This window comes from Gymnoscopelus microlampas (assembly GCF_963454915.1).
Source record: "Gymnoscopelus microlampas genome assembly, chromosome: 15".
In the NCBI taxonomy this organism is placed as follows: Eukaryota; Metazoa; Chordata; class Actinopteri; order Myctophiformes; family Myctophidae; genus Gymnoscopelus; species Gymnoscopelus microlampas.
The window spans coordinates 32,154,431-32,286,274 of NC_139952.1; the positions used below are offsets into that span (position 1 = coordinate 32,154,431).

The 131,844-nt window shown below is 42.2% G+C and overlaps 8 protein-coding genes across 9 annotated transcripts in view; 3 read left to right on the forward strand and 5 right to left on the reverse strand.

Annotated features, from left to right (window-relative positions):
• Window positions 1-2,818: 2,818 nt before the first annotated feature.
• On the reverse strand, window positions 2,819-7,343 carry LOC311062074 (uncharacterized protein). Its single transcript, XM_084080841.1, has 8 exons — window positions 7,240-7,343; window positions 6,125-6,172; window positions 5,756-5,820; window positions 5,411-5,448; window positions 4,516-4,595; window positions 3,975-4,037; window positions 3,142-3,192; window positions 2,819-2,906 (listed from the first exon to the last, which is right to left on the reverse strand). Exons 2-8 carry the CDS (start codon window positions 6,143-6,145, stop codon window positions 2,853-2,855), a joined length of 372 nt encoding a protein of 123 aa, XP_083936967.1. The 5' UTR covers window positions 6,146-6,172; window positions 7,240-7,343; the 3' UTR covers window positions 2,819-2,852.
• Window positions 7,344-9,175: 1,832 nt separating this feature from the next.
• nsmce1 (NSE1 homolog, SMC5-SMC6 complex component) lies at window positions 9,176-20,957 on the reverse strand. Of its 2 annotated transcripts, none has more exons than XM_084079952.1 (8): window positions 20,871-20,957; window positions 18,314-18,427; window positions 16,176-16,297; window positions 15,329-15,406; window positions 13,645-13,791; window positions 11,826-11,942; window positions 11,226-11,352; window positions 9,176-9,633 (listed from the first exon to the last, which is right to left on the reverse strand). In XM_084079952.1, the coding sequence occupies exons 1-8, from the start codon at window positions 20,893-20,895 to the stop codon at window positions 9,608-9,610; spliced, it is 756 nt and encodes a 251-aa protein (XP_083936078.1). In that variant the 5' UTR covers window positions 20,896-20,957; the 3' UTR covers window positions 9,176-9,607. The 2 variants fall into 2 exon arrangements, with proteins under 2 accessions (XP_083936078.1, XP_083936077.1); XM_084079951.1 differs by having other exon boundaries at window positions 18,299-18,427.
• A 9-nt stretch (window positions 20,958-20,966) lies between these two features.
• Window positions 20,967-28,682, forward strand: LOC311061736 (bridge-like lipid transfer protein family member 2; the record flags this gene model as incomplete). The annotated part of the gene is made up of 2 exons (XM_084080425.1): window positions 20,967-21,005; window positions 22,554-28,682. 2 exons carry the CDS (start codon window positions 20,967-20,969, stop codon window positions 28,680-28,682), a joined length of 6,168 nt encoding a protein of 2,055 aa, XP_083936551.1.
• Window positions 28,683-29,000: 318 nt separating this feature from the next.
• LOC311061737 (bridge-like lipid transfer protein family member 2) lies at window positions 29,001-36,004 on the forward strand (the record flags this gene model as incomplete). The annotated part of the gene is made up of 2 exons (XM_084080426.1): window positions 29,001-29,051; window positions 29,720-36,004. 2 exons carry the CDS (start codon window positions 29,001-29,003, stop codon window positions 36,002-36,004), a joined length of 6,336 nt encoding a protein of 2,111 aa, XP_083936552.1.
• Window positions 36,005-38,676: 2,672 nt separating this feature from the next.
• On the forward strand, window positions 38,677-40,170 carry LOC311062469 (phenylalanine--tRNA ligase alpha subunit-like; the record flags this gene model as incomplete). Its single annotated transcript, XM_084081525.1, has 1 exon — window positions 38,677-40,170. The coding sequence occupies one exon, from the start codon at window positions 38,677-38,679 to the stop codon at window positions 40,168-40,170; it is 1,494 nt and encodes a 497-aa protein (XP_083937651.1).
• Window positions 40,171-43,023: 2,853 nt separating this feature from the next.
• LOC311061739 (complement C3-like) lies at window positions 43,024-87,420 on the reverse strand. The gene is made up of 40 exons (XM_084080431.1): window positions 87,324-87,420; window positions 86,237-86,429; window positions 85,412-85,532; window positions 84,233-84,309; window positions 83,891-83,979; window positions 83,645-83,727; window positions 83,431-83,518; window positions 81,528-81,612; window positions 81,155-81,275; window positions 80,937-81,052; window positions 73,037-73,186; window positions 70,501-70,692; window positions 69,419-69,574; window positions 69,117-69,249; window positions 67,319-67,387; window positions 65,100-65,310; window positions 63,567-63,649; window positions 63,147-63,286; window positions 62,761-62,973; window positions 61,867-61,924; window positions 61,321-61,410; window positions 60,997-61,203; window positions 59,365-59,440; window positions 59,148-59,277; window positions 57,308-57,400; window positions 56,419-56,572; window positions 56,050-56,135; window positions 55,820-55,897; window positions 54,606-54,773; window positions 54,123-54,182; window positions 52,816-52,897; window positions 52,655-52,703; window positions 49,470-49,560; window positions 48,998-49,087; window positions 48,713-48,815; window positions 48,088-48,177; window positions 47,847-47,945; window positions 47,659-47,742; window positions 44,554-44,695; window positions 43,024-43,540 (listed from the first exon to the last, which is right to left on the reverse strand). Exons 1-40 carry the CDS (start codon window positions 87,401-87,403, stop codon window positions 43,399-43,401), a joined length of 4,572 nt encoding a protein of 1,523 aa, XP_083936557.1. The 5' UTR covers window positions 87,404-87,420; the 3' UTR covers window positions 43,024-43,398.
• Window positions 87,421-96,708: 9,288 nt separating this feature from the next.
• Window positions 96,709-119,355, reverse strand: LOC311061086 (phosphatidylinositol 4-kinase beta-like). Its single transcript, XM_084079598.1, has 14 exons — window positions 119,142-119,355; window positions 109,560-110,029; window positions 108,252-108,889; window positions 107,415-107,906; window positions 103,499-103,726; window positions 102,610-102,864; window positions 101,305-101,414; window positions 101,013-101,117; window positions 100,713-100,836; window positions 100,465-100,578; window positions 98,992-99,143; window positions 98,619-98,751; window positions 98,391-98,511; window positions 96,709-98,042 (listed from the first exon to the last, which is right to left on the reverse strand). Exons 2-14 carry the CDS (start codon window positions 110,020-110,022, stop codon window positions 97,861-97,863), a joined length of 3,117 nt encoding a protein of 1,038 aa, XP_083935724.1. The 5' UTR covers window positions 110,023-110,029; window positions 119,142-119,355; the 3' UTR covers window positions 96,709-97,860.
• A 4,817-nt stretch (window positions 119,356-124,172) lies between these two features.
• rfx5 (regulatory factor X, 5) overlaps window positions 124,173-131,844 on the reverse strand; it is a 16,812-nt gene continuing 9,140 nt past the window's right edge. Inside the window, exon 11 of the mRNA XM_084080681.1 lies at window positions 124,173-130,363. Within this exon, the coding sequence (XP_083936807.1) occupies window positions 129,173-130,363 (1,191 nt within the window). The 3' untranslated portion in view covers window positions 124,173-129,172. The remainder of the gene's footprint in view (window positions 130,364-131,844) is intronic.

Sequence of the window (131,844 nt, forward strand, 5' to 3'; positions counted from 1 at the left end):
TAGACATCAGACAGTTAAAACAAATCTAAATAAGGTACTTATTACATATCAACATATTAGTTGATCTTGACCATTGCTCCTGAGGGAAATTCATTGTTCTAATGGCCACTAATTGCTGCAATACACACAAACTAGTGTAGGCAATTAGATTTCTGGCTTCAATTTGTATCTTAACTGTCAAGCTTCACTCAAAGCCTATGTTATGTATTAGTATAGCACATTTTATTTAACCAAAAACCGACAGGACAAAGGGGGAAAATTAATTCATAGGAAAATAATCCAAATTTCTTCTCTGCTATGTTAGAATGGAGCAGAATAGCAGATAACAGTTTAATGCTATTTTCCTTGACAGGATTGAAGATGCCATTTCAGGTCTGGGTTCACAAGCCAGCGCTTTCATGTCCTTGTATCAAAACTCCAACTACACAGAGCCTTACCCAGCAGGCCCAGTCACACTGCCAGTGGGCTCTGCCCTGCATGTAGGAGTATCTGTGGGGGAAACGGATCCAAGGTTTACGGTCGTTCTGGACGACTGCTACGCCACTCATTCGTCGAACCCCGATGACCTCATGCGATACTTCCTCATTCAGAGCAAGTACGTTTCATTCCTCAGCCTCAGGAAATGGTTTGTTCCCACAATGAACACGAATGAAAGAGAGGGTTGGGTGGGGGCAGCCTGGCACTAGAGTCGGTCTGAGACTGAGTATGCTCCAAAAGTCTTTCAATATTTGCATACTAAGCGCTTACTAAGCATTTCTATTTTTATTGGCTCTCATTTGAATGTGCAATGCTAGAATTGTCCATCCCGCGTCAATTGCCCACCAATCAATTAGCTACGTATCAATTGAAATAATGAGGGATGAAATAGTGAAGTGTCATGGGCCTACAACCTGACTTTTCCCCAGGTGTCCTAGCGACCGTCGTCAAGTGACAGTGGAGGAGAGCGGTTCTTCCCTCCGGGCCCGTTTCTCTGCCCTGCTCTTCCTGTTCCAGGGAAACTACAGAGATGTCTACCTTCACTGCAACCTCCACCTGTGTGACCAGAGCGCCTCCTCCTGTTCGCCCGTAGGTGTCACTCTATGCCCTCTCAGACAGTTAGTCAGTAGCACTGCAAATGGCATGTGAATGGAGATGTTTTGAAGGTCTGTTGCAACTCCTAGACACCATCTGGGCTTACAGTTGAGCACATTCACCAATTCTCAGATATCTGGCACTGGCTTCCAGTGAGTCACATCATTTATTTTCCAAAACACATCACTGACTTGCCTTTACATTATGAATCTTTGAGAAGTCACAAGTCCTCTGGGATCGGTCTAATACATTTGAAACACAATCACAATCAAAACGGAGTACTTTTAAAGCAAAAACATAACGTTCAAATACAAATGTTAATCTCATCTACATTATCATCTGATTAATCCCTTGATGCAAAATGTTGAACTGCATTGAGCTGATAGAGTGCAGCTTCATTAACCTACTGTATAGCTGCATTTAATGCCTCTTGTTTTTATTGTATTCCTTCTATGCTTTATGTCTCTGTAAATGTCTTTAAAATACCCTTTCTAAAGCACTTTGAATTGCCTAAAAATTGAACTTGTCCTGCTCATATTCCTTTGCCTTTCACAGGTTTGCTCAAGGAGGGAACGTCGCTCTGTTTCCAGACCCGTACCCTTCAAGCCCCTAACTATTGGGCCAATCACCTGTAAGTATCAATAATCAACAATGTAACCATTGGGAATACAAGAATCTGAAATACTGACAATGTTAAGTTAACTAAATGTGTTTTTTCTCTTTGCTTTTGATCTTCAGGGGACACACTAGTGGAGTGAACTTTGGACATCTTTAAATGACTCCAATATACACTATACTGTAGTTTATATTATATTATTTTATATTGCATTTTAATTGTAGGTGTTGTTTGATTCATTTGACTACAAAAACTAATACGGTGTGTTTTCCAGAAATTCTATTATTCTCAGCTTCCCTAAGCTGTCCACAATCCAATGAGTATTTTGTTTTGGCTATTTTGTTTATTTCTCTTACAAAAATAAATAAATAAATGAAAACATTTTTTTTTAAATGAGTTGTACTTTTTTCTTATAAGAAAACAAATCACAATTTGATGAATGAAATAAAGTGAAATACATGACTAATATTTTACCAATATCAAAATGAATATGATTTCTATTGTATGTCTTGATGATAAATTGAATACATAGGACCACAATGGAAACAAGTCATCATTGTGTTATCCTTTTAGGCATTGCTTGCGTACTGTTTGCAACTTGTTAATACAGTATTCAATCAATCAATCAATCAATCAATCAATCAATATGTAGCTGCTGTAGTCTAAATGTATATGAAATGTTGTAATCTTGGGTTTTGTAACACATGTAAATAATTTATCTTATTATATTAAGGGTGACATTGTGACACAGTGCTTTATATGGTCAATCCTAGGCAAGGCTAGGCTTGAATATGCATTTTCAGAATGCTTGTTAAAGTGTGTATCTGCCATTGTTAACCATGTAAGAACACTAACATGTCAGCACTGCTTAAGGGATTCCATTTCTCAGGGAAGAGACAAAGGGATGACAGTAGCGATATGTCTCTGGGGTTAGAAACAACAGAGTGAGTGAGGTTATTGTTTGGAGTCTTTGACAATTGAATATTCCACTCAAACTAAGAAGAGCTCACTTGAACTTTATACATAAAGATGTCAAAGGCACCTTTTCCATCTATAATTATAACATTTGCCATCTACTCTACAGTGTATTTATAACAACGCGACACTGTCATATAGAGAACAAAAGGGGTGAAAAAGAGAATAAAAAAGCCCTGCAGGGTTTGATCTACCACAGCGGACCTCTGGTCAGCATCCCCCTCCAGCTGTGGGAATCTGCCACCTACAACACAGGGAAAAAAAGAAGAAAAAAAAACTGTATGTACGATATGCACTACCCCAGAAGATCTTTATTTTACATCGTCGTCGCTGTCAGGTTTAGGAAAACTGTTGCTTTTCAGGAAATGGAAAAACACAAAAAGTTGAAATACGAGGATCCTGCCCAACCACGATGATACCTGGAATCAGGAGGACAACAGATGGCTGCTTAACATGTTTCCATGCAGATAGTCTCTCACCTGCATTCTCTTGTGAAGGAACCTCAGTTTCTGGCTGAGAGAGTCGATCTCCTGAGAAGACAGAGAGGACATTCTGCGGTTCGACTAAAGCTGTATGCAGAGGACACATTTTACCCACAGAGATCAATAGAGTACAAATTAATTAGAGATACAGGTATCAAAAAAAGCTGACGATACTGCCTAAAATGCTGGTATCAGTATCGGCGAGTATGACAGTCTCAGTAATTTATGAAATGATGATATGTCATTTACAGTCATCAATTATTTTGTATTTTGAATGCTTCAGTTGATGTTGCATTACTGTTTTATACTCTTACTGTACTATTTACATTATTATTTTACTAACTTCAATGCACTTCAATAATAAAGGATTTTTAATCTATTCCTAGATCAGTGGTTCTCAAACGTTTTAATTTCACCCCCCATAACTCTCAGAGTTTACAGACCTGTAAGGGTCCACTTGGAACCCCCTCAAGAAACCCTGAGGGTCCCTGGACCCCACTTTGAGAGCCACTGTATTTTTTTAAAATTACACACTGTATCGGATCAGTAGTCGGTATCGACCAATGCGCAAGTAATGGGTATCATATCTGAATCGGTATCGGGAAGGAACAAAATTGTAACGGTACATCTCTAAAATGAATTACATTTTTGTTCACGTAACCACATTAACCCTGGTGTCCTTATTTTCGTCATTTTCAAGATTTTTCCAAATCTTTCAAAAATAGCAGATCTACTGGCTCACAGCAGCGTGTCGTGACAGCACACGACAATAAAGCGTTTTATCTAGTTTATTAATGTGCTTATTGGAGAAAGTGCAGGGACAAAAATACCTGGTTGAGTTTCTCATGATGTCTGAGTTTGATTTGAGGCAGGAGATCCTCCAGTCTCTGAATCTAAATAGAGAAACATTGTGTCACGTTAATGTTTATTTGTATTTCTTTTACAATATGAAACAAGCAATTACTGTCAATGTGTGCTTGCCTGAGTTGCCTCTATATTTTCCTTGTCCCTTCTTTGTCGCCATGTCATGTCACATTATAATATAGCTGTTTCCTGATCATTAAAACTCTGTTTAAAATCGCAATTATTTTTGCCACAATAATCGTGACATGTCATTTTCATATCGTCCCATCCCCAGAGATAGGTAATATACAGAAGTTCTGTATACTGACTAAATTTGGGGGGAAACAACAACGATTACAATGTCATCGTTTTGAGTGCAAACCCTTATTGTTTGTGATGTGAGTAAGCTGGTGACTTGCAACTGTATGTGTTGAACACATTTAACTATTTAACTTCACAATTAATTAAGCATCAACATTATGCCTGTTTACTACTGTTTATTATACAATATGGTTTAGTGTGCTGTACCCTCCTGTCAATGGTCTGGAGTCTGGTCTTCATACTCTTGTTGATCATTGTCATGGCAACCGTTCTGGGTTTGGGACGAACTGTAAACACAGAATAAACACTGACAGCATGCTGACCATATCTTTCCTTATGTACCGTCTTCAATAAAAAACAACAGCAACAACAATTAATTAATTAACCAATGTGGCAAGTAATTGGATCATAAGAGAACACACAGATACACAGCCTCACATTAACATAAATGTGACGTTGTATCTAAAGAATAAGGTATGTGTGTAAGGACCTGTGTGTAAGGACCTTAACATTTCTCCAGTATACCAATGTATAATTACAAGTAGGTTAAGTGATTTTTTTTTGTTGAACTAAGTGTTAAATAGCTCTATATTCTGATCGTACTCATTGCTATAGAGTGTTTGTTCAGTAACAGGAGTCGCCATGTCTCTCTCCAGCTCTTTATTAACCAGAAAATGCATTTTCAGGTCGGGATACTAATTTTATCCAATTAGGATAGAGAACTCAGACAGGACACAGATTAGACAAGTAAAATTGGAAGTGATGACACAAAGAAATGAGCAGACAAAATTGGAACACTATAAAAAATGAAGCTGGTACTGATTGTCTGAATTTTTTAAACCCACCTGAAATTTTATTTTCTGTTCAATGAAAAGCTGGAGAGACTCCCGTTACTGAACAAACACTCTATAGCAATGATTACCATCAGAAAATTGTGTTTTAACCAAAATATGTTTTGTTTTAACCACACAAAAAAAGTCACTTACCCTACCTTTAAACATGCTGAGAATGTTTGGTACTGTATATTATATATCATATACCAGACAAGCTGGTTCATATCTGCATAAACAATGAAGAGAACATCAGTCGAGTTAATTCTCACCATGTTGGAAGATGTTGGCGACTTCTAGCACGTATGGCCTATAATGAAGACAATGTGTCAAAATCAATATCAATGCAGAAATTCTGCTTTAAAGCACTTCTCTATAGGCTTGCTTTTATGTAGAAGGAATATCTTACATGTTTGTACATTTGTATAAAGCTGTCATCTGTCAAACATATTTATTTTGTCTTGGAAAGAACTTTGTTAGATCAGACACAGTACTAAGACAGTGGCAAGTCTAAAAACAAAAGTATTTCCAACCTAATCACAGCTCAGAGACGAGACTTCCATACTGAGAACAAACACATAAGGCTACATACTGTACCACTGTGAGACAGAACTTACATGTGCTTACTGTTGGCAGGAATAGAGCTGTTCAGGGGAATCAGATAGCCACGGTGGTTCCTTATCTGGAGAGACAGACAGTCAGATCACACACAGGGCCCTATCGTGTGCACCGCCTTACCCCTTAACTAAACTTGAGCCATATTTTACTATTTCGAAAAACGTTTTAAAATAGTTCAAGTAGCTGCATCGATACGTGAGCTTGTAGATCGGCTATTTGAACTATTTTAAAATGTTTTTCAAAAGTGAAAAATGGCTAAAACGTTTAGGGATACGGGGTAATGAGGCGCACAAGATAGGGCCCAAAGTGCCATAGCCTGTGCCATAGACTGGCCTTGTTTTTGTGGGGAAATAAAATTAATGCCTTACCTTGAATGTGATATCAGCCATGTTCAGCCCAAAAGTGCTGGCAAGGATCTTAAAGGACAGAACATATAGTTTAGTTGATTGGACAATTTAAAAGACAAATAATATGATGTGCACTTTGTTAAGGATAAAACACGAAGTCATAGACTCATTTCCCATATCGTCACCTTATTAAACTAATGGCCTAAGTCATTTTTTCTAGGTTTTCAGGAAAAAAAAAAACTGATCCAGAACAAAAGTATATGATATTTCTTAATCATTTCACCCAAAATGTTTATAACAAATTATGACTATTTAAATAGAAATAACACTGTCTGTCAGTTATGTAACATAAGAGATTGAAATAGGTTTAAATAGGATTAAATCTGACTTAGGCCAAAATAAAAAACAAAACAAATTACAAAATGGCCTAAATCAGTAAATAATTTGGCTTAAGTCACAAAAACATGTGACTTAGGCCAAACAAAAGGCCTATTTTGTCCTAAGTCACACTAGGGAGTTAGGCCATTATACTAAAAGGGGTGTGAACAGCATGATCCTTTTCAATTAGGAGTTGGGCGATTTTACCAGAGGTGGCCAATGTCATGAGGACCTGACTTAGGCAAAAATATCATTTCCTCAAAAAATGACTTAGGCCATTAGTTTAATAAGGTGACGATATGGTCCTTGCTAGAACCTGGGCGAAATGTTTCTATATACTGTATGCCACAATAATATGCTTTTAGTTTTTTAATGCATACTGACAAGCTCTGTCCATAGTCGTTCAACCAATGGCCCTTGAACATTGAACTTGAAAAAAATAAAAAATAAAAAATAAAAAATAAAAAATAGTAAAGTCGTGTATCATGCCCTTGCCACCATGTTTTGTGGTCATTTGTGTGTATCATTTTGAAAACCATGAATTAATGTAGTAAGGCAGGACAGCCACGGCAGTCATGTCTGAACATTGCAGAAGCCATCAATGGAAAACTGCAACATTGTGGCAGTGACCGGCCTGTTCTTGCTGTTGCTCCCCGATGCCATCTTGAAAAAGCAGGTGAAACAGTCACTTATCCTTCCAGACCCCTCTCTCACATTCACAATGTCAAAACCCCATCCACCACCCCAAACACACCCACCTGCTTCACCACAGCAGCCTCTACTGCTTGGGGAATGGACACTTCCTTCAAAGCCACCACTTTGTCATCTGAAATACAAGCCACAACGAAAGGTCAATTCTTCCACACAGCTTTTGAATTAGAATGATCTGCCAAGTAGACTTGAGACACAGACACACACCATAAAAGAGCACCTGTCTGCAATTTGTAGCTGGTCCTAGAAAAGTCCTCAAGCTTAGCACCCAGAAAGGACAACCCAAGCCCCAAATGTTTACTGTACATATACGTTCATAGCTACTAATGTTGATTATGTCTTGCATATTATTGTATATTATTGTATGTCTTTAAAATGTCTTCATGAATTGAATACACAGGACCACAATGGAAACAAGCCCCTAAGGCTTTTTGTGTTATCCTTTTAACAATCATTGTAAACCGTACCCCTCTCTCTCTGTGAATGGTACAGGTCTAATGCCACTCAAGAGGAAAATATAGCCCGGTTGCTATGGAAATGGTTTTGTGTACATATAGCATTCAAACAATGAAACAACCTTCTGAAAGAAAGAAAAGCAGGCAGAAAGGTATACAAACCGTTTTTGTCTAGCCTCCGCAGTGCAATCCAAGCCTTTGAGAAAAGAGATTTGTCTAAACTGACATTAGACATGTTTTGTTCTGCAGGTCCGACACAAGTCGCACTTAACATCAGCAGCCTCCTCCTCTCACTTCGGAAATCACAGTCAAGCCCAGCAGCCCCATCAATCCTCCTGCGCGTACATGTGCGTTATTACGGTAATGGTGGAATTTCAGAATAAAAGCTATTTAGAATGTATTATTAACCCATTTAAGACCTGAGGCTGATAATACAAATGCCTTTTAAACCAAAACCAGTAGGCTAGTTCTCAGTCTTTTTCGTGTCAAGGACCTCCAAATTGATTGATATATATATATGGCTGCGGACCTCCATCTGGAAATGGTTTGTGCCAGGGACCCTAAGAAGAGCATATTTGTATTGTGGTCTAAAAAGACACCAGAAAATTCATACAGAAGAGAAACCCTACCACTGTGATCAGTGTGGGACAAGGTTCAGATGGAGAGGTAATCTCAAAAGTCACCAGAGGGTTCATACAGGAGAGAAACCCTACCAGTGTGACCAGTGTGGGACAAGATCCAGCACAACCGGTGGTCTAAAACAACATCAGTGCATCCATACGAGAGAAGTTTCCATTATTGAAGTACTCTAAGGTTAAAGAATCATGAGGATTCACACAGAGGGAAATCCTTTTACTTATGAAGTGGAAGTATCTCCAACACACCCATACAGACATATGAGCCAGCTCCTTCCAATGTACATACTGTACAGTGGAAAAAGCTTTGATCATTTATGTGAATAAACATTAATGAAATCACAGAGAAAACCTACGAATACAAACAATGTGGGAAGAGTTTTTGATGGAGTAAAGCATTAAAATGTTATCGGTGAAACCACGAACACCAGGCTTTGGACAATGTAGAGATACGCTCACTGACACAACCCTGCACGGGTTTAACATCACCCGCGGGTCCAACGGACGTTTTTTAGTTCAGTACATAAGAAATGTCATCAATAAAAAATCATTTTTCAAAATCATGAATGAATTCAAAAGAATCTAAGAAATTCCAAAAACGTGAAAGACTTTTAAGAATAAGTGAAAATAGCAGATATTCAAGCTCACAATGTGTCGCATCATGACACATTGTGAGTTTGTAGATCTGCTATTTTCACTAGTTTTGGTCCCAGGGAGACATCACATTTCAATTTTGGGTCTCGAGAAAAAGGTTTGGGAACCACTGTGTTACGATAACAGTGGAATTCCAGAATAAAAGCCACCTTTAAAACTTTATTATACTAAAAATCAGAAATGTATTAATTCCACTTGTCTTGTCTCTCACAAAATATAACATATTCTGACCTTGGATGTAAAAAATTAAGCAATTTATTCAACAACAAAAAAGTATTTGAAGAAAACACGGAGGCCAACTGGGTGCTCACAGGAGATAAAAATGTCCGAGCACTCAAAACGTGGAGCAGAGGAAGTAAAGTTAAAACTCATGTTATTATATAGAAATTGCAAACATGTTTTTACCAGTTGAGGTCTTCATCGGGGTGAGGACTGATGAAGACCTTAACTGGTCGAAATATGATGGCAATTTTATAGAACAACATTTGTTTTAACTTTACTTCCTCTGCTCCACATTTTGTGAGTGCTTGGATCTCCTCTTCTTTTTTAAAACAAAAAAAGTATCACCATAGAATTCACATGGGAGAGAGAGTCCTTTCAATGCAACAAAAACAAGTCAACAGAAACACTTGTCTGTTGAAACCAGTGCTGATTCTTCTTCATTTTTCAGGCTAGGACTGACTGGGTCGCCTCAACTCTGAAAGAAACAGGTGGATAATTAACAGATGCACGGATGCTGAAAATAGCTGATCTATAATGCCAAGACATAGGCCTAGTGAGCTTGTAGATCTGCTATTTTGCTGAAAATGACACCGTCGTACGAGTATAAAATAAATAATACACAGCATGTTTACTGAATATATTCACTTTCCATTCCTCTATAACTAACTATTTATTCATCATTCACGGTTGAAAAATAAATAAAACATATTTGGGCACATTTATCATATTGTCGTTGTTGGGCAAAAACCTTGTATGTTCATATTTCATCTTTTAGGGTTTTTTCATACATTCATGCCCTATTTTAGACTGTGGCACAAAAATAGATGATCTACAAAATTCATGTGTTGCATCGTGACACGTTGTGTGAGCTTGTACAGTAGATCTACAATTTTTGATATTTATTTCGCCTACAGCATAATGACTTGCCCAAAATAGGAAGTCGGGTTGAATGCGGTTAGTTGTTGTTGGGTTATTTGTCACTGTACATTTGCACAGTTAAGTCTTTGGGTTTCATAAATCGTTGCCGTCAGGCAGAAACCAGCAATTTTTCCGCATTTTTGCATTTTTATTTCTATAAATCAGTGCTATTGAACACCCTTTACGTCTGTGTGTTGAGTACAAAAATATTGAACCAATTAAAAGTATTAAAAAGCGCTTCTGACAAAACCAGCTAACTCCATTGGATCCTTAAACTTTCTGCTAAACCCGCTAACTCCACCAAAAGGGGGTGGAGTTAGCTGGTTTTGCTGAGTCCAGGCTCCACCCCCTTTTGACCTCCAACCTCATTGGGAGCTTGTTCTTATATATGACATTTTGGAGTTAGCTGGTTTCTGCCCGACAGCAGAGAAATATTATACAATTAAAAGTATTAACAAGAGCTTGTGACTAAATAACCACTGTATCCACATTGGTTCTTTTTTCTATTAACTGAAAAGTAACGTGTTGAACTTGTACATACTATACAAGGTTACTGCAATACAGCGATAAAATATCGCCTCTGTCGGGTGGGAACCTCATATGTCTAAAACGGCTACTTTTCAGGATTCAAATGTATCAAAAGTAGCAGATCTATGCTTTTGTGTATGATCTTGTAGTATGATCAAGTAGGGCGACTTTACGAGAAAACACAAAAACTTAGAATATGGAGATAAGAGGTTTCTGCCGGACAGCAACGATAATATGACTGCCAGAGAACGGGCCTCATCATCATCATCATTATGTTCCTGGTGTTCTTTTTTGCAGATTGAGGCTTTAACCTTTGCTTTTATGAAATACCCGGGACCATTAGGATTTTATTGAAGATGCCTCTGACACAGGTAATTATACTAGTGTGATCAATTCAAGCACTCTTTTATCCTTTAATCCTATTGCTATCGAGCTTGTGGATCTGCTACTTTTGATGCTTTTGTGTGACGCTGTAGTATGATCAAGTACGCCGTTAACTTACGAGAAAACACAAAAAGTTTGAATGTGGCGATCAGAGGTTTCTGCCGGACAGCAACGATATTATGACTGCATCCTCATCAAGGTGTGGAAAAGACAAAATAGCCACTCTTGTGTCTTTACCGGGGATTTCGTGCGGCCAGAATTCCTCACAGGCAGGGCATCGTGGTTCTGCTCTTCCTTTAAAGTATCTGGCTACACATGGGTTGTGCATCTTTGCTTGACATGTAGGATTGTCACACATTTGGCACTGAAAGGAGGTCATATTCATACAATGAGGCCTCATACATTCAAATACAAGACAATGACGTTTCACACAAATCAACAATCTCTTCAAAGGAGCCTGTACAGTAGTTTATAGTTCGTTGAAACTTTGAAGATACTGTCATAAGGTTACATTTTCAAGGTTTCTTCATTGTTACATCTTGTGTACGGGTACATAAATGTTGCTCACCGAAGATAGCAGATCTAAAAGCTCACAATGCAACGTGACGTGTTGTGAGCGTGTAAGATGTGCTATTTTCGGTGAGCGACACCATTGTGTGAATCAGGCTTAATTCCTCTCATGTCTCTTACTTCAACCTTGCATTTTTGTAGGTCACTCAGTATACGTATAAGTTTGCCTGATAAATCCTTATGTCCCTTTTGCTAAATTGCCTGTATAAACTGAGCCAGACAAATGTGAACTACTTAACTACAGTACAAGACAAAGCAGTAATGTACCTGCAAGCCGATGTTGTGGCAGATTTCGCAAACTTTGACCTGGTCTTGATACATTGTGCGGATGTACGGTTCCATCTCTATAATGCATCTGGTGGACAAAGTGTAGAAACCCTGTTTCTAAATAAAGACAGAAAAACAAACAAATCAATACAAAACAGGAAATGTCAATCAGTTGTATGTGCCATGGCCATCTAAGATCTGAACTAAACAAGGTTTTGGACCCATGCAGTCTATCAAAAACCATAAATCATATTTTAATATTAAAGCAGCACCAAGTAACTTATTTTTATATTAATACAATTTAGTTTTGTCCAATCTGTATGGTAGAGTATGTTAATACAATAGGGATGGTTGTATTTTGTCTCTGTGCTCTTCTATTGACACATTTAAATCGTGTCAAAGGTCATGTCTCACCTAGACACAGGATCTGACACAAATTTTGACCTGATGGTCAATTTATCACCTGAGCAGGCAGGCAGGCTCTATTAGCTCCATGGTTAAAATTCCAGCACTTGCGTATCTAATTAATGGTCAAGTGAAATGTCATGATCGTGAGAGCCCTACGTAGTAGTAGGTCTACATTGGATTGTTATGACATTATAGCTGACAATAAAATCCTCTAAGCATAAAATGTAGGTGTTTTTTTTACTTCCGGCACCTCACTGTTGAGCTCTATACTGTAGCTCCCAGGTAAAAAAGAACAAACCAAAAACTAACTTTAAAAAATTACATTCCGTTAATAGCATAAATAACCTGGATATATCTGCCAGAAATGTTAGTGTAGCATGTGGTTGCCAGTTTTGAAATATCTCTTTAACCTTGCAGCTCTGCATCTACAGTAACTCTGTCCCCTTCACTGCTAAGAGGGTGCATCCAGCGATGTCCTTATAGGTTTTCCTTGTTTTTTTAAAGCTCAAATCCATAAGTTTTACATATCTTGCAAAAGAGAAAGGTACAGTAATTGTAACAATGTCTGAACTACAATAAAGAGGGCGGCATATCTAGACTAGAGTCCAATCCAGTGCACCGTCTGCTTCAAGTGACTTGTCCTGCCTGACACCAGGATCTACACCAGGATTCAGCCATGACAGCCGTTCCTATAGATTTTTAAACTCCTGTCCATGAGTTCGTTATCGAGTGAATTCTGCAGAACAGGCTGCATATACACTTGTATGGTAAACTTGTGTAAAGTAAATGAACCCAAACAGTATTTTAAACATTTTTGCAGATATTTCCAGGTTATATTATACAGTAATACAGTAGAATGCTTCATACACACAAAACAAGCACCCTCTAGTGCATTGGTACCTAAAAGAGAAGTTTGATGTCTCCCCTGGTCCCAAACTAGTGTAAAATAGCCGAACTACAAGCTCCCTGTAATTTTCACTAATTCATAAAAGTCCACCAGGGGGGTCCCCACCTGGTTTTAGGGGGTTCCCCAGATGACAGTGAAGTGACACTTTAAGGACTAAAGACTGGTCAAACATTGGCCAAATTGTCAAATATTATAAGAAAGAGGCAAAAATTGCAGATCTACAATGGTGTGAGCTTGTAGATCTGCTATTTTCACAATATTTATCCATGGAACTGAGTCAAACTAAATGTAATGCCTCAACTCCTACATTCCAAGTGCTAATCAGGTGGGGGGGTCCCCAGTTCAAATATGATTATTTTGGGGGGGTCCCCAGTTCAAATAAGATTATTTTGGGGGGGGTCCCCAGTTCAAATAAGATTATTTTGGGGGGGGTCACGGCCTGAAAAGGTTGAGAAGAACTGCAATGCTCTAGTGGACAGAAATGACACATTGCGTCTTTCGAACCTGACTGAGCCACTTGTCCTGTACGAGTCGACTCAGCAGGTGCTCTGTGTCGCTCTTCTTCAGCTTCTTGGTCTGCATGCTGTCAGTGCTGTTCAGGATGTCAGTGGAAGAGGCTGTCCCATCATCAGATCCCACAATGAGGTCCATCTGAAACACGCGCACACACACACACACGTTTACGTCCTATTATGCAATTTGTGAAACAGTGTGAAAGGAGCCCCGCACACAAGCCGTGTTTCCTAAACAATTAACACGATATGTAAAACGATGATGACTTACTACTGTAATCATATTGTTCCTGCTGTTCTACATAAGACATCACAGAATGAGGCTTTAACCTTTGCTTTTATGACATTTATGGAACAACCTTCTAAACATTATTGCTAGTTTGACTACTTCAAATGCTCTAATCTTGAAAATAAATAACAGAAAATAGCGTGGCAGTCGGATTGAGAGCTTGTCGATCGGCTATTTTCGCTGCGCAACATGCTTTAATGAAAGACAAACTGGCTTCTATGGAATCCAAAGGACTGAAATCAGTCGCGGCGACTGAGAACTTTAATCCATGCAATTGGGGATGTGACATTTAAATGGTCAACCACAACTAATAATCTTACATAAATGTAACTCATACCAGACGCTAGCAGTGTTACATTTGTTTTGTTTTTCAGGGTGACCATCAGCAGTTCTCAGACTGTATTTAACTCATTAATCCATTCTGCCAGTGTTTCATTCAAATTGGACGTGCACTTCTTTGAGGTGCCGACGTGCACCCGCATTGGTAAATGGTTCCATTCATATAGGCGCTATGCTATAAGTCAATGTGCATTACACACTGATGGTGGAGAAAAACATGAAAAGGCACCAGCCTGCTCATCAGGAGCATTTAGGGGTTAAGTGTCTTGCTAAAGGACACTTCTACACTAACCCAGAAGGGGGGGGGGATCGAACCGGGGAACCTTATGATTACCAAGCGGCCGCTCGACCTCCTGAGCCACTACCACCCCCAGTATTAACAATATAGACATGGGGTCTTCAACAGGGGGTCCGGGACCCCCAGGGGGTCCTCAGAGTAACTACAGGGGTTCTGCCAAATCTTTGTGTGATGGGGAAGATTAGCCGAAAATAGCCGATCTACAAGCTCACAACGCGAGACGGTCAAGTTGACTAAATATTGAGGGTTTAAAAGTTTAAAAATACACTTTAACACAAGTCCAACATATTAATAGAAGGCAAGGTCAAATAAGCCTATGAAGCTATCGATGAAATCTATCTAAGTTTAATCTGCAACACAATTTTAAACAGTACGTAGTGGGGGTCCCTGCTTCATCTCTCTCTCAGCTAAGGGGTCCATGGCCTGAGAAACGTTGAAGAACCCTGGCATAGACAGCTGAACTGCGTTTACTCTGTCCAGAGCTATGATATGTGCATGGCAATATTAATCCTATATTCAAATTGGCTTGACGGAGGGCCGGCCGTATTATGCCACATTTACTCAAATAGAAACTACATTCATCCTTAATTAGCTGAAGGAATTCTGTGGTGTGGAGTTCTCACAGCTTGCCATAGGAAGTCGTCATGAGTCCTGATGTGCTATAATGTTCATGAGATGTAAGTCATGAACGGTTGTGGATAAATGTGTCCACAAGAACTGTGATGTTATTTTTGTAAGCGTTCAACTCACCGTTTTCCTGAATAGCTCCAGTTCATTGTCAGCATAATCTGACGACATCCTGGAGATGTCCGTCTCAGCCATGTTCACCTGGGAATCAAGTCAACACACTGTTGGTCTCGGTGGCAAGTACATTTTCTATTTAAGATGGCCTAACATTATTTAAGTCAGGTTTTTCTTTTCAACCTTAGCAGTATTTTCCTAGTTGTTGCCATAATGCTGTTATGACAAAAACTGCACTGTACTTCTTTCAATGTTCACATGCTGGAATTACCATTTGGATGGGGCCACACATGAGATATACTGTATAAAACAAATGTCATTCAACACTACTTATAAACTGCAATCTTCTGATTATAGCATAGGCTGTTATTACTATGCTATTCCAGGACGTGCCGGTAGATAGTCAGCTAATGCATTAATCACATCCCTTGTATGCTTCTGGCTGGAGACCTGTGTTTCATCATGACTTCCCCCTCTCAGCCCTCAATGTCCTGTCTCTTACATCTAAATAAAGCAAAGCTGTATGATAGAAAGGTAAATAAATAAATGTATGTTTTAGCCAAATATCACTACTTTATTCAGGAAAATCCTATACCATTCTCCATCTTCTTTTCTATTTCTAAAACCTGCCTTTACCATACGTGTAGATGGCAGCACAGCCTCTCTGGGTGGTAACCAGTCATCTCCCATACAAATGCTTTCATGCTCAGTTTTAAATCAACAGGATTTTGCCTGTATATGAGAATAAAGGCCAAGCTAAAAGACATTTTTACATGTCCTTTAATTAATAGATTTTAATGAATAGATAAAACATCAAAACAAACAGCACAGTGGTGCATTTAGATCAGTGACTAACCAAGGCGTAATACTGCAGACCGTCCTCTTCAGACATTCCCTTCCTGATCTGCATGAACAGGGGCTGCAGCGGAGCGTTGATGGTATCAATGAACTGATCCAGTCTGTCCGGAGAGTAGGTTGCTGCAACAAACAAGTGGACATGATCATGAAAGGTTTACTTGACGATCAGTTGTACAAATAATTGTGATTAAAGGACAACTTTGTTTTTTTACAACCATGGTTTATATTTTAGCTTGTAATTAAAGTGAATAAAAGATGAGTGTTATTTTTTTTTTCATTTACTGCTTTCTATAGTTTTAGCAATTTTCATATATATTTATTTATATATAGATATTTTTTACAGTGGGCGGGGGCATTCTGTCCGGTGGCTAAATATGCCTTTTTTATACAATAAAAAGGGTCCTGTGGTCTTTGATGGCCAGATGTGAGTTATTGGGGGCTAGAAGAGCTACTGTAAATAATAATAAAGAAAACGCCGGGTTATTGTGTAAAAAAATACATATTTACCCACCGGACAGAATGCCCCCGCCCACTGTAAAAAAAGATCGCGAAAATTGCTAAAAATATAGAAAGCAGTACATTTAAACACTCATCTTTTATTTACTTTAATTACAATCTAAAACATAAACCTTGGTTGTAAAAAAACAAAGTTGTCCTTTAAGGATGCAATTGTGTTTTTGACATCGAGCTTTGGAACCTAGAAATAAAGAATTACATTCGTGTTTGGCTTTTAGGTCTCGTAAATAAAACAAGATGGCAAATTACTTTAGTATAAAAAGAAATGACAGACATGTTGAATAACTTTATACTTTCAGAAGATTGTGTGCCAATCTACAAGCTTACAATGCGACCTGTTGAGCTAGTAGATCTACTATTTATGCATTTTCTTAAAAAATAAATAAACGTAATAAAACATAATAAAATGTAATATGTAATACAGAGGCTTGTCACAATTATTACAAAATGGCCTAATCGTATTTCTTTTAGATAATCGCAATTATTTGCATAATCGGCATAATCGTTTCCATGTTGAAAAATGTTCATATATTTTCAAACATTTTACAAAAATAGCAGAAATAGCAGATCACCAAGCTTACAACGCATCACTTAAATATGTCAGTAATTTCTTATTTATTTGTCATATCTGCCCTGTTCAATATTTTATTACGAAGCCTAAAAGGCAAAACAGAAAATTAAGTTTTTATTCATATGTTCCAATATAATTTGACAATATCCAGGGTCTATAGGCTTGTCTATTTCGTTTTACAAAATGTCAGTAAAGCCATTTGGAATCAAATGTTCAAGCACTTGAGGAAGAATTATACATTATACTATATTGTTGTTATGGCTGTTTATATCTAAACTTTGTATTTTACCATTACTTATAGTACTATATATAATACATTATAAAATGACATTATATTTGGTAGCCTGTAGGAGCCAAGATGTCTCTGATAGCTATTGTTTTTGTTACAGCCCGTCTGTTATGGTTCAGCTTGTCCTTGTAGCAGCTAGTATATATATATATACACAACTATGGTCTGAGCCCTGTGCTCGTGGGCAGAACAACCGTACCACCGATCTGTGTCAGACTGTGTGACTAACGTACTTCTCCTCATGATATCATGTACATTAAAGCATACCATCACCACCTAGAATATTGTCTCTCGACTCCCATTACCGCATCAATTACTGATTGATTCACAATTCCACGACACACTCAATTCAAGCTACACCACCTGACTTCATGATGTTAAATGGAACCACACTACACAGCGTACACCACACACACACACACACACACAGTTTGAGTGGCAGCCTGGCAGGTACACCCACGCATCACCTCAGAGACTTCTTCATACTGTATGTGCCCCAGGGACACATTAGCACATCATCATGAACTCTATACAATTCATGTACTCACCAGCACCACACTACATGACATCATACACACCTCATTCCAAGGACCGCAATGGAAAGAAGCTGTAAGCTTTTTTTACATTTTCCTTTTGATTATGGTGGGTCAGATGTATGTTGCATGTGACATACGTTTTATTTCATGATCAATCAACCATGCATAAAGCGAAAGTGTAAAGTTTAAGTATACATAAATCATCACACCGTTGTGTGCCTCACAGCAATGCTGGTGGAGCTTCCTCGCCTCCACCTCGTCGACCATGCCATTGGACATCATGGTTTGTAGGAACCTCCGATGGCTGTCAGTCATAGCTCGCGCCATATCTGGACTGTCTTTCAGACCAAAAATAACAGTGGTTATACAATAATCAACTTAAAGGTAGGGTAAGTGTTTTGCGTTGGTTAAAATAAGTGTTAAATAGCTCTATATTCTGATAGTACTCATTGCTATAGAGTGTTTGTTCAGTATTAGGAGTCTCCTTGTCTCTCCACCTCTTTATCAAACAGAAAATGCATTTTCGTTTCAGTTTCATTTCCAATTTTATCCAACCAGGACAGAGAACTCAATCAGGATACAGATTAAACAAGTGAAATTGGAAGTGATGACACTAAGAAATGAGCAGACAAAATTGGAACTGGAACACTATACAAATTAAGCTTAAAAATTGGTACTTTCTCCTGATTGGCTGAGATTTTGACACCTACCGAAAAATGTATTTCCTGTTTTTTAAAGAGCTGGAGAGACAGGGAGAGTCCTGTTACTGAACAAACACTCTATAGCAATGATTACTATCTGAATATAGTATTTTAACCTTTTAACAAAATACTTTTTGTTTTAACCAAAAAATATCACTTACCCTACCTTTAAATCACATTTTGAGGCCCGATATGGAATTGTTTTGCACATATAAATTACTTATATTAATATAAGTTATTATAACTCACATACATTCTTACAGACTTTAATTTGTAAATGGAAACAAAATATTCCATTTTGAACTTCCCCCATCATGATTGTTAACAATGTTAGTAACTACCAATATTTACAAGCGACTTTACAGAAAAAAGCCCAAAGTTGCTTATAATAAGCGGACTTGGCCACACAGTTTGTAATTTTTGGGACCCCCCAATCTGCACTTTAAAATCCTCAGTGTTAATTTAACTCTGAGAGTGTAAATAGACAGTCATTTGTCACAGCCTCGCTCAGCACGATTACATGGAGCTCCGGCCTGCCAGGCCGGGGCAGAGAGACCATCGTGGGACTTAAGACTAGTTATCAGCGCGGTGTCCCCGAGGGGTCCTTGAGGGGGTTCCAGGGGGTCTCCAGCAAAGTTGTTAGGAACCACCGAATGGACCTCAGGGGTCTGGGGACACGGGTCCATTTGGTTCCATGTGTAAACTCTTTAACACTAAGGATTTTACAGTGTAGATTGGGGGTCCCAAAGATCACAAACAGTGTTGCATAGTCTGTAAAGCGACTTTGGGCTTGTTTTCCTGTAAAGTCGCTTGTAAATATTGGTGCTTTAGGGGTTGCAGACAATTTTTTGGGCTTGTTTGCTAAAAGACAATAAAGTTTGACTGAGTCCATAGTTGCAGCAGGATCATCCACAACCTAAAAAGGCTGGGATTCCGAGGCTATCCACAACCTAACCTCACCTGCTCTGTCCCTCCCCTTCCCATACAGTATATGCATGCATAAACTGTAGGTATGTATATGCATCACTCACACACACACACACACACACACACACACTCCAGAGGAATATTGTCCAAATATTCCCTCACGATTGACAAACCGCTTCTTTTGGGGGCTTTATTTCATAGACCATTGTTTCTCTCATGAAATGTGGGAACAGCGATTACAAATCATATCAAATGGAGGTCCGTGGCCAAATGCGTATCAAACTGGGGGACCCCCCACCATTCATTGCAAAGGGTCCTTGAAATTAAAAAGGGTTGAGAATCAGTGGTAAACAGTTCAAAAACAGAGCAAATACAAAACACTATGGTACCATTTGTCTTCATTTAAATTAAGAGCGTCTGTCAAATCACAATGCTGCTGCTGCAGTCCAATTACGTAGTACACATAACCACGTTGACATTACATTTAATTGATTAATTCATTGTCTTGGCAAATGCTATTTTTTAGATTCATATTTGTCCCCTTAGTAGTGTTGCCATGTCCGCTTACTATAAGCGACTTTGGGCTTCTTTTCCTGTAAAGTTGCTTGTAAATATTGGTGGTTGCGGTTTTTGGGGGCTCGTTTCTAAAGTGTACTTGTTTATTAAGAATAGCTTCCAAATGTTTTAATTATTATTTAAACCAGCGGTTCTCAAATATTTTCATGAGCATGTTTTGTGCCAGGGAGCATTTGTGATGTTAGAATGTTTCAAATATTCCATATATTACACATTTTATTGCAAGAGTTTTTAAAAAATAGCAGATGTACAAGCTCACAACGCCTGGCACTTTTCAAATAGCCTATGTTTAAAGTGCTCATGTGGCCTATAGGTTGCTTCTTTTAGGCTTGTTTTCCTAGACCTGGTTGCTTATTTCTCTCACAAAATATGGCAACGCTGCTCCTCAGTTTAATCACTGAGGGGGCTACCAGGAAGTTTATAGCAACCTACTTGCTAGCATGCTTGCTATCCTTCATCACACCATGTCATAATTGTAAAACAAACCGAACTACTGTTTCGTTGGGTGGATACCAGTAACAGTAGTTAGCTTCCAGAACTTGAGTCGGTGCTTTTAATGACGCATTTTATTACTCACTTTCACTCGCTTTGTCCAACTTCATCAGCCTGCAGGAAGGAGCTGCAGTGAGTGCAGTGCGGCAGCAGCCCGCGCCTTCGCATGCGATACACAGCAATGGGTGCCCTATCGAATTCAGTGACCGGCAGGGGCGCGGTTTGAATATTTTATTAGACATAATGTAAAAACAGCACAAGTACAGTTAATAACATTTTTGACTAAAAGGTCTGTCCAAAAAAGGCCTTGCGGTCTTGTTTCCATTGAGGTCCTTGGTATTCAATTCATAGTTATATATAGTACAATAGTAGCACCAAATAGTTCAAATATCAACACAATAATACAGAAAAAATAACACTATAATACTACTACATTATATACTACAATAAACCTCATGATATTGGATAGAACTTGGTGGTATAGTAATTTGAGCCGTGTAGCCACTGCAAACATATTGACTAAATTACTAAATTACCGGTAAGTCTTACTAGCTGTGGACATGCCATTTACAGAGAGGATTTCTGATCGACACACACCAAGCAGAAAAGCACCAAACCATCTGCAAGTTGGGACACAGAATTGGGGTGTGCTACAACAATGGTACCCCAATACTGCCTCTGACATGTAGTGAAGTTTAAGTATAAAGTATCAAAAATAAATACTCAATACAAGTGTGAATACTAAAGTAAAATAAAAGTACGTAAAAATTGTACTTGAATAAATGTACTTGGTTGCTTTCTAATATTGCCAGTAGGGCAAGGAAGTACCTAACGCTTACATGTTATAATAATCAATATAATAATCAATGGCGGCCTGAAAGGGCTGAATTGTCCAAAGGAGTCATACGTCATAGTCCAAGATGATCCATGAAGTCCAAAATCCACATGGAAGCCCAAGTCATCTTGACAAACTGACTATGCTTCCATTAACTCAATTCCATTAACTCAATGACATAACAAAACTCAATGATATAACATCACAGTGTCAGTACACAGGTATTGAAAGACCTACAGTACATCCAGAATATGTGGAGGTCTCATCTGCAGAACACACACACACACACACACACACACACACACACACACACACACACACACACACACACACATACGTATTTTACATTGTGCATGCACATTTCTCTGGCCCACTTAAGGTTGGATTAATGAATCCAAGTTTGTTTCAATGGAAAAGAGAACAGCACAACTGTTCTGGAACGCGGCATCGGAATTCATTGCATCCAGTGCCATTTAATATGGAAACATGTGCAGATAAGTATCTCCAATGTACAATAGCGTATGGTTTGTGTTGTTGTGTGACGTCAGACCAGAGCTCTGCTAAACCAATATAAGTGAGTTGATGCAGAGGAACAGGGGGACAAGGATCTTCATCAATAATGATCAGGATAAAGATAGATGGACAGAGAGATAGACAAAGAGAGTGAGACATAAAACGAACTGTACAGTGGGTGCTTTTAGAAGACCACCTTAATAAAAAGGAGGGTGACACTGTCAAAGACATACAAAAGAAAAACAGCAAAACTGGATTTCCCTTTTGGTTTGTGACCCATGAGCCGTGACTTTGGTGTCAATAGTTTGGGACGGAATGTCTCTGTTGCTGATTTTCTTTTTCACAGTTGGGCTGCTAATCCTAATCCCTGTCTTTATCAGGTGGTATATATGTTATTTTGTAATCGTATCATGGTTCCAGAATGCATTAAATGCTGAAGTGAAGATCAAATCACTAGGGACTTGGACTTTGACTGAGATCCGGGGAATTAGGATCCAGTTTCATGCCCAGCACACACTGGTGATTGACAGAATTTGGATTTCAAGTAAACTTTTAAACAAAGACTTGCCACGGTACCTGGTATTCTGTGTTGGCAAAACCAGGGTGAGGTTTGATGTGCAGGTGCCACTTAGACCTCTTGTGAAGAAGAGTGAGTCAGGAGAAGTTCCCAAAACCCTACTGTTTCTTTCAAAGCTGCTGTCAATTCACATTGACTCTATCAATGTGGTGCTGCTGAACCTCACCCTGTCAAAATCTCTTGAAATTACTATCAAAGGAATTTCTATGTTACTTGACCACCGGAGTAAACGGTTGGCATGGGACCTTTCTGTGGGGCAGCTAAGCAGTGAAGTGGTTAAAAGCAATGTATCAGACATATGTTTTGCTGAAGTGTCCCTGGGCCTGCTGCTTTCTGGAGATGTGAGCTTGCCAGAAATGAAGCCAGGATGTCTGTCCCTATGTGTGAAAACTCTTAAAGCAGAGTTGCATGAGGGCCTCTTGCTCAGTGAGATTTTGTTACCCCCACCATCCTCAAAGAGCATACACAATGCATCTGCTGGTGAAAGCTTTGAGTTCATCCATCAGCTGATTCCCCAGAAGGTCGATGTGGAATTTGAGAACACCAATATAACTCTGCACTCAATGCACAGCCAAGAAAGATACCTAAATTGGACACTGAAGTCTCTGAAGTTGGCCTATGGGCGTGAGAGCGAGCAGCTTCTTTTTCTCTGTGCTGCTAGTAGCATGGAGCTCCTTTTAGAAAACGGACTTCTCTCTCAAAGTAGACAAAGAATATTTTGCCTGAACACCCTCAGGACTGATCTGCAGGTAAAATCAATAGATATCTCAGGGTCAGTCACAGTCAACACCTGCATAATCCACTACCGTCACCAGGACTTCTCTGGTTGGTTGGACCTACTTCCATGGGAAGAGCTCATTCACAGGACAGCAGTGCACAGAAAAGGTTGCTTCCCTCACCTACATGCCCCTGTGATGTTCAGGTCCTCTGTGTCCAATGTCAGTGTTTCAGTTGAGCTGGCAGACACCATACCATTTTCCCTGGGCTTCATATCAGCCAGTGCAGAACTGCAACATCTGCTTGATGATATTAAAATTAAGGACATCTCCATGGACCACTTCCGGTGGACGGTGGGCCAAGGTTTCCATATTCAACAGGCCCCTCACCCACCCGGGAAACATATATGGGGAGAAGCACTTATCCTAGACTCCCTCAGTCTTCAGGGAAGTTTCAACAGACCCCACATGGAGTCTGGCAGCCATGCTCCAAGTCTAAGCGTGCAGCTCAATTTGAAGGGATTCCAAGTGGAGCTCTCAGAGACCTACACGCTGTGCCTGTCTCGCCTGCTGTCCCTCTTCAGGCTGCCCAGTGACAAGAGTCCAGAACAATCCCATGTAGTCTCTGTGTCTCTGCTTAGTGATGAGACTAACCACACTCCATCCTCTGTCCACCTACCCTTGCTTTTCAAACTGAAGTGTTGTCTGGATGATGTCAATGTGTTCACATATTCTAATCTGGCAGGTGCTGTGTCTTTGCGGGTTGACACCTGTAGGGTCCAGTGTACTGGGAAGAGTTCCAGCGTATCTCTACAAGGTGTTAGTTTGTCTCTACTGAAGACACTCAGGAAAAATATGGACACTTGTTACTCTGCCTCACAAACCTCAAAACCTGTTCTCCAACTTACTGCCATAGCCTTTGATCATAACTCTACCGACTGGACTTTAGAAGTTCAATGTGAGGAGGAGGAGCTCAGTGTGGAATGGACACCATCTGACCATATGTTGTTGTACCAGCATGTGACTGAAGCGTGTGCCTGGTCGACCATCCTTTGTGAAGAAAAGGGTCCGGACGATCCAGTCAAACTGACAGGCGTTGAAAGATCATCAGGCCAGGGCAGGGACATGTGTGTATGTGTCTATCTCGGTCACACACACCTGAGGGCCCACCTGAGTGAGTTGCACTACATCATCCTGCACACGCAAGCCTTCTCCCTCTCAATGGATGCCAAGTCCGTCCACATGCACTCATCTCATCTGCACCTCAACTTTGATGGCAATGACATATTCTCCTTCAAAGAGCTCGACGTCCAGACGCACCAGGAGCCACCAGCAGATATGCAGCTGCACAGAGACCCCTTCCCTTACCTTATCACCCCGCAGAACCCCGTCTGGGTCTTCACCTGCCCAAGCCTGGCTGTGGAGTTCCCGTACAAGTACAATCTCTCTGACACGTTCGACAAGGCCATCAGTATGCAGAAGTGGCTTAAGACCATGCACAGCTCAACAAACACATCCAGCATCACCCAAAGACTGCCACCTGATCTCGTTTTCAAAATCAGCCAGTTCTCCTTTGTCTTCCTGGACAACGTTTTCGAAACCAAGCTGCACGACAACTACGAGCTCATGAAAGATGAGAGCACAGAGATCACCAAGCAGCAGCAGCTGCTGGACAAGGAGATGCGCAAGCAGCACGGGCAACTGCTGCCTGCCAGTACAATCAAAGAGGTGTACACGTTGCTGGACAAGGAGAAAATGGAGGTCTACATTAAGCGCTCACGCCTTCTCTATGCTAACACGCCCATGAGGAAGTCCCTCTTAGACTGGAGGGTGTCAGATCTGGAGCTGGTGGTCCTGGCCGACGACTCACTACATGGGCCAGAAAAAGTGAGGCATCAGCTGAGGGATATCGATGGGATCAGTCCCTTCCCCAGAGAAGGACTCCCTTTGGTGGTCCAGTGGTGTCGTGTTGTCAAGCTTAAACTCGGTGCCTTCATGGTGGCAATTCGGGACTACCCACGCAACCTGTTTGAGATCCGAGATTGGGAGCTGTCAGGACGTCTCATTGGCGCACAGCAGGATGGACACGGACAGACTTATTGCAAAGACGTTTTGCCGCTTGGCTCACCGTGGGGAGACGTGACAGTCAACAGAAATTTGCTGCCACTCAAGTTCTACCACGACTTCAAATCTAACATATCACTGTACACTATTGTGTGGGGACCATGTTGGCACCCTGCTTGTGCTCTGATGGGCCAGTTGCTTCAGATACTGACAAAACCCCCAAAGGATCCTTCACCTCCCCTGGCTTGGTGGGACAAAATACGTTTTCGGCTGCATGGACAATGGGTAATGGATATTGATCATTTCAACCTTCACCAGCTGGCTACAAAGGACCCATACAATACAACTGAAAATATGCACTGGGAATGTAATAAGTTAAACTTTGTCTGGAACCCTGGGCAGTTTACTTTCAAAGGGGACATGGATATTAATGTCAGGACAGCCTCAAAGTATGATGACATCTTTTTCCTACACCTGCCCAATCTACACATTACCCTCAACCTGCTGTGGCTCTGCCAAGGTAACCCCCATGACCATCATGCTGTAATGCTCTGCTGTGCAGAGAGTGTTACATATAAGACCTCAGGAAACTGTCATGACTCCTACAGAGCCTTCCGCTCTGAGAACCTCAACCTTGACATCTCCATGGAACTTAACCAACACTCTGGTACAGAGCCTTATCAGCCCAGGATCCTGCTGTACAGCAGCACACTGCAATGGATGCAGACATTCTTGGCCACTTGGACCAGTGTTTCTTGGCCGATCTGCAGAGGCAAGCTCTTCCACAACCTCACGGCCATTGGGAAGAAGTTAAATCAACATTTCAAGCAGTTATCCTTCACTGCTGCCTTCCCTCAACTACAAGTGTGTTACCAGGCCTCCCCTGCCCAGCAGAATGGTATCCAGGCGGAGTGCAAGAAAGGACATGTCTTCACCACAGGAGCACTGACACTTATCTCACCTGCTAGTATTGTGAAAAGAAGACCGATCTCAGAGTGGGAATTGACCCAGATGGTTAGCAAACTAACAGAGCTAACTGTCCACCTGATGGCCTCCACTTTGGATGAAATGGCTGCCCACCAGATGAATGCCCAGGTGAACAAGTCTCACCTGCTCAGTCTGTCCTCACTGAGCTACCAGCGACAGAGAAACCAAATGGAAGAGGTAAGTGTTAGCGATGAGAGCAATGCCTACATACACAAGCTGTGCTTGGTGGACTTGCGCGCCTCCTGCACCACCACAAATAGGAACATAGCCATTGGGCTGTTTGATAGCTATAGAAATGCGGCTGTGTTGAAGCGGAACCTCTCCACAGAAGCTCTGAACAGTCTGTGGATAGACACTCAGTTGCAAGCCAAGAATTTCAAATGTTCCAAGGGGTTAGAGGGGGTATCCTCAGAAGAAGACCCTTGTGTGAGCGACCAGCTGTGTGGCATCGCAGCCTCTCAGACTGACGACATTTATAAGCGCAACTGGCTCATTGAGTTGGTCAACTGTCAGATGATGCTACGTGGCACAGAGACGGCAGGCAGTGTACTGACTTCTGCAGCCAAGGCACAGCTGTTTCAGCATGAACATCACCCAGCTTGGTACAGCGACACTCTCAAGCAGAAGACCACCTGGACTGGCAGGCTGAATGACATGCAGTACTTTGCCACCATGAAGTCCAATCCTTCTGAACATGAGGAAAGGCAGCTGTGGATAGAGGTGAAAAACATAGAGAAGCACACGCAGGATAACCTGGTCTCTGTGCTAGAGGAGATGGACAGTGGCACTGACCAGGCTGTGCGAGGAATAGTCAACACCACCACAGACTGGAACCAGATCAAAGAGGCCCAGCAGTTGCAACGAATAATCTCCCCCTGTCACTGCCGTATGTACTACATCAGCTACAGCCATGACATTGACCCAGAGCTGGCCATGCAGATTAAGCCACCAGAGCTACCGAATAAGCATGAGAAGGAGAACTTGCTCAAAAAACAGGGCCCGGCTGTGGACACCATCACCCTCTTCCATCATGACCTAGAGATCTCCACTAACCCATTCCAGTATAATATGATCCTGGATATATTCAACAACCTGCTGCTGCCCGTCGAACCCAAACGCAAGGAGCTAAATGAGAAGGAGCAATGTGTCCGTTTCCAGTTGAACATCTCCAGTAACCATGAGGAACAGCGCAGCAGCATCTTGCACCTCCAGGAGGAGGTCAGGCAGCACATTGCCCGGATAAGATTCCTGGAGAAAAAGGTTTACTCCAACATTAGGGCCCAGTCTGAGGAGCTGGTAGAGATCAATGTGAGGCTGCAGAACGAGCTCAATGAGGAGAAAAACAACATGCAGAAGAAGAGTGAAGAACTCAACATCCTCATCAGGTGTTTAAAGGACTTCCAGCTTCAGCTGGCACATAAACTAAAACTGGAGCTGCCAAAAAACCCAGAGGATGTCAGTGTGGTGAGGAGAACTGAGATATACTTTGACCAGGCTCACTGGTGTTTAACTGAGGACGACGGCCAGATTGGCATCGCAGAGCTGGAACTTAAGAGTTTCATGTACAGCAAGTTGAGCAAGTCTGATGACAAAGCAGAGCATCTCCTGGAACTAGGCTGGGTCACAATGAACAACCTGTCACCCAATGATATGGATAAGGTAGTACCTCAGAGTCTTCATCTATCAGACAAAGAGTTTGCTTTGCGAATCTTCAGCGAAATTTACCCTCCTGTGGGAATTTCTGTCTATAAACATTTTGAGGTGAACGTGGTGCCTCTCAACATTCAGGTCTCATACAAGTTCTACAAAAGGATGAAGGGATTTTTCTTCCCAGGAAAAAATGTTGAGGAAGTTTGTGATGAGGACAAGTCCCAAAAACGTCCAGAGCATCTTGTTGATGACTTTGATAAGATGAAGGCACGGGCTGCCATGAACAATTCCTTCATCTACATTACGATCCCTAAAGTGCCACTTAGTGTCAATTACAATGGAATAAACGACTTAAACCTAGTTCTGCCTGATCTGGTGTATCGCAACAAGATCTGGACCTGGCTAGACTTCGCCAAGGCTGTGAAGAGGGACTATGAGAAAGAACTTGATAGACAGTTCTTTGCACTATGTTTACCTGCTTCTAGTTCTAATCCTCAGGGAAATGCATCTGAAGGGGCGGAAGCTAAGAAGGCCAAATCCCTCGGGATCTTCTAGCAAGAAGAGGAAGAGGTAGCGCAGTCGCTCGGGAATCCTTAGGTCCTTGGTTCCTGGTTCGATTCCCAGGTAACTGTCGAAGTTTGACAGAGAACCCCTATAACTGCTCCTGATGAGCAGTGTGGTGCCTTGCATGGTTTCCGCCGTCGGTATGTGAATGGGGGAATGTAAAGGCAAATGTAAATGCACCATTTAAGTCCAAAATCCACATGGAGGCCCAAGTCATCTTGACAAACTGACTATGCTTCCATTAACTCAATGACATAACATCACAGTGTCAGTACACAGGTATTGAAAGACCTACCGTGCATCGAGAATATGTGGAGGTCTCATATGCAGCAGAACACACATTTCTCTGGCCCACTTAAGGTTGGATTAATGAATCCAAGTACTTTTGTTTCAATGGAAAAGACAGCATATAAATCCTCCAGGTCGGTACAGAACCACTGGCAGCCACGTACCATTAACGGTCTGCCATCTGCATTAGAAATGCTCTGGAATGCGGCATCGGACTTCATTTTATCCAGTGCCATTTAATATGGAAACGTGTGCAGATAATGTAATGTATGCAATGTGCAATGTTCAATAGCGTATGGTTGTTGTTGTGTGACGTCGTTGTGTGACATCTGACCAGAGCTCTGCTAAACCAATATAAGTGAGTTGATGCAGAGGGATAGGCAGACTAAGAGATACAGTGAATGACAGTGAATTATAGAGAGATTTCAAAGATGAAGGCAATGATAGACGGACAGAGAGATAGACAAAGAGAGTGAGACATAAAAATAACTACTGTGGGTGCTTTTCGAAAGCCACCGTAATAATAAGGAGGGTGACACAATCAAAGACATACAAAATAAAAACAGCTAAACTGGATTTCCCTTTTGGTTTGTGACCCATGAGCCGTGACTTTGGTGTCAATAGTTTGGGACAGAATGTCTCTCTTGCTGATTTTCTTTTTCACATTTGTGCTGCTAATCCTAATCCCTGTCTTTATCAGGTGGTATATATGTTATTTTGTAATCGTATCATGGTTCCAGAATGCATTAAATGCTGAAGTGAAGATCAAATCAGTAGGGACTTGGACTTTGACTGAGATCCAGGGAATTAGGATCCAGTTTCATGCCCAGCACACACTGGAGATTGACAGAATTTGGATTTCAAGTAAACTTTTGAACAAAGACTTGCCAAGGTACCTGGTATTCTGTGTTGGCATAACCAGGGTGAGATTTGATGTGCAGGTGCCACTTAGACCTCTTGTGAAGAAGAGTGAGTCAGGAGAAGTTCCCAAAACCCTACTGTTTCTTTCAAAGCTGCTGTCAATTCACATTGACTCTATATATGTGACACTGCTGAACTTCACCCTGGCAAAATCTCGGTGGCACATTACTATCAAAGGAATTTCTATGTTACTTGACCACCGGAGTAAAAGGTTGGCATGGGACCTTTCTGTGGGGCAGCTAAGCAGTGAAGTGGTTAAAAGCAATGTATCAGACATATGTCTTGCTGAAGTGTCCCTGGGCCTGCTGCTTTCTGGAGATGTGAGCTTGCCAGAACTGAGGCCAGGATGTCTGTCCCTATGTGTGAAAACTCTTAAAGCAGAGTTGCATGAGGGCGTCTTCCCAAGTGAGGTTCTGTTACCCCCACCATCCTCAAAGAGCATACACAATTCATCTGTTGGTGAAAGCTTTGAGTTCATCCATCAGCTGATTCCTCAGAAGGTCGATGTGGAATTTGAGAACACCAATATAACTCTGTCAATACACAGCCAAGAAAGATACCTAAATTGGACACTGAAGTCTCTGAAGTTGGCCTATGGGTGTGAGAGCGAGCAGCTTCTTTTTCTCTGTGCTGCTAGTAGCACGGAGCTCCTTTTAGAAAATGGACATCTCTCTCAAAGTAGACAAAGAATATTTTGCCTGAACACCCTCAGGATTGACCTGCAGGTAAAATCAATAGATATCTCAGGGTCAGTCACAATCAACACCTGCATAATCCACTACCGTCACCAGGACTTCTCTGGTTGGTTGGACCTACTTCCATGGGAAGAGCTCATTCACAGGACAGCAGTGCACAGAAAAGGTTGCTTCCCTCACCTACATGCCCCTGTGATGATCAGGTCCTCTGTGTCCAACGTCAGTGTTTCCGTTGAGCTGGCAGACACCACACCATTTTCCCTGGGCTTCATATCAGCCAGTGCAGAACTGCAGCATCTGCTTGATGATATTAAAATTAAGGATATCTCCATGGACCACTTCCGGTGGGCGGTGGGCCAAGGTTCCCATATTCAACAGGCCCCTCACCCACCCGGGAAACATATATGGGGAGAAGCACTTATCCTAGACTCCCTCAGTCTTCAAGGAAGTTTCAACAGACCCCACATGGAGTCTGGCAGCCATGCTCCAACTCTAAGCGTGCAGCTCAATTTGAAGGGATTCCAAGTGGAGCTCTCAGAGACCTACACGCTGTGCCTGTCTCGCCTGCTGTCCCTCTTCAGGCTGCCAAGTGACAAGAGTCCAGAACAATCCCATGTAGTCTCTGTGTCTCTGCTTAGTGATGAGACTAACCACACTCCATCCTCTGTCCACCTACCCTTGCTTTTCAAACTGAAGTGTTGTCTGGATGATGTCAATGTGTTCACATATTCTAATCTGGCAGGTGCTCTGTCTTTGCGGGTTGACACGTGTAGGGTCCAGTGTACTGGGAAGAGTTCCAGCGTATCCCTACAGGGTGTTAGTTTGTCTCTACTGAAGATACTCACAGAAAACATGGAGACTTGTTACCCGGCCTTGCAAACCTCAAAACCTGTTCTCCAACTTACCGCCATAGCCTTCGATCATAACTCTACCGACTGGACTTTAGAAGCTCAATGTGAGGAGGAGGAGCTCAGTGTGGAATGGACACCATCTGACCATATGTTGTTATACCAGCATGTGACCGAAGTGTGTGCTTGGTGGACTATGCTTTGTGAAGAAAAGGGTGCGGAAGATCCAGTCAAACTGACATGCAATGAAAGGTCATCAGGCCAAGGCAGGGACCTGTGTGTGTGTGTCTATCTCGGTCACACACACCTGAGGGCCCACCTGAGTGAGTTGCACTACATCATCCTGCACACGCAAGCCCTCTCCCTCTCAATGGATGCCAAGTCCGTCCACATGCACTCATCTCACCTGTACCTCAACTTTGATGGCAATGACTTATTCTCTTTCAAAGAGCTCGATGTCCAGACGCACCAGGAGCCACCAGCAGACATGCAGCTGCACAGAGACCCCTTCCCTTTACTCACCACCCCGCAGAACCGCGTTTGGGTCTTCACCTGCCCAAGCCTGGCTGTGGAGATCCCTTACAAGTACAACTTCTCTGACACGTTCGACAAGGCCATCAGTATGCAGAAGTGGCTTAAGACCATGCACAGCTCAACAAACCCATCCACCATCAACCAAAGACTGCCACCTGATCTCGTTTTCAAAATCAGCCAGTTCTCCTTTGTCTTCCTGGACAACATTTTCGAAACCAAGCTGCACGACAATTATGAGCTCATGAAAGATGAGAGCACAGAGATCACCAAGCGGCAGCAGCTGCTGGACAAGGAGATGCGCAAGCAGCACGGGCAACTGCTGCCAGCCAGTACAATCAAAGAGGTGTACACGTTGCTGGACAAGGAGAAGATTGAGGTGTACATTAAACGCTCACGTCTTCTGTATGCAAACACGTCCATGAGGAAGTCCCTCCTAGACTGGAGGGTGTCAGAACTGGAGCTGGTGGTCCTGGCCGACGACTCACTACACGGGCCAGAAAAAGTAAGGCATCAGCTGAGGGACATTGATGGGATCAGTCCCTTCCCCAGAGAGGGACTCCCTTTGGTGGTCCAGTGGTGTCGTGTTGTCAAGCTTAAACTCGGTGCCTTCATGGTGACAATTCGGGACTACCCACGCAACCTGTTTGAGATCCGAGATTGGGAGCTGTCAGGACGTCTCATTGGCGCACAGCAGGATGGACATGGACAGACTTATTGCAAAGACGTTTTGCCTCTTGGCTCACCGTGGGGAGATGTGACAGTCAACAGAAATTTGCTGCCACTCAAGTTCTACCACGACTTCAAATCTAACATATCACTGTACACTATTGTTTGGGGACCATGTTGGCACCCTGCTTGTGCTCTGATGGGCCAGTTACTTCAGATACTGACAAAACCCTCAAAGGATCCTTCACCCCCCCTGGCTTGGTGGGACAAAATACGTTTTCGGCTGCATGGACAATGGGTAATGGATATTGATCATTTCAACCTTCACCAGCTGGCTACAAAGGACCCATACAATACAACTGAAAATATGCACTGGGAATGTAATGAGTTTAACTTTAACTGGAACCCTGGGCAGTTTACTTTCAAAGGGGACATGGATATTAATGTCAGGACAGCCTCAAAGTATGATGACATCTGTTTCCTACACCTGCCCAATCTACACATTACCCTCAACCTGCTGTGGCTCTGCCAAGGTAACCCCCATGACCATCATGCTGTAATGCTCTGCTGTGCAGAGAATGTTACATATATGACCTCAGGAAACTGTCATGACTCCTACAGAGCCTTCCGCTCTGAGAACCTCAACCTTGACATCTCCATGGACTTTAACCAACACTCTGGTACAGAGCCTTATCAGCCCAGGATCCTCCTGTACAGCAGCACACTGCAATGGATGCAGACATTCTTGGCTACTTGGACCAGTGTTTCTTGGCCGATCTGCAGAGGCAAGCTCTTCCACAACCTCACGCCCATTGGGAAGAAGTTAAATCAACATTTTAAGCAGTTATCCTTCACTGCTGCCTTCCCTCAACTACAAGTGTGTTACCAGGCCTCCCCTGCCCAGCAGAATGGTATCCAGGTGGAGTGCAAGAAAGGACATGTCTTCACCACAGGAGCACTGACACTTATCTCACCGGCTTGTATTGTGAAAAGAAGACCGATCTCAGAGTGGAAATTGACCCAGATGGTTAGCGAACTAGCAGAGCTAACTGTCCACCTGATGGCCTCCACGTTGGATGAAATGGCTGACCACCAGATGAATGCCCAGGTGAACAAGTCTCACCTGCTCAGTCTGTCCTTACTGAGCTACCAGCGACAGAGAAACCAAATGGAAGAGGTGAGTGTTAGCGATGAGAGCAATGCCTACATACACAAGCTGTGCTTGGTGGACTTGCGCGCCTCCTGGACCACCACAAATAGGAACATAGCCATTGGGCTGTTTGATAACTATAGAAATGTGGCCGTGTTGAAGCGGAACCTCTCCACAGAGGCTCTGAACAGTCTGTGGATAGCCAAGAAGCTCAAATATTCAAAGGGGTTAGAGGGTTCTCTTACCACAGCCCCCACTAACCCCACCCTGTCTACGGTCAGCCAGCGAGAGAAAAGTCAGAATGAAGGAACATCAATGCTCCAGAAGCTGATTGAGGAGCAGACTGATACGTTTGTGGTATCCTCAGAAGACGACCCCTGTGTGAGCGACCAGCTGTGTGGCATCGCAGCCTCTCAGACTGACGACATTTATAAGCGCAACTGGCTCATTGAGTTGGTCAACTGTCAGATGATGCTACGTGGCACAGAGACGGCAGGCAGTGTACTGACTTCTGCAGCCAAGGCACAGCTGTTTCAGCGTGAGCATTACCCAGCCTGGTACAGCGACACTCTCAAGCAGAAGACCACCTGGACTTGCATGCTGAATGACATGCAGTACTTTGCCACCATTGAGCCCAACCCTTCTGAACACGAGGAAAGGCAGCGGTGGTTAGAGGTGAAAAACATAGAAAAGCACAGGCAGCATAACCTGGGCCATGTGCTAGAGGAGATAGACAGTGGCCAGGCTGTGCGAGGAATAGTCAACACCACCACAGACTGGAACCAGCCATCCCAGATCAAAGAGGCCCAGCAGTTGCAACGTATAATCTCCCGCTGTAACTGCTGTATGTACTACATCAGCTACAGCCATGACATTGACCCAGAGCTGGCCACGCAGATTAAGCCACCAGAGCTACCGAATAAGCATGAGAAGGAGAACTTGCTCAAAAAACAGGCCCGGGCTGTGGACACCATCACCCTCATCCATCATGACCTAGAGATCTCCACTAACCCATTCCAGTATGCTATGATCCTGGATATATTCAACAACCTGCTGCTGCCCGTCGAACCCAAACGCAAGGAGCACTGTGAGAAGGAGCAATGTGTCCGTTTCCAGTTGAACATCTCCAGTAACCATGAGGAGCAGCGCAGCAGCATCTTGCACCTCCAGGAGGAGGTCAGGCAGCACATTGCCCGGATAAGATTCCTGGAGAAAAAGGTTTACTCCAACATTAGGGCCCAGTCTGAGGAGCTGGTAGAGATCAATGTGAGGCTGCAGAACAAGCTCAATGAGGAGAAAAACAACATGCAGAAGAAGAGTGAAGAACTCAACATCCTCATCAGGTGTTTAAAGGACTTCCAGCTTCAGCTGGCACATAAACTAAAACTGGAGCTGCCAAAAAACCCAGAGGATGTCAGTGTGGTGAGGAGAACTGAGATATACTTTGACCAGGCTCACTGGTGTTTAACTGAGGACGACGGCCAGATTGGCATCGCAGAGCTGGAACTTAAGAGTTTCATGTACAGCAAGTTGAGCAAGTCTGATGACAAAGCAGAGCATCTCCTGGAACTAGGCTGGGTCACAATGAACAACCTGTCACCCAATGATATGGATAAGGTAGTACCTCAGAGTCTTCATCTATCAGACAAAGAGTTTGCTTTGCGAATCTTCAGCGAAATTTACCCTCCTGTGGGAATTTCTGTCTATAAACATTTTGAGGTGAACGTGGTGCCTCTCAACATTCAGGTCTCATACAAGTTCTACAAAAGGATGAAGGGATTTTTCTTCCCAGGAAAAAATGTTGAGGAAGTTTGTGATGAGGACAAGTCCCAAAAACGTCCAGAGCATCTTGTTGATGACTTTGATAAGATGAAGGCACGGGCTGCCATGAACAATTCTTTCATCTACATTAAGATCCCTCAAGTGCCACTTAGAGTCAGTTACAAGGGAGTGAACGACCTAGTTCTGCCTGATCTGGAGTATTGCAACAAGACCTGGACCTGGCTAGACTTCGCCATGGCTGTTAAGAGGGACAGTGTGAAAGAACTTGGTAGACAATACCTTCTTAAGAAACTACGTTTACCTGCTTCTGGTTCTGATCCTCAGGGAAATGCATCTGAAGGGGCGGAAGCTAGGAAGGCCAGCCTCCTCGGGGTTGGCACGACTGACAAGAGTGCTGGCAAGAAAAGTAAGAGGAACCACGGGAGGTAGCGCAGTCGCCTGGGAATCGTGAGGTCCTTGGTTTCTGATTTGATCCCAGGTAACTGTCGAAGTTTGACACAGAACCCCTATAATTGCTCCTGATGAGCAGTCTGGTGCCTTGCATGGTTTCTGCCGTCGGTATGTGAATAGGGGGATGTAAAAGGAAATGTACTGAATGTAACTGCACCATTTACCATTTGTCTTCAGCTTTGACATACACATGCACATTCTACATCCCTTTAGCGCAACAAAAAAATACATATTTCAATTGAAAAAAGGGAGCCACATCTACACATCTTTTTTTCTTTATATTATATATATATTATATTTCAGGCAATTATGAGTTCATTAAGCTCATTCACACTTGCTTGAAATGACAGTAATTTACTGGTATATTTGATTTCTTGTATACAGTACATTCTATAGTTAAATTGCGAGTGTATGAAGAAAAACGTTTTTTCTATCAACAAAATGCGAAAAAGCTCTTGTATGCGTTCTGTAGTACCACTATTATGAAAATTAAGTAGCCTCCTGTACACCGACAGTACCAATGAGAACACTCACATGACGGCACTTTACTGTTAAGGAGAGCTTTATTCCCATCCTACTACTATAATTGAAATGACCTCCAAAAGTACGTCCGGGGTTGGTCAGCACACGATCACTCGATTTGCCTCCAAACTTGCCACAGACTGTTGATCAGTGTTCTGGCTAATACCTAGGCTATGTAAGTACATATTGTACAGTTAATATAAAACTACATTTTAACATTGTAGCCACAGCAGCTTTCCATCTTTTGCCGCAGCACCTTTGTTTTGGCCGCTAGGACCCCAGCCTACTGCGCATCTCCATATATGGCCAGTTGGATCACTGGTGCAACGTAGCTGTGATGTAGCTGATCGGGTCTAGATGTGAGGGCCGCGAAGCAGCCCAAACCTCTAGTTTATGTAATGGTTTTAAGAGTAAACGTTTAGGAGAGTGTAGAGAGACCGGAAGCTGAGAGCAGAGAGTGAAAGACATGTAACATGGCTCCAGGCAGAACCAGAGACGTTGCAATCAAGAGGTTGGACCACTATCCTGTCACCTAAACCTTTTTTCATTAATTTATTCAAACAACAATGGTTCATTTATATAGCACCTTATCCAAGGAGATGATGTTCCATTTCTCAGCACTGACATTCTGGCCAAAATCCCATTTCAAGGAATTTCAAAACTCAACTCAACTCATTATAGAGCACATTTAACTTGATCAGGTCAACCAAAGTGCTGCACAGGTTAAAACAAAACAAAAAAAACAATGCAATGTAAACAGAGATTAGCGTACCATGAAAGACACAAACAAAACATTAGCACCATGGGACCATAGGGTGCCAGGCTCAGCAGTCGCTGAAGGCCAGGAAATTTGTCTATAATAAAGATTTAAAAATAATAATTGACTGGGTAGCTCTGATGTGTAGGCAAGTTGTTTTTTCGCCTGGTCTTTGGCGCCTCCAGCAGCAGCTGGTCGGCCAACCTCAGGTCAGGGCTCTGGTGGAGAGTAGTTGGAAACAAGATTTGCACGGGGCGGGGGAGCCAAAACAACTCAGAGATCACCAGGGTGACCTTTTCTCTAAGTAAAGGGTTAAAGGGTGTTTATCAGAGTCAGTGTTTACACACACACTCAAAACCCCTATTTTTTTTTAAACTGCAAAAATAGCCATTCCAGCTCACTTGTTTTGAAGATTGTTGAAAGAAGTTTGTCAAAACTTTCAACTGGAACATTCAGTTGACTTACATGTTATTGCAGTGTTGTTGTGTGTAATGATTGATGTTTTTTAGTTTTAACACTAAAGCACTTTTTAAATAGTTTCAAATATTGTAAGCATGGTTGTTTCTGGTAAATTACTGTTCTGCTAACCTGTTACTTCAGTCCCACTTCTATTGAAATAAAATCATTTATGAATAAATGATGTATTTAGCTTTTTTATCATAATGGATTCATTCCCTTTTCTATTCGTTCTGTGTTACATCCAGCTAACAATCAGAGAGACAGAGACAGATTAGTCACAGCTTCCACTTAACAGTAAAGTGCCGTCATGTGATTGTTCTCATTGGAACTGTCGGTGTATAGGAGGCTACTTAATTTTCATGCTAGTGGTAACTACAGAACGCATACAAGAGCTTTTTCCAGTGTATCTCCAATACACTAACATTGTTGTTATGACACATTTTGTTAATAGAACAACCGTTTTTCTTCATACAGCTAATGTATCCTATGCAAGCACCGTCATGACACTCTGGGTTCGCATTTAGGTGCCGCTATGTCAATACAGGCAATTTGACTATAGGATATACGGTATACAAGAAATCAAATACACCAGTAAATGACTGTCATTTCAAGCAAGTTGGCACAAGTACTTGGCGGCCAGTTTATGACGTCAGTCTCTCATACTGTAGGACTATGATGTCAGGCATCATCACCATATTTGGGCATATTTCATCCCAAGCCGCCTGTCCGAAACACCAGTCCCATTGATTTCTGCTGCCATAGTAACCATGACGGCATCAAAATTGGAATTTGGGGATATGAATAACTGTGTCAGAGGGCTTGCGCATCAGTCTTGTCGGACAGATACTTACGTGTTTCTACAGAGTCCCTTCACACCGATTCTCCTTCGCCTTATTTAGCTACGGCACCAGGAATGGCTCACAGCAGTGTGGTGGAGACTCTTCTATGGCAGATTGAGAAGGTGGACGATGGCGTTGACAGCCTGGATATCGCCACTGAGCTTGGGGTAGACCACCAGGTCATTGTTGGAGCCATGAAGAGTTTGGAGGCCCACAGGGAAGTTATCTCATATGAGCTACGCTCCTCTAAACACTGGGAGTTGACCCACGAGGGCAGCGAGATAGCCGAGCTGGGCAGCCATGAGGCCAGAGTCTTCAGTTCCATCCCGCTGGGGGAGGGGGGTACGCCCAAGGCTGAACTCATGAAGCTAGTCTTTGGTAAGGTGGGCCTTAACAAAGCTATGGCAAACAAGTGGATCAGGGTGGACAAGAAAAATGACAGTATAGTCAAGGCTGTGGAGAACATAGAGGACCAGGTGAGAGAGAAGCTGCTCCTGGTACAGAGAGGCCAGGCCTCCCAGCTGGATGACAAGGAGAAGAATGATCTGAAAAGGAGGAAGCTGATCTCTGAAGTACTGGTGAAGTCTTACTGGATCAGCAAGGGTAATTCCTTCAGCACCACCATCACCAAACAGGAGACAGAACTCACTGCAGACATGATCGCCAGTGGCAACTGGAAGGAAAAGAAGTTCAAGCCATATAACTTTGAGGCCATGGGCATAGCCCCAGACTGTGGTTACCTTCACCCGCTAATGAAGGTTCGAACCCAGTTCAGACAAATCTTCTTGGAGATGGGTTTCACTGAGATGCCGACCAACAATTTCATTGAAAGCTCCTTCTGGAACTTTGACTCTCTGTTCCAACCCCAGCAGCACCCGGCCAGAGACCAACATGACACCTTCTTCCTGTCTGACCCAGCGCTGGCTCATGAGTTCCCTCCAGAAGAATATCTGGAGAGAGTCAAGAAGGTTCACTCTGAGGGGGGCTACGGATCACAAGGGTACAAGTATGACTGGAAGATCGAGGAGGCCCAGAAGAACGTCCTGCGCACACACACCACAGCAGTCAGCTCACGAATGCTGTATAAGCTTGCACAGCAGCAGAATTTCACCCCGGTCAAGTTCTTCTCCATCGACAGAGTGTTCCGTAACGAGACTGTGGATGCCACCCACCTGGCAGAGTTCCACCAAATAGAGGGAGTTGTGGCTGACTATGGTCTCACGCTTGGGGACCTTATGGGCATCCTGCATCAGTTCTTCACCAAGTTAGGTATCACCAAACTGCGCTTCAAGCCTGCCTACAACCCATATACTGAGCCCAGCATGGAGGTGTTCAGCTACCATGAAGGCCTGAAGAGGTGGGTGGAGGTGGGTAACTCAGGCATGTTCAGGCCAGAGATGCTGTTACCCATGGGTCTTCCTGATGATGTGTCCGTCATCGCCTGGGGACTGTCCCTGGAGAGACCCACCATGATCAAGTATGGCATCAACAACATCAGAGAGCTGGTGGGACATAAAGTGCCCCTACAGATGGTCTACGATAGTCCATTATGCCGTTTGGACTCTTGAGTTTTACTCAGCATTCAAGTTTGTTTAGTTTAGTTTTTGGACAGGTCAATTCCTAACACATGTTAACTGTTCTTTGGCTGCAAACCATGTGGACTCCCCTTTATTCGTGAAATAGAACTTCCCTTGGTAACCAAGGAGATCCAAGCATCTTTTTTTCTTGGTCCCTTTACCCTTTCAATGTTAATACCAAATAACCTACTTTTACAGGATAAAAAATATAGGCTACACTGGGATTTAGCAATATTCAAATAAACACTTTCAATACACACATTCGCCTTTCCTGCTCAACATGCATTACATTGCTGCTTACCTACCTGCAATGACAGCCCCGCAGGCCAAGGACATTAAAACAAAATGGTGTCTAATAACAGTGTGAGTTCCCTGTGAATCTCTGACATCATTTTTAGCCCAGATTGATGTCATCGATATGACGTCATCAATCTTGGCTAAATATGGAGGAACAGGTGGATGTGAGCCTATGAATTAACAAAAATTCTCCTCTCTCCTCTCCTCTCCACTCCTCAAGCTGAGGGTGTAATTGGCGTATCAGGAAGGCCTGCCAATCAATCAGTCAAGCTGAGAGTCTGATTGGCCTATCAGGGAAGCCCTGCCAATCAGTCAAGCTGAGAGTCTGATCACTGGGTAAAGAAGCCATCTATTAGCCAGAGCACTGATAAATAGTCTGTGCCTATGGCAAGTTTCGAGGCAAGTGGAGTGCTTGTGTGCTGACCAAACCCGGAGTACATTGGTGAGGAATACGTAATAGGAAGGATAGGATAGGATACTGTCTTGTTGTAAAGCGACTTTGGGTACAGAGAAAAGTGCTATATACATTTTATGTATTATTATAATTAATATTTTACCGTAGGAGAGTTTTGTTTTCACTTTCTAAATATGACACACCGATTGGTCAAGCCTCACGTGACACGTGACAATACGGTGAAATATTGTATAAATACATGGCGTCACTTTGGCGGCGTCTTTGCCGCCGCCAAAGTGAGGTAAGACAGGAACCATCACGAAATGACTGCATGGCTGATACATAATTGGCAAATAGGACAGATAGGACACTTATATAGACAGGAGGGATATGACACTTACACAGACGGATAGGACACTTATAGTACACAGACAGGACGGATAGGACACTTATACAGACAGGACGGATAGGACACTTATACAGACAGGACGGATAGGACACTTATACAGACAGGACGGATAGAACACTTACAGTATACAGACAGGACGGATAGAACACTTACACAGACAGGACGGATAGGACACTTACATAGACAGGAGGGATATGACACTTACACAGACAGGACGGATAGGACACTTACAGTATACAGACAGGACGGATAGGACACTTACAGTATACAGACAGGACGGATAGGACACTTATACAGACAGGAGGGATAGGACACTTACACAGACAGGAGGGATAGGACACTTACATAGACAGGACGGATAGGACACTTATACAGACAAGACGGATAGGACACTTATACAGACGGATAGGACACTTATACAGACAGGACGGATCGGACACTTATACAGACAGGATGGATAGGACAGTTAGAACATAAGAATTAGAACATTCCCAACATTCCCAACACAAGTCTGGTAAGAGTGAGGTAAGACAGGAACAATCACGAAATGGTTGAGAAATGGCGGATACTGTAACAATTGGATAGGACACTTACACAGACAGGACGGATAGGACGGATAGGACACTTATACAGACAGGAGGGATAGGACACTTATACAGACAGGACGGATAGGACACTTATACAGATAGAACATTCCCAACATTCCCAACAGCGGAGAGTTGTGCTCCGAGGAGCACTTTTTCTAGTTATTATTATTATTATTAATATTACTAGAGGTTCGGGCTGCTTCGCGGCCCTCACATCTAGGCCCGATCAGCTACATCACAGCTATGTTGCACCGGTGATCCAACTGATATGGCCATATATGGAGATGCGCAGTAGGGTGGGGTCCTAGCGACCAAGAACAAAGCTGCTGCGGCCAAAAAGAAGGAAAGCTGCTGTGGCTAAAATTTTAAAATGTAGTTTTATATTAGTACAATATGTAAGTACATTGAAGGCGGGGAAAGAAGCCTAAATATTAGCCAGAGCACTGATCAACAGTCTGTGGCAAGTTTTGGGGCAAGTGGAGCGATCGTACGTACTTTTACCCCAGACAAACTTTTGGAGGTCATTTCAATTTTTCAATTATAGTAGTAGGATGGGCATATGCTGATCATCATCAGGGATCTCCATATACAGTATGGGCATATAAGGAACAAGGACTGACAGATGCAGAGCTCCAGTGCAGCCTGACAGCGTGTCGCAGGTTCGAGTCCCAATCCCGACGACCTTTGCTGTGTCTCTCTCTCCACATTTCCTGTCTCTGTATACTACCAATAAAAAAAGCTAAAGAAATATCTTTAATAAAAAGAAAAACAGGGGAGGTTTCAGCTGATTACACAAATCCCAATTAACTCATTTATGGCGATGATTGCCCTGTGGTTGCCTTTGCACCCTCTTCCTTCTCAAAGCTGCTCACTGTTTGCTCACACATTTTATTGTGCAGGAGTCAGCTATAAGTACATTTGAGGCAACTTGATTTATTGCAACCTTGGTGTTGTTTTGATGTCAAGCAGCACAGTAACTAAAGGATGGTTGAATTGACTGTGGATGAAAAGTGGATCGGCCTTAAGTATTAATGTACAAATGATGTGAATAAAGAAACACAAGGCAGATCCGACCCAGATGCAGACTCAGAGACACAGGAGAAAGTAAGTGGGAATTATTTACTGAAGAATTCACAAACTAAGTACAAATGATCACTGTCAATGCAAAACAGAAGCTGAAGGAAAATAGAAAACTGAGAGGCTTTTTTAGCACAATCTCAATAACTCGATAGCCAGTGTGGTCTAGAATGATTACAGAACACAGTTGTGCATTCTCCTCAGAGCTACACAAAGATTGAGTAGGGCTTCTTTGAATCTATTTCCAATTTATGAACAACACGTTTAAAGGTAATACTGTTTTTGTTAATACTGTGATCCTGCATAGTATCATGACATAGCAGGACAATAATGACAGGGGTGCTTGTGCTGAAAGAAGACCACGGTCATACAAAACAACAGCTGTTCAATTGAAAGAACTTACAATCAAACTAATTAGACAGGTCAGAATGATTCAAAAGGTCTGGGAGAATCATTTAGTTTGGACATCCAAAGAAGTTTAACTCGTCGACCAGGTCCTCCATGCCCAAACAGACAGGTCTGTATTCTTCAGTCTGACATTCTTCTGAAGTGGGCCAATACTCTATCCATGTCCTCTCACCTAGCACATACTCATACCTAAGGACAGAAGATATGAAACATTACTACTTATGTCCAGTCATAACTACAGTATGCTGTGAAAAGGCATTCACCAGTGTAACATTATGTCTATAGTTATACTGTATGTACATATCTTGGATTTTTCTTTGTTTTATTTTTGAGCGGTGTAGCCGCTCCTATAAGTGGGTTTGGGACCCATCCGTGGTGAAAGTTTTTCTTTCCGTCGCGAAAATGTGTCTTTCGCTGTACTGTGATTGGCTGATTGGCTGTGACGTACTGTGATTGGCTAGCGAGACGCATGATGAAATTAATAACTCATAAATATCACGAGCTCCCATCACTGTAATGACCACTGTTGTTTTTGAGCACCGAGCGGTGCAAATATACAAGTGTCACAGCAAAGGGTCTGAATACTTATCTTTGCAGGACGTGCTGTGATTGGCTAGCGAGACACATGATGAAATTACGGTAACTTAAAACTTAAAAATAGCACCGCTCACTTCACACTGGGTGTGATTTTTATTTTTTGTCCTTGCTTTCATGAAAGACAATGAAATGATGGAGCTTGCACAACAATGAATTTAACCCATTGAGCTACACCTGTATTCTGATTCTGATTCTATAGACTGGTAAATGATTTACACACACACACACACACCGAAAATAGTCAATCTACAAGCTCACAACATTTTGCCACGTGATGCGTTGAATAAACATAAGTGTATGTCATAGAGTGAATAATGCCATTTGGTTTAATGACAAGTGTCACAGAATCTTAGAAAGGAATAAACAAATGAACAAAGCGGTCTGGGTGAAAACCATATCTGATTGTTACAATATACTGCACACACTTGTACCACAAGAGGGTCAAAACAAGAAGAAAAGACACGAAAAATAACAAAATATCACAGTATTCATTTGTTTCAAAAATACATGAACACATTTTTTGAAAAACCTTGTCTATGCAAATTCCTAGATAACCCCTATATAAAGACAGACTAAGATTTTTTTGTTTCTTAAATAAAACTCACTCTTGTTTGTCAGCAATCAAGTGCAAATCTTCTGCCATGCCCATGATGAGGAAGGTCTTATCTTTCTTCAGTTCTAAAGACTTCCTGCAATGGGGAAAACTTACAAATGCACGCGTCTGCTTCTCAACTCCCGCATCAGTTCCTGTAACAAACAGAAAATAAATGCAGTAAAGGTGCTTCACACATATCAGCCTCACCCTTTCTGTCATATCAAATCCAAATGAAAATATAGCTGCAAGCAGCGATAATACAGGGCCAGGAGAGAGAGAGAGAGAGATTTGATTTTAAAAGTCCTTTATTACGCACTGCTGGGTAATACAGACCAAGAACATAGTCAAGCCCTCATACTTGACTTAAATACTTAGAAAGAAAAAAAAGAAGAAATACAGAAAACCAACCAGGCTCCAACCTCAGATCAAAAGAGAGAGAGAGAGAGAGAGAGAGAGAGAGAGAGAGAGAGAGAGAGAGAGAGAAACGGAATAGATTGAAGAGAGAGAGAGAGAGAGAGAGAGAGAGAGAGAGAGAGAGAGAGAGAGAGAGAGAGAGAGAGAGAGAGAGAGAAACGGAATAGATTGAAGAGAGAGAGAGAGAAACGGAATAGATTGGAGAGAGAGAGAGAGAGAGAGAGAGAGAGATGGAAACGGAATAGATTGAGAGAGAGAGAGAGAGAGAGAGAGAGAGAGAGAGAGAGAGAGAGAGAGAGAGAGAGAGAGAGAGAGAGAGAGAGAGAGACACAGACAGACAGACATGGAAACGGAATAGATTGGAGAGAGCAAGAGAGCCATGGAAACGGAATAGATTGAAGAGAGAGAGAGAGAGAGAGAGAGAGAGACATGGAAACGGAATGGATTGAAGAGAGAGAGAGACATGGAAATGGAATAGATTTGAGAGAGAGATGGAAACATAATGGATTTATTGGACATCACATCCTATTGCCCGTAACAGGAATCGAACTCTCAACCTTTGGACTGAGAGGCTGCAACACTACCTATAGTGCTACAGCTTTGTCCAGGCTGATTTTGTCTGTTGAAGATCATAAACTCTTGCCTTCTGTCATGAACCAAGCCCCTGTTTCACAAACACTAAGATCACTCTTTCACAAACCTTTTACCAATAGAGAAATTGTATGTCTCCTCGAAACCGAAACCAGTGAAAGCGGCCGATCTACAAGCTCACAAAACGTTGCTATCTGAAAAGTTGTGAGATTGTAGATCGGCTACTTTCACAATGAAGTACGTCATACATTGAAAAAACGTACTCTCAATTAAGCATTTCAGGTTATCTTTACCATTTGCACATGTATTCAATAATGCAGTCATGTTGTTTGCAATTCAACTTAAACGAAGTCTGCATCAAGTGAGGCTTGAACTGGCGACCTTGAGATTGTGAGGCACCACTTAAGGGAGACGCCATTGGACCAACAGACAAGAACCCGTGAAAAAGGAGATCACACAGATGATAAATCCTGGGTTTAAGTGTTTTTCAAACTGCTCAAAATTGCGGACAATCTAAGGGGGGAGCTTACTGGTCAAAGCGATAGATGTGTTCCTCATGAGTCAAGGCACAAGTGTAAGCAAGTTTCACGACTTTTGGCCAAACGAGGCATGACTTAAGCCCGTTTAAAGTTTGCATTTTCAAAAAATTGCTATAGCGCCCCCTTTGGCCAATTGGAGTAAGATTGGTTTCAGTGATATTTGGAATGACCCTCAACCTTTCTGCAAAGTTTCAAAGAAATGTGAGTCTGCATGTGTGTGTTAGGGGCAGATGAATAATTTTCATAAAACTGTAATAGTTAAAATCTATCTCCTCCTGGGATTTTTGAGCAATCTGCACGAAACGTTTAACACTTGAACTTTGGACCTATGCCGACAACACCTTGGCAGCGGATTTTCCATAAGTGAAAAAATGCAGAAGTTAGGAGCCAATGACTGTTTTTCATATAATTCAAAAGGAGATCTAAAGGTCAGAGGTCAAAAGTCAGAGGGTGAAAGTTGTTCAGCATGAGGAGACGCATATGTGTATCCAAGTTGGCTCTAGGTCAAACAGGGCATGAGTTGTACCTGTTCAAAGTTGGCATTTTCAATTGAGTGCTATAGCGCCACCTTTGGACGAAAGATTGTGAGAATTATTTCTTGATAGTTTTTCATGACCATCTACCATATGGCCGAGTTTCGTAAAAAGCGACAGCACGGTTCAGCCAGAACTGCGACAAGTGGCAGAAGGAAAAAAGAGTAGAACATTAAGACAGGTCCAGAGCTGAGCTCTGGCCCTGTAAAGATACGTTGCGCTAAATCAAGTTAAGACAATACTCGTTTTTAAAACAAAAAAACATGTTTCTTCTTTGAACATGTGATACAGTAGTTTAGTTGTGCATAGATGTTCTGTTCTGTTCTGTTCAGTTTATTTTTAGCATTTGGACAAAGAATACATATGTGTATGTACAGTATTGCATTTAAGAACAACACCGAAATGTGGTGCCATGGTGGCACAATTTCAAACAAGTCCATGGTACAGGTAGTAGGTAGTCAGGTCCATTTGACATAATAGAGAGAGAGTCCAAGATTCCGAAGAAGTGGACAGGGAGAAGCATAATGCTTATAAAGCCCTGCCCCTGGCTCAGATTGCATAAATACATTAAATCATCTGTGTTAACAGCACACGCATCCAAGGATACATGAAGTCAAGAGTCATGATGGCAAAGAGCTACTGTAAGCGGAGCATGAGTGTCAGTGTGGAATGCATGGGCGGCGCAGGTCTAGCTAAAAGTATGATAATAACAATAGACCAAGATCAATAAATAATATTAATAATCATGCAGTAATATATATTAATAGGTATAACATAACTATAAGGTATTATAATATATACAATATAGGCTAACACTTATGATACAATAATATAATAGATTTATAATAAAATAATAATAGATATATTATAGATATTTATAAGCATAATTATAATCAAGGTATTATAGTATAAAACAATATAGCACTTACTTTAGATGTGTATGTATAGATACATAAATGACAATGACATGTAGTGAGTGTGTGACAAGAAAGACACGGTTCAATTATTAAGATTTAAAAGGGAGGAATAATTATCTACCTTCCTTGAGAACGTTCTCTATGCGCATCTGGTAAATGTCCACAGATGGATCTGCTTGAAAATGTTCCACTCTCACTTTGTACACTAAAAGAGAGACAGGTTTCATACTGTTTACACAACACAAAAACACACATGGATGTATATACATATGCACGCACACAGTTACTAATACAGGAAGGCACTCTTACCATAATCTGTTCTGTTGTTCTCTTCAACGTGGCAGGCCATAGTGATTCGGATTCGGGCATCATTGCTAATTTTGTCCTTCTTCTGCTTACTGCAGTTCTCTGGAAATGCACAGGAAATAAAATGATTCTGATTATAATTTATAATAAGGTGTAGGTGGGAGATAAGGATAAGGAGATACTTTTTTTTTGGATAAAGTTACCTGTATGACAATCTCATGCTGTCACACTTGTTGTCACTTACCTTCAGCACATACACATACATCCCCTCGACAGAGCTGTAGTAACTCTCCTTGTGTTCTCTCTGGGCGGTAGAATTTTACACATGGTTTCTCTGCAAGGAGACACAGAGTGAGAGATATCAATATGTGCCATCCTGGTCTGATTTGTTACACATTTTCAGTGCCTGAAAATGAAATTTGAACAAAACATTCCTTAAACACAATTAAAATCTGAAATGGTCTTCCCCTTGAGATTAATAAGGCATGTATATATACTGTATATACAGTATATATATATATTTAGAGAGAGAGTGTGTGTGTGTGTGTGTGTGTGTGTGTGTGTGTGTGTGTGTGTGTGTGTGTGTGTGTGTGTGTGTGTGTGTGTGTGTAGGGCCGGTTCTGACCCAATTGCAATTGGGAATCGGATGAGCAGCAGACAGACAGACAGTATCACAAGGTTAATTCACTCATGCAAACAGTGATGTGACTTGCAAACGACAAACAAGTGATGGAATACCGATCGATCGCGCGTCATCATTCATTTGTGTCATCATTCATCTAAGAATACTACACCACAAAAAAACCTGTGTGTGTGTGTGTGTGTGTGTGTGTGTGTGTGTGTGTGTGTGTGTGTGTGTGCGCGCTTACGATTATAGTACTCATAAACAGACACAGCTGCAGGTTGCAAGATGCCCACTTTCATTTCCTGTCTGATTCTAAAAGCGATCTCTTCTGGCCGTTCATGAGAAACCTGGATAGAGACAAACAAACTGGTGACATACAGAGACAAACATTTACAGCGTGCCTGTGTATGTGTGTGTGTGTGTGTGTGTGTGTGTGTGTGTGTGTGTGTGTGTGTGTGTGTGTGTGTGTGTGTGTGTGTGTGTGTGTGTGCTAGATTATGAGACCCAAAGAGAGAGAGTAAAAGCATACCTTGTCGAGGTAGATGATGATGGAACCTTGTTCAGACAGAGCTTTGTCAATTTCATACTTCGAAATGGGGCGTGCAACCCCACTGGACAGCTACACACACACACACACACACACACACACACACACACACACACACACACACACACACACACACACACACACACACACACACACACACACACACACACACACACACACACACACACACACACACACACAGTCATACATATTAAGTCTACATATAATTTTAAAGATCTAAACTACATTCTATGTTACAGCATTGTGTGCGTGCATGCATACTTTTGTCTTTGTGTGGACCATATATATTTGTACAGGTTTATACTAGTAGTAAAATCTCATACGGTCACACCTGTGAACACTACAGGTTTATACTAGTAGTATAACACAGATTGGGGTTAGTTGGCTCTCTGTTCGAACCATGCTCCACTAATACTCTTGTGTAGGCCCTTACCGTGTCCAGATCTTTGTTGTCTGCAATAAAACCAGTTGGTATGCGGATATCTAAAATTGTCATTGTTGCATCTTTATCCGTGTCCTTATACCTGTGGGGATAATGGATAGAATAGGTGAAAGAACAATGGAAAGGCTGGTGAAAGGGACACTACTGCCTCAGTTTTTATAGCAATTTATACAGCCTTTTCCAAAGTTTAAGATATTTTTAACACCACTTGAGATTTTTATATCAATGTATACAGTCCTTTCCAAGGTTTTAAGAACTTCTGAACACCACTTTAGATGAAGAGAAAGAAATGCATGTTAGAAGAACATTTTGAGAATAAACTAGAAAAAGTGCTCCTCGGAGCACAGGTCTCCGCCAGGTCAGGTAGGTTATTGTGGGGCAGCAATGTTCGGAATTCGGCAATCAGGATGTAATATGAAAAATCGGACGGAACCATCTTGACCACTTGTCTATAGAGATAATGGGTACCGATTTGCATGATGTTTGGACACAATTTGTACGAGTAATATAAAAAAGAAAACTGTTGCAAAAATTGGCCTCAAGGTGGCGCTATAATAGGGCAATGTTAAAATGGTGGCATTTGTTCCTCAACGTAGTGCGAATGTGCGAGCAAAGTTTCACTGCAATCGGACGCTGCGTTCATGATTTGCGGCATTTTGTTCTAAACGGGCCACTCCTGCAAACTTTAGATGTCAATTTTAGTCAATCAGGATGGATTATGAAAAATCTAACAGATCCTCTTGATCACATGACTATAGAGATCATGTGTACCAATTTGCGTGAAATTTGGATAAAATCTGAAGGCTTACAATCAAAAAATGTGTTTTACATAAGTCCGCCTCCTGGTGGCGCTATAAAAGGCAAATGTAAACAATACAGGGCAAAGGTTTTTCCTTGGCCTCTAGAGAGTGTGCATACAAAGTTTTACACAGATCTGTACAGTTATAGGCAAAAACACAAATCGGCCTGTTATAGCGCCACCATGAGGCTGATTAAAAAATGTTCAAGTACTGTAGCATTTCTTCCTTGCCGTAGTGGGAATGTGCGTGCAAAATTTCACGGAAATTGCATGCTGTGTTCATGATTTGAGGCATTTTGTTCAAAACGGAGCACTCCTGCAAACTATGGAAGGCAATTTTAGTCAATCAGGATGGAATATAAAAAATCTGAAAAACCCGTTTCGTTTAATGACTATAGAAATACTGTGTACCGATTTGCGTGATGTTTGGACAAAATCTGTAGGAGTACTGTCAAGAAATGTATTTTGCACAAATCGGCCTCTTGGTGGCGCTATAACAGGCCCATGTGAAAAATTTGGGTCAGAGGTTCTGCTGTGGTATCCAGGGAGTGTGTGTGCACAGTTTCGCTGCGATCAAGCCAGCGGTGCCGAAGATTAGCTGTACACAGACAGATGGAATGACGGACACACGGACACACGGGCGGGCGGACGGACGGACGGACAGGGGGTAAAACATACTCTCTCGCCATGCCTTTCGGCCTGGCAGAGACAAAGAATGAACAGGAAAGAGTGAGGACAGAATGGAAGTAGGGCTTGAAATGAACAAAACCCAAATGCTGATGCAAATGAATTGCGGTAGGCAACACAATCAAGTGTCACGTGAGTCTTTCCTGGATGACTGAGCTTCTATCGGGTAACTAGGTATCAAGGCCCCCCAGAAATCTATGATTATGTCATGTGCCCATTATTTTGCCGATTATTGTGTGAAGGTCTATCTCTTCATTAAATCAGTGTGTTCTTAAGGATCTTTCATTATTATACAACTATCACTGTACCATCATTCAGTATGATGGAACACACAGGAAAGTAAATCCACCTCGTAAAGCCCCTTCCCTCTCCCTTATATAGACCTAAATCCAGCTTTGGTATGTCAAGGATAATTTGCACTCCCCTGAGCTTAGCAGAATAATAAAAAAAATGAAATAGCCTATTTAACTAAATATGCACGCTTACCGCTTATTGGCACACCTCTAGCATTAGCGAAATTATGAACATCAAAATTCAACAATGGTCGGCACTCTGAACCGACACTATTGTACTACTAATTCAAATTTGGAGGAATATCGTTTCAGAACTCGTGACGGTGACAGGTAATCTATCGCTCCAGATATTTCAACCCTAGCCCATTACTTTAAAGGTAGCGTAAGTGATTTACTTTCGTTAAAATAAGTGTTAACAAGCTCTATATTCTGATAGCACTCATTGCTAGTGTTTGTTCAGTAAAAGGAGTCTCCCATGTCTCTCCAGCTCTTTCTTAAACAGAAAATGCATTTTCAGTGCTCTCTTCTGATTGGCTTACATTTTGTCACCTACCTGAAAATGTACTGTATATTCTGTTTACTAAAGAGCTGGAGAGACCCCTGTGACCAAACAAACTCTCACTCTCTCTCTCTCTCTCTCTCTCTCTCTCTCTCTCTCTCTCTCTCTCTCTCTCTCTCTCTCTCTCTCTCTCTCTCTCTCTCTCTCTCTCTCTCTCTCTCTCTCTCTCTCGACAACTGTTTTGGAATAATTTATTTAGGCTACATAATGGGTGTAGATTTGAGGAAGCACTAATCTTTATATGGTGAAATGGAAAATGTAGCACTCATTGCTAGTGTTTGTTCAGTAAAAGGAGTCTCCCATGTCTCTCCAGCTCTTTCTTAAACAGAAAATGCATTTTCAGTGCTCTCTTCTGATTGGCTTACATTTTGTCACCTACCTGAAAATGTACTGTATATTCTGTTTACTAAAGAGCTGGAGAGACCCCTGTGACCAAACAAACGCTCGCTCTCTCTCTCTCTCTCTCTCTCTCTCTCTCTCTCTCTCTCTCTCTCTCTCTCTCTCTCTCTCTCTCTCTCTCTCTCTCTCTCTCTCTCTCTCTCTCTCTCTCTCTCTCTCTCTCTCTCTCTCTCTCTCTCTCTCTCTCTCTCTCTCTCTCTCTCGTGACAACTGTTTTGGAATAATTTATTTAGGCTACATAATGGGTGTAGATTTGAGGAAGCACTAATCTTTATATGGTGAAATGGAAAATGTAATCAAATGGCTAGTGGGAATTCTGAGTGATTGATAACTTTAATGTACTAGCCACATCTGCTAACTGATTTCAAACCCTGGAGAGGCATAAAGTTAAACAAAATGCGTAGAATGTCAAGACAGAAATGCCTTTCACTATACTTACAAAACCTCCATTTTCAGCATGTATACATCATCATCACCACCTACTTTCTCTGGTGGACAGGAATACGTGTTTAAACAGGGTGTCAGTCGAAAAGATAACATTTGCAATAAAGTATACAGTATGGCTGAAAAGACAGATAACATGCCCCCACACACACACACCTGGGATGAGTTCCACTGAGAGGTTAAACTTCTGACAGTCACTCTCCTTTTCCTTTGGTAGAGCATAATAGAGTGACACAACCTGTGAACAGAGTCAAGTTTAACCCATTAAGACCCGAGGCTGAAATTATATGTAATTGGCCAACGACCCCATCTCAAAATATTTTGATCCAGGGACCCCCAGAAGGAAAAATAATTGAGTTAAAATGTTCGCTTTCAAAAAAATATATACACTATTCAAAGATTTGCACATATCTTTTAGCGGGGCACAAAGTATGAGCTTGTATATATCTGCTATTTTTGAATAGCTAAAATCTAAAATGACACAGATGCTTTCCCGTTTTAATGGGTTAACAATGAACACTAACAAACACTGTGCTCCAGCTGTATCCTTTCTTTTTTTATTTTATTTAGAGTAGCCAATTCTTTTTTTACCCCCTTTTTCTCCACAATTTAGTCGTTATGCCAATTAATTCCTCCCCACACACATTTCTGTGTTGTCACTGCTGTCGTATCCTACTGACTCAGCTGCCAGTGAGGAGCCCCCACCGGGAGGACGTAGAGCCTTCGTCCTACTCCTTCCGCCCAACACTCCCTGTTGACAGGTGCCGCCGGGCCCGTAGGAATACATGCAGTGACATTTATCACCCTCCCCGACCGGCTTCTCTCCCCTGAACACGGGCCCATTGCGTTCGCACAGACGCCCGACAAATCCGGATGCACCACGGTGGATTCGAACCCACAACCTCCGTGATACAGCTGTATCCTTTCTACTTGCACATTTACGTACTCACGCACACACACAAGCACGCACGCACACATGCACGCATGCACACTCGCACACACGCACGCACAGTGTCTGATATCACTGCAAAGGTGATAGTTCTGTAGACACAGTACCATAGTAATGGCCAGTTGGCCACCAAATGTTTGGCCACAATTTCCTTTTTATACAGGAAGGAACTAGAAGCCTCTGGTCTCATTTTGTCCACAAACAGCAGCTCCACTGAGATATTTAAAGACAAACTAAATGGTATTTTTTGTGTCTATAAGCTCTGATTTTGGGCATGGTGAGTACCATGGCCTGTCTGGAGGTCACCTCGCTCAGAACACAAACTAAACTAGAAAAGTGTGCTCCTCGGCGTGCAGCCACCTGGACACAAGGAAACTGAGGTGAGGAACGACAAGACGGTGCAATTTTGCATTCGTGCAGAAGTGAACTTTGTCAGGATACCAGATATAGATACGAGTACACAGCACATAGACATTCACAGAAAAAGCAAGTGGGGCTGAAGAATGGTGCTTACAGTGAGAGTTGCTTCTCCATTTCCTCTGGCGGTCACATTCAGGTTATGTGCATTTTTGTCCTGTGTGAGTCAGGGAGTGTGTGTGTGGGGGTGTCTCACACACACACACACACACACACACACACACACACACACACACACACACACACAATGAGCAAATACAAATGATCGAACATTACACTTTACATTATGTGTATGTGTGTATGTGTGTACGTGTGTACGTGTGTACGTGTGTACGTACGTGTGTACGTGTGTACGTGTGTGCGTGCGTGCGTGCGTGCGTGCGTGCGTGAGGGGGGGTTCGTGTGTGTGTGTGTGTGTGTCTGCGTGTGTCTGAGTGTGAGTGAGTGTGTGTGTGTGTGTGTGTGTGTGTGTGTGTGTGTGTGTGTGTGTGTGTGTGTGTGTGTGTGTGTGTGTGTGTGTGTGTGTGTGTGTGTGTTTGTGTGCGTGCGTGTGTGCGTGCATGTGTGCATGTAATCTCACTTTTAGTGTTCTTGTGGTATAGATATTCTCTCTGTTGAAGTTGAAATTGTCCGAAAGTTTCCTGCCAGCCACTGAGAATTCCACATCCAGATTAACGTCAAGTTCATTTACATTTACATCGGTATTGCTCCAGTACTCAGCTAATGCCTGGTACACTACCACGGTGGCCTAAAAGAAGATCAGACCCAGAGATAGTAAAATAGTTAGATGGAAAGAGATGTATGTGATGGTGCTACAGTTAAACACCTGGCATCCACTGGGCATTTTGTTCACAAGCTCACAACTCCTTCCAGTGCGACAGGTTGTGAGATTGTAGATGTGTGCGACTTGCAATGAAGCAATGAAACATGAGAGGCAGTTGCCCTTCACAGCCGTGCCAACCTTCTGTGGGCACTGAGGTAATTGAAGTTCTAGACTCATACAAAATTTGGGTATTTCGATTAATGACTACCTTACTTTTCAAGGTTGAATTTGAAAGAAGAAAAAAAAAATTAGGCACCTACAGTGTACTTTAGAAACAAGATGTTATTCTCTTTTAATGCGAAAAAGCGACTTGTAACTGAAACCTTTTTACCTGGTTGGATTATTGTGATCGTTTGTATATTAATTCTTCCATCAATGTCTGTATATGCTTGACACAGCTTATAATGCTTCCTTGCGGTTCATTACAAACTGTAAAACTCTGAATCATTGTTATTAATACTCTTGTGCAGGATGGCCTGCTCTAACAACCCATATAGGCTCAGTCATTTTTATTTACAAGGCTTTTCTTGGTAAATAAAAAACTGTACTGTACTATTACTCTTTGCGTTTTACAGGCTTCCTCATGCTTTCCGTCCCACAAGCCCCTACGGAACTTGAGAAAATGGCTTTTGCGTTTTCAGCCACCTCAGCATAGAATGATCTGCAAAGTACCTTGAAATTAGATCAGCTGATCCCGCTAAATGCTTTACAATCCAGATTAAAAGAGCTGGAGGCAGATTTTATGAACTGTCATTGTTTTTTGTTGCTATTATTGAAATATAATAACATTTATATTTGTTATAGAATGTTATTATTTTTATTTTATTTATTCTAGTTTTATTGTGTTGCTTGTTTTAATTTGCACTGCTGTCTGTTGTGTTCCAGGGCTCTATTGGAAAAAAAATGCTTTAATCTCAATAGGATTTTACTCCTGGTTAAATAAAGGTCTGGGGAAAAAATACACGTGTTACCTGGCTGGAGCCATACGATCCACTATATGACCTCTGTTGGTTCAACCATTTGACGATAGGTTTTGCCTCCTTAAAAGCCTTCATTCGTAAAAATAAAACAAAATCAAAGGGAAAGAGAAAAGTCATTAACTGTAGATTTTATTTTTCACTTTCGCAATTATCAAAAATAATACCAAAGATGATAGCTATTGCACAGCACAATGAGCCAGTCAGACAGCAGAGAACCTCACCCGTGCCTTGACCAGTGCTAGAAGAGCATAGCCTGTAGCTTCAAGGGTGTAAGGGTGACCATTGCTCACAGACCAGTGGTTACCTCCTGAGGAAATCAAACACACAAATATGTAACCTTGATCACTACTATGGGACTGTTGTTACAATAACTATTTATCATTCCCTACATTAAACAAATGTTAAAAACTGTATTTGATTGCATCGAATTGCATTAAATCAAATAACTCTGTATTAAAATGTATTGTCCCTGAATCATATTGTACGCCCATGCATGTATCTACATACATATCGTCTTATAAGGGAGCATTGCACACTCCTAATGTCTTCTGTTCAGTATGTACAGTATGAGTATGGTTACTGAAAGTCACCTGACGCAAACCTGAGGAGAACGTCCTTGTTGAACTTGTTTGTATCGGCTAGGGCTAGGGCGTACGATGTTATGGCAACAGCATATGGGGTCGTGAGCCCCTGCAGACGTCCCTCTAGGTGAGCCACTGCCTTGTTTATACTCGTTTGCATACTCTGGACACATAATAGAAAGGACAGTGTCAAGGAATTCTGGATCAGTCAGTAATGAGGGAAAAGGAGTCAGAACATTGTTTGTGGCTCTGCTACACTAAGTGGAACAGAGCCTTGATTGAGTTATTAACATCATTGGTAACACAACATTACACACAACATTACACAACTATTTATGTCAATATGGACTGTGGTGGAAAAAGGTCCATTGGGCCTGATTCACTAAGCTTGTTAACGCCCAAATTCCCACGTTACAAGAGTGATTCATCAATCTTTTTTTGTCTGTGAATTTTGACAGCCGTCCGCTCTTTCTCACATCTGATAGAATAGACAGTACACACTTTTTACAAACAGCTTAGTCATTGAGGCCCATTGTCTTTGTGTTTTGTCCTGCATACTACGCTGTTTTGTTTCCTTTTCTAATCACTTTCACTCACTTCTCACCGCAGTGGATTGGACCCCAGACGCTGCGGTGGTGAGCAGCCACTTAAACACTGCGCCACCTGAGCGCCCGCATAAAAACTATTTTAACACTTAATTTACACTTTTTTGAAAACATTCTTCCTCCTTATAATAATAATAATAATAATACCCAATAATCATGTATTAGGGAGAAATAGAACCATGGTACCCCATGTTTAAAGCTCCATTCATTGTTGCTATAAGGTTGCAGGGAGGGGACACCAGAAAGGGAGACAGAGAAATAGTGTTTGTTTGTGTGTGATGTTCATTACTCACCACAGAGGCAGAACAAACTTTGCGGGCTTCTAGCATGGCGATGACCGTGAAGGCAGTCACAGATGTCTCAGTGCTCAAGCCAAAAGAGCTCCGCTGAATTTATGCAGACATAAAAATACACTTATACTGTACATATCATCACTGCTGGGCAGAAACTATTTATACTTTTTGTTTTTAAAATAAATCATTGCCATATTTTATACTTTGTCAGTGTAAAATCGGGTAAAAGTAATGAAAATATGGCCATCTAAAAGCTCACCAGAAGCTTGCAACGTGTGGTGAGTTTGTAAATGTTCTATTTTTGCTATATTTATTCTTTCATTTATTGTTTTTAGGGACAGCAGGTTGAAAGTGGAAAGTGGTTCTGAGACACAGAGTGAATAGACAGAAATGGTGCCGTGTTAATGAGCATCAGTGAGGACCAGTTATATGAACATAGGTTGAAAATGGGTGAAGTGGTCCTTTAAGTCTAAGACAGACAGACAGACAGACAGACAGACAGACAGACAGACAGACAGACATACCCCCAGAGTAGCCACTTATTTGAGTTATGATTGACACTACTGAGCTTAAGAGATTCTGTGATCACTCAGCAAAAAGAGATACAAATGCATCGTGCCACAGACCACAGAGTTGGTCCTCACAACAACAAAGAAGATGGAGGAGCCGAGGGTCTCTCTGAGTGAATACAAGAACTCAAATCCAGCGATCTCGGAACAGTCGGACCCACGTATTTCTGGCCACCAAAGTCCACTCGCCCCAGTCAAATCCAGCGACCTCGGAACGGTCGGACCCACAAATCCGGTGACCTCGGAATGGTCGGACCCACTAGGTATATCTGGCCACCAGAACGTACTCGGCCACGTTTGACGTCTCGGGGGTACCGAGACTAGGGGGGGTGATGATTTATGATTCTGTGACTGTCCCTATCGGGACATAATTCGAACGGCACTGAGTCGGCTCCGCAACGCTCGGCACGGCGACTCGTTCGCCTGAGCTCACTCAGTGGTGCCTCTTGTTGCTAAGGTCCGTTTCAGACGCCGTGTCTCCGTCGTTGTAAATGTTTTTGGCCTAACTACTTCCTAACTTAATATTAGGGGCTGTAGTCTGTTCTCACCAAGCGGGCCGAGTGGTCCACCTCGCTGGGGGCAAGTGATCCGCACCAAGTGGGGCAAGTGGTCCCTCACTGGGGGGCGAGCCAAGCGGGGCGAGTGTTCCACCGCTGGGGGAGAGCGGACCACGGAAAAAATGGAGGTGAGTGTGTTTTGGGGCGTTCTCCATTCCAACATCAACTCATTGGAAAATAAGATGGATGAACTGTGCTAGGATACCACCAGGAGACCAATGGAATGTAATCTGTTTCACTGAAATGTTTTTTAACTGCTCGTTTCTAATGAGACGATAACACTAACATTTTTTATGTATGCCGCCAGGAACAAAGAACTGACTGAAAAAAGCAAAAGGTGGGGGTTTGTTTTATGATCAATAATAATTGGGGTGATCAGAATTATTTGCCTATGTATTGCCTAAAATGTAAGTTACTGTACATCCTCAAGCATAGCCACAGCCCGCAGGAACTAGGGGTGCTGGGTGGGCGGCTTCCCGTGGCTATGAATACTCAAGGTCAAAATATTTTGGATAATTGCTATATTTTATTCTTGTTGTGGTTTGGACCACCTTGGATCCAATGGAACATGGGTTATTTTTTATATATATTTCCTGAAATGTAATGGTTTTGGTTTGTATGTAAAACGTTTTTATCGTGACAAGGAAGTATTTTTGTTCCTGTTTTATTAGCATCAAAACGAAAGATTTGTGTCATCCAGCATACTGTACTTACAGCATCTTCAAAATTGCCAGCTCTCTTCTGCTGATCAATGAGCCACCTGACGGCACCACAAATCACATTATCATCCAATGTCACCAGATTTCTTGCCATGGCAAATATCTTGACTACATAGGCTGTCAGCCTGGAAAAAGGAGAGGAGAGTTAATAATAGTTGTACTGTATGTCTATGTATGTGAGTATATTGGTTATTTGGTGGGGGGAAGCTCACCTAACTGCGCCTCCACCATATCTGAACCAGACTGAAAAAGGACCATCATTGCGGTACTTAAGCTGTTTTATGTAGCCTGAACAAATACAAACACATGAACTTTTAGTTTTTAGAACATCCGAACGCGAGGAACTATGCTTTAGGTCCTGTGAGTCTGTCTGTCCGTCCGTCCGTCCGCCCGCCTGCCTGTCTGTCTCTGTGTCATGGCAGCTGGCCAGTCCTGTCTGTCTATTAACTTCTGCTTGTTTGTCCATTAGGTTGGAGCTGCACTCTGCTTGTGGGGAGGTGTGTCCTGGCAATCACCTGGCTGTCTTCTATCCTGCAATTACCTGGCTGGCTACTTACAGTATACCTGGCAGTGACTGTACGCAGTGCTCAGTGATATCTTACAGCTAGTGCTGGACTGCCTTTTGTTCTTTGCAACTTTGGACCTCTTTTGGTAAAATCCACCTTCAGTTTTACTTCGGCCTGTACCTCAGTTATTGAATAAAAATACTAAGTTTACTTTCTATACATCTCCTTGGTCTGTGTGTTCTGCATCTGGGTTCACTCACTGTCTGCCTTGACAGTCTGTCTGTCCGTCCGTCTCTAAGCAGCTAATCTCACAGGCACCGCTTCAGTCTAGCGTGTGTTTTTTTCCTCACAGATTTTTTTTCCTTTGCACCGCCCCCTTCGCCCCTAGTGACTGAGCTCAATCCAAGAGGATAGCACTGGCCGGCTTTCCTCCGTGGTGGAAAATAGTGCTCGGCGCTGGCACTGCCTGGGGGGGTGGCAATAATTTACGATTCTGTCCCTACCGGTACATAACTCGGAACAGCGATGAGTCGGGCAGTCGGCCCCGATTGTGGACTTTGCAACGTTTGGCATGACGACTCGCTCGTCAGTGCCTCTCGTTGCTCAAGTCCACTTCGAGACAGCACGCCTCCATCATTGTAACAGTTTTTTGCCTAACTACTTCCTAACTTAACGTTAGGGGCTGTAGTAGTCTGTTCTCACCAAGTGGGCAGAGTGGTCCGCTTCGCTTGGGGCAACACAAACTATCCCTAAACCTAACTTTAATCCTAATAAAATAATTACACACATTTTAGATTAATAATCTCAGTGAATATTAGAAAAATAAACAATGGCAGGGGTGGGGATCGAGCCCGGGGCACTGAGTCTAATGCTTAACACTGCACGCCACGTAACTATGTGGTATTGCAGTGTTTTGGGAGTTATTTAAAGCGGTCTGCTCATGTGAGCGGCAGTTCCACGTGCGTCACAGAAGGGCGCATCACCAAGTTACAAAAATACAGGAGGAAAAAAACACATTCAGACCTCCCACAACAAACTGATACGAACACGACCACAAATCATGAATGCCGTGTCCGATTGGCATGAAACTTTGCACACACACTCCCAGTAGGCCCAGTAAGGAAGAACAGGCACCCCACATGTTTCAAATCAGCCACATGGTGGTGCTATAACAGGTTGCAACATATCCCTGCTGGGATCTGTGCTCCAAGGAGCACACTTGTCCAGTTTGTTTTTATTTTTACCACCACCACATCATCAAGAATAATCTGGAGGGAAGAAATGGAGCTCTTATGTTCTAGATAAGCCTAATCCTAAAATATGTCTGTGTATTCTTACCAGTCTTGATGTATTCAAGGGCGACTTCGCGTTTGCTAATACCCACATCTTCCCAATTTAGAGTTGTATCCAAATATGTGGCAGCAATGACAGGAAAAGCCATACTGCCTATGTTCTGCTCGGCACAGCCACCGGGCATCCTTATGAGACTTTCCATAGACTTTCCACTGAGGGCATTCTCCACAAGCGAACTCATCTGAGCTCCTCCTACACAGAAAACATTTTACCTCAGGCCAAATGAGTGGTACATTGCATAGGTAAGAATAAAGGACACTGATATTTCTAATTTAATAACACACACATCTAATGAATAGAATGTGTCACCTGTTATTGAGATCAGTGTTTGGGTGGGTGTGTTTGGAACCAGTTCTGTCCTAGGAAATATGTTGTTGACAGTCTCCCGCTGTATACCATCTGAAAGAGAAATTGTAGTAAACACTTTACCCCAACTTTAACCCCCCCCCCCCCATTGCTATCTTTATACTGTCTTCACTCTTTTATTAATGTATTACTACTTCTCTGTACTTGTTCTCTGTTCTTACCTGTGTCTTTGCTTCATTCTTACTGCGGTGCTACTATTTCCCTCAGGATTAATAAAGGTTTATCTTATCCTTTGTTATTGTGCTTGTAGCTTCTAGATTTGCCGTTTTCGCTGTTCCAATTATTTTGAAAATGTTCAAAAATCTTGACAATGACACGATCGGCAAACCAAGTTCAAAGTGGTTAAACTGGCACAATAATGATATGAATTTAATTTGACTTTAAATTATGTAATGAAATGCTTTCTTTCTCCTTTCCAATTGCCATGGTGCCATGTTAATGAGCACGTACATACATACCAGCGATCAAAGTAGTATCAACTCAACTCACTGTGTTTTGAAGGTTCCAGGGATATTGTCATTGGCATCTTTATCAGTTCCCCTGCAGGCTAGCAAGCATGATAAAACATACTTAGTTGGGGGGAAAAAACTGACAAAAATGTTCATCAGGAATTATTACCATTATGTTTGGAAATGATATACAGAACTGTACAAACTAGAAAGGGGCGTTCAGTGGAGCACATGTCTCTGCCTGGCCGGGTGGCCAGTCTTTGATGTCAATCATCTATGATGTACAACAGTGGTTCTCAAAGTGGGTTCCGAGGACACCCAGAGATGCTTGAGGGGGTTCCAGGGGGTGGTCCCCAGCAAAATGAGTTAATTTAGCATCAAAATCTGTTTAACCATCCTTAACACTATTGTATACTAAAACGTAGAACTTCAATTTTTGAGAAAATTAATTGAGAAACATTTTGTATCATTTTTGACTATGGGTGCCCCTGGCACAAAATCCTTTTAGATGGGGGTTCACAGAAAAAAATAGTGTAAATCAATTTTGGGGGTCATTGAAAAGTACATGTTTGCGAACCACTGACGTACAGTATCTATGATTTATAACTCCATATTTGGGCATGGTTTCAGCCCGATTTGACCGTCATTCAGTTTCATAATAAAATTTAAGTTCTAAAAAATGACAGCTTGCATAAGTAATTAGCCCCAGAAAGACAGACACACAAGGGTGAAAACATCACTCTCCCCCCTGTGTCTGTGTCTCGTGTGTTCTGCACTTGGCTTCTTCAATTCTGCCATGTCCGTTTGTTTACATTGATTCCCAGAGCAACAGTTACAAACTGTATGTCCATATATAGGCTGATGACATGGTTTGTTTACAGCCTGAAACAGTCTATGATGTCATAAGAGACCGTGCAGAATTTGTCTCACTTACCACCACCAGCAACTTCTTCATGATTCCATCTCCAGCATATTGATTTTTAACTGTGCCTTTGACCTCAATTTTGTGCTGGCCTGCCTGCATGGGAATAATTACAAAGGGCACAGCCCGCGTGGACTTGCTCCCAACGACCACCTCCTGACGATACTTCTTCTGTCTAGAGGCCATGCTGCACACATGCTCTGTTTCAAGCAGTTCCAAACGCACCTGGTCAGAGAACAGCGAGAGAAAGACACAGAGGATGCTTTGTCTTTTCAAAATACCGAAAACAATTCACAGATTATACCCTATACAGTATACACATATACTGTAATGATTGATTCATACAGTATATGCTCAAGTTACTAAGATAGATAGATACCAGAATGGACTACACTTACTGTAATCGCCTCATCATTGAGGTTGTGCAGGATTGCCTTGATTTCCAGTTGTTCTCCTCTGACAGCTGAGTAGGGTAGTCTGAGGTCAATGAAGAATTGCTTCCGTGCAATCACCTCAAATGGTTCGCTCACGCAAATACCTTCATGAGAGCAACAAGAAAATAATTGAATCAGTGGAAGAGAACAAAATAGAATGATTTCTAACATGAGATCTAAAATTAGACAAAGTACAAAAAGCGACATGAATCAAGAAAGGAAAGTGATACAGTTTCAAAGAATTCTAGAGACAGTTATATTATATTATTATACTGTATTATATTGTCAAGACAAGATAAGAAATGAAGACAGACGCAGAAGGTCTTGCATAACAAAAGTCTGGTCAGGTGTATAATCTTATTCAAATGAGAGAATGGTTCTTACCATGACTTTTTGACAGACTTATACCAGTTAGCTGCCAGGTAGTGATTGAATCTGGCAGGCGTTGACTTTTCTGTATGTATTCACTGAAACATAAAGGCATTTCTCTGAGCATAATTATGTTGCATTTGCATACCGGTATTTGTGTGTCTTTTTCCGCTGCCTTACCATTGAACATTTGAAGAACAATTAGGCAATTGGACCACATTAAATAGCCAGCTCTCAGGGAAATTGGTACGTGAAACAATTTCTATGATGTCCAGATCATAGCCATCATCCTCCGTACCTAAGTTGTCAGATGAAAAGAAATAAGATAGCATCATGTTGTTTATAACCAGCTTTCTCTCCAACTCTCACAGAATAACCTGTTGGATCCAAACCAGTCAGGATTCAAACCAGCCCACTCCACAGAAAGAGCACTTCTCGCAGTCACAGAAGCACTCCATGCTGCCTCCCACTCTACAGTCCTGATCTTAATCTAGACCTATGAGGTGACCGGAAGTGACCGGTCCGTCAGAAAGTGACGGTCCCCGAGTCCCAGTCCCGAGTCTGAGGTAGCAGGAGTTGACTTTTAATGTGCATTGTGTTTTATATCAATCAGAGGTTCAGGTCAATCATGAAGCTAAATGCATTCACCCGACAATGTGGTTTATATCATGAGACCTACATACTGTTTCTGTGATGTGAAAGTAATATTATTTTCTGTGTTGTATTATAGAGTGCCAGATGAGCAGATGCTGGTCAGCCCAAGTTCTTACCTGTGGGTATACACTTGCTTCAGGCTTAGGAGGTAGGAAGTTGGACTTGCCAGTATAATTGTATTAATGTAATGATGATGGGTTGTATATGCTTGGTTATTGATTGGTGTTTTTGTACATTTTAGGCTGAACTGGTGACACACAGGACCGTAGTCAGCAGGGCAGCCACTGTTCTTTTCCTCCATTTTGTTTTTTATTTGTTGCTATGGACAAGTGCCTCACCCCTTGTGATCAGCTTTTGATAGAGTATGCATTTTACCTCCACGTTGATGAACATTGCAATGCTTACCCCTTCAACACTTCTAGTGTACTGTGTTTTATATTGTGTGTATTTTAACCAGAGTCCTAAATAGTATTTGTGTGTGACGTGTGCGCAACCTAAGTCGCAGTGCAGTGTGCAGTGTTATTTGTATGGAATTCCTACAGTGTGCCTTAAAGTATGACCAAATGTACTTCTCTGAGAGTTTTCTGACATTTCCATCCTCTGACAGGCTTGATAATGGGCCCCCAGGTCTCTACTCTCTCCTGTCCTAAAACATTATCTATTTTATTCCACTGCCATGTCCTTTTGTTTCCCTCTCAATCACATCTACATTACTCTACCCTTTCATCAACAATGTTCATACTCTCCCCCTTTTAAACCATCTCATCTTCCCTGTTTCGGTCAGCCAAGCTGGCAAATGTACAAACAAGTAGCTGGCTTTCCTCTCTCGTGTCTCCCCATTCTTGCCATGTATTCACCGGTTCATAGTGGAGCTACACTCCATCTGCCCTGTACCTCCCCTGTCTCTTACTGCGAGCAAGGTGGAGGAACTCTTGCTTCTTGTCAGCTCGCTGGCTGGTCAGATTTGTGCAGCAGTGAAGGAAGGCGTCAATACACTCTTGGCCGCCTACGATGTACTCGCTGCGACGCTGGCAGTCATAAGAGAGTGGGATGTCTTTCATGCCATCCACACAACACTTGCGCAACTCATCTTTGTACTGACTCTCTGGAAGGGACAAGACACAGGGGATGTGGGAGAGAAGGAAGAGCAGAAGATACACAGGGATAAGGTGGGAGGTAAGACAGGTGGAGAAGGAAAAGAACAACAACAATGAGCAACAATTGTGGAAGTATGGGGGAACAACTATAAATCAAATATCAATACAATATTTCTACAAAAAAAAAAGCCATCAGAATTTTCAACCATGCAGAATACTACGCACCAACAAATTCACTTTTCATTCAATCAAACACCCTAAAACTACATGATCTTGTTGGAACGGCTTGGACGATGAACTAAAAATGTGTAGATCCATAAATACATTTAAAAGAATGTATAAATCTAAAATAATAGATAAATATAGAACATTAATGTGAACTAGTGTGGGATCGCTAAGAATGTTGATGGTATTGAGTATTGATAGTTTTCTAAGTGTTAAAGGTGTTAAAGTATTATTAGTGTTAAAGGTTAGAAAAAGGTGAAAGGTTTGAAAGGTTTGAAAGGTTTAAGGTTCTAAAGGTTTGAAAGGTTTGAAAGTTTTGAAATGTTTGAAAGGTTTGAAAGGTTTACGGTTCTAAAGGTTTGAAATGTATTAAAGACGCAGTGAAGTGACATTTTCGGTCATTTTATTTTGAAGGTTCAGTCTAAAACGTCGGCTCAACCGACTCTAAACCAATCAGAAGGTCCCATCCCTTCAGGCTATGGGACGTTGGATCTCAATCACTTCAGCCATGGGCAACACGGCTAGTGTTTGTTTACAAGTGAGAGAGAGATGGCCAGTTAAGCACGTTTGCTACTACCTGGCTTATTTCTAACCTATAATGTTTTCAGATACATATTTTAGTGTGCAGATGAAGTTTAAAATGAGTAATACACTCATCTTCAATGAGATTCAAAACGGAGTATCTCTGTAATTAAAATCAGCTGTGTTTGAAGAACGTGCAGCTATGGGAATCAAACAGGTGCATGTAATCAAGATTCATTTATATTCATGAAGGCTGCGTTATGTCATCACGCAGCACGTTTTCGTTTACAGGAAGTAATTAAGATTGGCTTTTTAGAGACTTTAGATATAAAAATACACAAAAATGATTTTTTTCCCCAATTTTTTTGGCATCTATTGTTAGGTATGCCCATATGATGACCACGGATATGCTCTAAAAGTGTGAAAAACATATTTTTCATTTCACTACACCTTTAAAGGTTTGAAAGGTTTGAAAGGTTTGGAAGGTTCTAAAGGTTTGAAAGGTTTGAAAGGTTTGAAAGGTTCTAGCGATCCCACAATTATTAATACTGGAAGGAATATTAGCTTTTAAAGGTTATCTTATTAATTATATCTTAATTATATATTAATTGTGTATTATAAAGTATTATTCAACTTGATTACTATAGTATTATATATGGATATTGAAATATGATGATAATTCAAGAAATCTGTAAGTCTTGTCTTTTGGTTGTTGTGATTTGTGTGAAAAGGATAGGCAAAATAAGCCATTGGCTTCAGCCTACACCGTTTTGGTCTAACTCTAAACCATATGATATGATATGATATGATGAATATATAGAATTTTCCTGTCATGACCAAAATAAATTACTACTACTACTACTACTACTACTACTACTACGCAACGCGTTGTAAGCTTGAAGATAGCCTATTTTTGGTTATTAGTTAATTTAAGATTAAAGAGAAGTGGTCAAACTAGCAATACAAGACATGTTCAATCTTCCAGAAAACCCTAATGATCTTGTATATTTCAAAAAAATAAAAGGTTAAAAACTCAATCTGCAAACTGGTTGGCTGTATGGCTACCAAAACATTATAATTTTACATATTGTGCTAATTTAATTGTTTATGAAACACAGCACTAGTGTGTGGGGGGCTCTTTTCAAGCAGTTTCACAAATTGCAGATTAGGACTTGGCCATACAAAATGTTTTAGTCGTGAGATTTTATTTAGCTTTAATCCATGACTATACTGATTAGTGAGAGTAGTGATTTGAGTTGACAGTCTTACCTAGGGTAATCCTCGCATCCCCTATCGTTGTGGCTCGTTTCCTCCTGGCGCTGACGGGGCACTTTGGATCTGAATATACCAACATACCCTGACTGTTAGACAGAATTCATTAATTTATTCAACCTTTATTTAAAATTATCTGAGAGATCATTGATAACATAAGAACAACAAAGACAACAAAACAACAAAAGACTATGTTGACAACAATCAGTTAAAACACTTGCACGTTGACAGCAATCAGTAAAAGAGTAAAACAGTTGCATACAGGTAATGAATGATTATTGAGTAAATTCCTAAAATGGCTAATAGATGCTAGGGTATTTAGTTTAAGATCTTGTCATTCGCTAGGGCGAGTTAGAATGTGACTATGTTTCTGATGTAACATGGCTGAAATATATAGTGGTAATTTTCCAACCAGGGCTTAAATAAATGAAGAGGTGCCAATGATCATTGTGTCTGTCTCTGAGTTAGAAAAGACCAGCCCACCTTATCATACAGGACACAGTGATGAGTATTGTAGTTGTCACCAGTATTACACCTCAGAGCTGAGTGGTAAACTGAGTCCAGTTACTTGTGTCCTATGTCTCCAGGATGCCTCTCCAGGCTTAGGCAAAGTTGGGGTCTCACCATTGTTTTCAATTGGGTCCATCTGATTTATTAATTTAGAGGTTTGCGAACCTGTATTCCACCACTCCACCATTTAAAGAAAGTCTGTCCTTGCAGGAGTTTAGTTCAGTGACGTCAAGTAAGAGGATTAAGAGGCATTGTATTGAAGCCAGTGGCAGATCTAATGACTGGACCTGGAATACTCTAGATGGGCCTGAGTTTTTTTTAAACATATTGTAATGACCGGTGGATGATGTCAATATGACTCCACCGTATTAATCCCACAGGGGAAATTCAGTTATAGCTTCACCCAGCTGATGACTGCTCAGGTGGTCATATTGAGTGCTCAGGGGGAGCAGTTAGGTGTCTTGCTCATGACATGGACACCTCAACAGATAGGTCGAGGAATGGAACCTTGGACCTTCTGTTTCCAAGTGGCCTCTCTGGCTATTCACCTATGGCCACCCAATAACCTAGTCTGCCCTGAGCCATGGCTCCGAGACTGCCATTTGTACGCCGCCCAGGGAGCAGCTGAGGTTAGACGTCTTCAAGACATAAACTGGGTGAGCCGAGGTTCAAACTGGTGACATTAAAATTCCCAATAGGCCTTTCTACCCACAGAGCAATACTGCCACCCAAATTTAAACAATCTATGCCAGCACAGAGTGCAGAATACAGGGTGCAATTGCATCAGGGGTGTGACCATCTTCAATTGTACTAGTTGGACAGCTGTTTTCTGGTGCAAAGTGCAGCACTATAGGTGCAAAGAGGTTGTATTACGTCTATGAATTAGTCATGGGTGTGATTTGGACATAACATAAATTAAACCAATCTGAGTGTGCTTCGGAGGCACATTGCTATTTAAATGACGGATTGGAGGGAGGAGACGCAAACCATCTTCTGCTGAGGACAAGTGAAAGTGTGAAACTATCTAGTAGTACAAATAATGTGAGACACACACATCAAGGGTTGCCGACCATCCCTTGAAATAGCCGTTCACCGCTTTTGGGACGCATCTGAAAAGCGTCTGGTGGAATCACAAGCATCGAGTGGATGTGGTCAGGTGCGGCTGCATGCGTCACGGCAAGAACCCCACGTTTGCAACTACTTTCGCCTGCGCACTTCACCGGGTATGGTCTAGTACACAGAACTCAATGAAAGAAGATTGAGAAGTGATGTGTCATTAATTTACCTGTTCTCACATGAGTTCCAAAGGTGTTGGTGTTGGCAACAAACATCAGCCCAGCATCATAGAACACCCCCATACTGTCCTTTCCCCCACCTGGTGTACAGCCGGTATCATGCTTCTCCACCATGTCCCACACCTCACACAAACAAACAAACAAACACACACAGTTTTATTCCCACATGGACCTGTCCTACAGTATATACAGTATATCTACACAATATTATATATATTATACACAATCTTCTAGACGGCTCGGTCCCTATACAGTGCCAACTCTCCAATTAACTGAATGGACGACCACGTACCTTTCTCTGGGTGAGACGATGTTTGCTGTTGAGGACGTAGACACCTTTATCCACAGCTACCAGTCCCACCATGGCTCCTGGGTCTCCTGTTACCTTCAGTGCCAGTTGTTTCCCTGGTTGATAAACGGTTTCTCCTGTGGCTGATTCTAGCTTCAACTAAAATGAGAAGGAGTAGTAGATAGACCTTTATTGATCCTGTGGGGAATTGTTTTTTGAATATGGCGGGGGTTTTAAAAAGTGGTTTTATAAAATTAAGTTTGGTTAATGTGTGTAATGTGTATATTATGTTTACTTGTTTGCTTATTAATTGTATAATTAATTCTTAAATCTTTAGTATGTCCACGTAGGTAGGTGTGGGACGCCTTCATGATCAATGCCCGTGTTTTGGCTCCCATAGCAAAAGCTTGCAGGCTGGGAGCTCCCGGTGTTGATGGCAGACTCATTCTCCTGGCCGCTATCTTCTCACTCACCCTCTGTAGCCCACCATACAGATGCTTGTTGGTAACGTCTTCATCCTGGTTGATGTTTAGTACTTCACATAGCATTTTAGTGTAGCACTGATCCAGGGAATTCTGTAGGGCAGCTTTCAGAGTCCAGCATTCACAGCCGTAAACGGTAGGAGAATGGACTATAGGCCTACAGTCGCTGACAAGAAACTGAGCTTGATATAGTTCAAGTCCAGCGCTTCCTCATCTATTGGCACATATTTTAGAACTCGGATGTCACTCCATCTCCCAACAGCCTTGGCCCTCCGGTACTCATCCATGGTGAATGGTCCATCGGGTATGGGTAGGTTGTGGGAGACAGGAGCATTGTCACATGAATGTATACCAGTCATAAAGCTTCCTTCATATTCATGCCACATGTCATGCCATGGTTATAACAGTGTCATGTCAGCCTTATGCACACACCTCCAAGTAATGTGTTGGATTTTTTTTTTGATCTGATGATTTTAATGAAGAGCAAATGCTCACATGTCTACTTCTCTAACCTCATGGCGCCCCCCCGTGGTGACGACACGTTGGCACGCTCTATACTACAAATTGTGTTTTTGTGTTTGTATGTGTGTGTCTGTGTCTCACCGAGCCCATGCAGGTATACTTGGCTTCCACCAGGACAGAGTCTGACACCACTTCAGTGGCACTGACGTGGTAATAGACTATGACACGGAACGAGGGCAGCATCTCCTTGGTAACAGTCAGTGGCACGTTCATCGTTTTCTGTCCTTCTCTCTTTACTCGATCTGCCATCACTATCTGACCTCCACTCAGGATCTGAAAATATTCATGAATTTGTACATCAAGGGCCAATTATTACAAAAGCAGTATACTGTACATTATGCAATATGGTTTATTTTGGACGATGTAACCTCCCGATGTAAACTCACTAGTAAGTTGAACATGCACATGACATGTGGATTTGTATACTTTTTATGGGCAACAATAATTAAGAAAGTTTACACAATTTCACGGACATGAATACTATAAGGGGTTGTGATTTAAACACAGATTGTGAAGAATGTGAAATGCCTGTCGATTAAACATAAAGTACACACTGTATGCAGTGTATCAGCAACACCCAACTCCTTGCATGTGCACTAGGGCTGCACACAGTGGCGGCCTTTCCTATGTTTCACCCGTTTCAATTGAAACGGGCCCCCAACCTCAGGGGGCCCCCCCCAAAAAAAAAAAAAAAAAAAAAAAAAAAAAATTTAAATGTATTTTTTTTTACTCGCATCCCAGTCCGGGGCCCGCCTGTGGCTGGCCGACGTCCAAGAATTTCATACAAGAAGATGATGTAGATCTGATTGAATCAGGGCTCAGCTCAAGTGAGTCATGTGAGTGAGTTGTTTTAGCTGTCTGTCCATGGTGGAAGTGCAGATAGCCTAATTAATTTAGTTCGAAAATGCATCATTATGGATTGTGGAATCAAACCAACTTCAGTGGAAAAGAAAACATTTTTTTTTTTTTTTTTTTTTTTTTTTTTTTTGGGGGGGTGCATATGGGGCCCCCATATGAGCTCTTGAAACGGGCCCCCAGATCATTAAGGCCGCCCCTGGCTGCACAATATTAATGGAGCTGTATTCATTTGCATGATAGATTATCATAAAATATAACCACTATAATGGAGAACAACCTCTGATCTCATTTGGTATTGATGATTAGCAGTGAGGCCAATCATGGCATGGTTCCACTCCCCCTATGTAGGAGTGCAGGCCTATAGTATCAAAAAGATGCTCAGAGCAGACTGCTCGCTGGATAGACTAATAGAGACTATACTTTTCATTAATTTAACTTTAACTTAACCCAGGTGGTCTCATTGAAATAAAAAAAAATAAAAAAGAACACCACAAAGTTACAGACATGGACAAAGTTACAGTTTAAATTAATAGATAGTAATAGTAATAGATCATAAATTAACAAATAATTACAATGAATAATCCCACTGGTGGCAGAAAAGAGAACTTTGTATGAACACATCCTCTGCACGATGAAGATCAGAAATGACAATGTTCAGGATAAAATAGAAGGTTAATCCCCCTCAGTTTTTTGCCTGAAACTCGCTGCGCACATTTATGCTCCTTGGAGGATATCCCCTACTGATTTTGGTGACCCCATGACATTTCCTCTAGCGCCACCCTTAGGAACAAAACTCACAGATATCTCACAAGCTAATGGCCAGATTGGCATGAAACTTAATACTTACAAGGATGTATACCCTAACCCTACTGATTTTGGTGACCCCATGACCTTTCCTGATGTGCCATCAATAGGCCAAACATTCCACTTGCGCACAAGTTATCTCAAAATGTAATGAGCCCATTTCCATGAAACTTTCTGAGCACATTTATGTTACTATCAATTCGGGCCGCTATGCAGCAAGAACATCTAGAGCTCGACACCTACGTGCCACTGCCGATGTGACAGATGGCCATATGTATATATCATATCACGATTTTTGTGAGGCAGAATCACGACCCACGATCGTATCACAATACATTTTTCATGTAACTATGCTTATGCAAATATAGATTCATGATATAGATTTTGTTGGCTCAATATTTAGGGGAAATGTCACAATATCATGCAACCCTAATGTGCAGAGTGCAGACACCAAAACTCACCAAATATGTGATTTCATGGTTTCGATGTCCCAGCGCGCCAAAATTAATGGTGCCTCTCATGTTATTTCCATCTTTTACCACAGCTGCAACAATAAAAAAGTTTAGAAATGAATTTAAGTTAGGCAACCTTATGTAATTCTAGTACCACCACAAGCACAGAAATTACTAATTTGTCACCATGTAATACAGTACATAGACCAAATTCATCTCTACTGTAAAGTCCTTACCTATGTGGAGGTCCTGGTTGGAACTGGTTTTGTATGGATGGACTGTTATGGTAGCTGATGCTTGACTGCCATCTGTTGTATCCATGGTATTTGCCTGGGATACACACACACACACACACACACACACACACACACACACACACACACACACACACACACACACACACACACACACACACACACACACACACACACACACACACACAATACAAGTTACATGCAAAGTAAAACACAAGAACACATGCCTGCATAATTCCAGTGACCTACAGTGATTTCCATGCTTGAGGTGCTTTCTCCAGGTGTGTTGATGGGGATCCTGGCAATTCCGTCATCATCTGTCATCTGTTTTAAATTTCCTGGATTCACCATCACTTGTACACCAGAAGCTGGAGTATGATCGGGGTTTGTAACATGAACCTAACAGAAAAGAGTATACAGTATACAGTATCACACTATTCTGATATTGATACATTTTATGACAATCTCGATGTGCCTTTGCCACAATGGCAATGGCATTTACATTTATTTATATTTATGGGTCTATGTGCAATGACAAAGGATGATTATTATTCTTATCTCCAGTGACACCTTTTAAATGCTTTAAATGCTTTTTTATGCTTATTCATAATATATCTTTTATATTACTCTCAGTTTTAACCTGTGCGAACCAATTTCTCCCACACAACTATGCTTCTCCGTTCTATACACTGGCTTCCCGTAGCGGCTCGCATCCAGTTTAAAACCCTGGTGCTAGCCTATAGGGCAGTGAAAGGAACAGCTCCTTCTTACCTCCGGGCTATGGTCATTGCTTACACCCCTGCCCGACCACTGCGGTCTGCCACCTCGGGGCGACTGATTGCCTCGTCGCTCAAGGGTCCTTCTGGCCGATCTACATGGTCCCGATTTTTTTCTGTTCTGGCCCCACAGTGGTGGAATGAACTCCCCACTGATGTCAGGACAGCAGAGTCACTGCCCATCTTTCGCCGCAGACTGAAAACCCACCTCTTCAGGAAACACTACCCTTCCTCTTTGCCTTGTCTGCTTGTTGTTAACTAGTTGTTGTGCCCTCAGGGCAGATTTATTATTTTAAACAAGTAAAACAGTGACCCCTATTGGCAGGTTTATTGTAGCACTCCTTACTTAACGCCAGCTTTGGGAATGTCGTGCGTTTGTGTACCCGGAAGTAGAGACGCACTGTGATTGGCCAGTAGTGACTTTGAGTGGCAGTTGGGGCAAACGCAGTCAGTGGGGCAGACGCAGTCCTGACAAACGCAGTCAGTGGGGCAGACGCAGTCCTCACCAATAATATTTACGATTCTGTCCCTATCGGTACATAACTCGGACGGCGCTGAGTCGACGAGCAGACCTTCGGCTGGTCGTCGCGGGCACTCGCGCCTGGAGGCGCTCGGGCGCGACTCCTCAGCCTCAAGGTCTGCTCAGTCGGCGCGCCTCCGTCATGGTCCATAACTATACTTTATCGGCGAAAAAAAGTAGTCCGCGGATGACTGAAAAAGTTTCTCCCCAAGCGGGAGTCGAACCCAGACTCCCAGTGGTAGTGGGTTGGAAGTCTAATGATTAGCGAGGTGCGCCACTGAGGCCGGTGCCGAGATTGGGTATTTTGGTTGTATTAGAATGTGACGTCCTAACTCTTCTATTGTAGAAGAAAGAAGTCCCCGAGGCGCCCCCGCCCAAAAGGGGGCGCCTCGCCCCTTCGGGGCGAGGCTCCCCATATGCGCTCTACACTTAGATAGCTGGCTTACTTAACCTAAAACAGGTGCAGCTAACACACTAATCAAAGCAGGTGTTGTTACTTTGTTAATTAGCAGAGACTGGGCAGAAGCTACAGTTTGCTTGTAGAGTGCAGACATGTTTTTTTGTCACCTGATGTGATTCTTACTTTCTTCATTTGTTGAGTCCCTTCGATGCAATGCTGTAAGTAAGATTTATGCTTGTGTAGTATGTTACAGTATGTCTGGAATTGTATGTTTAATAGGCATTTACACAATTTTATGTGCATATCATGCAGTGATTGTTTGTACTGTGTTTGTATCATTCCAGTTTTCACTCCACTTTCACATATAAAAATAAAAGGAGCAAGAGGCTAATCCTGACCCTTGTGAAAAAGGGAGTTTGGCTACTGTCAAGTTTGTGGTATCATACACTCTAACTGGACAGAACAGTGAAAAAGCAGAAGATTTAGCTGGAACTCCATCTGCATCATGGAGAAAGACAAAGTTTCTCAGGCTGGCTCAAATAACTCACAGAGCACAAGCAGTTTAGGAGGATCATCTGCATCTCGAGTCAGCAGTAGGGCTGCAATAGCCGTGCATGTTAACGAGCCAGAAGCAGCTCTCAGACAGGCTCTATCAGTGTTATGCTGCACCTGAAGTTATTGAAAGTGCACAATTTAACAAGTTAGATGCCTTTCCTCGAGTGGCCAGCAAGGACTATGTTAAATTGAGAAAGCTTGGGGACCTTTTGATGGAAGTACTGTCAGCCAAAGAAGATGGCTACCTTCCTGGGTTAAGCTTCTTAGACACCCCTCGTGGAGTCAATCCAATTGCAGAGAAGCTTCCTTATGCACTACAGGAGAGATGGATAAGAAATGGCTCCAGGTTTAAAGAGGAACACCACAGCCTCTTCCCCCCTTTCTCCTATTTTGCTGCCTTTGTGTTCGATGAGGCACGAACCAGAAATGACCCCAGCTTCGCTCTTCTCAATAACAGCGGGGCCCCAATTAAAGAGAAGCCATTCAGTCAGCGTCCAGCCACAAGGTTTCCTGTTACAGTCCACAAGACAGACGTCAAAAAAGAAATTGACTCTGCTAGCGACACCCGGTCAGAACAGGACGACAACCCAAGCAAGAAATGCCCCATTCACAAAAAAAACCCACCCTTTGAAGAAGTGCAGAGCATTTAGAATTAAGACACTGGAAGAGAGAAAGGCCTTCTTGAAGGACAGTGGGATTTGCTACAAATGCTGTGCATCCTCTTCTCACCTAGCTAGGGATTGTAAAATCATTGTCAAATGCTCTGAGTGTGACAGCGATCGCCATATTGCCGCATTGCACCCTGGTCCAGCCCCCCAAGAGTCAAGGTCTCCCACCCATTCGCCAGAGGGCAGCGAGGAGGGAGATGAAGTCCACCGCAATCCGCCTGAAGTGAACAGTAACTGCACAGAGGTTTGTGGTGAAGGCCAGGCACCAAAGTCCTGTGCCAAAATATGTCTCGTCAGAGTGTTTCCTCAGGACCAAAGAGACAAAGCGATCAAGATGTATGCTGTGATCGATGACCAGAGCAACCGCTCACTTGTCAGGTCACAGCTGTTCGACTTATTCAACATCCAGAGTCAACCTTACCCATACTCACTGAGAACCTGTTCCGGGCTCTCTGACATGTCTGGACGGAAAGCAGAGGGGCTTCACATCGAACCAGTGAATGGAGGAGTACGTATTGCACTACCGGCGCTGATCGAATGCAATCAGATACCAAACAACAGGTATGAGATACCTACACCTCACGTGGCTCTCCACCATCCTCATCGTGCACCCATAGCGAAACACATCCCTGAGATGGACCCTAGAGTAGATATCCTTCTGTTGCTGGGAAGAGATGTCATACAAGCACACAAGGTTACACAACAGATAAACGGCCCACAAAACGCTCCCTTTGCTCAGAGACTCGACCTGGGCTGGGTCATAGTGGGAGAGGTATGTCTTCAAGGCGCGCACAAGCCCAGCATAACCTCATTCAAGACCACTGTGCTGCAAAACGGGCGACCATCTCACTTATCATCATGTGATGGGTCCCTACAGTTGCAAGAGAGAGTGTGCCATGGCGGGGAGAAATCGCATAGCTCCATCTCTAACAGGGAGGGATCCGCTGAGCACACCATAGGGAAGAACGTGTTCAGACAGTTGATGACAACAAGTTAGCCCCATCGTATGAAGATACAGTCTTCTTAAAGACTATGGACAGTGCAGTTTTCAGAGACGAAGACAACAGCTGGGTCGCTCTGCTGCCATTTAGAGCACCCAGGCCAAGACTTCCCAACAACCGGGAGCAGGCTGCAATGCGTCTCACCTCTCTGTGCCGCACACTCAGCCGCAAAGAAGTGATGAAGGAACATTTCGTAAGCTTCATGGGCAAGATCTTTGAAAATGATCATGCAGAGATAGCGCCACCCATAGCAGAGAATGAAGAATGCTGGTATCTGCCTTTCTTTGGGATTTACCACCCCCAGAAGCCAGGGCAGATCAGAGTGGTCTTCGATTCTAGCGCTCAACACCTTGGCCTCTCTCTGAACAGTGTTCTGCTAACGGGCCCTAATCTTAACAATAGCTTACTGGGCGTCCTGATCAGATTTCGTAAAGAACAGGTGGCAATCATGGCCGACATTGGTCAAATGTTCCACTGTTTCTATGTGAAGGAAGACCACAGAAACTTCCTGAGGTTTAGGTGGTACAGAGATAATGACACAACAAAGGACATCATCGACTATAGAATGAAGGTGCACGTCTTTGGCAACAGCCCGTCGCCAGCTGTCGCCATTTATGGGCTCCGACGTGCAGCAGAAGCAGGAGAACGTGAACATGGCGCAGACACACGGTATTTCATAGAGAGGCATTTCTATGTCGACGACGGCCTTATGTCCTTGCCCTCAGATGATCAAGCCATCGAGCTGCTGTAGAGGAGCCAAGCATCCCTAGCCGAGTCTAATTTGCGCCTACACAAGTTTGCATCGAACAGTCCAGCTGTCATGAGAGCCTTTCCACCAGAGGACCTTGCAAAGGGTATCATAGACTTGGACCTCAACGGAGACACAGAGCCTGTGCAACTCAGCTTGGGGTTGTGCTGAGAAGTGGCATCAGACACGTTCACCTTCAGTGTGTCTGTTAGCAACAAGCCATTCACAAAGCGTGGTGTCCTATCAACTGTGAACAGCCTGTTTGACCCCATCGGGTTTGTTGCCCCAGTAACAATACGTGGCAGAGCTCTACTCCCGAGAGCTTAGCGCCAACACCTGTGACTGGGATGCACCGTTGCCAGAAGAGAGGCGACAAGAATGGGAGGCATGGAGAGATTCTCTTCAAGAGTTGAGTCACTTGCACATCCCACGCATGTACAGTTCCCTGCCCCAAGCAGTATGCAGGGAGCTATGCCTGTTCTCTGATGCTTCAACAAAGGCAATTGGAGCAGTTGCCTACATCAGAGCTATAAATGAAGATGGGAGAAGTGATGTGGGATTTGTACATTCCGTCTGAGCAGAATCCAGCTGACATCGCATCCAGATCTGTTCGCACCTCACAGCTAGCAACATCAACTTGGCTCACTGGACCGGCTTTCCTCCACAAGCGCTGTGAAGACCAAGTGGGGACGACTCAGTGTCATGAGCTAGTTGATCCAGATGAAGACGCTGAGATACGTCCTAGCGTGACATGCTCGGCTACTCAAACTCAAGCGAAGCAAGGCCTGACCACCAGCCGGTTTCAGAGATTCTCAACATGGAACTCACTGGTGAGAACATTTGCTCAGCTTATTCACATTGCTCACTCATCCAAAGCAAATCAACAAGATGACAGCTGCAGAGGATGGCATATGTGCCTTAAACCCCGCACTCCTGAAGAGAGGTCACAAGCCACAAACATCATCATCAAGTCAACACAAGCTGAGGCCTTTTCAGAGGAGATTGCCACACTCACAGCAGGGAAGCCCATCCCTAAGACCAGTGCTCTCTTTATGCTCAAACCAGAGATTGACAAAGCTGGTCTCATCAGGGTTGGAGGCCGGCTGAAAAAAATCCTCTCATCCTGCCAAATAATCACCACATCTCCATGCTCTTGGCCCGCCATCATCACGAACAGGTGAAACATCAGGGACGACATTTCAGTGAAGGGGCCATCCGAGCTGCAGGCCTATGGATCATTGGAGGCAAAAGGCTCATCGGCTCCATCATACATACTTGTGTCACTTGTCGGAGGCTCAGAGGCAAAACAGTGGAACAGCAGATGGCTGATCTGCCCCCTGAGCGTGTCACCGTAGCTCCTCCCTTCACCTACGTCGGCATGGATGTTTTCGGCCCCTGGACTGTGACTGCCAGGCGCACAAGGGGAGGCCAAGCTGAGAGTAAGCGCTGGGCGCTGCTTTTCACATGCATGTCTACAAGAGCCGTGCATATTGAAGTGATACCTACAGTACCTTGGATACTTCGGGTTGCATAAATGCAATGAGGCGATTCTTTGCCATACGAGGGCCTGCTAAACACCTCAGAACTGACTGTGGAACCAACTTTGTTGGAGCTCGGAAAGAGCTTGGATTCCTCAAAGAAGAGCAAGGTGAGAGCATTCAGAGGTATCTGAACAAACACGGCTGCTCTTGAGAATTCAACTTCCCTCATTCCAGTCATATGGGAGGTGCTTGGGAGAGAATGATCGGGATTGCCCGTAGGATCCTTGATCGCATGTTGACCCAAGAGAACGTTCATCTCACACACGATGTCCTGTGCACCCTAATGGCTGAGGTCTCTGCAATCATAAATGCCAGGCCACTTACCCCTGTGTCGTCTGACCCTGACTCGCCATTCCTGCTCACCCCTGCGACACTTCTCACCCAGAAAACTGGTGCTCCATCTCCCCCAGGAGAGTTTACAGACAAGGACTTATTTGGCAGCCAGTGGAGAAGAGTGCAAGTCCTTACCAGCCAGTTTTGGACTCAGTGGAGGCGTGAGTACTTGCCTACACTTCAGGGACGGCGCAAGTGGAACGAACAGCGAAGAGATCTCCTGAAAGGGGACACTGTTCTCTTAAAGGACAGCCAAGCAGCACGCAATGAGTGGCCTATGGCTCTTGTTGTGGACACCCATCCCAGCGCAGATGGGAAGGTGCGCAAGGTGGAGCTGAAAGTGACTTCGAAGGGTGCTGTAAAGACTTTTCTGAGGCCTATTTCCGAGGTCATTCTTCTGTTGCCACAAGAAGCTTAAAGTGAAAGAAACGTTGTGTATTCAGTACGTTTAATTTGATTAAGTGGCATCAAGGACGCCAGACGGGGAGTGTTCTGCCCTCAGGGCAGATTTATTATTTTAAACAAGTAAAACAGTGACCCCTATTGGCAGGTTTATTGTAGCACTCCTTACTTAACCTAAAACAGGTGCAGCTAACACACTAATCAAAGCAGGTGTTGTTACTTTGTTAATTAGCAGAGACTGGGCAGAAGCTACAGTTTGCTTGTAGAGTGCAGACATGTTTTTTTGTCACCTGATGTTTTTTTTACTTTCTTCATTTGTTGAGTCCCTTCGATGCAATGTTGTAAGTATGATTTATGCTTGTGTAGTATGTTACAGTATGTCTGGAATTGTATGTTTAATAGGCATTTACACAATTGTATGAGCATATCATGCAGTGATTGTTTGTACTGTGTGTTTGTATCATTCCAGTTTTCACTCCACTTTCACATATAAAAATAAAAGGAGCAAGAGGCTAATCCTGACCCTTGTGAAAAAGGGAGTTTGGCTACTGTCAAGTTTGTGGTATCATACACTCTAACTGGACAGAACACTAGTTGTACGAACTCTTGTTTTATTATTGTATTGTTTTATTGGATCTTGTTTAGTTGATACACTTATTTGTTTTAGCTCTTTCTCATTTGATTTTGCTATTTGTATCATCTGTTTAAGAAAGTAGGTAGCTGATATATTGCACTTTTACCTTAGCACTAGGTATACTCTTAGTTGCTTGTTTTAGCAGAAAATGCACTTAGGACTTCTGGTGATTAGTAGTTTTGTTATGTACCTACTGTATGTTGAATGCACTTATTGTAAGTCGCTTTGGATAAAAGCGTCTGCTAAATGACTGTAATGTAATGTAATTAAAGCAAACTCTAGAAACTCTAGTTACCACTCCAAATAAAAGATGAAAATAAAGATTAGATTTTCTTAAACACATATTCTGGAACCATTATGGGAAGCATTTGAAATAAATATAATAGTCTAGGTAAGACATTCATTTTTAGAACAATTACATAGCATAAAATAGATATTGGAAGTGTCTGCCATCGTTTCAGATCTTCCTCTATGAGTTCAATATTGGGATATAATTTATATAGAAAGATTATAAAAGATTGCATGGCTGGCAATGTATCTGAAACAGATTAATTATCCCAGGAAGACATACCTTAACATCAAGGGGCATTCCTTGCTTGAAGTACTTTGGTGTCTTCTTGAAATTGATGGTGTAAGGAGATGTGACAATGACGATACCTCTCACCTCTGCCTCCACCAGTTCACTACCTGAGAGTGAATACTGGTGTCATTCTCACAAATATACACATTCACACAAATATAAACATATAAACTGTACAAATACAGGTTCAGGTCACACAGCCTTCTTACCACTTTGTGTCAGCACACTCACAGTTGCATAGATGGTGCTCTGCACCAGTTGAAGGATGTCAGGGAATGTCTGGTTGATGTGCTTCCTTTCCAGGATGGCCTTTCCTTTGCCGTTTGTGACCTGAAAACATAAACCACAAAGGCTCAGACAATGGGCTTCTTGTGAGATCTGAGTTCAAATCACACTCCAAGTCTTGTCTTGCATGTCTCTCCTGTCTCTCTACACTGTCCTATCTAAGAAATAAAGCATAGCTACAAAGGTATCTCCGCCAGGCCAGGAGGACTATCCAGCTGTGTAAGTCGTGGGCTGCCCAAGGCAGCTGCAGGGTTAAATAACGTTTGTAGAGACCCTATTGTCAACTGACTGACTTACTATATCAGTCAGCGCAACACATTCAGCTGACTGAAGACTGAAGACTTTTTTCATGCCTTGGTTGTCCCACACGAGCCACCGTAGTCTGCGAAACAGACCAACGGCGTGTATACACATAGATATATATAAAGGCTAGATGGCTCAAGGGGGCGTCGCAAGCGCAGCTCAACCGCGGCCATCTTGCGACGGTCATTCATAACATTATGTCTATGGTGCATTTACTTTGAAATAACCATAGCGTGCTCAATTTTCATCCGATTTTCAAACGGTTTGGTGTGTTGTAAACACCAAAGATGTAGTTATGATACTGCTTTGGTGTTTACAACACACCAAACCGCTTTAAAATCGGATGAAAATTGAGCACGCTATGGTTATTTCAAAGTACGCACCATAGACATAATGTTATGAATGACCGTCCCAAGATGGCCGCCATGTGGCAACGTCGTACTCCATTGGCCAGCAGCCCGGGTGAGTCATCTAGCCTTTAGGCTATATATATCTATGTGTATACACAGGGACGCGGGAAGTACTTTAGAGCAAGGGGTGCTGGTAAACGGGGCACATGCACGCGCGCGCGTGCATGGGTCCCGCGTGCGCGCGCGCGCGATTTTTTTCGGGTTTCCCGCGGATAAAGTTACTTTTTTTGTTACTTTATTTCGGTTTTAGGGTTAGGGTTAGGGTTGGATTAGGGTTATGTGATTTAATTCTTTTGGGGGAGCCGCGCCCACCGGAGAAAATCTCTCACACACACACACACGCACGCCTTCAGCCTTTTTTTTTTTTTTCTCTCACAACGGCAGGGGGTGCTGCAGCACCCTCAGCACCCCACTTCCCGCGTCCCTGTGTATACAGCTGTTAAGTGTTTTGCCAAGTCCCGGAAAAGACGCGCTGTGATTGGCCAGTACAGACACTTTGATTGACAGTTGTGCCGAATGCTCATCCCAAAACATGATTTACGAGAATGTGGCGGCTCGTGTGGGACAACCAAGGCATCGATCCATGTGTCATGACAACTAATAACAGATTAATGAAAATAATAATCACTTTTGACCGCAGCAAATAGCATAAGTAGCGATATGCTTATGGGCTCCACTCTATTCTAAGGGGGCTGCTGGGGAAACTGGACGACAGGGGCAATTCTGCAAATAGACCCCACGGCCAGTCATTTGGGATCAATATGAGTAGGATAAAAAGGCTATTTGTTATTTTAGTCTGAACTTGTCGTTTAAGCCCTATTGAGAAACTTTCAAAAATAGCTGTTCACAAAGCGTTACACTGCGACATGTTGTAATTTAGAAAATATGTTATTTTGGACCATTTTAGAAACTTTTTTCTCTTGTAATGACACATCCAAAATAGGGATGCCAGATTGAAAGTGGTTAATAAAATATGTGTTTTTCAATTTGATTAGAAGAGGCACTTATATCGACAAAATATTGATTAAAACATTAGTAATTGGAAATCTAGGATCGGGATCAGCACCATCAGTCAGGCTCTAGAAAAGCCAGATACAGACAGACCAAACTAAAACCTCACCTGTACTCTCTGGAGAGAGCTAGTGAAGCTCGTCTTTGTATCCTGATGAAAGACTCCAAAAACGACATAGGCATTTCCATTCACTTCTCTACCATACAGATACCTAAAAGCACAGGTAAAGAAAGCTGTTGATGCAGCTAAAATATGGAGCAGACAAAAACAGAAACGGTCCAAAAAAGAAGAAAGAAACATTTAACTGCTGAATTTATGCATCATCATTCAGCGGTACAGTTTATTTTTTTCCATGCAACACCATTGAATGAATCCGGTGAAAAGCATAACTGTAAGCCCCTCCATGCACACACAACCCACTATCTTCCTTTACTTACACAACTTCAAGCATACCGTACATGATGTATCAACGTACTTAGCTTCAATTGTGACTTCAAAAGTTTCGCTGTCCACTTTGAAGAAAGTTTTCTCGGGTTTCAATTTAACCTCAAAACTAGGCAGCACTGTTAGACAGGGGTGAAAATTAAATCATCACTTTCATGAGAAGTATATTCTACGTTTTACATTATAAATACATATGAAGTTGATTGTTTACTTAGTAAAAAATATAATAATAATGGTTGGCTCACCGTATTCTTTGATCTCAAATTCAGCGGAGAACCTCTGCTGTGTGTTGCTGGGAAAGAAGGCCACTACCTTCCACACCCCAATACTACGCACACACACACACCAAAAACAAATTGATTTGACCAACAGAATTAAAATACTAAAGCAGTTGACAAATCTCAGTGATCCCTTAATTTCCAACAACAGGATGGCTTGACTGACAGACAGACAGACACTTTATTATTTTGATGGAGACAAAGAAAACGCACCTGGTAATATCAGGAATGTTATAGAATCCAGAAACGATCCCTGAGTCCAGGAAGACAGTGCCAATTTGAAGAATGATACCATCTGGGGTCTGAGAAACAACAAATAAATAACAAATAATATGAATAAGGAACTGACTTGTGAGAAACTAGATGTTGGATAAAAGTGTTTGTTTGGTTCTTCACATTGGTTCTACTAGGAGAAAGTCATACATATTCAAACAATATCTATCCATCTATCCGTCCTTCTGTTCTATACCGTTCTGTCTGTCCATCTGTCCATCTACATGTCTGTGCGTCTGTTCATTGGTCCGTCCGCCTGTAAATTGATATCATGTAATGTACCTCTATTTCAACGGCAGCTTTAGAACCCTTCTTAATTGGCTCTATGCCAGGGGTCACAGCAAACATCCTGTAATGAACTGAGAGAAAGAAATAGAAATGTACTGTATAATGAGAGACACACGTTCAAATATACCGCATGATGATACAGTGAGGACATTGTACAAAAAACATTATAGATTCAAGAGGGTTTTTTCGGGTTTAATTATCACTCTTATCTTATAGAGTTAAAATCAGCGACATTATGTTTTTTACAATATAAAAAGATAATAATGATAATAAGAAAAATAAACGTACAATCAAGTTGGCAATAGTACGAATAGGTAATAAAGACAGTTAAGAGTAAATAAGTCAAGCAGCATTGGGGAGTGTGTATAATAAGGTGGGAGAATAATTTACTAATTGGATATACTGTTTAGAATGTGCAATAGAGGTGTGTGTGTGTGTGTGTGTGTGTGTGTGTGTGTGTGTGTGTGTGTGTGTGTGTGTGTGTGTGTGTGTGTGTACACACAGTATAATTATAATTGTATATATATATAATATATATATATATATATATATATATATATATATATATATATATATATATATATATATATATACACATATACATACATACACACACACACACACACACACACACACACACACACACACACACACACACACACACATATATATGTATGTATGTGTGTGTGTGTGTACACAGTATAATTATAATTGTATATATATATATATATATATATATATATATATATATATATATATATATATACACACACATATACATACATACATACACACACACACACACACACACACACACACATATATATGTATGTATGTTACAGTTCATGTGGGGAAACCAGTACATGTGGGAGAAGTGGAACGAGGGGAGCCCGTGGCCGAGGCTCTTTGAGACTCTGTCCCATAAAGGAGTAGTTGTTATAAAGGAGTAGTTGTTAATGCTCTATATGCATTTTGTTAAATAAAACAGGGGGGGGGGGGTACTTGTACGTATGTTTTCAATTGGAAAACATGTCTGAAGACCCCTCTACCTTCTAACACTTACAATTAAACACTGTTAATTTAACATTGAGGATTCCACAGTGTACAATCAATGTAACATTTGCAAACGGTGTTCCAGAGGCCTTTTCTGAGTGTGCCATGTGCTGGATTCACCTTTACTGCTGGGGGTGTAGATGGTCTTGTCTGTTTGGATGAAGATGTAACCAGACTGGAAGGAGACCATGACCACCTTCTCCAGCAATCGACCCGGGAACTGGGCTTGCAGGTACACATACTGTGTCACGTTGAGATAATTTCTTAAAAGATCATCTGGAATCTAAAATCAGTAAAGGGAGAATGCATTTACTTTCTTTAGAATAATTGTCAATTTTAGTAGAGTATTATGTGCCTTTCAGTAACAGCTGTGAGGCTAAGATCATGCACAGTAATGTCTCCAGAGCTACCAAATACTGACAAGCAAAACAAAAATACTTCTTGAGAAGCATGGTCAGGGTAATTGAATGAATAATATCATGTTTATATATACAATAATACATTGTTTATGTTAGAAGGATGTTGCTTTTCAGATTATTTATTGTTTTAAAAGTGTCGACTGTTTTTTTTTGGTCAAAACTATGAGCTACACGCACTCTTTTGCCTATGAACAGAAACTATATTTTCCTCCCATTCCGAATGAATGATTTTTCTTGCCGTCACTTTTACAATGCCTGTGAATTGTGTTCTGTGTACGGTCCATGTTGTTTAACCTCAACCTTTGACATACTACAAAACAAATACAAACATGTCTATACAATCGAATAACTTCAGAAGAAGAGAACCACAAAACAAAGAAAATAATACAGTGTATAAATGGTAAATGTTGTGCTTATAAAAAGAGAGATTGAAGAGAGAGAGAGAGAAGAAGAAGACTATTGAAGAGATGGTTGTTGGTGAATCTTCTAGTATCTAGCAAGCCTGCGGTGTCTATTTCCAACTTACCGTAATTGGTGCCAGTGCCTGATAGTTGTTTTGACTCTCAAGTGTCACGTCTGTTTGGGCCAGTTTTGTGGTTCTGGTTGGATAGGACATCACCTTTATGTTGACACTGATGGTTCCTGAGCAATCTTGACACTCTACAAAAATGTTCTCTGGTGTTCTTACACGAAAAATGTTAGGAGCAGCCAACACCTGGCTGAGAACGGCCAAGAAAGAGAGGAGAGGAAAGAGTGAGAATTGAGGTGAGGTGACATCACCTCCCAAACATCTCCAAATTACATCTCATCAACAAACTGTACTACGTAGAGCCGATCGGTTTGGCCGATATATTGGCCAATTTGTCCAGTTTTGACGACATCAGTATCGGCAATCATGCAGCCAATGTGTCCTTATTTTTTACCTTTTCACATTTTTTCTTATATAACTGATCTACAACCTCACAACAAGTCGCAGCAGGCTTAAGTGGTTAATTAAGTGGTAATTAATAATAAAGTTCAGTTTCATGTGTATTTCTTTGTAACATCTATTTTCATAAATTGAAGTTCATTAAAGATATTAATAATAAAGAATTGTCTATCAAAAAGTTACTTGTTTATTTGTATTTGTTTGCTTATAACACATATATACACAAGCCTTTAGTATATTGTAAATCCATCATGGCTTCAACAACGTTCCCTACTGAATAATGCTGGGTGTTTATGGATGTGGTTACCAAAGGTGCACAGCATACCGGTCCTTGCGACCGCAATTGACACACACTCATAGCTGAGATAATAATAATAATGAAGAATTGTCTATCAAAAAGTTATTTATGTTTATTTTTATTTGTTTGCTTATAAGTCAATCAAATGAAGTTTTACAAGTAGATTTAAATATTTGGCATAAATAATCAGTAGTCTAGTCAGTAGACTCTCCACAAAGCATCTGACCAAGAATCTGGCATCAGTCGTTAAGCCCATAACTGTTACTTTTCAGAATTCCAATTCAAAAATAGCAGATCTACAAGATCTGCTATTGTAGATCGGCAATTCGGATCGGATTATGTAATTATCCAATGAGGCAATGCATGAGATAAAGCTCTCCTACTCACAGCGGAGCTCCATCAGCCAGTGAACTGAGAGAAGAAAAGGCCAGAGAGGCCATGCTCAGCCACAGTAGTGTCCCGTCCATACTGCCACCTGATCCTGTGTCTGATGACAGTGTTGTCTCTCCTGTAGCGCCCCAGATAACCTGCCTTTATCTTCTCCCTCACCCCCTTCCTCATGGTCAACTCCACTCCCCCTGTTCCCTGTCTCCAATCCTCACTCACTCATCCACCCCCTCCCCCAACCAAAGTTAAGTTCACCTGAATCCATTACACTGGACAGTTGAATACAGAGTGAACACTAACCTTTACTAACCAGGCAAGTCATTAAGAACAAATAATTATTTACAGTGGTGGCCTGGCAAATGGCCAGGTAGAGGGGTAGGGGCTAAATCTAGCGTCTTTAATGTGGATACATGTATGTTTTTATCGTTTAGCACCAACAGTAGCCTGTACTACACGGTAGAAATTACGACATGAACAAAACTTAGTTTGCTTAGTAATCCTGAATGTTGTTTACAGTCAGCAAACATAATGTTTAATCTAGCAAAAGGCCTTACTTGTCTAATCATTAAACCCAATTTGGGGTCAACAGATTGCATGATTTGTATTTGTAAAACAGAATAGTGCCATTCAATCTACTAAATTATGTTTTTCTTGTTCTTCCTAGAAAGTATTTTTCAGAAGTCCTTGCCATAATCACACAATTTTAAAATACACAAGTAAAACAAACTGAGCGAGATTTTAAAATAACTATTCTATCAATGATTTAATTGGTTATCTAGGAAGGTCTGTTTAAAACCACTCTTAGATTCAACTACGGGAGGTGAGGGGTGGTTAGAATTTTGTAATACCGTGTGGGGCTGGAGATAAGGATACTGCTGTACGTTTTATATCCCTGTCTCCCTCACAGTGCTGCCTTCAGCTAGAGCTTGTTAACCACTTGAGCCCTATTTCATTCTCCATTGTACGATGGTGTTGCACGGTGAAACACGCTTGCAATGTGTTGTGAGCTTGTAGATCTGCTTTCCCTATTTATGAAAATAAAACACACAAAAACATTTCTACAACCAAAATAGGGACGCCAGGTTGAAAGTGGTTAAAATGAAGTGTTGTGAAGCTAATTAGTGAGTGAAATGTAGGCTATTTACAGATGTCATTGTTTTCTTTGTTTGTTTTTAACACAAATTGAACTGTTTCCTCTCCCCAGTACTACCTCAGTCATCCAATCCGTCAGGTTTCAATATTATTTTAATAGTCCCTGCCAAGGACTGCCAAGGCAGGGAGCCACAGAAATAAAAACAAATATTTCCACATAGAAATAAACACAAGGTATAGCTACAAAAGAAAAATGAACCAAGAATTCTCAAAAACTCAGGGTGAAAAAAATAAATAAATCAGGATGAGATATACTGTACAGGTTTCAAAAGGTCACACAAACCAGGGGCAAATCTAGATTTTTTCCAGATCTAGGATCAGATCTTTAGGGGGGCTCGCCACAATTAATTACGTTACAACATTAATTATTACGGCATACATTAACACATGCATATCTCCTGAGCCCTTATTAAGGAGAGTTAGAAAACGAAAGTGTCCGAAAACAAAACTGAGCTGTTGGGAAATGTTTAGAGACAAACATACACCACGTTGTTTCCAGTCAGCAAACAGCCTTGAAACTAATTATTGACAACATCAATCCTAGTGACCCTAGGGGGCTTCTATCCTCATGTGCATCAACCCCTACAAACCATTCATTGTGGACACTGATACCAGTGACAGGGGCGCTGTGCTGCCCCATCTGCCTACATCTGCTCCCTCAACTGTGCTGAGCCTGAGCGCAGAGCTGTTGCCCGTGCTTTGGACCTGCAAAAAAATGTATGCCTGGGGCGCCCGCTGGCCGAGTAGTTAGGGTGTACTGTATAACACATTTATTTATTTATCAGGGACAGTGCACATTACTCAACATGTCAGTTTTTCACATCCACGTAAATGAGCCAGAGTTAGCCAGAGTTGGCTAACTCTGATGCCTGACAGTGAGTACCATTTGCTGCATGTCACTCCACAACACTCTTGTTGTTTCCTGTCAATATCCACTGTACCTATTTATGGGCAGAAAAGCCTGAAAAATTACTTCTAACAAGAAGAAAAGGAAAACAACTTGTCCCTCACCTGTATGGAAGGAGGTCCCTGTTCCGGACCAACCATGTATCTATGACCCGACTCCTCAAACCTGGCTGGTGGCTCTAGATACTAACAAGGAAACATTTCAAAACACTGTCGCGGTACGTCCTGTTACCACGGCAGAGAAGCTGGTCGCCGAGGTGTTCTGTTCAGTGCACTTGAGGAGCTAACACAGCCTCCAGGGGTGCAACTTTGAGGCCCAGTTGTTCCAGGGCAGGAGGATAGCTGTCAGTTGCTCTGCTCAGAGTGACGAGGACCACCACTCTCCTGCAACGGAGTCCAGGGACACAGAGGGGTCCTTGAGGGGGTTCCAGTGGGTCCCCAGCAAAATGAGTTAATATACAGTAACATCAAAATCAGTTTAACCACTTTGACACAATTTTATATTTTGGCTATTCGAAAGTAGCCAATCTACAAGTGAGTTTATAGATTGGCTATTCTCTCACTCTTTCTCTTCCCCCCTCTATATGTATGTATTTATTTAGGGGGGGGGGGGGGGCGGGTATCAACACAATCTTCTCTGATGGGGTCCCTGGCACAACACCATTTGAAATGGGGGTCGGTGGCCAAATACAAATCAATTAAGAGGTTTGAGAACCTCTGCCCTACACCTACAGAGGCTGGAGGAGCACACTGGCCACCCTGCTCGCGAGGCAGGAGGACTGGGACCTCCACCTGCCCCTGGTCCTGTGGTCATACTATATACTGTACAGGTTTCAAAGGTCACACAAACCAGGGGCAAATCTAGGATCAGACCTTTAGGGGGGCTCCTAAGCCACTGGATAACAATTACTTACATTGCAACATTAATTATTACAGCATACATTAATACATGCATATCTCCTGAGCCCCCATTAAGGAGAGTTAGAAAACTAAAGTGTCCGAAAACAAAACTGAGTTGTTGGGAAATGTCAAAACAAAAATAAGCAACTAACCAAACATACGCAACATTGTTTCCAGTCAGCAAACATAGCCTTTACTCTAGCAAAAGATATGTTGTCTAATTATTGACAACATCAATCCTAGTGACCCTAGACTGGGGCTTCCTCATGTGCATCAACCCCTACAAACCATTCATTATGGACGCTGATGCCAGTGACAGGGGCGCTGTGCTGCTCCAAGAGGGGGGAAACAGAAAGATGGTAGCAGTAGCACCCTACTACATCTGCTCCCTCATCTGTGCTGAGCGCAATTATTGTGTGACTCAACCAGAGCTGTTGCCCGTGCTTTGGGCCCGCAAAACAATGTATGCATGGGGCACCCCGCTAGCCGAGTAGTTAACCCCTAACCCTAAAAAATATAGAGTCCCCGGCTCGATTCCCAGGCCAACGAGACCATTTGCTACATGTCACTCCACAACACGCTTGTTGTTTCCTGTCAATATCCACTGTACTAATGGGCAAAAAAGAACTTGGCCCTCACCTGTATGGAAGGAGGTTCCTGTTCCAGACCAACCTTTTGGATGCCATCTCTCTTGATAGAGTAGACCTCTCCCTGTGGTGGTCAGTGGAAATCAGCAGAATAAAATTGTAGTTATTCTGAAACCTTACATAAGATCAATGAAGCGCTGTTTTTCTATTAAATCGAAATCACATTTTAATAAAATAAAACTATTGCAAAACCTCTTTAAGGCAGGAATAACAAAAAACACTCGAGCAAAGTGACAAAAAGCACATATTTATTCTGGGTAACTTTATTACAGGTGTCAACCTAAATACAACTTTAAAATCACTTAAAACACACCTTCTGTGTGACTTTATTGCAGTTTCCGCCTCACAAACACAGGCCATGAATGAAGAATGTCTGTCTCTACTCTAATGCTAAAGCATTGCAGCATCCGTTATGGCCTATTGTATCTCCCCTCCGGGTTCCCAGAGATCAACAAAAGGACCTTGTACCAGCAGCGATGGAAGTACTCAAATGTTTTACTTAAGTAAAATTATTAATACCCTATTGTAGAAATAGTCTGTGACAAGACAGTACATGAGTAAATGTACTTCATTACTTTCCACCACTGTGTACCAGTCTCTTCCAACCTCTGCTAGCTAGACCTTCGGGTTATCTGCATAAATTACTCTCTTATCTGTCTGCAATTAATCTCTCAAGAACAGATTCAGAGCTGCAAAGGTAAAAAAAAAAAAAACAGCAGAGGGCGCCGTTTTTCTTTTTGACGATGGGTTCCCAAATGATGCTGGGGTTTAAGTGGTTAAGTAATGACACAAAATGACTGTATAATGCAAAACAGTATAATTACAACAGAATTGTGTAATTTTTCCTCTTCCCTGTTACAACAGACCAGTTGTACCTTACTTCAGAATGATAGCGGACCACCTCAGAAATAGCTCTCACAAACCAGGACATGTGGAATTGCTAAATTAAAGTCTTACGAAACTCTTTAGGGTCTAGGGATGGATTTGTAACAAAGTAATACAGTTTGAATAACCGGGATGTTGAGCAGAGAGGTGCAAATAAGGGAGACCACACAGGTTTGGAGCAAAAGGTGCAGGGTGCTTTTACTCTTAAGCAGGATAATATTTACAATATTCACATTACTAAAGGCACAGGGCATAAACAAAAAGGTATGGCACTACCAGGGGACACAGGTGTTGCCAAAACAGCAAAAGAAGCAGCTAGGGTAAACCAAAGACAGACTAACTGACTGACCAAGTAGTATAGTGAAAACAAAAGCATGCCTACCCAACTAGTCTAACCAAACAATGTTCAAAAATACATAAGTGGCAACCACCCCTTACCTAGTGTGCTTAACAAAGGTTCTGCCTACGTGGTGTCTATGTATAGAGGCCTCTGTCTTTCCTGTACCAAGGCAGCAGCATATACAAGCCAAGAAGAAGAACAGATACCTAATAAATACTTCTAATAAAGTCTGCTCTGGGAACATAAATGAGGGCTACAAAACAAGGCTACACAGACAGGGCTACAAACAGGTGAAATGGTTGAGAGAGACTCACCTGAGGTGGGACCCAGCCTTTTATAGACAGCAGATGGTGGTGATTGGATGAAGGTGGGACCAGGTAACAGGTTGATTGACAGCTGATGAGACCTGTAGAGAGTGACATAGAGAAGGAGAGATAGACAAGGGGAGGAATACAGAATCCCAGACAAACCTACGTGGAACATAAAGCTTTCTGAAATGGTCATTATATGACCTATACCCTCTACGTTTAAGGAAATGCCCTGTTGTCACAGACCAATTTCACTTCAGAATGACATTGTGAGGAGGTCTTCTATTATTCTGGAGTAAAAATTGGTCTGTGACACTAAAAGACATTTCCATTTAATCCTAATCTGAATTTTAGAATGCTTTAAATTTGAAATTCCACTTCAGAATGTCCTTATATTTTCTGAGAGACAACATTCTGTAGGTATGAGTTAGTAATGAGTTACATTTTCCCAGAATTATTTTTAAATGATTTGGCCACATTCTGCTTTAGTTATGATTACATTTACAGTTCCACAGTCATTTGTATAATGTAATGTCAGGATTAATGAGCAAATCTGAACTATAGCATGTTGGAATTTGCTGGTATTGTTGCCCAGTGATCGATCAGTTGTTCTCAAAGTGGGGTCCAAGGACCCTCCTTGAGGGTCTTCCAAATGAACCCTTACAGGTCTGTAACTCTGAGCGTACAAGTGGAACCAAATGGGCGCTTTCGTGTCTATTTGGTTCCATTTGTACACACTCAAAGTTATGGGGGTCCTTTAAATAAATACGTTTGAGAGTCACTCTGGACCACATACCTTGCACATCAAGTTTACATAGTGTTCAGTTGTTACAGGAATAATAACAGTAAACATTTCATATAGTATTGCACAGGAACAACAAGACAGCCTCAGTATGTATAGTTGAGTTGCAGCACCATCTGGTGGACACAGTGACATGACATACAGACATACAGACAGACTAAGAGACAGACAACTTTGTAGCCTGGCTCCAGCCATTGTTTGGGAAACACTGCTTCAGAACAGCCAATCACACTCACAGTCAGTCTGTTTAAAAACAACTGTGTTTTATTGAAGGAGTATCCATGCGCTGTTATGAGGAGTCACACACACTACATGTTTCTGTAACTGGATCAACAATGTATTGTAGACCCACAAAGACCTAAAGACCTGCTCCTCTCCTCTATTTAAAACAAGAACCTTCTCTTATCCAGTTCCCTGACAGCCATTGCATGTATGCTGAGTTTAGCTACCGAGACAATGGAACAACACAGCTTCAGAAAAACACAGCCATGTTTCAGTTTCACTGCGAGACAGACAGGCAGAAGCAGGATGAATGCACTTTAGAGTTTATTTCCGTCTGAAGGTTGAGGGTCAGGATGGAAGGACAAAGGCAATGAAACAAAATAAACAAAAAGGCCACATCTCAATAGTATCTTCCTCTTAACGTCTCTCCTTGTGCATTGAACTACAGTCCACCGATAAGCATAATTTATAGTCTGTCGTATAACAATAGCAGATCTACAAAAATAACGTATCCACATATTCACAACTACGAGTTGACGCGTTGTGAACTTGTAGAACTGCTATTTTCGCCACGTGACACAGTCGTACGACCACGTGTAAATCAGGCTTAGACTGTGAGCATGGGGAGGGAGAGACACAGACACTTACAGTATTGAGACTCATCAAAACAACTACAACTCTGACCTCTCCTGTTGCATTAATAAACAGTTTGTACCTGGTATTCAAGGCATCAGTTTGCACACATTAGCAGCTAGCCAAACTAACAACACAAACTAAAGCGTAAGCAACGACATGCTAGCCTACCTGCTAGCTTTCACCAAAGCAACAGAGAGTTACTGCAGCTTCTGTAATGAGCGCAGTGGTGTAAATACATAGCATAAACTAACTAGATAGCTTGCTTGCTGACCAGTTAAACTTTTTGAACTACACCGTAAAGCTTCAAAAGTAGCATAACTTGCAAGCTGAGAGCCAGTGTTGCCATATAAAGTCGCTTGTATATATGTTGCCGGTTACGTTTTTGGTTATTCTTTTTAAAACGTTTTTTGGGCTTTTGCAGTTGTTTATTTGGGCTGCCAATTTAATTCTTTATTATGGTTGAAATCAATGGTTTTCAATAATTTTCATATCAAGGACCCCCAAATTAATATGCATCCGCGGACCACCATCTGAAAAGATTTTGTTCCAAGGATCCCCATACCAGATTTGTGTTGTTAGAATGTTTCAAAAAGATTCAAAATGTAGCACTTTTTCTCCAAGATCTTTTTTGAAAATAGCAGATCTAAAAGCCCACAACGCGCCGCGACGCAACGTGTTGTGAGCTTGTAGATCGGCTATTTTTCTTGCAAAATCCGGCAACACTGCTGAGAGCAAAGCTGGTGCTAAACTGTAGCATAAACTAGCAAGCGAACACATTCTCCTTCAATAGTGGTTATTACAGAAACAAAAGTGTCAAGGCAACACAATAAAAACAGAACTGTACAGCTCTCAAACATGAGATAGTATTATTAATAATAGCACGTAGTATGTAAATATTTTACACGGGTAGTCTCTGAAAACAGCTCAATACTGAGTGGAAGTCTGTCCGCCAAAAAAGTCATTGGTTTAAATGGTTTGTTATGGTCATATAAAACCTTATCATATCACAGATCTCATTCCAATGGAGTGAAATAAACTTTCTGATGAATACAGAAATACTTTCATGCTGCCTCTCCTATATGTAATCTGCCCAACTTTCTGACTGGCTTGGAGTTGGTCACAGGAATGCATCTGGGAGCCAATCAGAAAAGAGCGTTCGTTAAATATGTAAATTTAAGTTTCCACACACATTAACATAAAGCACTGATTTAGTTAAGTTACACAAATAATGTACAATTATGAGTTTTCAGTCATCACAGGCAGCCATTTTAGATGGACTTGCGAGTCATGTTTTTCTATGACAACAGAAGCATTGGACAGGACAGGTCTCATAGTATGTCTCTGTAGTGTTTAGTTTTTATATCTTTCTGTATGTATTATAAGTACAGAAATTTGATTTCCCCCCCCTAAACATTTCAACCATAAACACAGTCCAAAATCCAAAATGATTGATGTCTGTGTAGAATACAATGAAAGTGTAGATGTATTAGCCATATTAGCCATTGAAATCCAGCTGTATTGTGTACAGCAGTGGCTCTAGAACCTTTTTTATGTCAAAGACCCACATATTCATACGTATTAGGTCCCGGACCAGCATTTGAAAAGGCTTTGAGCCAGCAACCGCCATAAGAGAAGATCTGTGTTCAAAACCTTTCCAAATTTCTCAAAATGTTGCACATTTCCAAATAGTGGAAGCGTACAAGAAGGCTTAAAGTGGTTAAACTGTTCCTGATTTTGCTGTGGACCCCCTGGAACCACACCTTGAGAACCACTGGTGTACAGTACAATATGTGGAGATTGGAGAACAGCTCAGATGTTTGTTTTGTGTACCGTGGAGCAGCTCCATGTTCATCAGTGTTAAGTGATTCACAAAGTGGGGTCCAGGGACCCCTCAGGTTCCTTGAGGGGGTTCCAGATGGACCCTTGCAGGTCTGTAACAATGAAGAGTGTACAAATTGAACCAATTGTACCATTTGTACACTCTCAGAGTTATGGGGGTCCTCGAAATTAAAACCGTTTGAGAACTACTGGTCTTTTGGTTCACCTGATGTCCTGGCCACGCCTCTGTTGTTGGAATGTCAAACTTTGCTTGAAATGAAACGACAGCCATCGATTCTGAGGCTGAATCAAAGAATTAAGAAACAAAACAAAAACATGAAAAAAGTACATGAAAACATACATGAAGAGAAACGTTTTCACACATTTTAGTCTGTTAATTCTCCATCTTGTCATTATAGTAAGAAAGCAACATTTCTACTTTGAAACGCATAGTGACATCATGTCCTGTTTGACTAGCATTGCAATGGTCACTTAGAGCTCTGCTAGCGCTAGCTTAAAGCTAGCATCTAACTGACCAGCACAGCCCTGTAGTTTGAATAGAGAATGCTGCCAAAGAATGATAAATGCTACTGTTGACAAATAAGTGAAGTGAAACTCAAGAATACATGTATAAAAACGAGTTAACAGTAAAAGGTTACGGTGACGAGATGAATAGTCTTCCAGTTCAGATCCACGTTTCAAAAACCGTCAAAACAGTTGAAAAGACACCGACTCAAAGTGTTCAGTTTCAATCCTTCCACTTTCTTTCTCTCTCACATTTTTTTCTCTTAGGATTTCTCCGAGGTGTCTTTTTTTAAAACACCATAACGCTTCCTGTACACACAAAGCCAAATATTTACTTTTAATATTTAACATTAAAAGTAATAAAGCCCCAATAGATGAAGTCGTGCTTTCTGATGGAGAGATATTGTATTGTCACTTAAACAGTCCTCCTCTCGCCTGTTGTAAAGTCACATGAAGTCTTGTCTCCTCCCCCTTGGTACACACCCGTTTAGATCCTAAACTCAGAATCCTCAGTCCGAAGAATACAAAGGAAAGGAGGTGAAAAGCAGAGGAGAGAGGAGAGGAGGTGAATTCTCCTGCAAGGCATAAAAGTGATGAGTCGTCGGAGATGAGGTGAACAGGAAAAGTTACATGCAGCTCCAACACTCCTGTGTGCTCCCATGATTCCATGCGGTTCCCAGTATTCCATGCATCGTAGAAGGCTGGGGGTGGGGGGGGGGGTTGTAAAGTAGAGTGCAGTAAAACCGTGTGTGTTTCTGTGTACGCGTGCATGTTTGTGTATAGGGGAGGGTACTGGAGGTGTACTTGGGGCAAAACATGCTGAGACAGAAGTCATGTGTGTGTTTAGACATCATATGATCATATGTCCATCTGGTACATGTCGACCAGACCCAATGAAAGAGAGAGTCACGCTACTCTTTGATCTCGCCGCGACTCGTTCACATAGTTCATAGATTTGCGCATGCATTCATTGACTCCCGTTATGAGGATTCAATGTTTGGAAGTTGGAACTTTACTTTAGTGTTTGGAACTACTGATCGCCCCTGATGTCAAGCGTTACTTCCGCGTTCCTCTCGTTCTTCTTGTTATGTCTGACCACACCGAAAACAAATCCCAAATCAATTGCATGTTGTTTTTGGCAATAAATGATTGAATATTCTTTCTTTATAACGGAAGTCTAAGGGAGTGTCATAACTCTCTCTGTCAATAGCTCTGTAGACTAGGTGTAGCAGTCCAGGTGTATAGGTGTAGGAGTTTGGGTGAAGTAGTTCAGGTGTAATCCAGGTGTGCAGGTGTGTTAGTACAGGTGTTGTAGTCCAGGTGCAACCCAGGTGTAGTGTACTACGTCTGTAACAGTCCCATAGTTCTTCCATGGGGGGTTTCCCACGGCCATGGCTCACATGATTCCGTTGGTGACGTACTGGAAGGAGTCGTAGAGCTTGGTGGTGATGGAGCGCATGGAGCCATCCACCAGCTGCTCCACCAGCATCTGCAACTGCTCCTCCGTCAGGCTCATGTGGAAACGCTCCTTCAGACCACGGATGGTGCTGCTGCCGTGGAAACACGGCAGGTGAGAACCTACAGTATAGGAGATAGGAGAAGGAGAAGGACAGAGTGAGCAGGACAGAATGACTGGTCAGACTAGGGCCAGAACTAATATTAAAAAGCAATGTGTATCTGCAAAGGCGACAAAAAATATGGAATATCTGTGAAAATGATTTAAAAATGTGTAGCTCTATTTGTAATTTTTTTTTGTTTTTTGTTTTCTTTAAAAAAATAGTAGCAGATCTACAAGGCATTTTGCTACATTTTGAAAGTATAATATGAACAGGATTATTGATTATTGGCACCGGTCATTTCATTGTATATGGGGTGGTATATTTTTATTGGGTGAACTATGTGTAATCATACTGGTTAGAGGGTTACCTTGTTGCATGATGTCCACTATCTGCAGGACCTTGTCCATGTGCTTCCTGGCAGCGATCAGACCCTGCAGCATCAACATCTTATAGTACAGGAACATATCTCCATCACGACCACCCATCACCTAAGGCAACACACAAACACACACACACACATACAGATCAACATCTAGTAGATGAACAGACAGTGAGACAGACAGACGGACAGAGGGAGAGAAAGACAGACACTCACGTCTACGAACTCGGAGGTGAGTTTGAAGGCAGACGTCTCAAAGCCAAGATTCCGAGGAGAACTGGACAGAATGAAGCCAAAGTCGATGTGGATGATGTGACCTTCAGAATCCAATAAGATGTTCCCATTATGTCTACAGAGGGAGAGAGACAGAGAGAGATAGAAAGAGAGAGCGCCATCAGGCTACTGACCAGGGCTCTAAATAAACAATTTTTGACCAAAACACTCGATACTGCAATTTGTCAAAGCTTGTATAGAAAATAATTTCACACACTTTTTATTTTTACATCTGTTAACCTGTGATGTGACAATGAACTTTACAGTAAAGTTACAGTATGTAGCAGATCAGACAGACAGACAGACAGACAGGTACCTGTCTTTGACTTGAAGCAGGTAGCAGATCAGGCTGTAACCCGCACAGCTCTGGACAAAGTTCCTCTGAGCAGACAGGAAGTTCTCTGTGGTGAAACTGCCGTGTTCCTGCAGGAAGTAGTCCAACATGGACAGCTGACTCTGCTTACGAACCTGACAACACAGACAAACACACAGATAGACACACACACACACACACACACACACACACACACACACACACACACACACACACAAAGAGTATTTTTTAACCACAAATAGCAGTTTCAGGGTTTCTACCACCTCTGGTATGTCAGACTCAGGCTTCAGAACTGGTTTCCAGTGTCTGAATACTGATTTATGCTCTGTAGTACTACAGTGTCGCTTGCCGAAAAGAAACAATTCTTTATAGCAAATTCTACACTGTAATGGGATGGATAAATCCCATAACTGAAGTAAAATAATTGAGCATCACGGTAGTGCAGGCAGGCACGGAAGTCAAACCGGTCCCACCCTCACACACCCTCCAACCACATACGGTCAAATTCCTAATGGTTCAATCTACACAGCATATCTAACCACTTAAACCCTATACTTAATTGACCGTGGTCCACCAGGGCTCTGTATATGACCCCTTCCTTTTATCACTCTACACACCAAATGTCTTTTCTGGAATTGCCGAGCTACAAGCTCACAACGCATCACAAATTTGGCCAAATGTTCTCTTAATGAAATGCTCAGAATAGGGATGCTAGGATCCATGTGGATAAACAGAGAAAACCTTTTTTCTCTCTCATAGATCTCAGATCCAAAGTCAGATCTGACAGGCTTTCAGGCAGGTGTACTACACTACTGCACTGTTCACAACAAAAGTCAGGTGCAGAATAACACTAACAACCAAAACACTAGTTGCACAGTGGCACAACAACAACAAGCGCACGTTAAACTGCGCAGCAGCAGCAGTGTTACAAAGAAAAAACTGATTTGCAGGTCCTGCCTCATGCATACGTTAACTGCACAGTGGCAGTGTTAAATAAACCAATGCCTTACTAGGCACCAAAACGTAGCCTTGTGTTCGGGTGCATTGCTAATGAAAATGTCTCACATGGTACTGTTACTTTGCACACGTATTACAGCTAGATGTGTCAACCAGGCATGATCCGAGAAGTTTAGTTTGCTTATTTGGTAGACTGGGATCATTTCGCTTCGCAGTTTATATAGCTATCCAGTCCAGAGCGGACACAGAAACGCTCTGTGTGCTGTGCGTGCAGGTATGTGTATGTGGAATTTACCACATACAGTAGGCGGGGTCTAAACCGGATAAGAGCACTTAACATTAAAAAGATGCGAGGTTAACAGCAACAATGAGAGTGTTCTGTGTCTACTCTCAGCCTCATCCACTCTTGGTCAAATCTTCGTCTTAGTTCCGTTTTAGTCACCCGCTGCAAACGGGGCCGCATAGTTGAAGTGAACTGGTTTCCAGTGTGTGACTAACCTGGTGTAAAGACACAGCGTTCAGGACGGGTTCAATCATGCCGCTGTCTGATGACATCACCAGGATCTTGTATGGTTTTATCCACAGAGGAACACGCTCCTGCTGCCAAATAGACTGGAGAGAGAGGGAGAGAGACAGTGTTTAGTATGAGACTATGTTGGGGAAATGTAGTAGTTTGGACTGTAGTACCTGTTGGCTCCGTATACGTGATAAAGGCAGTAGTAATAGTAACAGTAGTAGTGTAGTACCTGTAGTTGGCTCAGTACTTGATAAGCCAGTAGTTCTTGTCTCAGGTCGTCTCCACATTTAACAATAACGGAGAGGAGCCTCCAGTTTGGTAACGCACCATACGGAGATGCTTCTTTAATCCTCCTGATCACCCACACACACACACCGAGAAAGAAAATTATGCACAAGTCGAAAATCAACATATTGTTCAGATCCCTACAATGCACACCAGATTCAAATTATATTCATCCATCCAGCTTTCTCTTTCGTCAATAGATGGTATAATATACAGTATTATAATAATATTATAATAATCCTACGTGACTTTCTCCTCCCAGGGTTCTTTGAGGGCGACGGCTGATGGATCCTCTGGGTCTCGTCTGAATGATGTTGGGGGGTGAGCCAGATTCTCAGACAGTCGACGCCTTCAACACATAACATCACAGCTGAGTCACTCAATGACAATGGTAGCCAACGTGCCAACGTGTGTGTGTGTGTGTGTGTGTGTGTGTGTGTGTGTGTGTGTGTGTGTGTGTGTGTGTGTGTGTGTGTGTGTGTGTGTGTGTGTGTGTGTGTGTGTGTGTGTGTGTGTGTGTGTGTGTGTGTGTGTACCTGATATCTCCCGCTGCTATGAAAACAGGTTCTTTACTCTCCAGACTGGTGATGCTGTCGACTGAAAACTGACTGATGTTGTCACTGCTGCTGGCCTGGCCCTCTGCCAACTACACACACATACACACACACACACACATAACACATAACAGCGTATTGAATTACGTTATTAAATGATCAACCACATAAACCACACGCCCTTAACTCAACGTTTTGGACAGGTTTCAGAATTTTCATTTTACAATCCGAGATTATACAGAGACTATTTTAATTAATAAGTATTACATTTCTAATCGCCCGGTCCCGGAAAATATTGTCTATATATATAGCTGGTCCATGGTGCAAAAAAGGTTGGGGACCCCTGTTCTGGTGGAACTTCTGGCAAGGGTGATAATGAATACAGCCATTTTACTTGGATAGAACTCGTAACCAGCTCAGTGCGCTTGTGGTTAGAGTGTCCCCCCTGAGACTGGGAGGTCAGGGTTCAATCCTTGAGTCATACCAAAGACTATAGAAATGGGACCCAATGCCTCCCTGCTTAGCATTCAGCATCAAGAGTTCAATTGGGGATACTGTATGTCCCTGTGACATACAGTACTAGCGTCATGTCCAGGGGGGCATGATTTTTGCTCATGCCATTAGTTGTGTCTATCTTTCACAAATGAATGACTATAGCCTAGGCCAGGGCCTATCAAAATAAACTAGTGTGATAACATAGTACATGTTATTGGCTTAATGTTTGGAGTAGCACTGCCACCAGCCGCCACTGTTTTTTATTGTTTGTATACTGGATGCCAGTGTAACAAAGGCAAATGTATTTATTTTGTTAAATTGAAATGGACAATAGAGTTTTCTTTATCTTTAGGACTTTTTTACATTTTTAGATTTGAGCTAAATAGCATTATTTTACACATTGGGCTATTCAAAAATAGCAGATATACAAGCTCGTAGCGCGGCACCGAGTGCCGCGCTACGAGCTTGTAGATCTGCTATTTTTGAAAATTCGTGAAAATGTGTGCAAATCTCTGAATATATATATTTTTTAAGCGAACATTTTTAACTCAAATATTTTCTTCTGGGGGGTCCCTGGAACTAAATATTTCGATGGGGGTCCGCGGCCAAATACATATCATTTTGGGGGTCCTTGACATGAAAAAGATTGAGCACCACTGATATAGAAACATACGTTTTTCAGAAAACTGTTGAGATTTAGGAGACATGTAGAACCGGCTTCAGGTCTCAATGGGTTAATCAAATGTTGCACTAGCAGTCGTGCTAGCAGTGGGCCAGACAGACGGGACTCACCTCCACCTGCAGCTGTCCGATGTCATCGGTGGCCCAGGCGTCGTCGTCGTTGTCGTAGTTCGGCACGGTGGAGAAACTCCCGGCTCTCTGCTCCGCCGTGATGCCGCTGCTGGCGCTGCCGTGGCTGCCGTTACAGTCCAGGTTCTCTGCGGAGCGGGCCGTCCGGATCAGTCTGGTCTCGGGGATGCGGGTCGGAACCGGGGAGGTCTCGAAGCTCTCGCACTCCAGAACCTCCACGTAGATGATGTAAGGAGCCTGGAGGGAAGAACAGCACATTAAGATTAGAATGTGCTATTACACATCACATTAGATTACGTTAGATAATTATGTTAGATCACGTCAGAATATCGTTGCTGTCGGGCAGAATCCTCTTATCTCCATATTTAACTTTTTCATATTTTTCGTAAATGAATGCCCAACTTGATCATACTACAGCGTCACACAAAAGCATCAAAAGTTTTAAGTTTTAAACTTGTATATCTGCTACTTTTTCTATTTTAGAATTTGAATCCTGAAAAGTAACAGTTTGGGACATATGAGGTTTCCACCCGACAGCGACGATATATTATGTTAGATTACATTATGTTAGATTACATTATGTTAGACTGCATTAAAATAAAGTTAGATTAGATCAAATTAGATTATATTGTTAGATGACATTAGATTATATTAGATAATGTTCATTTATATTAGATTATTATCTAATATATGTATTATCTAATATATGTAATCTAACATAGTATTCTATGTTAGATTACATTACAATCAGAATTATCTTTACATTGTGCAGTATGTGCTGTATGCGTTAACCTAATTTCTAGCGTTAAGTACTACAGCCTGTGTGTGTACACATATGAATTGTATAAGTGTATACTGTACATGTGTTTACCTTGTCTTTAGAGTTGAGTACTACAGCCTGTGTGTGTGGAACTCGGACCACATGGTGGTGGAAAGCAGCGGTGGGCAGCCAGACTCGAGCAGGGAGTTTGTGGTTCAGTAAGGACAGCTCTGAGATCAGTCTTGAAGTCTTCTGCTCTTTAGTGGGCAGGACGGCCAAGCGCTTCCCGATCCCCATCAATGACTTAATGAACTCTCTCTGAGGACGCAAGCGCTCTGGCTGGAAGGGAGAGACAAGAGAGAGTTTTGTTTATAATTAGCAGTATTTCACAGCATATTGAAGGTGAGTTGCTAACTGAAAAGAGTCTGGCTAGCTGCAGTACTCAGTTAGGCCACCGGAGAGCAGCATTGCAGTATCTGCAGAGTTCTACTCTGGAAAACATCTAGGCAGTCAGCCAAGGCTAGCTCTCTCACATTAAATGCCCACCCACGCATGCACACACGCACACACACCATGTGTACTAACATGTAGTTCTATTAGCGACTGTCTGAGTGCACTTTATGCTCTCACTCAACTATAGAATAGAGTAAAGCAGCTTTGGGGAGAGTCCACTCACTGAACCTTTTCATGGGTCCAGCTACAGTATTTCTGTGTGCAACCCTGACGATAGTCTACTCATTGATGCCACTAGATTTGGGTTTGGGCAACCGTGTATATACTTGATTTGATATGCCAGCTGTGACAACACAGCCTTGGACTGTATCAGCTGTGTGAGAGAGGCTGCATGTACAATAATGCATTAGAGTCTGTTAACCCTGTTAATGAATTAATTGATGCGGAAATGTACAGTAGGCCTATTGTGACCAAAGCCTATGTGATCAGCACGTGGTATAGATTACGCTAGATGAGACACTTTTGTTTTTGAATCCTAAATGAGCCGGTCAAGGCTTTAAATGCTGGGCCCGGATTGTTGTCCCAGTCGAGCCCTGACCTAAAATGCACTCTTCTGTCATGTGACTTGCTCTACCACAGATGTTTTGAGGTAAAAGACAAAAAACAAACACTTTCAGGGCCAGAAATGCAGTTTGTTGTAGTTGAATCCAACTCTTGGGTTTTCTTTTATTTCAATTTAGAGTAGCCAATTTTATTTTTATGCCAATTAATCCTCCCCATGCATTTCTGTGTGGGGACTGAATACCCTCCTGTTGTATCCTATAGAGCGTGCCAACGCGTCGTCACCACTGGGTTTTGGCACACTCTATAGAGCGTGCCAAAAATCCTGAAGGGGGCATCAACAAGTGTCATTTGGTAGGGCGGGCATCTTTGGGGGGTATAAACAGGTTGACTTAACATTGCCCCCCACAAGTATGTCTGCAGCTACTATGCCACGCCCCCCCGTGGTGACGAGACGTTGGTGGCACACACTATTGGCTCACCTGCCTAGTGCCTACATTGTAGTTTGTGAGTCGTCGCCGTCAGGCAAAGACCTCTTATCTCCATATTTTACCTTTTTTATATATTTTTCTTAAATGAACGACCTACTTGATCATACTGCAGTGTCACACAAAAATATAAAAAATAGCAGATCTACAAGCTCAAAACACGTCGCATCGTGGCACATTGAGCTTGTATATCTGCTATTTTTGCTATTTTCATTGTGTAAAGAGACAGTTTTGGACACCCGGCAGCAACGAAATATAGGCTCCATGCTAGTAGAGAACTGTTTACAAGATAACCAGTTCACTAGTTTGTAAATGAAGGCTCCAGGTCTGTAGGGAACTGTTTACAACAGAAGTATACAGTTAAACATACAGCCCAACTCAAGAGTTATTTCCATCATACAGTTTTGTAACAGCTTATGTGTAATTTTGTTTCCTCATTTCCTCATATCTGAGCATTCTGCACTGTCACATTGTCTGAACCAGCTGTCGTCCATGAAACCCGAGTCACATGGTTTACCGGAGGGGATTAAATGCAGAAAACCTGCTTAAATACATGTTTACCTAACTTACATTCTAACACACGTACGATGTGCATATTATAGTTGCTGTCGGGTGTGTCCAAAACTGTTACTTTTCAGGAAATTGTTCCAATGTAGTAGTTATTATTTAGTCACACACTCTTGTAAATACTTTTCATTGGTTCAATATTTATTAAAAAGTAATTGCTACTTTTGTGTGACACTGTAGTATGACAAAGTAGGGAATTATTTAAGTTGAAATATGGAGAAGATACAAGGTTTCTTAACGACAGCAACGATATCGTATTGTATTGTATTGTATTGTACTGTATTGTGACTCAGACAATCAGATCTCATGTTTAGGTCTCGGCTCTTTCTGGGTCATCCAGTCTCATGTTTCATTCTTTGAGACACACATACGGGTATTTCGGGGCGTGGCCGAATCCGCCATTACTTTTTCGGGTGAAACAACACAGCTTTCACCATTGAAATTGCACTACGGAGCGTACACGTTGTGACATTTTATGGGTTTATTTCGTCACAGCGCAACATATGGTGAAGTATAGTAGTGCAGGTTATTGTAACAACCACCGATCTTGTGAAAAACTGAAAACGGGACTGCCAAATATTCTAAACGTTCCGCGATTCTGCCAGTAATCATATTCTTTGACACACATGCAAGTTTTTGCCGAGCCAAAGAAAGGCATCACGTGACATTGATTCCCTTCCCCTATTCGCTCATACTAGGACATGACGTACAGTATGTGTAGGTAGAAGAATATTCCAGTCTACCTCCCAATAAGATACATCCCACCAAAAACCTCATTGTTTATCAAGCATGGATGCCTGGAACACACAGACATACACACAGTCAAATCCACAGTTAATTCAACTCTGGGAGAGTACAAATGTAACCAAATGGACCCGTAATGGTCCAGAGTTACAAATGGATTAATTAAAGGTGTTTTGTGAAAAAAGGTTAAAGCTATACATTGTGATGGTAATCATTGCTGTAGTGTTTGCTCAGTAACAGGGGTCTATCAATCTCTCCAGCTCTTTGATAAACAGAAAATACATTTTCAGGTGGGTTGCCAATTACAGCCAATCAGGAAGATAACTCATTTACAAATTTCTCTGCTCATTTGTTAGTGTCACCTCTTCAAATGTCAGTTCTCTTTCCTGATAGGATGAAATTGGTATCCTGACCTGAAAATGCATTTTCTGTTTACTACTGTAGAGGCGAGGAGACCCCTGTTACCAAACAAACACTCTATATCGATGATTACTATCAGAATATAGAGCAACATTTATTTTATTTTACTGTTTTATTATGTTCTGTACTTAGTTTCAAATAGATTTTTGTCATATTTTGAAAGCAGACTGGTTTCAACTGGGTTCCAGTTTAGACCTGTCACTGGTACGTGATCCATGACCTGCTTCCTGTTTTGTGAGCAACAACATCGTAACTTCCTGGTAACCATGACTTCCTGAAAGAACACATTTACTTCCTGTTCATAACACTAAATGCACAAGCATATGCACGCGCGCACGCACACACACACAGAGGCACGCACGCAAATAAAAACATATCTCTGGATCTCCACTGATAAGTTTCCATATTGTTCACAATGTCACATATTAGAGACTTTGGCCTTTGACCCAGATCCTGTTGCATATCTGTGAACAGATAGGCCCCGTTTAACACAGCAAAGTACTAACTAACCAACACACTTTCTGGGTGTTAATAAATTCAATGTTTTAAACTGGAGCCCAATGGTGAGCGAAACCCTCTAGACGCGGTCTAGAGTAAACTGGACCCGAGCTGGTGCTGTACTTGGACCGCTTTTTCCGTCTACACCAAGGGGCCAGGGGCCTATCTTTACCTTACCCCTTATGCCTAAAACCTTTTAGGCCAAAAAAACTCATCTACAAGCTTGTAGATTGGCTATGTTATTTGGGGATTAGATGTGCGTGTTCTTCCAAATTTGTTTTAAAGTACATTCATACCTCCTCGTGACCTTGGTTCTCCACCATGGGGTGACTCCCCGACCTCAGCAGTCCGCCGCCCAGACCAGAGCCACCTCCCGCGGCCGCGTCCGACTTGGACCTCTGATGGGTTCTCCTCCTGGTGGGAGAGGAAAAGCCCTCCTCTCCTGGCGGCGGCGAGGCGGAGGGAGGTGCACACGCCTCCACCTGGCTGCTGTTGTGTCTCCTGTGTCGGTGATGGTGATGATGGTGGTGATGGGAGCGAGTCATGGATGAAGGCGAGCGGGTCATGGGACCCTCGGATCCAGAACTGGACACGGTTCTGGTATCCGCAGGAGCAGCGGGGCTGGCGGCGCTGGTGTTCTTGGGCTTGAACTCGTCCGACAGGATGAGTTTGCGGAGTTTGGTCCCTCTGGAGTGCCTCTGCGTGGAGATGTGCATGTCTGAAGAGTACGCCCCCAGCAGCCAGGCAGTCTGCATTGAGAACGCTATGCTCCCTCTACAACGATGGATCTGAGGAGAGGAGAGGAGAAAGAGGAGAGCAGGCAAAGCAATAGATTATTAAATAACGTTTACTACTGTTTACAATTACATGATGGCTTCCAAATGCAGAGAGAAAGAGGACACAGGAAAAGAAGAGGAGTGAAACAGCATGAAAGGAGCCCCCCACACTAGCACTCTGTTTCCTAAACAATTAGCACAACATTTTGATGCTATTGTTCTAAATCTATGTTCTGCGTGAGTGCTAGCGTTAGTGTTGCAAGCCAAGAGAAAAAAATGCTGGCCTCTACAGAATCAAAATGACTTTTATCCATGAACTGTAATCCATGAGTGATAGGTATTAGAGTAGAGTCTCACCAGATAAGGTCTGATGGCGTCTCCGACCTCAGCGTCCATGTGAACGTACATGCTGAGCAGCTGAGGCAGGTGAAAGTCCACCTGCTCGTCGGTGAAGCTGAAGAGCCGGTTGCCGATGTAGGCCTGCACCCCGGGCTCCTTGGACTTGTACAGGTAGGAGATGGCCATGGAGACGTCGAACAGCTTGGACTCAAACAGCCGGAGGAGCCACGACTGCTTGGCCGAGTACGAGCAGCAGTCTGACGAAGGCGTGGGGCTGGGATTGGCCGGAGGTTTTACTTCTTCTTCTCCTCCTCCTGCTGCTCGGTCCTCTCCTTCCTCTTGCTCCTCTTCCTCTTTGATGGAGCCGGTATCAGACATCTCTGGGAACACTGAAACATTGCGGTGCTGGGGACTGGAACTCTCTGGGAAATCAACGCTCTGCTGCTGCTGCTGCTGTTCTTGTTCTTGTTCTTCTTCTTGTTGTTGTTGTGGTTGTTCTTGATGTTCTTGTTCTTGTTGTTCTTGTTGTTCTTGTTCTTGTTGTTGTTGTTGTTGTTGTTGTTCTTGTTGTGCTTCTACTGCCTCTCCGTTCTGCAGTTTGACCTTGAGAAGTACTTCCTGGCAGGCCTGCAGAGCCACTTCCGGGTCAATCACAGCTAGGAGCAGAACAAAGCGGGAGTCACATATCAAATGCATGTTCAACACTATTTTTGTACAAAGTATAACACAGAATCAACTAAATTGTGTGATTAGCCATTTAACCCTATTCGAATTGTATCATTATTTCATTAATTGCCCAGCCATTACATCACACCACCATACTTCTCCAAAGTTAGTGACTCCCACAGTCACAATACTTGAGGGAGCGACAACGATCTGTTACCACCCACTTATAGAACAAACATGGGAAAATTCTCATTCTACTACTCTGCCATCAAAGTGTGGAATGCCCTGACACCATGCCTTAAAAAATGTGGATCACTGGCTTCTTTCAAAACAGACCTGAAAAACCATCTATCAGGAGACCACAAGGGAAGGTAAACGCAATTTTTCCCATAGAAAGGTGGTGTCAGTCTCTACCGAACATTTTCCTTTTTCTCCTTTGCACATATAATGTTTTGTATTTGTTGATGACATGCATTTTTGTGTTATTTTCTTTCCATGTTGATGAATTGAATACATACTGTAGGACTACAATGGAAACAAGTCCCCTGGACTTTTTTATGCCATCCTTTTAGCCTAAATGTCTGACTGTACCTCGTGCCGTTTAAATTTCTGTCTAACAAAGTATTCAATCAATCGAACCATCCAATCACGTCGTCTCACCTTGGTCAATCACCAAGTCCGTCTCCGTGGAGACCTCCTGGGAGGAGACCACAGGACCCTCTTCCTCTATTCCTCCTGCTCCTCCACCAAGAGCAGTAGAGGAGGTCTCGCTGCTGCTGCTGCTGCCCACGCTCCCACTGCTCCCAATGCTCCCAGTGGGACTGGAGCTGCGGGGGCTGGCGGAGGGGGAGGAGACGCAGGCGGAACCCCGCACCTCCTCTTCCTCCTCGGACTGAGGGAGAGGCAGGGGGAGAGAGAGGGGCGGGCGATGGTGGTGATGGTGGTGGTGGTGATGGTGGTGGTGGTGGTGGCGGTACGAGGAGGAAGAGGACGAGGACGAGGAGGCACTGGAAGGCGAGGACGGGCAGGAGAAGGTGGACGGGGGCGAGGAGGAGACGGGAGGGGGAGGCGGGGGAGGAGGAGACACGGAGGAGAGGTGGAGGGAGAGAGAGACCTCCGCCATGATGGACCTGGAGAGAGGGAGAGAGAGAGAGAGAGACATAATCTATTATCATCTTGTTGCTCTCAGGCAGAAGGCTTGTATCTCAATATTGCAACGTTTTATGTTTTTTCATAAATGAATGCCCTTCTTCGTCATACTACAGTGTCACACAAAGATAGCAAAAATAAACCTATCTACAACTCACAACACGTCGCGATCCGATGCTATTTTTGCTATTTTTTTGGACATAAGAGTTTTCCAAGCAACAGCAACTATCTGTAGAACAGAATATAGTTCCGTGTTCATGTTATATGAATGACTGACATGTACGGTAACTGTTCTACAATATGATTATGAACTTCAGGCAGTCTCACTAGATTTGTATTTATATTTTAACTGAATATATTTTCCTCTCTACTGCCCGGGGCTATATGTGTGAGTGTGAGTGTGAGTGTGAGTGTGAGTGTGTGTGTGTGTGTGTGTGTGTGTAGCTACTGCTATTAAGTGGTCAGTATTCACACACACACACACACACAACCATACACATATGCAGGTGCGCACACACGCGCGAGACACAAACCATGCATAAATCTGTTACATAATCCTGCAGCTGTGTTCTCAAGACATACAATACACACACACACACACACACACACACTGGCCTGGCCATGATCCCCGACAAATCATGTACAGTGTCAGTGAGTACTTGTGGGGGCTTTTGTGTGAGTGCGTGCGTGCTTTTGTGTGCGTGTGTGCATACGTCATTAGTAAAATAATGACGTAAATAGTACAGTAAGAGTACAAAACAGTCAACTATCAACTGAGGCATTCAAAATATTACTGTTCATTAAATATCATCATGTGACAGGCGATGTGGTATCGGATCAGCATAGACTGGCATACTCGCCGATACCAGCATTTTGGGCAGTATCGACTATCGATACTGGTAACGGTATCGGAACAACTCTAATGACAATGAACTAAATATACAAAGAAATGAATGACTGACGTGGTTGTTTATTTTGTACATGCTTTGTTGGATGTTTTCTCAGGTTGCCATCGCAAAACAGAAGTAACTCAGTAGAATTACCGGAGTACAAAAAGGTTTGTGTAGTACTAGTAGTAGTACACTCAAGAAAAAAGAAGTGTGTCATGAAAACATGACAACTCACTCTCATACACAGTACGGCCTGGACTTTAGATGATGAGTGTGTCTGTGTCTGTGTGTGCGTGTGTGTGTAGGTCAGGTGATGTACTTTAACACAGTGATAAGTGTTGTCAATCAATGTGGGACTTCACTCCATTGATAAACACACACACACCTCCAGCTGTTTCTAAGATTACTGTTGTGATACTAGGCCTTTATTAACCTGTATACATATTACATATGTATGTATATCTAGCCTTTATTAATATGTAATACCTAACTTTTATTAACCTAAGCTGCAGCATATGTAACTTGCACCTTATATCATCTGAAAAGATTTTGTACCAGGGGCCCCCATAAGGGAATAGTTGTGTTGAAAAATTATAATAATACAGTTCTTCAAAATGTCTCACAGTTTTTCAAGATGTAAAGAAAATATTTCAAAAATATCCGATCTGCAAGGGGTCGATTATTATTTTCAAATAGCCTTAGTATAAAATATAGGGTAAAAGTGGTTAAACTCATTTTGACACTGTAACACTAATTTTGTTGGGGACCCCCTTGAACCTTTCAAGTCCTTGAGGGGACCCCATCTTGAGAACAACTGACTTAAAGGAACTTAAAGGACAACAGCCAGCATGGATGAAAGCCGACCACCAAAACCAAAAAACCCTGGAGTTGATCTGGATGTACAAGGACCAAAAGGCACAGAACGGTGACCTTCACCGGTTCACACAACAGCTGCTTAACAATGAGGAGACTAGCAGCGCTTTCAGCCAACTGTCTCCCCTTGCTGCCGGGGAATCCCACAGTGACTGCACTGTAAAATCCCCAGTGTTGATAGAACTCTTGACAGAGCACAAATGGAACCAAATGGGTTCAATTTGTGCTGGGTTCATTTGGTTTCATTTGTGCTCTCTCAACTGTGCTCTCTCAACTGTTCAAACACTGACCATTGACTGTGCAGTAAGACTTATGTTTTGTTCGCAAGGGAAGTTCCTCATTTAGAGTTTGTCTATTTACGCTGCAGTTCAAGTGTTAGTCAAACATTTTGTGAACTTTGTGAATAATTAAAGGCCATTACATGCTCCTTCACAACATCCGAACTTGTCTTGGGAGAGGGAGGTGATATAACTACAAATTGACGTCCTTCCGAACTTCTGATGGGCGGTCTCAGAACTTCCTCAGAACTCGTGCACCTCCATATGTCCAGACACTTCAAACAATAGTTCACAAAGCCTGTCCGAACAACGACGTCGGGAGGAGCATGTATTGGCCTTAAGTGTACAGTACGGTATGTCATACAAATTAACAAGCAACACATGATGAGTGATTCTCTCTATCTATTGAGATATTTTCACAGTATATTTGAACTATACATTATTTCCCCCATATAAATTGTGACATGACACATTTATTTGGGGGTGTGGTCCAGTGTCCACTGAAAGAGAGAAAGTAGGAAAGCTGAGAGAGAGACAGTGTAGGAGAGACAGACCGTAGGACAGCAGAGAGGGAGACAGTGTAGGAGAGACAGACAGTAGGACACCTGAGAGGGAGACAGTGTACAGTAGAAGAGACAGACAGTAGTAAAGCTGAGAGAGAGACAGTGTAGGAGACAGGCAGTAGGACAGCTGAGAGAGGGAGACAGTGTAGGAGAGACAGACAGACAGTCGGACAGCAGAGAGGGAGACAGAGTAGAATAGACAGACAGACATTAGGACAGCTGATAGTGTAGGCGAGACAGACAACTAAAGCCGAGAGGGAGACAGAGTAGAATAGACAGACAGACATTAGGACAGCTGATAGTGTAGGCGAGACAGACAACTAAAGCCGAGAGGGAGACATTGTAGGAGAGAGAGAGACAGTAGGACAGCTGATAGGGAGACAGTGTACAGTAGGAGAGACAGACAGTAGGACAGCAGAGACAGAGACAGTGATATTTAGCTGTGGTGTCAGATGGAGATGGCTGAGCAGACAGAAACATGAACTCTGTAGGACAGAAGGACAGACAGCCCAGAGGACAGAGTGACACAGTGACATCGTCATATGTGTAACCGTGGTAACATGACAATGATTCTGAAACGTTCTATGATCATGGGATTTTTGTTCATAACATGTTTCAGTTTGACAGAGGGGATTCAAAAACTGATTTTAAATACATTTCAAAGATATATTTGAAAATAATAATAATAATTAATTGGTCATAAAATATATCTGAACAATATTGAGGGGCCTTGGGGGAAAGAAATAAGTTAAAATAAAGCTGCGTGGTGTGGTCCACTCCACATTCAGACTAATCGACTTAGGTCGATTATAGAAAATCACAAAAAACATGCCTCTCAATTATTCCTTTTATCAAAAAACTAGTTATCAATAGAACAATCGCTAAGAAGATAATCAATAGTTGCAGCCTTATTGCAGACCAAAGCTTGATATTAGACTCAAGGCTCTGCGATCCATTCATTGATCACCCATTTACACACGCAGGCCTGCTCCACAGGCGCACCCCGCTGTTTTGACCCATACAGTGTTTGCGCCAGTATGGCGCGTCCCTGTGTGATGGCACCCTGTGTCCTCGTCAATGATGTGTTTTGGTAACAAACATCTAGTCACAATTGAACCCAGGGCCTTCTTGATGTGAAGCGACAATGCAGAGCCACTCAACCACCGTACACTTAGACGTCTGTCTGTCTGCATACTGTTGGGCTGCACGAGGGGTGTTTTCCTGAAGAAAAAGTGTGTGTGTGTGTGTGTGTGTGTGTGTGTGTGTGTGTGTGTGTGTGTGTGTGTGTGTGGAGGAGTGAAACGCTGACAGTCGCCCACGCCTAAATATCCAGAAACCTCACATCTGGAAACCATCTCCTTCTCTCTCACACACACACACACACACACACACACACACACACACACACACACACACACACACACACACACACACACACACACACACACACACACACACACACACACACACACACACACACACACACACACACACACACACACACACACACACACACACACACACACACACACACACGGTCTGTAGTGTGACTCCATGACTTCACACACAGCTGTGTGTGATTACATTCACACACATTACATGTGACTGTCTGTCCTGTGATAGACCTGTCTGTCTGTCTGTCTGTCATCAGACCTGCATGTCTGTCTGTCGTTTCTATCCTGTGTTAGGCCTGTCTGTCTGTCTGTGGGCATGTGCATGTTTTATGTCTATATCACACATGAACATACATACTGTACAACTATACTGCATCTTCTATTTGTTAATCACTGTTCCAGAGTCAAGGCTTCACTGAGTCACATTTAAAGCCTGATTTATACTCTGTAGTACGAGGGTGTTGCTTGCCAAAAAGAATAGATCTACACCCTTCAGTCCTTTGATTGTACACTAGTACAGGGTATAAATTAAGCTTTACAAACCAAACAGTCCTGAATATATGAGACAATCAATCTGCTCACAGATCGCATCTGTTGACCAAAGAAGTTCACACAGAGTTCATCTGAAAAGGTCTATAGATTTATATTGTCGTCTTTGGGTGGAAACCAAAACTGTTACTTTTTAGGAAATAGAAAATAAAGAACCTCTGTTCCATTGGATCCAATGTAGTTATTATTTAGTCACAAGTCCTTCTTAATACTTTTCATTGGTTAAATATTTATAACACCCACACACCCACTTTCACTTTCAAAATCTTTCAAAACTAGCAAAAACAGCAGATCTACGAGCTCACAAAACAGTATAGAACAACGCACAAAGATATGTGCTGTGAGCATGTACTGTAGATCTGCTGTTTTCGCTACTTTTGTGCAACACTCGTGGAGATACAAGGTTTCTGCCCGAAAGCAACGATATTCAACATGTTTTCTCTAGAATTCAACAATGCTCTCCTGTTTTATATACAGTACATTTACTTAAACGATACAAATAAATAGATTTTCAAAAAAATCCCACACACACACACACACAAGTACAAATGCATTCTACAACGTAGCAGCCACAGCGCAGTGGAATGCTCTACCAAAGCCCTACACTCCCCATTAAAGAGTACAGCTGACCTAAAATCATCATGACTCCACCGAAATTCCCCGGCTGGCCTGCCCCCAGGGTAGAGAACCACTCATTCCTTCAGTGAGCTCTACTATGTCTCTTGTGAGTAGCATCCTCCCACTTCCTTCCTTTTTTATTATCATGAATTGTTTTAAACTTTATATTTTGACTTTTTGTCAAAAAAAGAAATGACGTCTCGGAGGTACCGAGACTAGGGGGGGGGGGGGGGGGTGATTTACGATTCTGTCTAACTCGGACGGCGCTGAGTCGGCTGAAGGTGACTTCGCAACGCTCGTCACGGCGACTTGCTCGCCTAAGCTCGCTCGGCGGTGCCTCTCGTGGCTCAAGTCCCCTTCAGGAGGCGCGCCTCCGTCCATGAAAACGAGCGCACCTTTTTCAATCTGACTGGTTTTCCAATCATACTGTAGCAGATATAGATATATATACACAGATTGTAGACAGACACATTATTATTATTATTATTTTAATAAAGATTTGATGTTTTTCAGAAAACTTAGGCCAGGCGTTTTAGAATAGGCCTCAGGTCTAAATGGGTTTTTAAAAAATTGCCAATAAAACATTCACACACACACACACACACACACACACACACACACACACACACACACACACACACACACACACACACACACACACACACACACACACACACACACACACACACTTCACCATCAATACTGACACACACACACACACACACACACACACACACACACACACACACACACACACACACACACACACACACACACACAATCAAGGCTGAAGATAACTAGCCTCTCCCTCCGCCTAGTGATACTTCTGGTGACATCTAAATTCAGTGATGGACGCTAACAACAAACCTACGCCCGCTTCTTTGAAAACCAATCCCGATACTGCCCCCTTAAGAAGGGCCGCCCGAATGTCTTTGAATGGGTTCTGTGAGGCTGTGAATTTTCACATACATCTTTTTAACACCTCTGAATTGATTCCACCCAGTTTTTGCCCATTCATTGAGCTTAGATGTCACAAATTTACATATCAATCGGCAGAGATCTCTGATCGTCTGCCTAGTGCCTACACGAGACTAGAAGGTAAGTACTTAATAAGTAGCATGTGTGTGTGAGAGAGAGAGAGTGAGACAATGTACTTGCATTACTTTTCCCCCCTTTTTTTTCAATTCAAAGGAGCTTTATTTGGCATGAGAAAACAAACTGGGGGAAGTATGTAGTTGTCCACACAGGTATAGTAGAATTTCAGAAATAGACATTGTGAGGAGGACCATTTTTATTTAAAAAAAAATAGATTTAGGCTTGATTCATACTTGGCCGTGGGATACTGTCGCACACTCAGCACAGCCGATCAACAGGTTCACTATGTGTCGCGCTGAAACGCATTGTGAGCTTGTAGATCGGATATTTTGGGTGTGCATGAGACTGGCATGCGATTCAAGTTTAAACTTAAGACTTGAGGGTTACAGTTAGGAATGTCAAAAAGTGGGAAAAATGTCTTCACAAATACAAACGTGTGTGTGTGTGTGTGTGTGTGTGTGTGTGTGTGTGTGTGTGTGTGTGTGTGTGTGTGTGTGTGTGTGTGTGTGTGTGTGTGTGTGTGTGTGTGTGTGTGTGTGTGTGTGACGTCAACAGTAGCACTCCTCACAGCTCTCTCTTTTTAATTAGCTGGTTTGTGTGAATGACACTGACAGTCACACCCGTGACACACAACACACACACAATCTACCTCACTCACACTGATAGCATCACACACACACACACACACACACACACACACACTCACACACACACACACACACACACACACACACACACACACACACACACACACACACACACACAGTAAAGTGAGTACGATAGGTGATAGGCTAGTTTCCATTGGAAAGACAAGGCTGTTTGTTCTACTGTTGCTGAGAAACCCCTGTCTGTCTGTCTGTCTGTCTGTCTGATCTTTCCTATACTGTCTGTCTGTTTCATTGTATACATTGTACACTGCAAGACCAGTATACAATGGAACAGACAGACAGACGCTGTTGTCTTACGTAACCGTTGACATAAAGACACGTTGTTCAACTTGACAGGTTCTTCAACACACAGACACACATACACACACACACACACACACACACACACACACACACACACAAAGGTGTGACGTATTGGCTGTGACGTGCGGTGGAGAGCTACCTTTACATGATCAAAGTGCCAACTGCTCACTATGTTACAAGTTCAAGTGACAACATGTCAGTCTGACATCATTATTTCACTTTCCTACAACCACATTAAAGATGATGTTCAAAGTCTTTTTAAAAAGAGAAACATTAATATGTAATAGCCAACTGTTTTAGTGTATGACACTATCACAACATTCAGCAACATGACTTTATCTAAAGAAAGTCAAACTAATTAATCAGAAATGCAAGTGTGTTGGACAGTACAGTACATTTTTTTAGTATCTGTACTTTACTTGAGTATTTGTATTTTTGGATACTTTCACTAGCCAGACTACACTTTCACTCCATTACACTTCAAAGACAAATATTGTACTTGTGACTCCACACTACATCTCTAGGAAGGGAAAGGGTGCATTATAAATTAACCACTTAAGCCACATTTCAAGTACTCCATTACTTTAACTCAAGCACTACATTACTTTCACTCAAGTACAAATGTTCAGCAACTTGTTGTAGTTGAGTAATATTTGACCAGGACTATCTATCTATTGAGTAATTTGTCCAACACTACACATGAGAGTGAGGTTGTAAATGTTGAGCAATAATCAAAGGACTGATTTAATGATGATGATGATGATGATGATGATGACGACGACGACTACGATGAAGAACTTTTACCACACAAACATTCCTCACAGAGGGGTCACTATCGGTCAAGTTCAACACACATCTACCTCCACCAACATCAACACCATCATCATCATCATCCTATGCTAAACTAACTATGGGTTGAAGGCATTCAGTTATAATAATAATTAAATATTGAAAACCCTCTTCATCAAAACAAACCTTCATGCATTTGTACTCCGTCGTAGGACGGGCCAGTGTTGCCAGGTTTTGCGAGAGAAACAAGCAACCAGGTCCAAGAAAACAAGCCCAAAGGAAGAGACTAAAAAAGGCCACATGCGCACTTTAACCCGATATGCATCGGCTATTTCAAAACAGCCGATCTGATATTTTCAAAAAATCTTGAACTAAAAGTTGAATATTTTGAATATTTTTGAAACATATTCAACAACACAAATAAATCTGGTATGCGGGGCTCCCCTGGCACAACTCATTTTCAGATGCAGGGGTCTGTCTGTGGACAAATATATATTCATCTGGGGGTCCTTGACGTGTAAATGTTTGAGAACCACTGGTTTAAACAACATAAGGAAACAAGCCCAAATAAGCAACAACTACACTTTAGAAACAACAAGCCCCAAACACCGCATCCACCAATATTTACAAGCAACTTTACAGGGGGAAAAACAAGCCCAAAGTCCCTTATAATAAGCGGACATGGCAACACTGCTAGACAGCTAGAGATTCTAGCCTGAAACTGAAAAGAACACGTCTAGCCCTCTAGATGTGTTCTTTTCGGCAAGCGACACCGCCTTATTAGGACGTCGGACGGGGAATATATATATATATTTAAAAAAAAAACAGGAACCATCCTGTTATATCAAACGATCGTGTTTATGTTGTTGTAAAGATGTAAGGGAAATAAACACACAATCAAAACTAAACCAAACCAAGCAAAGCATCACGTAACACAAACACACACCGTCCGCTCCTCAGATACATACTGTTACAATGTTACGATTGTTCATCATTCATATGTATGTGTGTACACACACACACACACACACACACACACACACACACACACACACACACACACACACACACACCTTTTATGAGGGGATTTGGACGTCGATGTTCAGGGTTTCTCTTGGTCCATTTGGTGGGTCTATAAGTCCATATAACAAACAGGGGCCTCTGGTCCAGGTCTCTCTATTCCAGCAGAGCAGTCAGTCCAGACTCCAGGCCCTCAGTGGTCCGGTGGATCTGGATCTATATTAGTGGATCTCTTCTTGGATCTGGTGCTTCTGCTAGAAAAATGCAGCAACACACCCGGGGAGGACTCCGCCCCTCTAGAAGGGAGGGGACGTGACGCAAGGAACCACCACCATCGCTGTGGTTTCACCGCGAGGGGGCGCTATATATAATGCGAGGATTTTGTTTTTTTTTAAAGATTTGATCTGGGTCCCTCTGGAGATCTGTCAGTGATGGATCATGGAAGAAGAAGTACTTGGTACATGTAAAAGTAAATAATTGTAGTGGAGTAAAAAGTACAATATTTGCCTCTGAGATGTAGTGGAATAGAAGTAAAAGTATTGAAAATTGGACACAAAAAGTCAAAATACCTCAACATTGTACTTAAGTACAGTGTAGGCTACAGTACTTGAGTAAATGTACTTAGTTACTTAGGATTATCTTATCTTTTATTATGTTGGAGGTTAAGTTAGGTTAGGTTAAGTGTAGACTAGGTGTTGTGTAAGGTCAAATAGCCTGGATAAGGAAAAGTGATATATGTGCATTTGAATTTCGAGATTAATCTGAGGATATGGAATGTTCCTCATGTAGCCTAATGATGCCATGAAATGATTCATCATTTTAAACATCCCACAGCCTCTGTATGATTCAATAGACCATGCACCACACACGTGCGCCAGCGCCACACACACACACACACACACACACACACACACACACACACACACACACACACACACACACACACACACACACACACACACACACACACACACACGCTTGGAGGAGGAGAGGAGAGGAGAGGAGAGGAGAGGAGAGGAGAGGAGACTGGTAGGCTGTTGACAGACCATTCTTGGCAGAAGGCTCCGGAAGTGGAGGCGAGGGCTCCCCTGACAACCACAGACATCATCATCACCATTATCATCATCATAACTCCCACTAAAATTCTAAAATAGTAAATTAATTAAAATACAACCAGTCACTGACTATTGCTATTAATTATATTATTACTACACTTGATTTGGCTACAATAACTAATTTTACACGTGGCTACTATTACTAATTCTACGACCATACTAGGCTACTATTAATAATGATATTATTACTATTACTAGGCTGCTATCTCTATTATTACAATACTATGCTACTATTACTAATTCTACCATTACTACACAGTATAACTAATTGTGTTACTGCTAGACTACCATAATTACAAATTCTACTATTACTATAGTACTACTTCTGTACAAGGCTACTATCCCTAGGGCCTGATCATACATCTACATCCCTAATCTACAGCTAGTAATGCTGCTGCTACTACTATGTTTTTGCATTTTCAGAATATCTTTATAAAGCGTGGGAGGGTGACTTATAATAGATGATTTTTCATAAATGTTTATGTGCCGGTATATATGAATGTATGTACTGTATGCGGCTTGTTTAAAATCAGGCTGTATTATGAGTTGCTGGTTGAGTATACACTGGAAAGTTTATTTTGTTTTTGTTTTAAAATTGATGTGTCTGATAATCCTATGTGGGATGGGTCAAGAAATTGTCCAGACACGGAAATAAAACATTCATTCATTCACTAGGCAAGTAAAAAAACACACACACACACACACACACACACACACACACACACACACACACGCGCGCGCGCGTATACACGTGTACTAATATACTTATGTTCATTCATTTCTGATTCTCTCCTCTCCTTTAAGAACACACTTTTCTGTTCATATTCTGAAAAACAGTATACCCTCAGTCAACCCATTTACAATAGAACTCAGTAGAATACACAGTAAAATCCTCAGTGTCTAATTCATCCATTTGTAACCGTGAGAGTGCTTACTGTAAATGTAACCAAATGGAGCCGCAAGGGTTCCATTTACAAATGGAACACAACATTTAACTCTTAAAATGAACACTGCAGATTTTACTGTGTAGTTAAGAATTTTCAGAGAAGAGAAGAGAAGAGAAGAGAAGAGAAGAGAAGAAAAGAGAAGAGAAGAGAAGAGAAGAGAAGAGAAGAGTCCAGGGGGGAATCAAGTTGATTTGAAACACCATTTATTACAGTCAGTCAGAATAGGAAAATAGATTCACATTATCATCCCGTCATCACTTGTACTCTCTCATCTCCAGAAGGAAGCATGTTAAATGTAACGGTGACATGAAACAGGACTGTTTCTAGACAGAGGGACGTTCAGAGTCACACAGAGCAGAAATGACAAACGGGTAAAAGGTGCATTTCACAGAACATTTGTCTTTATCATCAACGTTTGACCACTTCAGTGGTCAGTACATCCCAAAGATCACCAGCCAATATGTAAATGGTAGACCAACTCTAGATTGTAGAACAGGGCCTGTTAGATGATGTCTGGTAGAGTAGACTAACTTGTCGTTTTATAAAGGCTGGTGATCATTTCAATTCTGGTTTACACCATTTAAAAGTTGTTTCTTTAATCAAATAAAAAAGCGCGATTTTATTATTAATAACAATAAAGTGCAAAACAAAAGCCAGCAGATTATAGGCCTAATGATTAGGGGAAAAAATTAAACTGCAAACAAAATGCATATGAAATCATTTCCTTCCTCCGAAAATACTTTTTTTTCCTATTATTAAACCAAATCAAAGTTTAAAACATTGAAAACATGAAAGCCATACACCAACCCTACAGATGAACCAAAGATATCTTTAAAAGATAACAATAATAATAAAAAATAAAACTGCACTTCAGATACCTTTACAGTGGCAGGACACAGCAAAGACACACATCCACAACAATAAGCACATTTATGATAAATGAATTACTTTTACAGATCATTAAAAAAACAATGAAAAAAAAAACGACTCAGCTTTCTGAGTGAATTCAAAATAAAATGGCAGCCGAGGCTGTGATGGCATTTAGAACCCTGTTCTCCTGACTAACAGTCTCATTACACATTAGAGAACCAAAAACACTTTGAACTAATGTATTCATTTATTGTATTTAAAAGTAGTTTGAAATCAAATTCTATTTAACTTTATAGTTATTTAACTTTCCCTTATGCTGTGTTTGCATGAGTCATTGTTGCATAGTGTAACAGTTCTGGCAGGCTCACAGACCTATAGCATCGACTCCTGTGTCTGTGTTGTGGTATTCTTTGCGGTCCTTTCTGGGTATCAATAAAGGACTATCTTATCTCATAGTTGGAGTTAGGTTAAGTGTAGATTGGGGTTTACTTAAGGTCATAGGTTAAGGAAAGGCTGTGTTACAGTATGTGGATTTGAATTAAGATTTAGGACATTTGGTCAATAATCAGGATTGGAGTCTTCCTGCCATGTATGAATGATGCCATGAAATGATTCATCATCTTAACATTCCACAGCCTCTGTATGATTCAATAGACCAGGTTCAACACGCATGCACACACGCACGCACGCACATGCACACATACAGTACAAACTGACTGTGCTTTGTTGTTTCAACACCTCTGTCTTGATGGGGGCCTGTACATTGGCACATTTATTTACCTTTTTGAGGTACTGAGCTGGACTCATCCAGAGCTGTTCTAGAATAAGAGCGAACTCGAAGTAAACTTAGGTTCCAAATGTTTTTTTTCCTGTGACACTGAGATTTCCATTTAGCTTTAAATGCAATGCAATACATCACAATTTGCATAAAAACAACATTCGGAAGCATATGTTTCTGCTGAATCCTCGGATGAAACTCAGAAAAACATGCTTGTTTCAAACACATCGCCGTCTCCATAGCAACTGATCACCCGTCAAAGCTAGAATCAAACTGATCTGTTAAGGTGTAAATTCACTTCCAATCCAACCCGTTCAGTGTCATCTGCTTTTCTTCAGAAATCCTTAAATCCTAAATTTACAAAGCCTGTTCTTTTAACTGATTATTTCTTATTTGTTTTTAATACATCTATGAGACTTTGAAGACATATCAGTCCATATATACAGTATGTAATGATAACTGTAAACTGTTTGAATATCTTTTGATAAAGATGACTAAATAATACTAAAAAGGATGTTATTTACATTTCGAATTAATGAGCTTTAACTTTAGGAACTAGAGCAAGAACTCTCTGGGACCAACGTTGAACCTCCCAACAGTCAACCTCCCGCAAAAACATTTGTTTCGTTTTTACATTAAAGCATAAATGATGTTATAGATTTGACCTCATGTCAATGTCACCGTCTTTCGCTGTAACATTTTATTTTTTGTAATGTTTTGAAACCCCACCAACCGCACATATTGGGTTTGGTGACAAGGTTTACAACACAGTGGCAAAACAGAGGTAGGCTATGTCTGGTATAACACAGTACAAAATTAGTCCTTTAGTTGTTTTAAAGTTAGGAGGGTTTGTTTTTTTACTTTACCAAATGTTTCAAGACACCAGAATTCTTTAATCTGCCATCCTTGCCTGGTTGAATTGAAATCACTGAGGAAATCTTCATCATTCATGGGCTGATTGAACTGAAAGTGAATTAATCCAAACAATTAAGCAGCCACAAACAGATCAACAAACAAAGGAAGTGACAAACCTCATTTGATTGGTCATACCCCCAGACCAATCAAATGGTCACATGGGTGAATTTAGGCCCTAACCGTAACCTCACTAAAACCATGCCTAAAGTTAACCCCAGCAAAACCATGCCAAAACATAAGTAACCATACTAACAGTCCATAACCTTAACTCCGACCAATCAAAGGATGCTTTATGAAAGAACTTCTCCCATATGCACCTTTTTCTAATAAGGTCGAAGATCAAAGTGCTGCTACCCGAATCCCGATTCATTATCTTTGATTATTTGACCCGTTTGTTAGTTTTGAGCAACATGGCTCCACAGTGAACGATCTCTCGCTCTCTCTCGCTCCCCCCTCCCTCTCTCTCTCTCTCACCCCCCTCTCTCTCTCTCTCTCTCTCTCACACACACACACACACACACACACACACACATTCACATCACTCACAAACACTACTTCGTCAACAACACTGCATGAGGTCACCATTACACTCACTGCCTGGTTTCCAGCGAACGCAGAACAGGGCTGGCTGTCATAGGCTAACTGCTGCTTTCCACTACCAACCCCAGTTTAACCAGGGGTCTCTACAAGACCTGGGCTCAATTCCATAAACCAGTTTGTTTTCTAGACTCTAGTTCCCAGGTATGACTGGTGAACTACCGGATTTAACCCTGAAGTGGAAACTCTGGTGTTCCTCTTTATTCACCTACATTTCCCATTTTAACAGCTGGCTCTACACTCCGAATATTCACATTAACTTCCAACAAGAACCCTTAAGCCATATTTCACTTTGACACATATTTACAGGTTTAGAACACACAGTACTCTATGCTATCCTGGGTATCTGTAGTGATGTCTCAGGTTGTCATCTCAGAACCTTTCATGTCACTGTATTTGACCATTATTGTTTATAGTGTTTTCACCTATGTGTTGACTGTGAAAATACACACTTTGTAATGACAGACTGTCTTGTCACAGTTCTGTGTCTGGAAGGCTTTTGACATAAGTTAGGCATAATACTGTAGTCAGATGCCCTCATATCCCATTTCAATAACATCTATTGATCTAATTCTATCACATAAAAATGTTTTATCAATGCAAACATCATCAGTCTGCTGTTGGAGTAAGTGCAATCCCAAAGCACCTTAGTATGTCACTCAGATATACTTAAGAGTAGTATTTTTGATGCAAATGACATAAATATTATCACATACAAAGTTATTTTAACTTTTAACAGTGCAAACGTCATTTCCTTTCAGTACAATTCAAAAACAGCTCAATGCTTTGGGGAGTTTAAACTGCTATTTTTGCTTTTCACAAAATGAAGGAAACTTTAGGTAATTGGCATTTATGTATGTCATAAAAAATAAAATATCAAACAATTATAATAAAACAGGCTAGACATACGCTCCCCCATCTTTCTTAAAAAAACAAACAAACTCAATCCACTCTGAGCACTGTTCTGAGACCAGGCTAGCATAACAGACATTAGTAACTTTCATTGTAATGATGCTAATAAGCTGTTTGTCGGTTAATTAGAATCCGAACAACAAAAAAATGCAACATCAGTTGAAGTCCCTTTAACTAAATGTCCCATTGTTGTCTCACAAACACACACGCACACACGCACGCGCACACGCACGCACGCAAGCACGCACACGCACACGCACACGCACACGCACACGCACACGCACACACACACACACACACACACACACACACACACACACACACACACACAAACTGCATTCAGTATAATTTCTCCTTGATATGTTGATGTAGACATAAAAACTAATCTCAAGCGCACAAATCTGGAGCACATTTTGATCTCACATCAGGCTCGACCCATAAACCCGATACAACCAGTCTGCGACCTGAACAAATTCCAGCAAAACCACTTTAACAACAGGGATATTTATCCACCATTAAACACCAGGAAGCAGTATCGACCATTCTACACCACCAGGGGTAAGTATCAACCATTCTACACTATAGATTCTAGTCCCATCATCAAATCACAATGAAAAGGAGTCATTTCAAGGGATGAACTTGGGGGGGGGGGGGGGGGGGTCTCATTAAGTGTGTTTTCTCTCTGGTGGTGCATCACACACTATCACCCTCATAACACATCGCTGTGTCACTTTACTGAAGTAGATGGAGCTGATGAAGTGTAAACATCATGTGTAAACACCATGGCCACATATACTGTACAAGAGCCTGGGCTAAGCTAGCAAACAGCTTCATACGCGTCAGAAGCGCTATTCAACTTCCATTCCATGGGAGCGAAGGCGCTGATGGTGTTGTGTGAAGTCCAACCCGTCTGAAGCTTGGAGTTCAACATTAGTGAACTTTAGGGACGTCAAACAAAAGGAAGAAGCGCTGTTGTTGACCCCACGTGGCAGCCATTTAGCTTGTAGTTTTCTTTCAGTGAGCTAACCACTCCAACGAACTACACACCAGAAAACCAGCACTCAGCACTCATGCGGCACTGCCCACAATAACTAGTCCTAAGAAAGCAAATGTAGCAGTGTTCTTTAAATTACACTACGTCCACATCTACTCTTCTGCTGGCAGAGATAATTAGGACAAAAGCGTTTATAAGTTGTTTTGTTTGTATGTTTAAAGTAGGCCCAGTTTAATAATTAAATGAATGAATGTAATTTAATCAAAATCCCATTAGTATCGCATTGTTGAATTGAAGGGTTAACCACTTTCAACTTGGCATGCCTACTTTGGGCATGAAAAGTTCACTATAGGTGAACAAGTGTTACTAGACTATCAGTTTGTGCTTGGAATCTAATTTCTTGTGCCTGAGCTGAAGCATTGTGTAGGACAATGGAACACCTCGGTCCTGACACTCAGATTGGCCTGTGTTCCTTTTTATTTTAATCATAACACAAGCAAGCTAGTCCCGTTTTATAACTCATAACAAAGGGGTTTAGGCTTTAGACCTTTTGAGTGACATCACCCGCCGACAGCCAACTGCATCCTAAAGCCATTTTGTCCCACCTTCTATCACTGCACAATTGGTGCTACAGTTGTCAATCAGCCTAAATCAAATATGGAAGGGTTGAACGGCAAAGTTGGTTGCTATTGTTGTGAACATTTAGGTTAGTTACAACCGTGCATTAAGTTAACTTAATCAAAACAGGAGCGGGCAGACATTTGATGACTGCTCCCAAGTGCTAAAGTCACAATATGCCACCTCAATCAATCACTTTGAAAGAACTTTGGATGCAAGAGTTCGATCAGAGAGGAGAGAAGAGGAATGAATGGGATATATAAACAATAAAAGATTGGGGTCCAAATAGATAATACACACTCAATGAAATACTGTGATTTGGGGCCTGGCTGTGCACAATTCCTTTTTGTAAATAAGTCAGCAATGACCAACCAAAGGTTTGAGGACCACTTGTGTGTTATAGTGTGAGAGCTCACACTGTACTATTATTAACTTCACCATCTGCTTACCAACACTTGTAAAAAAAGAGTCGCATTGTGGAAAACCAACCCCACACTCTCATCAACAAAGGTTCCATGGAACTGAAAAAGGTTCTTGTTCGCTTCTGTCCTCACATTTGGCTCTTTTTTAAATGGATCCAAATGGTTCTTTGTGGAAGCATTTTTTTTATAACCATGTGTGCATAACAGTGTTGTGCTCCAAATAGAATCTTTTTTTCTTCTTGGTGAGTGTCTTTACTGTCTTCTGGGGGAGAGGGGGCGGGGGGATAACACACAGAACTACTATCTATCAACTGACCACCAACACCAACAGAACACAACAAACCAAAGCTATAGAGAACACAAGTTCTTTAAAGAGGAGGAGAGCAGGGCTGGAGTGTCACCTTCAGGTCAAAGCTTGTAGTATGTAGGAAATGATTGCTTTAACCACTTTCACTTTTCTAGAAAGATTTTTTTCAAATTGTCACTTACAAGAAATTGACGATCTACAAGCTTACAACGCTTTGCAACGCATGGTGATCTTGTAGATCGTCTATTTTTGAATAGTATGAAATAGGTCTTAAGTGGTTAATGTTTACTACCATCATTCTCTACCTAGCATTCTAGATGTCTACTTTATACTTTGTCATAAACAGTGTGAAAATATCCAATCAACAAGCTCACAATGCATCTTGATGCAACACAACGTGAGCTTGTAGATCAGTTATTTTTGCAACTATATTTGAAAAAAAATATATAATAATAATAATGTATAATCGATTCAATCGATTAGTTGGAGTAACTGTTGTACCCCTACCGTCATGTGACTGTGGTTGTCAGGGTTAGCGAAGACTATTCTAGCTATGTTGAACTTGCTTTGTAGTACAGGCGGGCTCTGGTTCTAGACATCTACTACAATCCGTCTCTACTTGGGATTCATCTTAATCTTTAAATACAGATTATAATCTCTTGGCATTTGAAATAACTTCATGAAGTCTGTATTTAAAGATGTCATCTATACCTGCCATTCTAGAGCTGGAACATCTTCCTATTTTGAGTTGACCTGAAGGTGACTAAAATGTCCATCCCTGTTTGAAGAACCTTCAGAAGGTTCAGACCCGTAGTACCTCTATTGGACCTCACACCATACCACAAATATGTCTGCTTCCATTTCCTCATGTCCTCTTTTCATTTTCTTTCCTGCTTTTTTCTTATTTCTTCTCTCCTTTTGTTGTCTTCTTTTACAAGAACATCCTCTTTATCAGACAGAATAGTAAGCTGTCTGCTTTACTTGCAAACTGTTTTGACACCTTGATGACGGAAGGAGATGAGGAGGCAAGGAAGGAAGAAAGGAAGGAGACGAGGAAGGAAAGATCCATATGTGAAGTATTTGTGCAGGCCCAGCAGTAGAAGGAGTCCATAGGTTCAAACACAGTCAAACATGCAGTTTTTTAGGGAATCACAGCAAACTGGTTACTGGCTGCCTGGCCGTCCAAACCAGGCAGCGTCTGTACAAAGTGCAAGGAGAGCAGAGAGGAGTTACTAGTGGTTACTAGTGCTTTTGGTTTCATGTATCCCGCTGCGATTGGTCGTTTTGTGGGCCACCAATCAGGGATTTCCACCAATGGAAGAGAAGCAGAGGGGAGGTTGAGGGGAGGGGAGAAGCCCGTTACCATGAGTAACAATGACAGACAGACAGACGTAGACAGACATGAGGCAGGAAGGAGGAGAGAGGGTGATTCTTTTTATACTATATTCAATTTATTCTCTGTCGCACAACGACGTCACGCACCGAAAATAGCCGATCTATGACCATAAGCTGACAGCGCGTTGCTACCGAAACGCGATGTCAGCTTATAGACCGGCTATTTTCGGTCCGCGACGCCAACGTACGGCAGAGCATAAATTAGGCATTACAGTTACTCCTTCACATTCCTCTCCTCTCTTCCTCCGGACTTCTCGCTTCTCCCTGCCGGAGCAACAGAAGAAGATGAAGATGGAGGAGGAGGACAAGGAGGGGGTGGGGCTTCAAGGCGCTGCTGCTGCTCCTCCTCCTCCTCCTCCTCCTTCACTATAGGAATCAATGTGATCTCCACCTCGCCTTCCTCCTCGTGGAGCGTGGGGAGAGGAAGAGGAGGACGAGGAGGCGGAAGATGCGGCTTGTCTATCTTCTGAGCCGGCTGGGTAACGACGGTGCCGCCTGTCCCAGCGGTGGCGGCCTTACTGGCGCTGTTGGGAGCCCTCTGGATCACCTCCACCATGGTGGCGTTCTGGAAGACCAGCACAGGCCTCTGAGGCGGAGGGTGAGGATGGCGGTGGTCTGAAGTCCCCAGGGGGTTCCGGGCGGATGCGGTGCCGGACGCCGTCTGGCACTGGACCACCACGCCGCGGTGGGCCACGGACTCGGATGCCACCGACACGGAGGGCAGCGGCCCCGTCAGGACCAAGCCCTGGGCCTGAGGGTCCTGGAACACGATCTCCACCAGGGGATGGGAGGAAGAGGCCTTCTGGATGACCCCGCCACTGAGGGAGGTGATGATGGGGGGCAGAGGATGAGGATGAGGAGGCGGAGGAGGAGGAAGAGCGGCGGGGGGAGGCAGAGGCGGGGGGTCGTCGGGCCGGGCTTTCCTCGGCCGCCCTCGTTTCCGTTTCACTGGCGGAGGGGCGTTGCCCGCGGCAACCACCGCGGGCCCCGGCGGCTGCTGCTGCTCCAGGGAGCGCTTGTTGGCGTTCAGCCTCGCTCTCTGGACCACCGAGGTGGGCGTCGCCGCGACCACGGTGAGCGGCGAGGCCTGTTGAGGCAGGGCCTGAAGGGGCGGGGCTAGCTTCTCCCTGTCGGTGTACGACAGGCAGCCCTGCGGCAGGATCATCAGAGGCACTGCCCCGCCCTGTTGCTGGGGCAACGTCGCCATGGCGATGACCTTCACGCCTCCACTGGCCCCTCCGGCGGAGGAGGAAGTAGATGAGGAGGTGGTGGAGGTCCCCGCCCCCCCGCCCAGTCCCAAGGAGTCTTTAGGAGCCAGGGAGGGAGGGGAGGAGCGCAAGGACAGATGGGACTTGTCCGGGACGGAGCTCCGAGGGAGGATTCTGGGTAAATGCTTCATGAAGTCCTGATCGATAAAAACAATATCATTATTAATTTACTATAAATAATGAATTTAGATTATATTCAATAATAATTCAATAATAACATTCAAATTAGAAAACAAAATCCCCCAATTTTGAAATACATGAAAACACCTGCTCATTTCAAAATAAAGATCCTTGTGTCAAAATAAAGGTTCTAAGGTGTAAGATTCAAAGCCATAGCATTCATTCTATTTTGTGTGAAATCTGGAGTGAACATTCATAAGAGAGGTCCTAAATGTTCATCAAGATCCATGGTTATGAATTATTACCTCTGCCAACAGAGTTGGATTGGGGTTACAGTATGTTTTCACCCAATTTCCCAGTTTGTTTGTCTGCTAGGAAAAATAACTTTTGGTTCAGAAAGGTCTAAATCAAGGACAAACTCTGTCAGCTAAATTAATGCAGGACGGATGGATATATTTTTTTATTTTTCATGAAACGTGGTGGGGGGGGGGGGGATTAGTATGCTGCCCTGAAGAGAAGATTAACATTTGGGTCAAAAAGGTCAAAGGACGGGGTCGCAATCAAGGGCAAGGTAAAAAGGAAATTCTATTATTATTTTGTTTTAGTTTATTTGGACGGGACAGCGCATATTAATTAACACCACACATAAAATACAGTGTAAATACACCGGATTTAGCAAGAATGCTCATTTCCATCTGTAGTCCCCATACAGAAAACAAGCAACATTACAAAAAAGAGCACACTACTAAAGGGGTACAAACAGAAGAGAAAAATCAACAGTAAAAAGAGCTAGTTTTGACCAAAAATACAAGACACTCAAGAAGATTAGAACTAGAACCAGGAGACCTGGTACTGCCAGACCCCTAGTGGTTGAAATCTGAATGGCCGGACTTCGCATGACGTGTGTATCTGTCTGTGTACTGTATCTGTCTTCCCATTTATGCCATATATGGAGAAAAGAGGGACAAAAGAGGAAAAGAGGGACAAAAGAGGGATCCGTCTGTCTGTTTGTGTATCTGTCTTCCCATTTATGCCATATATGGACAAAAGAGGGACAAAAGAGGGACAAAAGAGGGACAGACAAAGGACAAAAGAGGGACAGACAAAGCCTCATGTAGGCCGACCCTCTGGGTCTGGCAACAAAAACCTACATTTTAGCCTATTTAAAAATGTTCACATGTTTGATTGTCCATCATCCATCCTTTTAGTTGGACCTTAAAAGATATAAAGGATGGGCAGTCTCTTATGTTAGTGGGTAGATTGTTCCAAATTGCGCTTCCTTGAACTGAAAAGAAGTTTTGCGCAAAGGCTGTGCATCTAGACTGCACCTCACAATCCCCTCTGGTGATGGACCTTGTACTGATACCTGTGTCGGGCTTCCATTTTATAAATTCCCCCATTTAACAAATAATCTGGACCAGCTGTTTAACTAAATTAAAAAACGAAATAAAATAAAAAAGGAGACGAGCATAAACCATGTTCACAAAATAACGAAATC

Bases quoted from the DNA above. Each gene is read 5' to 3' on its own strand.
- LOC311061086 (XM_084079598.1), bottom strand. From the start codon at position 110,022: ATGGCGGAGGTCTCTCTCTCCCTCCACCTCTCCTCCGTGTCTCCTCCT. The intron at 107,907-108,251 runs GTGAGACTCTAC...TCCTCTCCTCAG, and splicing joins ACGCCATCAGACCTTATCTG to ATCCATCGTTGTAGAGGGAG. The intron at 101,118-101,304 runs GTACACACACAC...TATGTGTTGAAG, and splicing joins ATAGCAGCGGGAGATATCAG to GCGTCGACTGTCTGAGAATC.
- LOC311061739 (XM_084080431.1), bottom strand. From the start codon at position 87,403: ATGGACGGGACACTACTGTGGCTGAGCATGGCCTCTCTGGCCTTTTCT. The intron at 61,925-62,760 runs GTAAGTGAGACA...CATGCTTGCTAG, and splicing joins TGAAGAAGTTGCTGGTGGTG to CCTGCAGGGGAACTGATAAA. The intron at 61,411-61,866 runs GTGAGTTGAGTT...TTTCTCTTTCAG, and splicing joins CCTGGAACCTTCAAAACACA to ATGGTATACAGCGGGAGACT.
- nsmce1 (XM_084079951.1), bottom strand. From the start codon at position 20,895: ATGAAGTTGGACAAAGCGAGTGAAA. The intron at 16,298-18,298 runs GTGTGATGATTT...TGTTTGTTGCAG, and splicing joins TTGCTGTGAGGCACACAACG to CAACCTACTCTCCGGACAGA. The intron at 11,943-13,644 runs GTTCGAAAGACG...GTCTTTATTTAG, and splicing joins AGGACAAGTGGCTCAGTCAG to AAACAGGGTTTCTACACTTT.
- LOC311062074 (XM_084080841.1), bottom strand. From the start codon at position 6,145: ATGGCTGATATCACATTCAAG. The intron at 5,449-5,755 runs GTAAGTTCTGTC...TCTTCATTATAG, and splicing joins CCTGCCAACAGTAAGCACAT to GCCATACGTGCTAGAAGTCG. The intron at 4,038-4,515 runs GTACAGCACACT...TTCTCTATTTAG, and splicing joins TCCAGACCATTGACAGGAGG to ATTCAGAGACTGGAGGATCT.